We start from the raw sequence: 144,179 nt of genomic DNA, 5'->3' as shown, positions 1-144,179 counted from the left end.
TAAGATTTCTAAAACTTTGAGTCAAAAGATTTCTTTGAATTTTGACCTTTTCATCCCTTCTTCCACTGCCATGAGTTAGCAGTTGGCATTAGAGTCTGTCACACATTAAGATCACACTCACCCATACTTTCTGAACAAATAAATTAGAAAGCAATGACATTTTTAAGGGATTCTTTATTTAGTGATACATCACATCTTTACAAGCCAAAATTTAATGTGTTTAAATTATGGCCTAATTTACAAAAGTTTAGTTTAACAGACAACTTTTTGGGAGGAACTTATCAATGCATGTTAAGAAGCTTGGACTTTACCCTATAGGTCGATGGGTCTCAAAATTTAGAGTATATTAGAATTCTCTTTGTAAGTTACTAAAAAATACAGAGTCTAAGACCCTAGTCCCAGAGCTTCTGGTTCAGTAGGTCTGAGTTGGACACAGTAATCTGCATTTCTTCAAGCACCAAAGATAATTGTGATACAGAAAGTCCTGAGGCCACACTTTGAAAAACTCTGGTGTAGGAAGAGAGCTACTGAAGGCTGTTAACCAAATGTTTAGCATTGTGGCATGTTCAGATATGGCTTGTTGTTGTTGTTGTTGTTAGACATGGAGTCTCATTCTCAATATGTATTATGAATAGGTTTTGCTGCAGGTGAATTGAAGAAAGACCAGTTTGGAGGCTATTGCAGTAGCCCAAGAAAGCAAAGATGGGGATGGGGCAAAGTATTAGTAAGGACTGAATGGATAATACAGATATGAAAATATATTGTGGGTCCCAAATTAAAATGCCTATAGATGGGAGCCAGTCAGGTAACATAAATGAATGCAGAGACTCAGGAAAAGATTGTAAATCACAACAGATGTACAGTGCATGTACCATATAAGGACAGCTGCTTCTCTATTCCAGCTGATCTCGGCTGTGCCAGAGTCTGGGCCTAATGTTACCAAATACTCTAGTTTCTCAAGAGAATCCGGAAATTGAGATGTAAAATGTGAAACATCATCGTTTTTAAATAGTAGCAACAAATTTAAATTCTTCCCAACCTTAGTGTAAGCCAAATGTGATTTTAGGCCCACAGACCACCAATTTGCAACCTCTTTTTTTGATTAAGAGGAGAAAAAGAACATACATCATGGGTAACTTGCCTGACTCATGGATTCTCAGACTTAGAATTCAGGGCAAACAGCCAATGAAGTAGAAAATGAAGACATCCATCTTGAATTTGAGTTTAAGAAGCATTTGATGTCCATGACCTGGGTAGTGTGGCATCTGGTTGGTGGTACCCATCTCATATCAGCCAGGGACAAAGTAACCCCTTGTTTATCCGAGGTTGGCTTTTGATCTGTTCTCATGCCTGGTTCATGCCTTGGCCATATGGATTGCTGGAGAAAAAAATTAGAAATCTATAAGATATGCAATGGTAGATGTTTAGATAGAAGTTGCTATATATGTCTGAAGCTCAGAAGAAAGGTCTGAGAGAGGGAGAGGGAAAAAGAGGTTTGGAAGTCCTTAGCAAATATGCTAGTACAATGCAATTCACCATGCATGCATTTAACCTGTAGAAATTCAGTCAAACACGTTGGGCACAATAGAGAAAGAGAGAAAATTTAGATAGAATGGTTTCTCCACTCAACATAGGCACCAAAGTAAGTTTGAGATGGAAAATGTGTCTTCCACCATTTTGTCTCAGTTCCCACATTGCTAACAAGTAAGCACTTTGTTCTACTATGTCTAATTCTAGGTGCTTTTCTAAGGGATTTTCAAGGGTAAATTTCATTATATGCTACATTTTTGCCTTACACACTAATTTTAGAGTCTCCCATCCAATATCCAAGTCCTCTTTATTAAAACCATAAGAAAGGATGAGATCATCCTGGAAAAGAATGTAATGAAAAGAGCAGTGCAGCAGTGGATCCAAGAGAATATTGATGTCTGAGAAGGAAAACAGAAGCTAGTGGAAAAGAAAGGAAGCAAAAGGCTATGAAGAGGCCCAAGAGAATATTATGGGTACGAAGGCATTGGTCCTTCATGTGACATGCAGAAGAAAGTTCCAATAGAATAAGGACTAATATGTCCATTTAATTTTGCAATTAGAAGGTCATGCTGACCTTAACAGGAACCCTTTCAAACTGCCTTGGTTAGTTTGCTAGGGCTGCTATAATAAAGTACCACAGACTGCGTGGCTTAACACATTGACTGCCATATGAGTTGTATTTAACTGATGCTCGTTTTGAGCCCAGAGCCTTGTGAAGCAAAACCCTGCAGTTGGTTCATGAAAATCTTACTTGTTGAGGTTCTTACTGTTACAGTTAATATTGACAATTTAATTCTAAAAACATGGATTGCATTGCATATAACTCACGCACAGAAAACAATAAAAATAACACATTAGAAAGGATCTTTTTGTTTAAATAAAACACTATGGCCCCAAGGGAAAAAAAATTTCTAGTGTGGCAATGTGTTAAACAACAGAAATTTGCATTCTCACAGTTCTGGATGCTAGAGGTCAGAGGTCAAGGTGTTAGCAGGGCTGATTTCTTCTGAGGCCTTTCTCCTTGGCCTGTAGATAACTGTCCCCCCTGTGTCTTCACATGGCCTTATATGGTCTTTGCTCTGTGTGTGTATCTGTGTCCTAATCTCATTTTCTTGTAAGGCAACAGTCATACTGGATTAGGACTTCAACATATGAATTTGGGATTGGGGTCAGGGGGGACATAGTTCAGCCCACAGCACTGCCAGAAACTGGATTTTGGGGAGGTGAAGTGAGTTGGAGAGAAACGGGAAGGTGGGAAGTAGAGACAACTGTTGGGAGAAATTTGAATAAGATGGGGAAAAGCTACATTGGATTTGAGAATCAAAGGAAGATTTTAGCCTGAGAGAAACTTGAGTATGTTTACAAACTGAGGGAAAGATGAAGTAGGAGAAATAAAAGTAAGAGGGAGAAGCGAGGGTCAAACACTTAAGTGGAGAGGCTAGGCTTCAGACAGAGGGAGGGAGCCCGGAGGAAAGGGATGAGGGTGGACAAGAGTGTGACAGCGGTGGGAGGGTAACAAAGGTGAAGGACACGGGGCACAAGGCCATTCATCAGGATTTGAGAAAGCAGACCGGGGTGAGTGATAGATCTGTAGAGAAGGTTTGGAATAGTTGCTGAGGAAAGCAGGAGAGGGAGTAGACAGAGGACAAATCTCGAGACGCACTGATCTTCCTGTTTGGATTCTAACCCTGGATCTTCACTGATTTATTCTGTGCCTTTGGTTAAATTACCTAATTGTTCTTTTTTTTTTTTTTTTTTTTATGAGACAGAGTCTTGCTTTGTTGCCCAGGCTAGAGTGAGTGCTGTGGCGTCAGCCTAGCTCACAGCAACCTCAAACTCCTGGGCTCAAGCAATCCTCCTGCCTCAACTTCCCGAGTAGCTGGGACTACAGGCATGTGCCACCATGCCTGGCTAATTTTTTCTATATATATTAGTTGGCCAATTAATTTCTTTCTGTTTATAGTAGAGATGGGATCTCACTCTTGCTCAGGCTGGTTTCGAACTCCTGACCTCAAGCAATCCTCCCACCTTGGCCTCCCAGAGTTCTAGGATTACAGGCATGAGCCACCACGCCTGGCCCTAATTGTTCTTTTTCATGTTATTCTCCTATGTGAAATAGGGTTAAAAATAGCTGCTATGAACACACCACATTATCGTGAACATTAAAAAAGGAAATGGTTTAATTTTTAGGGACATTATTAATAGCATTCTGCTTCTTGCATTACCCAATGCTAGCATCCTGGGTTAGCAAACTAGTTCTAACTTTCTTCTCATTTGTCTTTATTCAGGCTTCCCCTGGGCCATTTTTCAAAGGTTCAGTGGTCTGACTCTGTAGATTTGATGATGCCATTCCATTTCCCATTCATAAGTTAAGCCAGGAGGTATTCACCTTGCTCATTTAGTCTTAACTATTTTCAGAACATTCCAAATAAAGCTTGTTTTTTTCTCAAAGAAAATAAAACATATACATACCAACACATTTTCAAAGTACAATAGGCACAGAACAGACATATTTCTGTCAGGAACAATCTCTGCTCTGCTCAAATCTGGTTTGCAGGATTGTAAATTGAGGCCAGCCTTTGCTTCTTACCCTATAGGGGCAGTGAGTCAGGATTTCCTAAAATTAAGCAATCATGTAAAATGCATTAGCAGCTTCTAGAACACCTCAAGCCTCCTTTGCCAAGAAATTAACATGTTTTCTACTTGGCATCTCTCTCGTATTTCCCAGTGACCTTAGTTAAGGTCCTTCCATTAGCTTCAGAGTCAGTATGATAATGGAGCTAAGATTCATCACTGAAAGTTTATTTTTTCTGGAAACGTACAAGTCTTGTGATGACTACTAGATATCAGCGGCAGGATTGGATTCCAAGTCTGAATTACAACTTTATAGCCAAAGCTACACTAGCTATTAGTCCTATTTCAACTCCTTGCATTGCTTAACCTAATTATAACCAGGTTTCTATCCCAAATTTACCACTGAAACTTTCATCATTGCTAATCCTTTGTTCTCACTCAATTTGAACTGTCTGTGCCAATTTCACCTCTATATTAAAATACTTTGTTTCCAAAACAGCATTTTTTTTCCTAGTTGTCTTCTACCTTTTTCATTGGTTCCTGCTCCTGGGCCTACCCAGAGATACTGCAGTTGTCCCTAGTGATGTCATTGCCCTTCTTTAATCTGTCAAGTGTCAGAAATGCACAAAGCAGCAGGGATAAGGCCAGCCAGGTCACATGAAAGTCAGATATAGTTAATAGGTAGTGGTGGGAACTCATACATACCCCACACAAAGATACCCACACAGTAAACCATCTTGGCCAAAAATCATCCCACGGGCTGAGCTGTATACCTCTTTAGTCGGTGATCCCCAACATTTTTGGCACCAGGGACCGGTTTCATGGAAGACAATTTTTCCACAGACCAGGGGGCAGGGGGAATGGTTTCAGGATGATTCAAGCACATTTATTGTGCAGTCAAACCTCTCTGCTAATGATAATCTGTATTTGCAGCTGCTCCCCAGCGCTAGTATCACCTCCCCAGCTCTCACAAGGAGCACATAAGCTAGATCCTTGCGCAGTTTACAGTAGGGTTCATGCTCCTATGAGAATCTAATGCTACTGCTGATCTGACAGGAGGTGGAGCTTACGTGGTGAAGCGCGTGATGGGGTGTGCCTGTAAACACAGATAAAGCTTCACTTACTTGCCCACCCCTCACCTCCTGCTGCACAGCCAGGTTCCTAACAGGCCACAGACCAGTATCAGTTCACAGCCCAGGGATTGGGGACCACAGTCTTTAGTGACAGAGCTGTTCTCAGGGGTCTTCCTCTCCAAGACTTTGAGGACAGGACACAGTTATAGGGTGTTTTGTGTAACAATTAAACTCTGCATAATAAAATAATAATCATTCCTGACTTTGAGTTCAGGGGCTTTGAATAAGTCACCAAACATGATTTACTTTTAATATGTAAAATAGGCTTCTCTATAGGCTCACTTATATTGTTTCTCAACAATGCAACATCTCAACATGATGCAAACAACATTGTACTAAGTGGTATCATTTTTATCTTAAAAGTTTTCGAAAGGGCCCTCTTCTGTTTCTCTAACTTAGAAGTGTCACCTCCATGCATCTTGAGGTCCTCTCTCATTCGTTACACCTACCCAGAACTCACTTGCACTGTTACACCTGACATTTCTGCAGAGCTCATAAGGGGACATCGTAGCTCATAAGAAAGGAAGAATTCACCTTCTTCATCCAGAAATCTTAGTTTTATGTTCTCCCTATACAGTGATGAAAGACTATTCTGGGTTTAGCAACTACCAATATATATTTGTTTAACATCCTTTCTCACTAAAGCTCAACTTCCTATGAGACAATTTGTTTCAGAGAAGAATCTGAATGAAAACCCAACATCTGAAGGTGTTTTCCTTGCACACTCAGAGTAGATATTTTAAAAAACAGTAGGAGAGTATTTTCTTGAAAAAGTTCTTGAAATAGTGCACAGCCTCCCACAGTAGTCTTCATGTCTGCTGAAGCTGCTATGAAGACACCAGAGGAATTTCTCTTGGGCAGACTAAAAAGATACCATTCTTCTCCATGGTGTGTTATCACCAGCTCAGCAGGGACAGTTCAGGTCAGCTCAAGAACCAACGCTGTTCATTTTGCAGGGTCCTAAACATGGGAAACAGTCCCTGCCCTAAGCTCTAAATATCTTTTCTTTTTTATATATTTTTTTATTTTACTTACTTTTTAAAAATTTTTTAAATTATTTTTTTACCTTATCATACAGGGTGTGGTCGAATCTCAGCTAAGCTCTAAATAAAAGAGGAACTAGGGTTAGGGTGAGCAGGTATCAGACAAAAACAGATACAAGAGGAAACACAAGCTGGAGTCCAGGCTTTCTACCACCCTCCCACATTCATGTTGCTCTCCATTCCTCCAATTCCCCCAACCTCAATCCCCTCTGCACACCACAGATAAATATACCATGCATTCGCACTAAGTCCTCCCCCGAAGCAGTCACATCATTTCCATCCATCGCCAGCTCATCAGCCTGCCCTTTCCCTCCAACTAGCCCCCAACAATTAATCTAAATAAACTCTGTCTCCTCATACGGGTGTTCCCTGCATGCCCCAGTGGACTGCAAGTGCCACAATGTTCCTCTCATTGAGGAATGAGTCCAGTCTCTGGCATGAAGTAAGTGCTTCATAAATGCCTGTTAAATTAAATGGAATACCCACTCACAGTGCCGGGTCTTTGTCCTGATACTTCTCTCCACCTGGAATATCTGTCCTCACTCTTCATTGCTCCGCGAAGCCTCCTCCAAATTCTCTAGGCCACATGAATCTCACTCTTCTAATGGGGACAACATTTCAAGTTTGCATTATATGATTTAGCTTATTATTGGACCCTACATTAATGATAGTCTTTCCATCTCCAGATAAAGATGCTATGACTGTTAAGTTCTTTGCTGCTGCTAGTACATTTGGTTGCTCAGTGAGCATTAAAACTCCTCATAAGTAGACATTTTAGATATAATATCTGAAACTTGCCAGCAGAAACTCCACTTAATGTTTTGAAGATCAGGATTACAGTGTTCAGCTTTCAAATAAATCAGCTTAATTCCAGGAAAGTCTGAGTAAGTGCAAGAAATTAGTCAGAAAGAATAGAACAAGCAGCGCTGATCCAAGGAACATGAGATCTTCCATATAGCAAAGTCATTTCCTAAGAAGGGTGATAAATTCCCTTGACAGGAACATTTGCGCCTGTCTTTTCTAAAGAGCCCATCCTTCCCCTCCACACGGCACACTCTTACCCTGTTTTTACGTGAACTGAATAAGAACCTTTCTACAGGGTTCTTAAATAGTTGAAGATGACAGCCTCTGGGATCATTTTGTCCTGCAGTAATTGAAGCGAGTATTTTGGTCTCTCAGTGGCCTGCTTACTCTAAAGCAAAGACCCAGGAGGATACTGGTTTCTCTTTTGTGACAAGAAGGTGATAAATGTCAGTTAAAATCCAACTTCTGTGGCAGTGACACGTGACCCCAAACAACTAGCAATGGACTTAGGAACAAAGGGGGATTTTCGCCCCTGAAGCTTTCATTTGATGACAGGATTGACCAATTTCTCTACCATTAGGCAATCTGTGACACACTAGATTAAGGCCATTTTATCAAATGAAAGCTTGTATCAGGACTCTTTCCAATGTAATTTTATGAATCTAATTCAAACTCGCCTAAACCAGGAAGGGAATTCAGTGGCAAACTTAGCTGAAAAGTCCCAAGGCTGTCTGGCTTTAGACAGGGCCTGGGCAGGAGTTGCAAGCTATAGTCCATTACCTGCTTTTGTAAGTAGAGTGTTATTGGCACAAAGCCATAATCATTCTGTAACTACTGTTTAGGGCCGTTTTCAATCTACAAGGGCAGAGTTGAATCCTTGCAAGAGAGACCTTATAGCTGACAAAACCAAAAATGTTTACTGTCTGTTTTTTTCCAGAAAAGGTTTGCCAGCTCCTGGTAGGGGCTCAGATGTGTCGTCAGTATTCTCTCCTCGTCTCAGGGCCATGATCTCTCTCTGAGATGGCTTCACTCTCGGGCTTCCTGTGCCTCCCTAGCAACTCTATGCTGATGTTCCTGCTAAGAATCACAGTTGAAAAGAGTTCTTCTTTTCTGGTAACTCTTGAACAAGCCCTTGAATTTACTCTTAACTGACAACTTGGGTGAGGTACCCATCCTGGATTGATGTGCTATGGCAAGGAGGATGGATTCATGCTGCTTGGGTGTGGTGTGGGGTTGGGTCAGCTGCACCCAAGCCACATGGATTGAGAAGAAAGCAGAGGTTCTCCAAGGGGAAGGATGCTAGGAAGGCAAAAACAACAAACATCTATTACAAATCTCCCTCTATCTCGTGATTGGTCCATTCTGGTCTTGGACATTTCTCAAGGCATGTCAATGAGAACTTTGTGTGATTTGGGAGACCCTTAAGGCAATTACTATTAATAATAACCAGATTTTTATGAGGTTCAGTGCCAGATGCTAGGCTAAGCACTTATTAAACATTATCTTATTTATCCTCCCAACAGTTCTATAAACTAGGCTATTTTTATTCCCAAGACTTTTTTGTTATTGTTGTTGTCTGGGCTGGAGTACAGTGGTGTCATCATAGCTCACTGCAATCTGCAACTCCTGGGTTCAAGCAATCCTCCTGCTTGAGCCTCCCAAGTAGCTGGTACTACAGGTGTGTGCCACCATCCCTAGCTAATTTTTTCTATTTTTTTAGTAGAGACAGGGCCTTGCTGTTACTTAGACTGGTCTCAAACTCCTGACCTCTAGTGATCTTCCCGCCTCAGCCTCTCAGAATGCTAAGATTATAGGCATGAGCCACCACACCCAGCCTCAACTAGGCATTTTTATTTCCATTTTACTAACGAGGTAACTAAGAATGAGAGGTTTAATAAAAACTTGTCCTAAATATCCTAGAGTCAGGATTGGAACCTGGATCCAACTCCAAACTTGAGCTATGCTGTCCTACCTCCCTAACTTAGTGGAGCCCGACATTTATTGGAACTTCCTACCACACACCTCAGGCCTGAATGATGCTTGAACACTGAACTGAGGACCAAGGGGTCTGAGTTCTAGTGAACAACTCTGCCACTAACTTACTGGGTGGCTTTTAACAAGTCACTTACTCAATTTTTGGAATCTCAACTTCCTCATCTATAAAATGAACAGATTAAACAGTAGTGATTTCAAATTGTGTTCTGTAGCACATAGGAAATTCCATAATAGTGCTTTAGAGTCTGTCATAGAGAGGGAGCAAGGGACATCCAGAAAAGTGTTCCCTCACACTCAGTCTATCACATCATCTCCATTGCTTTCCACTGGGCTACTTCTCCTTTTTTTGAGGGGTTGGAGAACAGAGTCTTGCTCTGTTGCTAGGGCTAGAGTGCCATGGTGTCAGCCTAGCTCACAGCAACCTCAAACTTCTGGGCTCAAGCAATCCTTCTGCCTCAGCCTCCCGGGTAGCTGGGACTACAGGTGTGCACCACCATGCCCAGCTAATTTTTCTATTTTTAGTAGAGACAGGGTCTGGTCTTAAACTCCTGACCTTAAGTGATCCTCCCGCCTCAACCTCGCAGAGTGCTAGGATTACAGGTGTGCACCACCACACCCAGCCTGGGCTTCTTCTTAAGTTTAATATTTAAAGAATAAAGGTATCAGCAAAAACAAATTTTTATAACTGTAGCACTAAACGATCTTCAAGATCTCTGTTAATATTCTTTGTTTGCTCTTGCAAAATCCCTCTTCACTTTTCTCCACCCTGCTCTGTGCCCTGAGCAGATGCCTGTATGGACTACATCAACAGGGTCCCTGTACTGTGGCTTCCTTTTGGATCTGGTCGATAAGAGAGAGTAGTGGAAAAACAAAGGATGGAAGGAGAAAGAGGTTGGGTATTAATTCCCCTGGCTCTGTGGTTCAAAGACCCCACTCCTCTCAAGTGGCCCTACCTTCAGCTCCTTCTGGATTTGGGAAACTGCTTTATTCTCTGGCCCCATCTGATTCAGGGATGGTAATGGCTCACTGTTCTTCCTAGCCCTGGGGTGCATCACCACCCTTTGATATATTGTTACAATGAAAATGTGTCGGCCGGGCGCTGTGGCTCACGCCTGTAATCCTAGCTCTTGGGAGGCCGAGGCGGGCGGATTGCTCAAGGTCAGGAGTTCAAAACCAGCCTGAGCAAGAGCGAGACCCCGTCTCTACTATAAATAGAAAGAAATTAATTGGCCAACTGATATATATAGAAAAAATTAGCCGGGCATGGTGGCGCATGCCTGTAGTCCCAGCTCTTCGGGAGGCTGAGGCAGGAGGATCGCTTGAGCCCAGGAGTTTGAGGTTGCTGTGAGCTAGGCTGACGCCACGGCACTCACTCTAGCCTGGGTAACAAGTGAGACTCTGTCTCAAAAAAAAAAAAAAAAAAATGTGTCTGGTTCTGTCTATATTTTTGTAAATAGTTTCTTCCTTAAATACTCCTCATTTACCATTTTGAGTGGGCCATCAGAACACTGACTGCTTAATCTATTAGGACTCTAGGATCTATGGTTCTATGCATAGTCAGCTGGAGTTCACCTACCTCACTTTCACATCCATTCCCACACCACTTGAATGTCTGCCAAATGCCAGGCACCGTTGACAGTGGATAGTTCCTTTAGCTCTACCATTCTTTTAGCCTATGCCCCAAAGCACTTCAGAAATTATTTTAGTGCTTCTTTTTTTTAGCAAAAGTGGGCAAAAGACAGCAAAATAAACTGACATCTGTGGATCTTTTTTCAAAATATCAAAAAAGATAAACACACTCTTCTCAATCATTATTGCTTTTATTCCTTCACCCCTCCATTTAGCAAACAATTATGGAGTACATGCAATATGCTAGGCAGCGAGCTTGGCACTGAAGATACAGGCTAAGCACAAGTGTCAAGGATTTCACAGATCCAAGGGAAATACAGGTAAATGAGGAATTTACCAACTGCACTCACTCAAGGGGGATACCCATTCCCAGAATGATTCACTTCCAGATGCTGAGTTATCCCGCAGCACTAAAAATGGCTCAGTATCAATCTGTCAATGAGCATTGTAATGGAAATGTGGTGGTTCACTTCAGCCAATATGAAAATAAGTTTTACTGTTAAAATGTAATCTATCTCCAAATATGGTAAATTCTCATTCATTTGGATTCTACTGATTCATATTTTAAGTAATTCACTAAGGTATTTATCTTTGCTATTGATTAAAATTTCTAAATATGATAATTCCTTCCTCTGAAGATTATCAGATTCTTTTTTATTAACATAAGGAATCTCACTCAAAATTTAGGATTGGCTGGGTTAAGACAAATATACAAATAATTAAAATATAATGGGAAAATAAAAAAACCTATGAGCAATGACACCTGTGAGAGGTGTTGGCACTCAGAAAAATAAGGGATTATATCTATAGGCAGCGGGGGATAGTATTTGAATTGTGAAGGCCAGGGGAGACTGGTTGGGAGATCTTGGAAGGGAGATTAAGGGTTCTAGATCAAGAGAAGAATGTGACCACAGACCTGCTGGCAGGAAAGTACAGAACGTGCTTCCAGCACTATAAATAGTTCAGTTTAACTAGAATGTTGGGTGGGAGATATCTGTTATTTTTGCCACTCAACAACCACAACCATTCATCATTCTTCTAGGAGAAATGATACCCCAAATTGAAGAATAACCCCTCCTTGCTGTTATCCCATCAAGTGTGAGAGAAGTGGACACTTCAGCTCCAAGGGTGGGCCTCAACTGGTCTCGGTTAATCTGTATATTCTAGCCCCCTGAGCAAAGTGCTGGGCTCAGCCATAGGCAGGTGACCTAATTTAGATAAATGGGAATCAAATCCAAGACTTCAGTCTGTATGTGGCAGAGATCTAGGTAGCTGTCAACTATGATTGTTCTCTTTCCCTTGGATTTAAAGGTTAGTAGATGTAGAGTCTGAAGCTACTGTAGCCAGTTTGTGACCATGGGAGAAGAGCCTGGTTAAGAATGGAGCCAGCATAGAGGAAAGGCAGCCAAAAGACAGAGAGAAATTGGCTTATAATCAAGATGCTCCTGAAGCCAAAGTATTCCTTGAGTATTCCATTAATCAATCAACCAACTTTTACATTAATCAATAAATTAATTCCCTTTATTTCCTATGCCAGCTTTGATAGGTATTTCTGTGTCTACTTAAAAGTATGTTGTTCAAAGAATTGAATCTGAAGATCTCAGAGGATCCTTACTACCAGGATATCTTTTTGATTTCATGACCTGCCTGTGTTGGGGTTGATGTAACTTGTGGACAGAATGAGGACGATGCCAGTGCAGACCTCTTCTGACCCTCCGAAGCATCTAGAGTGAGTTGCCATGGAAGGAGCATGGGCTTCAAATAAGCGACTGCCTACTCCTTATTGGCATGGTCTTGGGAAAATCACTTAATATCTCCTCATTTGTATAATGGTGATGACAATAATTGTCACCTCATTGAGTTGATATTCAAGCTAAGTAATGTGCTTTGTGCCCTGTCGCACAAAGGGCATTGAGTAAAAGTGAGCTCTTTTTATTATGGAAGGCACTAGAAGCTAGGCTTTGAAACATGCAAACCTGGGTTCAAATCCTGACTGTACTCTGACTGCTATGTGACCCTCAGCTAGATAGTAAATTATAGTTCCAGGAGGATAGGAACCAGGTCTGCCCTTGTCTCTGCTGAATCCACAGTGTCCCTAGTAGGCAATCAGTAAATGTTTGAATGAATTTAAGCAAATGATTTAAATTTTCTGAGACTGAAATTTTAAAATTGAGATAATAAAATATATAACACAAGACTATTATAAGAAATAAATAATAGAACACACGTAAAACACTTAGCTCAATGCCTGGCCCATAGTGAGTGCTCAGTAAATAATAATTCTAAACTCTCTACATATATAAACTCATCTGTTTCTCAAAACCTTTTGCTCCCATTTTACAAGTAAATAAATCAAGGCTCTGTTTTTATTATTGTTCTCATAAATACCTGATGCCACTTTAAGCCTCATGACCTGTAAATCCAACTCTTTCTGTTTGGTACTCTCAAGGTATCTATAATAATTTAGGCTCCATTAAATGAGGGCTTCTCTTCTTCTTTTTTTTTTTTTTTTACATTATTAGAAAATAAATAAAAGCTTCTTTCTTTAAAAACACAATGGAGGTGTTCCTCTCAGTCCTCCTCCTCCCCCCATTATTTCCAGGGGGTGAGCTTGGACTGCCTGCGTCCCTGCTGCTTGGCAGGAGCCCTTAATTCAAAGGCGCCAGCATCTCCCTGAGCCAGCCTGGCCTTTGCCCTCTCCTGGCTGATGCTGAAGAAGAAACAGCAACAGCAGGCCTCCCAGCCGGGGTTCTCTCTCCTTCTTTCCCTGAATTGCCTGCTGCCATCTGCTGGCCATATTTTAAAATACTCATCACATAGCTGCTTTCCAAGTTTATAAACGAGGCCGTAACTGTGCGGCAGCAATGCACCCTGAGGCGAGTTCAGGGGCCACCCCAGGGGCAGTGTTAGCAGACAGGCCACCCTGGCAAGTTACAGAGATTGGGCGCTCGGGCAAAGATAGCTCGGGCCTAATTTCTGTTTAGGAACAAGGCCCCCATTGGTCAAATCAGGGAAACTCTCAAACCATTATCCCTACATTAATCCTCCTCCCATCCTACAAATGTGCCATCTCGTCCAGAGCCTCTTGTTCCTGTCTGCCACCCCCTCCCCCTACCATGCTGACATGCTTTTATCTACACGAACAGCTGGCATAAGACTCGTATTAACATGACAGTCATCTACTTAAAATTTTTTGTTGGAAAAGCTTCACACAGAAAAGTTACATGAACAGTACAAAGAATTCCCCTATATCCTTCTCTCAGAGATGCCACTTAAATTTTTCCAATTGTCTCAGTAGCTCCTTTATAGCAAAGCACAAATCCATGATCACATATTATTCCTGTTGTCTTTTTTTTTTTTCATATTTTTCAGTTTGAAACATGCCTCAGCCTATCCTTGACTTTCATAACCTTGACATTTTTAAAAACTTAAAGGCCACACATTTGGTAGAATGTCCCTCAATTTGGGCTTATCTGATGTGTCATTTCCCAGTTTATGAATTTGGGGGCTAAAATAAAACAGATGCTGTTTCTTTTCATTTCATGGTGGCACACATGTCTATTTCTTTCTTATGGTGTTAATTTTGATCAGTTTCATTAAGATAGTACCTGTCAGATTTTTCCACTGTAAATTTACTTATTTTTATTTTTGTAACTATATTAGTTTCCTATAGCTTCTGTAACAAATTACCCCAAACTTAGCGACTTAAACCAACACACATTTTTTATCTTACAGTTCTGAAGGTCAGGGGTCTGGAATGAGTCTCATGAGGCTAAAGTCAAGGTGTCTGCAGGGCTCCCTTCCTTCTGGAGGCTTTAGAGGAGAATCTGTTGACTTGCTTTTCCCAACTTCTCTGGGTCACTTGCATTCCTTGGCTCTTGGCCCCCTCCTCCATCCTCAAAGCCAGCAACATAGCATCTTCAAACTCTCCTCTGACTCTGACCCCTGTTTTTGTTTTCATCAACACATCCTCTTCTCTGATTCTCCTGCTGCTCTCTTTCACTTACAGGCAGCCTTGTGATGACATTGGACCCACCTGAATAACCTCCCATCTCAAGCTCCTTAACTTAACCACATCTGCAAAGTTCCTTTTGTCATGTAAGGTCACATGTTCACAGGTGCTGGGAATTTAGAATGGGGACAACTTTGAGGGGCTATTATTCTGTCCCTCGGTAACTTTGAGACTACGGTAATTTCTGTTACTTATTCCACTTTCACATATGTTTTAGCATCCATTGATGTTTCTTGCCTGGTTAATTATTACTATAATTATTAATGATGCCAAATTACTTCTATATTTATTAGTTGGGTTTCTACTATAAAACATTACTTTCTCGTCTCCCCATTTATTTAATAATTCACCTAGTTATATCAATGTGGACTTATGGGTTCCTTATTAGGTTCAATAGATTATGATTTATTACTATCAGCCTTTTTTTTATGCTTGAATTGTCCCAGATTTGGCCAGCAGGAGCCCCTTCAAGCTGCCTTTCATGTCCTTTTAACATGTTCTCATCATTCTTGAATACTTCCTTACTTTTGGCCTTTAAAAGATGATCTAGGCCGGGCGCGGTGGCTCACGCCTGTAATCCTAGCTCTCTGGGAGGCCGAGGCGGGCGGATTGCTCAAGGTCAGGAGTTCAAAACCAGCCTGAGCAAGAGCGAGACCCCGTCTCTACTATAAAATAGAAAGAAATTAATTGGCCAACTGATATGTATATAAAAAAATTAGCCGGGCATGGTGGCCCATGCCTGTAGTCCCAGCTACTCGGGAGGCTGAGGCAGAAGGATTGCTCGAGCCCAGGAGTGTGAGGTTGCTGTGAGCTAGGCTGACGCCACGGCACTCACTCTAGCCTGGACAACAAAGCGAGACTCTGTCTCAAAAAAAAAAAAAAAAAAAAAAAAAAAAAAAAAGATGATCTAGAGGCAGGGCACAGTGGCTCATGCCTGTAATCCTAGCACTCTGGGAGGCTGAGGCAGGCGGATTGCTCGAGGTCAGGAGTTTGAAACCAGCCTGAGCAAGGGCGAGATCCCTTCTCTACTATAAATAGAAAGAAATTAATTGGCCAACTAATATATATAGAAGAAATTAGCTGGACATGGTGGCGCATGCCTGTAGTCCCAGCTACTTGGAAGGCTGAGGCAGGAGGATTGCTTGAGCCCAGGAGTTTGAGGTTGCTGTGAGCTAGGCTGACACCATGGCACTCACTCTAGCCTGGGCAACAAAGTGAGACTCTGTCTCAAAAAAAAAAAAAAAAATAGTCTAGAGACTCATCTTGTCATTTCCCTGCCCCAGTTCTGGAATTGGCCATTTCTTCAAGGAGCCCTGGTTCCTTTTAGCAGAGAAAGGTGTTAGGAAACCAACATCTGGGCAGTAGGTGTGCTCATTGCCACAGGGATATTACTGCTCCCAGTTCCTTTCAGTCGACAGAGCTGGGAACTATATGTATGTACCCCCACGTGCGCACACACACGCGCACACATTTACATCTCTATTTCTCTATCTGTACATATTGAAAGCCAAGAGTTCATATCAATATCTCCAATTCCAATTCAACATCCAATGATTTGTTCCAGGTGTTCTTTTTTCCATATTTATGCTCCCTCATGACAAACCTGGCTCCAATTCACCCTGATATCTTTACTAATTTGCTCAAACTTCCTATATATAGCTGATTGTGGCCCTGCTGAACTGCTGCCCTCTCCTGTGCAGGCTGCCATCCCTGCTCGGGCCTTTCTTCTCCTCTCTGGCTGCTTGCATCATTTGGGTCTACCCAATGACTTTTTGAGGAAGGAAGGGAAAGAGGGAGGGGGCAATAATTATTTTTTTAAGGGAATGGAAAGACAGGGAAGGAAAGGAAAAAAAAAAAAAGAGAGGCCGGGCGCTGTGGCTCACGCCTGTAATCCTAGCTCTTGGGAGGCCGAGGCGGGCGGATTGCTCAAGGTCAGGAGTTCAAAACCAGCCTGAGCAAGAGCGAGACCCCGTCTCTACTATAAATAGAAAGAAATTAATTGGCCAACTGATATATATATATAAAAAAAAAATTAGCCGGGTATGGTGGCGCATGCCTGTAGTCCCAGCTACCCGGGAGGCTGAGGCAGAAGGATCACTCGAGCCCAGGAGTTTGAGGTTGCTGTGAGCTAGGCTGACGCCACGGCACTCACTCTAGCCTGGGCAACAAAGCGAGACTCTGTCTCAAAAAAAAAAAAAGAGAGAGATGATTATATACATTTGCAGTGGATCTCATACCTTATTATAATGAATAATTTGTTTAATGATTATTTTCTCCACTACAATTAAAACCCCATAAGGCAACAACCATGCATGTCTGCTTTGCTCATTGTGGATTGAAACCTCATGACCTAACATAATCCCTAGAACATAGTAGATACTTATTTTTTTAAATAAGTGATTAAGTTGTATAAAATAGCAACAGCAGAATTATAATTATTAAACATTTTCTAACAAAATACACATGAGCAATTATCAGTATTTACATAGCCCAAATCATCTGTGACCTTTTTAATCAGAAAGAAAATTTTGACACCTTTTTTGTTGCTGTTCTCTAAGGCAGAATGCCCTGGGGTAAAGAGATCTTCTCTGTTATTAAGCTTTTCTTGTTATTAAATAAACATTGTTTTTAGTTTTGGAGTCTAATATGGTTTAAAACAGATTTTATTGAACTAATAATTTTTAATGCAAAGGTATAGTTCAAAGAAATTTCAAATATCACTGTCCTGTACCATTTGGTAGAATTGATTTTGGCCACTGTCTTAGTCCATTTGGGCTGCTAGACAAAATAACTTTGAGTAATTCATAAGCAATACAAATTTATTGTTCACAGTTCTATAGGCTGGGAAGTTCAAAATCAAGGCTCCAACAGATCTGGTGTCTGGTGAGGACCTTTCTCTACTCCATAGTTGGTGCCTTCTAGCTGTGTCCTCACATGGTAGAAGGGAAAAAACAAGCTGTCTCAGGCCTCTTTTATAAGGGTACTAATCTCGTTTAGTGAAGTCTCCACCCTCATGACCTAATCACCTCCCCCAGAAGTTCCACTTCTTCATGCCACCACACTGGGGTGGTTTCAACATATATATCTGGGGGGTTCACAAATATTCAGGTCATAGCAGCCAGATAGGCAAGACAATGTAGTGTTCCAGAGTTTCATTGTGAGAAATAATTGTTTATTATATCTAGGAGTGTGGCAACAAAATGAGCATATTCAGTTGCTTCCAGGCCCATCCCATCACTTTCCTATAAGCATTTTTTTAAAATATCTAATTATTTGTGCCAACTTCTACCAGCAAATGTCAAAGCCAGTCTTTACATATGTCTCCCCCTCTCCTCTCCTTTCTCCTCTTAGACACAAAGTCCCAGTGCATTTGTGCTTTCCCCAAGGAAAAGGCGTGCTTTTCAGTGGCTGATGGAAATAAACAGCTGGGCTCCTTCAGAGGACGCATCAGGAAGTGACGGAACATACTGAAACACAGCTGCTGCGAGGGCTGGAAGTGGTTGCTCAGCACAAAAGTCTACAGCTTCAGGCCTAAAGAGACACGCTTTTTCCTTCTCTCAGAAAATCTGCCTCTCAGGGGTCGCTTTGGTTCTGTAGAAAAGAAGCATAAGTGGTGCTGCCTCCCAGAAGTGATAGCATCAGCCAGGAGCAGCAAGAACTGAGGTTGTCTTTTATGTCACAACCCCTCAGCCTCCCACTGGTCTCCCTGGTGAGGCTCCAAGTGTCCCCCCCACCACCATTTTCAGCTACAGCCATGGCTATCTGACGGTGTAGACCCAGGAAAAATTTGAAAGCCCAAGGGCTATTTCCTAGTCCAGGGCCTGGGGAAAGCAAAGAACGGACTTACTCAATTTTAACTGTTGTCAACCAAAGTAACAGAGAGAGGCTCTCCAAAAGAAAAGATTTTTATTTGGGAGTAGGGCATTGCAATGGGAATATGCATGGCAGAGTACACTATGTGCATATTCAGAGAGGAAAAAGAAAAAATGATTCCATAATTATTTTGAAATAATTACCCTTGGCTGCAAAGATTAATAACAAGGATGATGTCAGTTTGAGGTTGGACAGGAAGTTGCTGGGCAGATGTCTTTGCAGAAGTATTTTTTTATGTAAGGTTGCAATAGCATTTGTGAAAGATTATGGTTTTTCTAGAGTCTTTTTTGTTATCAGGCATACGAGCATAAGAACTCTCTATTCATGGCTTTTTTGTCAGATTTCTTTTTTTTTCACATTAGTGACCCCATTTTTTTGTTTTATTTATTTATCTATTTTCTGTCATTCTCTCTTGATGGGCAAAGTGACTCCATTTAGATTCTGACAACTTTCACATTGTTCCATCTGCAACCAGACTTCCTAACCCTGTCTTTTTCAACCCAGCTGCCTTTGGAATGACCTAGAATCATTTTCTTAAAATGCCAGTACCCAGGAACTACCACCAAATATTCTGATTTAATTGGTTTAGATGGGTACCAGGCAGGCGTCTATTTAAAAGAGTCAGCCAGGGTTCAACATCTGCCACGTTGATCCTTGTCCAGGTGTGTGAGCATGAAACCAAGAGCACTTGGGAACCTAATCTTTCTCTCAAGCCACAAAGGTTCTCAACCTGTGCACACATTAGAATCACCTAGGGATCTTTCTAAAATCCCAGTTTCAGGCTGTTTCCCAGGTGAATCACATCATAATCTGTGGGGTGGGACCCAGGATCTACATATGTACTTTTAAAGCTCCTCAAGATACTAAAATGGGCAGTCAAGTTTGAGAGATGGTGAGCTAGCATGTTTCCAGAATGTCTTCTGAGATGGTGTATCAAACTACCTGTGGTGAAGAACCAGCTTTGGTTTGTTTTTTTTTTTAACTTTTATCACTTTGCTGACTGATATTTTTGTAAAATACAATAGAAATAAGTCACTAGATAAGTAAATAAAAGTCAGAGAAGCTAGGTGTGGCGGCTCATGCCTGTAATCTCAGCTACTCGGCAGGAGGCTGAGGTGAGAGTGGCTTGAAGCCAGGAGTTCAAGACCAGCCTGGGCAATATAGCAAGACCCTGTCTCAAAAAAAAAAACAAAAAAAAACAAAAAAAAACCCAAGAAAACAAAAGCATATGAAATACAAGCCTAGATATTTTTATTATTAGAGTCAAAGACACAAAATTGCTATTAAAATTTTCTATACAGTCTTAATTTCTGTACTTGTCATAAGACTGTAACAGTTTGTAAGCTGTTGCTGGTCTGTGGGCCACTCTGAGTAACATTGTTCTGAGAAATACCTTTACATGAAATATAAATAGATGTGTGGTAATGGTGGTGGGGATTACATAGATTTGATAAATACAGCAGATTTTATCCCTGTTTAGGACATCAAGGGCCCCAGTCTATTAATGGCTCTGAGAAGTTCTGAGACAACAAAAACTGATTAGCTTCATTTAATTCACTGTTTCCCAATCTTATAGGATGGGTTCACTTCCCCCAATCCAGCTCCAGCAACATTGTTAACATATATATGAAGTATCTTAGCTCATTAGGGCTGCTATAACAAAAATACCATAAACTCGGTGGCTTATAAACCATAGAAATTTACTTCTCACAGTTCTAGAGCTAGAAAATCCAAGATCAAGGCTCCAGCAGATGTGGTGTGATGGGGGCCCATTCTTCATAGATGGCATCTTCTCATTGTGCCCTCACATGGTAGAAGGAGCAAACAAGCTCCCTGGGCCTCTTTAATAAGGGCACTAATACCATTTACAAGAGTATCACTCTCATGACCTAACAATCTCCTAAAGTCCCCACCTCTTAATACTATTACATTGGGGATTTGATTTTAACGTATGAATTTGGGGGTAACACAAACATTTAGAATGTAGCATGAAGTGTAATCTATTTAACAATTTATTCTTAGTGTTATGTAGCATGATGACTCACCACGAAGAGAGACACAACTTTGTAGAATTGTGCTCAGCGTTGCCCTGCCCCCAGCTGTGCCTCATTCTTCTGTGGCTTAACTCTCAGTGACTGCCATCAGCAGCCACCAGGGGCCCAAGCTAGAGTTCTCCCTCCTTCTCACCCTGAAATCCTGCCAGTCACCTAGTCCTGTGTCTGGGTCTGCCCACTCATGTCTGCTGGTCCTACCTGGTTCAGGTACACCTGAATGTCATTATTTTTCTCTCAGGTGGTTGACACATCCCTGCCCCTTGTTGTGCTGGCCCTGCTCTTCACTCTGAAACCACAATGATCTTTCTGAAATTCAAATCTGACCATGTCGCTCCCTGCCTACAACTTTTCTTTGGCTGTGCATTGTCTTCAGTGTCTTCACCTGACAAATCACGCAAATTAGGGTCTGCCTCTGCCTACCCCAGCTCCACTGTCATCACTCCTCACTTATCCATACTGAACTACTAGCAGTTCCCTAATAATCTGGAAGCTTCCTCCAGCTGTGCCCACCTCCTTCCCTCAGCCTGCCCTCTCTGGCTAATTCAACATCACAGTTGGCGTGGAGATCCCTTCCTGGGAAGCTTTCCTTACCCACCCAGCCTGGGATGGGTGTCCCTCTTCTGGGATCCCTCAGAACCACTTATCATACTGTGTTATGATTGGCTGATTGACCCTATTAGAGAGATCCTCTAGTTGAGCTCCTTCCAGGAGGACAGGATTTGTGTCTTTTTCATTGTTTTATCCTTAGCACCTGGCACCCTGCCTAGCACAGACAAGATAATCAATAGATACTTGTTGAATTAATTAGTCAATGAATGAACCAATGAATCCCATGCCATCCTATGCCTGAACCACAGGGGTCCTAGAAGAGCTCTAAAGAGTGCATCTCAGAGAGTCCCCAGGCCCAGCCTAGTGCTTCCATTCCAAACTCCGGCACCAATCTAATCACCTGAGGGCTCTCTGTTTGGCTTTTCCCGGAATTCTGGCTCTCTACTCAACTCCTTCAGCCTGATACCTCTGGTTGGTAGCTTGGGCTTTGTTGGTTTTTTGGAGCTGCTCTTAGATCATTCTTGGAGTCACAGTTCACATCCAAGGTTCATGTGTGGTCTCCATACCCCACCCTTAAGATCAGCAGTTTGGGCTCCCACTTTTCCTGGAGGGGTCAGGGCATCCGTTCTTGAGCCACCGCACCTGCTTAATCTTCCAAGGCCTGTTGACCTGGCCAGTGCACAGGACTTTCAGAGACCTTTGGCATTACAAAGGTAATGCTGGGCTGGTCACTCTGGTTGCCCCTCGGTACTGGTTCTCCACCCTTCTCTGGCCTGCTCTGTGCTTCTATGTGCTGTCTCACTAGCTATATCTTGTCTCACTAGCTGAAGGATTTAGGTAGTGAGACACCAGCAGGAGATATGAGGTTGGAGGGGAGGGAAGTCTGGGATCTATTCGTTTGCTCCTTCCTGCTGGGCTGGGGTTTTGGAAGTGCCTGGATCCCTCTGCAACCACAGCTCCTGCAGCCTGGAGCTGAGGCTCCAGCTCTCACCAGCTTCTAGTGACACCATTCCTTGTTGTTGCTCCTTTCAGGCGGGGAGTGGGGTGGCAATGGCTCCCTGCTGATGTGAGTTGGTTCCCTTAACCCTGCCCACATCCCTGAAAAGAATCCCTTGATTAGATTTCCTTTAATTCACCCTTGGAGTGCATCGTGTGTGTCTTGCTGGGACCCTGTCTGGTGAGATCCTCATCTGGCACAGCAACTTCACTTCACAGCGCAGAAATTGAGCAAGTAGAACTGAGGCCTCCTGGACAAGCCCATGCTCTTTTCCTCCCCACAGTCATCACTTCCTTTGCTCTAGAGTCTAGACTCTAAATATTAAATGTATAACGATAATACTAATAATAAATAGCTATCATTTGACTTTTTACAAAATATGCCAAGAGTTGTGATAAGCGTTCTACATAAATAATCTCATTTAATCCTTATGGCAAGTCTGTGAGGCAACCCTGTAAAGCAGGTTTTATTTATTATCCTCATTTTTTAAATGGAAAACCTGATTCTTAGAAAGACTAAGTAATCTGGCAGAAGTCATGCAGCATGGAAATGGCAGAGCAGGGATTTGTGTCCGATTGCTTGACTCCAAAGTATGTTATTTGCTCTTAGGATGACCCCATCACACCCTTTGACTCTTTGAGCTCGCTGTCAGCTTAAACCCCACCAAATGATAGATGTGGTCTGGCTGTAGCCTGCTGGGAAATCAGGAAGAGGGGGAGCCAGCCCAGGAAACAGCACTGGGATAAGATAGTTCTGCTCAAACAAAGGAGTTGGCAAAGAGTCAGAGTTTTAAAAGGTGAAGATGGTGTCTTAGCAAAAGAAAGGACAGAACAAGCTCCAGGTAGAAAACACTACAGGCAGTTTACTTCACTGCCCTCAAGTGACCACCCTCAATGCTCACAAGGCTAAGCAATAGAGCCCCCGCGGTCCCAAAGTGAATTCAAATTTGGTTTTGGATCTTAAACAGGGGAAAGCTGACAATCACCATATCTGCTGATAGCCACTGCAGAGCATCTGGTTTGGAGTTAAAATAAACATTTGCCACTGATAGCTCCTGTGAAGGGAAAGATAATATAAGCCTTTGAACACAAAGATACCGAAGAGACTGAATAGCTTTCTCTTACAATCCTCTCTTCTCAAGTAGCCCAGAAGTGATCAAAATGAGCACTTTATTTTGTTACTTATTTGTTCCCCAGGAAGGATCAGAAACCTAAGTTCTATGTTTATTTGAGCTGCCTTAGATGTGTCTTTTAAAACATTAAGTGGTATTCTCTGCTCTTTATAAACATATGTTTTTGTGGAAATTTTTATTTTATTTATTTATTTTTTGAGACATAGTCTCACTTTGTTGCCTGGGCTAGAGTGCCGTGGCATCATCCTAGCTCACAGCAACCTCAAACTCCTGAGCTCAAGCAATCCCACTGCCTTAGCCTCCCAAGTAGCTGGGACTACAGGCATGTGCCACCATGCCTGGCTAATATTTTATATATATTTATTTTTAGTTGGCCAATTAACTGTTTTTTTATATTTTTAGTAGAGACGAGGTCTCACTCTTGCTCAGGCTGGTCTCCAACTCATGAGCTCAAACAATCCACCCGCCTCGGCCTCTTAGAGTGCCAGGATTATAGGCGTGAGCCACCATGCCCGGCTGAAATTTTTAAAAATACAGAAAGAAAAAAAATGAAAGAAAATTACCTTAATCTTATCACGTATATATAAAACCATTAATTGTGTTTTGGTGTATAATACGGTTTTCAAACTGTGCTCCAGAGAACTTGGAATATGGAATTGTCTAGCCCATAGCACCTGAGAGAACACGTGGATAACATTTCCTTGATGGAAATGGGTTAATTTCCTTGATGATTTAGGGTTCTGCATAAGATTTTTAGTGGTATTAACAGAGCTGCTTTAAAAAGGCATGAAAACTGCATCTAATCAATATGAGAGAGTTTTCAAACACTTTCCCAATCAACCGCCATGGCATTTGTTTTACCAGAATTGAATTCAAAACCCTCCAGTTCCCCAACAGTCCTTCAAGCTGTCAGTGCTGTAACACATCCTCGTCCATCAAATATTTGATTAAATTCACCTCCATAAAGAATAACCACTTGATGAAAGAAAAATAATGACATTTAACAACTATCTGCAATTTTTTCCTCCTCACAATGAGCTCAGACTGTGGATGAAGCCCTATGTTCCTTCCAAAGACAGAGAGTACACCATTCTAAGATTTTCCTAAGAAATATGAGTAGTTGGGAATTTTTTATGTTCTAAATTACAGAATTAAGTTCTTTGGTGTTGGTGATATTTCTATACTATAGGATTAGCTAAAAATGAAGAAAATGGATGCCTTGTGTTAGAACCATTTTCTGAGGCTCACTTCATTGTATGTTCCCTGATGGGTGAAGTTATTAAGTATGTCCCATCATGAGTACTTTTCAGTGGAGAACTGGGACATTGCATTTAAAAAGGAGTAATTTTGGAAAACAGGATTAAATAAATGATGAAGGAGCCATCAAACCTGTGAGAAGTGGTGAATGAGCCCAACAGAAGCTGCAGTTCCAGAAGGAAGAGAAAGGCTGAGGAGAGAAAGGAGGAGAAAGAGAATGAGGAGACCCTGGGAGCCAGCCGGGATGTGGTCCCCTTCCCTCTGCACGGGTCACAAAGCCTGTCGAGAGGCTTTCCTATCAATGCCCAGCCTTAAAAGGTTTAGAACCCTGCCTTCCAGCCCCATCCCAAGCAAGTGCCTTTTGTTTGTGGAGGGATAACTTTCAGATCTTTCCTGTTCTCTCTTGAAGTGGCAATTTCCCAATTCATTATTTCAGTTTTAGCAGTTTTGCTTCTACCCATAATTGTGTAGAGACATTTTAAAGCTTTAATTCATTTTGCAATACTAAATAGTTCCCCTTTAATCGTTCATGTCAGACACCTATTAACATTTCTTAAAAATTTATAAAACAATTCTGAGCTGTCAGAAAGAAAAGCCTCTTTAAAATTCAGATTATTAACTTGCTGCAGGTTCTCCATATTAATGTGTTTTCTATCAGTCACTGTTGTCACAAAACTATTTGTACAAGGCTTAATATTCAGAAAGTAATTTTATAGTTTTATTTGTGAGAAATGTTTTCCTACACTCCCCCAGTCTTAAATATGCTGTCTGCCAACCTCTCCTATTTGTTATGTTTTCCTTTGTCTCTGACCCTTCTTAGTGTCCTTCCCCTGAAGGGGCTAGGGACCCCTGCCTGTGGGAAATGAGGCAGCAGTAGATGCAGTGGCCTAGAGCATGGTTTGCAGTCAGACTGACCTGCGTGTCCAGCGTGGTTTCTTCCTAGCTATTTGACCTTGAGCAAGTCAAAGTCTTCTGAGCCTCAGGTTCCACAGCTGCTGAAGGGAGCAAATTATGCTCAAATTGGAGTACCTCCGAGGTACTAGCCTACCTCAGAGGTAAAGGTCAAGGTGAAGCCTTTCTATGGGCCTAGCATGGCCCATAGAAACTGATTTGTAAATCGTAGCCACACACACACACACACACACACACACACACACACACACACACACACATACACACACACACACACACACACACACATAGTGTTGACATGGTGGCAAAGCTATTGTTTGCCCTTTATTTTCAGGGTAAAATGAGTTGAGAGTCATTTTTATAACTTATAGGAACAACTGAAATAAAGCCTTAAGAGAAGATAGAGATTGAGGATGGAAGTCATCAAAGTTTAGTATCTTTATTTATGGTATAGAAATAGGCTAGGGACTGGGTGCTGTGGCTTGCACCTGTAGTCCTAGCACTCTGGAAGGTCGAGGCAGGAGAATCGCTTGAGGTCATGAGTTCGAGACCAGCCTCAGCAAGAGTGAGATACCCATCTCTACTAAAAATAGAAAGAAATTAGTTGAGCAACTAAAAATCGAATAAATTAGCTGGGTGCTGTAGCCAGCGCCTATGGTCTCAGCTACTCAGGAGGCTGAGGCAAGAGGATCGCTTGAGCCCAGGAATTTGAGATTGCTGTGAGCTAGGCTGACACCACAGGAGTCTAGCTCAAGCAACAGAGTAAGACTCCATCTTAAAAACAAAACAAAACAAAAATAGAAATAGGCTAGGTTGGTAGTAATCATGGATATTGAATAAAAACTTATCTAGATAAATAAATAATGTGAAATGAGTTACAAGATATCATTAGACATTGTTATGGACTGAATGTATCCCTCCAAAATTTATATGTTGAAAACTAATCACCAGTGTGATAGTCTTAGGAGGTAGGGCCTTTGGGAGGTAATTAGATCATGAGGGAGAAGCCCTCATGGATGAGATCAGTGCCTTTCTAAGAAGAGACAGGAGAGTTTGCCCCCACCTACCTCTGCTATGTAAGGATACAATGAGAAGGTGGCTATCTGCAAATCAGGAAGAGGGCCCTCACCAGATGCTGCTTCTTGATCTTGGATTTCCCAGCCTCCAGAACTGTGAGAAATCAATGTGTGCTGTTTAAGCCACCCAGTCTATGGTATTCTGTTATAGCAGCCTGAACTAAGATAGTCATGGTGAGGATTATTTCTTATCCTTTTCCATTTATAAATACTCTTTGTTAACTACCAATCAGATTTCAAATAGGCATGGTAAACATGACTGAATATTATTCCATATCTAACACATGCTGAAGAGAATATTAAAAATATTAGATACTGGCCAGATGTAATGGCTCACACCTATAATCCTGGCACTTTGAGAGACTGAGGTGGGAGGATTGCTTGAGCCCAGGAGTTCAAGACCTGCCTGAGCAACATAGTGAGATTCTGTCTGTACAACAAATAAAAAAATAAAAATTAGCTGGGTGTGCTGGTGCGAGCCTGTAGTCCTAGCTTCCTGGGAGGCTGAGCAAAGGATGATTGAGGTTGCAGTGAGCTATGATATGATTCTGCCACTACACTCTAGCACGCGAGATGGAGTGAGACCCTATCTCTAAAAAAAAAATTTTTTTTTTAAATGAAACAATGGCTCCTGAGATAGCAGAAAGAGGGGCCCTAAAGGCTGAGTAAGAATCCTGGCTTTATACCTATTTGCTCTGGAGTCTTGGGTGAATAACTTAAACTTTCCTTATCTTTAAAATAAGGGTGGGAGTAAATGCCTCACAGAGGTGAATGTGAAAGTCCCAGCACCAGCTGTGGGCCTGGTCCCTGGAGAAGGCTCAATAAATATCAGCCCCTCCCGTCAAAGGGCCTACAGGCTTTGTGAGGAGAAATAATTAGAAAGGGTAGTTCAGATGCCGGGATGCTACCTGTAAGCAAAGCCAGACAGGGAGAAACAGGTATCTCTAGAACAGCGAGTGAGGGACCTGGAGGAGGAGGGGTCTAACACAGTAAGGTGGTGCTGATGAGAAAGGTTTCACCGATGAACCCAGAAAACCACCCAACTTTCTACCCTTAAGTGAAGAAGGGGCCTCAGTTTGGCCACTATCACTCCCTAAATGGCACGATCTCACCCAGAGCTCTGTTGTTGCTGTTTGCTTCCAGATGAAACAATTCGGGTTGTGAATCCTAAGCAGCAAGCTGACCACAGCAATATTCCTCAGTTTCCCCTCCAAAAGGCCAACAAGCAGAATATGCTCAGGACCAAAAGGCGAGGCCATCTCGCTGCCCGCTACACTGGGAAGCTGGAGGAGCCCTGCCTGCTGCCAACACATGTTAAAACTAGCACCTCGTTCTTTCTTGTCTTCAGCAGTTATATTTCAGGTTTTAAAAAGCAAAGGAGTGAGGGCGCATCAAACAAAACAGACTTCCTCTGCTGTCTCCTTTAGTCTGATAAATCCCCCATTCACTCCTCTTCTTTCCTGCTTTGGAACCCAAAATAAGTTCAGAATCCAGCAGTGGGATCTCACTGGCAAATCACAGTGGCCCCGAGGCGTAGAACATAGCTGCCCTCCCCCCTTTCCCGGTGAACTTTGTTTTCACTGCACTGCTCTGTACTTGATTCCCTGTTTTTTTTTTACCTTCCCCCTTCTCTCTAACCTCAGCCAAGGAAAAGCTCATGGGAGGAGAAACAGTCCTGAAAGCAACTTGAGGACTAAGTTGGGTTTTTGACTCTAAGCAATGTGTGTTTACAGTCATGCCCTCTGCAAATGCCTTCTGAAGCCACAGATGGGTTTCTTTCCTTAGATGACTCTCTGTAACAGCTAGACATTTCTGTTTGTTCTAGGGCACCAACAAAAGAGAGAACTGTGGTCACGTCTTCTCTTTCCTCCAGAGAGCAAAAATCTGAGTTAGAGGGAAAAATAGCAACAGATATGCTTCCGAAAGCATAACTGCTTGCCAGCCCTGACATGTCGTAGCAGAGATATCAACAACCCTAGTCAGGGCCTCCTGGGCCACCGCAGCAAGTAACAGCTCTCCCTGCCTCCTACAGGGGCTGGGCCCAGAGCAGCTCATTTTGTTGGGGGCTCCCAGTGTTCCCAACATAAGGGCTTCCGGGGGGCTTCTGAGTAACAAGCAGTAGGTGATGGAACATGAAATCCTACCACTAGGAACAGTGGAAAGAAAGCAGGACAGAGATGCTCAAATGTGAGGAGGCTTCTTAGAGAGGAGAGAGAGTAGGCTTGCCCGAAGGGAACTTGGACCAGGGAGTGGGATCCACCACTAGGGTCTAGATTCGGATATCTGTATTCTAAAAGGCTGGATTGTCCAAAGGAAAGTGATTATTTTAGGAGCTAGAAACATCATAAGACAGGTTGTCCTGGTCACCTTTCCAAGTCTCTTCCAATCTTAAGGTTCTGTGTCCCTCTTCTCAATAACCACCACTGTGGCTCAGACAGCCCACATGATTCTAGCAGCACATTCCATGTGACCCAGCAGGGGTCCTGGGCTAAACCAACTAACTCATCTCTCTCTCTCTCTCTCTCTCTCTCTCTCTCATACACACACACACAGAGAGACAGTGATTGATTCAGTGATCGTTGTGCATGTACCTTTAGATGAATTACAAAGAATTTGCTAGGAGTACTAAAAAATATATGATTTCTCTTTTCTGCCGATATAAGTATGGAGGAAAAGAAACCTAACTGATGTTAGCAGTTATTTTGGGGGGAATCACTACAAAAGCCAACTTAGTAAAAAAGCAGAGATGGAGAAGGAAAGAAACAGGGACCTTGGTGATGTTGTTGAGTCATGAATCAACTTTTACCTTAAGCCATATCTACTTTGGGGCCTTTTAGTGTAAAAATCAACAAAATCCCTTGATTGTCCAAACCAGTTTTAGTTGGGGTTTCTATTATTTGCAAATAAAAGCATCCTAACCAATGTGAGGGCAATAATAAGAAATATAAGTCTCAGTCCCTGTCCTTGAAGAAATATCTTCCAATATAGTTTGGGAGATGAGACAATTTTATAGGATAAGTAGAACAATACAGAAGAGGAATACAGAGCTACCAGATGTGACCACATAAGATATGGCACCAAATGGGTATCACCAAAACAATGACCTACCACAGGAAAGATCAGAAATAATTCTGTAAGCTGCTCAAAGATAGGCACTGTGTCCTGTCTCCTTTCTCCGTTATTCTTCTAAGCATGGTGAGGCCTCTTTGGATCTCTGGAGCCAGACTGCATAGACTGGGACCGCAGCTTAGCCACTTACTAGCTGTGTAGTCCTGGGTTAGTAACTTTTCTGTACCTTAATTTTCTGATCTATAAAGTAGGTACAAAAACAGTAATTAGTTCTTAGTGTTATTGTGAGAATTGAATGAGTATCACCAAAACCATGACAAACCATAGGAAAGATTGAAAACAATATAATTATGCAACTTGGCACATAATCAGTGTACAATAAGTATTCACTACTACCTCGATTAAACAAACAATTTGGAATACCTATGATGTACCAAACACTGTGCTTGGGATACCATAATAGTGAATAAAACATAATCTTTGCCCTTAAGGATGTTATAACTTCCAATGAAGGATACAGACCTGTGAGCAGGCAATTGAAGCGTGTGATAAATAAGCACAGGAAGGATGTATTAGTTAAGACTTTGGTTTTAAGAAACAGAAAACAACTGAGCTCTCTTAAGTCAAAGAGGGGATTTTTTTAAAAATAAAAATATAGAGATATGTCATCAGGGGACTAAAATTAGGAACTGGAAAGATATTAGGAGCCCCAAGAGTGTTCTTTCTCTACTGGGTGGCTGCATTCTTCTCTCTTTTTCTCTCTGTAGACTGGCTTCCTGCTTCTTTGTCCCCACAGGGGAACATGACCACCCACAGTTCACTCTCGAGTTCACATGTTCCAGCCTTACCAAGAGACTGGATGTCTGTCTCTAAGTCCCTATGTCAGATTCCGGGGGAGGGAAATCTAACTGGCCCTCTTTGATGAGGGGTTTGCTCGTGGCCTACCTGGCAGGGTCCTAGTAGAAATGTGGCTTCTGGGGACCAGTGACTACAAATCGTGGGATAGTAAGCAAATGTGGCTCGGCTCTTGAAGAAAGTGTGGCTGGTGGGCTGAATAGATACTTCCAAAAGGTGTCAACTCCAGTGGGGACTATAAATAACCCAGCCTCAAGTCAGAGGGAGCTTCCTAGAGGACATCATGTCTAGGCTGAGATGTTAAAGACTAGTGAGAATTAACAGGCGGAAGGGATGGGAAAAGAGCATTCCTCCTCTGCATGAGTACAGAGAACTTCAGAGAGGCCAGGCACAAGAGATGAGCCTGGAAAAATGAGCAGAAGGTAGATCATAGTTTTGTAAGCTCTCCTGTGTTTAGACTTTGCCATGAGGGAACATATTAAAGATTTTTAAAGAGAAGTGAGAGAGATGACCAAATGTTTATGTTGGAAAAATTATTATGGCAACTATACAGAGAACGTATTGAGGTTAGCCAAAACTAAAGGCGGTTGTAATTTAGGTGAGTTGGGGGATAGTGGTCTGAACTGAGGGAGTAATAATGAGAAGGGAGAAAAAAGTTGTGTGGATCTCAACACACCCACATTAGCACAGTGCCAAATTTATTTTTGGATGTTTGCTGAATGATAGCAACACAGAAATCACACAAACTGGAATGGCTTCCTCTAGTTCAGATATTTCTTATTGCTCTGGTGATCAATGGTGCTAGAGCAGAGGAAGGGCTGCTGACCCCTGGTTGCATGTGGGTCAGCACCACTGAAAGGTGTACGCAAGGCCCTTCCTCCCACCGCCATTTGTAGTTGTTCGCACCCTTTGTCCTGCCAGGGAACTTTAGCTTTGTAACTCAGGAAGGAAAGAAAAGTTACAGTTGAGGGCCGGGTTGAGAGGAGGATGAGAAGGAAAGGGAGGAGGAGGAGGAGAAACAGGAGGAGTGATGGATAATATAGATCTCTTTCCCACCTCCTCTCTTTGTTTAAAAGAAACTGAGGGAAGGCTGGCCACAGTGGCTCACACCTTTATAATTTTAGCAATCTGGCAAGCCAAAGTGGGAGGAGCGCTTGAGGTCAGGAGTTTTAGACCAGCCTGAGCACAAGTGAGACCCCATTTCTACAAAAACTAAAAAATTAGTCAGGCATAGTGGCCCATGCCTGTAGTCCCAGCTACGTGGGAGGCTGGGACAGGAGGATTGCTTGAGCCCAGGAGTTTGAGGTTGCTGTGAGCTATGATGATGCCACTGCCCTCTAGCCTGGGCAACAGAGTAAGACTCTGTCTCAAAAAAAGAAAAAGGAAACTGAAGGAGTTATTTTCTAGTGAGTCTTTGTGAGACTCAGGAGGGGGTGAGGCAGATGTTAGCTGCTCACAGAAAATGGTGTGGGAGCCAAGCCAAAGAAAAGGTGGCTGCTGTGGGCGCCTGCAGCTGACGAGTGTTGTGCAGCCCACGTGGAATTCCCTTTTAGAAATACCTGGGGAAAGAGGAAGGAGACTTCCAGGGAATCGCTGGCTTCCTGCTTCAGTGTTTATGCTCGTGCTGTGCATGTGGCAAGGCACAGGAGGGGGGCTGGAGGTTCATGCCCTTGTCATTTGGGCAGAGCTCTGACGAACCTTCATTTTGCAGTTACAGGCTGGAGGCCTGGTCTTCGAACCAGACAATCTGGAGTTAAGGAATCAAATAGAGAACATACTGGGCAAGTATTTAAGTATTTTGCATTTTGTGCCCATGTCACTTGAGGGGAAGTAATTTTGCTCACTCTCTGGGTCCACAGGACATACTGGCATGCTGGCATGACCTCAGTGTGGATCTTCCAAATGCCTCTGAGCGGCACAGCTGAGCAAGACCATTGATAAAGTTTCTCCACGTTCACAGTGGGATTCTACCATCCAGCAACATAGAAGGTTTCCCTTTTAAAAATCTAATGGTGTGGTCCATCATCTTCCTTATTTTTTGGTATCTAGAAGTCCTCTTTTAATGTAAAACATATTTGTTAGTTATTTTTAAAGCCACACTAATATAATAATTTTTTAAGTAATTTAAGACAATAATTTGTAAAGGATTTTGTTTTATTATGAAAAGTTCTAAATAGACTTTATAAAAGATTGATAATGAAATATTTGACCAGAAATTTCCATTCATGTTGCAAAAAATATCATTTCCCATCTAATATGGTTAATACATTTACTTTTGATGGCAAATGTACTACACAAGAACCCTCAGCTGTCTGGAAATAGAGTCTTCTTTTAGAAAATCAGCTATATTGTACTGAGTACTTTGTAGTTGATTAATCTTTGGAAAATTCCTTTGATGAAAAGATTCAAATCTGGATATTTTATCATAGGGGAAAAAAGCTTCTTTTATGAGGAAGTTGACGCATTGAACTTGGGTTCTATTACCTTGAGGATGACATTATTTCCTGATAAATGGAAATGTTTTGTTTGTTTCTTCAAAAGGGCATGAATGTCCTGTCCATATTCCTTGGACTCTACCATTTCAGTAAACTTCAAGATTTCCAGTTGCCTGTATCTATCTCTTCATGCTTGAGAACTTCCTCCAGCACTGAGAAAAATTGCCATTAGCTGTCAGGAAGTGCTAGAGAATTAATACTACCCAGGAGTAGTGCTTAATAAATGACTGATAGGAACTGGTGTATAAGTACCCCAGCTCCACCCTCTTTGGGTGTGATCATTTCGACACCTGTGTTTTCTACTCTTCCTTGCAGTTTCCCTGTGGGACTGAGCTCTGTCATCACCCAGCATGGCAGCAGCTTAATGATCCACCCTTTGTTGGCAGTCTTCCATTCCTTTGTCGGCAGCCTTCCATTCCTTTGTCACTTCTTTACTTCCCTTCTAGCCCCTACTCCTCAAAAATAAGCTGCCATCCTTAAATCCTCATCTTAGGGTCAATAAAGCGAACCCAAACTAAGATAAGCTCATTTGTTCAAAATGGGATCATTCTGCTATTTCAAATTCTGTTACATGCTGGTAGAGTGTCAAAGCATAATTTTCAAACTGTTAAAAAGATAATTCTCATACAAATAGATAGCATGTGTTAAGGTTTATTTAATGCATTTATGAAGGAACTGGCAGAATAACAAGGCTGATTCAATATATATATATATAGTCGGTGAAAAAAAGACTGCTGAAATAAGACTGCTAAATGAGATGTAAAACTGCTTAATGTCCTACAGGGCGATAGCATCATAATCCTTGAGTTATAACATCCCACTTAGAGGAACAAATATCTTTGTAACTTATCAGTTTTCTAGAGAGATAAACTCTAATTTTAGAGACTTAGGAAAGGTCTGGGACCTCTGATCAATTAGTAATAGCAAGTCAAATAATGTTAGACCCTGCCCACATCAGATGGGCCCATCAGATGGGCACATGATCAGAAGGCCACCCAGTTATCTTTTTTTTACTTATTTCCAAGTTTAGAATCATTTTTCAGAGCAACAGGAGAATTCTATGGTGGTTTATAAGTAACCTATGGACTAATGTATGTAATGTTCTTGGTGGTAGTCCGTAGCTGTGAAATGTGTGTGTGTGTACATGTGTTGAGATATGCCATTTACTTGTTTGGAACCAAATATGTTTTGAAGACATTTTTAAACATTTTAATTTTTAAAAATGAAAAATGCTGCACATTTTAATATCTAATAAAAATGTAATGTAGACTGTCAAAAACAAACTTCTCCTATTATATGAGGGTTTGTTTTTTTTTTCTTTTAGTTTTTGTTAGGCATGTCTAGTATTTTGATGAAATTAGCTGGAAATTCTGGAATTTCCTGAAACTAGTTACAGATGTATTGTGTCCAGATTTTCCTTACTGTCAAAGACTCTTTGGGAAAACATTGATTATACTAGATTCATTTGGATTTTTTAGAACTTGCTGATTGTCGATTCTTCTAACTAGCCAGAAAGAAAGAAAGAAAGAAAGAAAGAAAGAAAGAAAGAAAGAAAGAAAGAAAGAAAGAAAGAAAGAAAGAGAAAGGAAGGAAGGAAGGAAGGAAGGAAGGAAGGAAGGAAGGAAGGAAGGAAGGAAGGAAGGAAGGAAGGAAGGAAGGAGGGAAGGGAGGGGATATGGATTATCATCCTCTGAAAATTGTACTTTCTTTTTGGTTTTATCTTGAATCTCAATGGACATCTTTAAGTACACAATAGCTTTTCCTTTCCCACTTCAAATTGTGATCAATGGTGTCAAAAGATGAAGAAAATCAATGTTTCCTTCCTCTTGTACTCTGTTAGAGAGCCTGAGGGGCTGTCCCATTATCAGCTAATGAGACCTACCTGCCACTGCCACACTGGTTAAATACTCAATCTGAAAACTCAGGAAAGGTAAGTGGGAAGCACCCCCTGCTCTCTGACACCAGGGCATTTGGAGTGGAATTCCTTTGCATATTATCAGGAATTAAGTGGAAGTAGCTTAAGAGACATTTTCAAAGTCTGAGTTCAAATAGGCTCTTCTTTCTCTTGATCTCTTTGAAAGGCAGCAACCCCTGAATGCTGGCAGTAGAAGGGAACATTTGCTCTTTGTAAATGGAATGACCTGATTTTTATCTCTAGTTGGATTCCAGGAGGAAGGATGATGTCATTTCAACCACTGGCCAGAAAAACTTCTTGCTTAATGAGCACTTTGAGCTTACTGGCAGCCAAGAAGGTCTTTGTTTACCGTGCTTAGAAACAAGGGTCAAAGATCCTTTCTCTGACTGTTAGGAACAAAGGAATAGGCTTGCTAACCAGACTTTTTCTGCAAGCAAATCTCAGACAATGACAGACAGATAAATACAACCTGCTCCCAAAAGGTTATAATGTCCAAGAGGTCAACAAGACAGGAGCAAGAAACAGCTGAAATGCCATCAAAGATGGTTTTCTGCCTCCTTATTTCAGTGTGTAAGTCTTCCCCGCCTAACCCCAAGTGGGGGCTGCGTGTCAGCCAGGCACCCTGTGGCAGGTGTGTGCCCTCTTGCAGCTGGCAGCTCTCCTGGACTCCTGCCCGCCCCACCCTCACCCCCAAGCTGCCTTCAGCTGTTGGAGCAGTTGCTGGTGGGCTTGGATGTCCTCCACCCATGGACAGCTGTTGAGATGTATTATGAGGGTGGACACGCATTTCTAGAACTCTGGTTACTACTGCTGAGGGCAATGCCAGGAATATAAGAAGAGAAAAGTGCAGTGGGTTGATTTCTACTTGTGATGTACAGTAAATTAAATATTAGGTTAAAAAAGGCCGAGTATTAAGAAAACCACAGTGAACCCCATTTTCCAATTGAAATAGTGTAATCCCTCTGATAAGTTTTCTTCGTGAAAAGCAGCTTTATTGAGGGGTAATCTCTGTGCAATGAATTGTGCGTGGAAAGTGTGCAATTTGAGAAGTTTTTGTATATGCTCGTGAAAAATCCATCACCATAAAGATGTGTCAATGTAGGTTCATCAATTGTAACAAATGTACCACTCCGGTGGGGGACATTGATAATAGAGGTGGCTATGCTTGTGTGTGGGGGGTATGTGGGAAACCTCTGTACCTTCCTCTCAATTTTACTGTGAACCTAACTAAAACTGCTCTAAAAATAAACTCTATTTTTAAAAAAGGTCAATAAAAATGTCTATCACCACGATCACGATTATCACCCCCAAAAGTTTCCTTCTGACTCTTGGTAATTCCTCCTCTCTGGGGCCAGCCATTCTCACACTTCCTTTTCCGCATCCCTTGGTGACTGTTGATCTGCTTTCTGTCTCTAAAGATGAGTGTAAATTTCCTAGAGTTTTGTGTAAATGGAATTATACATTCTGTACTCCTTTTTGTCTGGATTCTTTTACTCGGCTTACTGTCTGTAGGGTTGTGTTTATCAACAGTTCATTTTTTATTGCTAAGTAATATTCCATTTGTGGTTGAACCACAGTTGTTCTGTCTATTCACCTGTTAATAGACATTTGTGCTATTTTGGTTTTTGGTTATTACAAGTAAAGTTATAATGAACATTTGTGTACAAGTCTTTGTATGGATAGACTTTCAGATCTCTTGAGTAATGGCTGGGTCATAGGTGTGAAATGGCTGGGTCATAGACTATGGGTATATTTAATTTTTAAAGAAACTGCCAAACTAGTTTCCAAAGGGTTTATTCTATTTTACATTCCCGCCAGCAGTGTGTGAGGCTTCCAGTGCTACATGCTCACCAACAATTGGTGGTATGGTCGCTGTTTTTCATTTTGGGCATTCTAATAGATATGCAGTAGTATCACACTGTGGTTTTAATTTGTATTTTCTTAACAATTAATAATGATGAACATCTTTTCCTGTGCTTATTTGCCATTTGTATATTTTTTGGGTGAAGTGTCTGTTCAGATATTTTGCCCATTTTTCAATTGGGTTGTTCATTTTATTATTATTGAATTTTGAACATTCTTTATATATTCTGGATACAAGTCCTTTATTAGATACAGTATGCTATGCAAATATTTCCTCTCAGTCTGTGTCTTATTTTTTCATTCTCTTGGTTGTGTCTTTTGAAGAGCAGAAATTCTTAATTTTGATGAAGTCCAATTTATCAGTTTTTCTGATAATATTCCTAAAAGGTGAGCACATTATCTAGGCAATGAGATGGATTTGATGTAATTTTAAGTGCCTTCTCAGATCTATGATTTTAAAATGTGGCCTGGCAACTAATTTCCTGATCAAAACTGATTGCCAAAATAACCAAATCACTACAAGATATCCAGGTTCTGGTGCATGCCTACTTATGTCAAGCAAAATTTGATAAAGTAAAATTACAGTCCCAAAGAAAATCTGGACTGAAGCAGAAAGTTACGGTGGTGGTATTTTTATAACTGCAACTCCAGGGAAGGATAAAGCCACTGAGTTGGGATTCTAGAGTAGACAGGGAAAGTTATTTTGTCTTCATCTACGGGGGATGATAAAGACCAGCAAATTAGGCCCAAGTCACCTGTGAACTAGGGATTAAAAGATTCGAATTCTGCCATTGGGGAAGGAGCGAGCCATGGCTGTCCGCACAGGCATTGGGGGCCTCGGCATTTCAGCAGGAGAAATTCTCCGGATGCCTCCCTAAGAAGCCAGAGCCTTGCTGCTATGGTTTAAATTATTTATAATTTAGAGAAAGGACCATGGCTATATCCAAATAATAAAATCAGTTAACATTGCTAGAGCTCATGCTTGCTAAAGTTAAGTGTTTTAGCATAAAATCTCATGAATCTCCCAACAACTCTGGGAGTTGGGGGCTGTTTTGTTTCATTTTACAGATGAGGAAACTGAAGGACAGAAAGGTTAGGAGTGCAGTAAAATCAGTTCTGTTGACTTAGGGGTCTATGCTCTTCTCTACTGCCAATTTTCATGGCACTTACTGTAATTGAACTTTTTTTTTTTTTACCACTGTGAGTGGTCTGTTAATGGTTATCTTGCTTATTTGAGTCTATTTGCTATTTGAATCTATTCACTGAAATAGGGGACAGAAAGAGGTCAGAGAAGGATGAACGTGGTCCTGCCCTAGGAGGGGCGGCTGATGCGGCTCGACTAGGGTCTATGCTCCTCCTGTGCCCCATGTCTTTGTATGGCAGCTCCAGCAGGCGATGCACCCTGAGCTGTCCTCAGCGCTTGTGCTCCACCGTCAGGGCCGGCTTAGACACCTGCCTCCCTCACTGGACTGCAAGCTCCTAAAGTAAGGTCTACGTCTTAATAGTGCCAGTGCCTGGTCGCTTCTTGATATATGTTTGGTGATTGAAGGAATGAAGCAATCACCTATTCCAGTGCTGATGAAGTTTTTGAATCTAAATTTAGATGGCTAAGAAAGACTGATTGCTTCGTATAAAGAAAAATCACTCAGCATCCAGGTACATGAGGACATTACCGGATCGATTATTCCCATAGGGAAGTGGTCAGACTAACTCCAAAGATAGCTCAGAGATCTTTATTCTGGGAACATGCTGTTATCTTGTTACCAGAATGATTCAGAGCCTCTATGTGCAGGCTGAAAACTAGCAGCTTTAATAGATACAACCACAAGATTATAGGCAGTTCTTCTGAGAAGCCTGTACCACAGTCATAGAAGAAAAGAAATAAGGAGCTTTGAGCAGGGAAGACTCTCCAAAGAAAACCATCATCAATATAGCAGCTGTTCCTCGTTGCATGGTTGGCTGCCACCACACTGTTCTTACCTTCATTAACTCACTTAAACAAGATAAACAATGAATCACCGATAACAGGGCAAATTGGCATCATGTCACTTCTGACGTGGTTCAAAGGAAAGCACATATCATCTATGCAGTATTTGTTTCTCATTGTTGTAAAAACACACAACCAAACTTACCATCTCAACCACTCCTAAGTATACAGTATGATAGCATTAACTATATGTGCATTGTTGTACATCAGATCTCTAGAGCTTTTTTATCTTGCAAAACTAAAACTCTATATCCACAAACAATAACTTTCTCCATTTCCCTCCCTCTCACCCGCAGCAACCACCATTCTATTTTCTGTTTCTAAGAATTTGACAGCTCTAGATACCTCACAGAAGTGGAATCATGAAGTATCTCTCCTACAACTGGCCCACTTCACTCAATATAATGTCCCTGAGGTTCATTCATACTACAGCATATGATGGAATTGCCTTCCTTTTTCAGGCTGAATAATATTCCATTGTAGGTATATATCACACTTTACTTATTTTTGCTTCCAGCTCTTGGCTGTTATGACTAATGCTGCTATGCACATAGGTGTGCAAATAACTCTTTGAGATTCTGTTTTCAATTCTGTTTGATATATACACAGAAGTGGAATTGCTGGATCATGTGATAATTCTATTTTCAATTTTTTGAGGAACCTTCATTCTGTTTTCCATAGCAGCTGCACCATTTTAAATTTCCACCAGTAGTGCACAAGGGTTCCAATTTTTCCACATCCTTGCCAACACTATTTATTTTTTGTTTTTATGTTAGTGGCCATTCTAATGGGTTTGATAAAATATGGCCAGCCCTGCTCTCTTTGGGTTAGTATTTGACCAAAAGGGTATTGACTTTATATTTTCATATGCTCATGTTTCTGCCTAGTACCTTTTCATTTCAACTTAAAGAATTGTCTTTGGCAATTCTTGTAAGGTAGGTCTAGTGGTGATGAACAGCCTCAGCTTTCATTTGTCTAGGGAAATCTTTATTTACCTTCATTTTTGAAGTACAGCTTTGTGGTATATGGTATTCTTGGTTGCCACTATATTTTCTTTCAGCACTTTGAGTATATCATTCCACTCACTTCTGACTTGTAATGTTTCTGCTGATAAGTTTGCTGATAATCTTATAAGCACTCCCTGTACCTGAAAATTGTTTTTCTCTTTCTTCTTTCTAGATTCTCTCTTTGTCTCTGACTGTTGACAGTTTGATTATAATGTATCTGGTATGGACCTCTTTGTATTCATCTTAGTTGAAGTCCTTTGAGCTCTTTGAACTTGCTTGTCTATTTCCTTCCTCAAGTTTGTCAAGTTTTTGGTGAATATTGCTTTAAATAAACTCACTACCCCTTTCTTTGTCTTTTCTCTTCTGAGACTCCCATAATGCATATATTGGTCCACTTAATGGTGTTGCATACACTGTTTAGGCTTTTTTTATTTTACTCCATTCATTTTTCCTTTTGTTCCTCTGACTCAATAATTTCAAATGCTCTGTCTTTGAATTCATCAGTGATTTCTTCTGCTTGATCAAGTCTGCTCTTTATAATCTCCATTGAATTTTCAATTCAGCTACCAGATTCTTCAGCTCCAGAATTTCTGTTTGGTTCTGTTTTTATAATTTCTATCTCTTTGTTGTTTTTTTCATTTTGTTCATGCATAATTTTTTTTTAATTTTACTTAGTTGTCTATCTGTGTTCTCCTGTAGTGCATTGTGCATCTTTAAGGTGATCATTTTGAATTCTTTGTCATGTAATTCATAGATCTTTATTTCTTTAGGGTAAGTTTTTGGAAATTTATTTTATCCCTTTGTTTACACCATGTTTCCCTGTTTCTTTGTGTGCCTTGTTATTTTTCTGGTGTGTGATTTGTGCATTTGAAAACAAGCTACCTCTCCCAGCCTTGATAGACTGGCTTTGTACAGGGGAAGACCTTCACTAATCAGCCTGGCTAGCGGTTGTGGGAGCCTCTTAAACCTTTTATGGGGGTGCATCATCTCTGGGCTTGTGCATATAATTTGCCAATTAGAGTGCATATTATATGCAAATTAATTTGCATATAATTTGCTAGTTTCTTTTTCAAGAGTTCCTAATCTCTTGTTACCTTTGGTATTCATCTGCAGTATTGCAGACTGTTCGGCACTGTAACAAGCTGCTGAACTCTCCTTTGTTCTCTGAGGCCCTCAGGTATCCAAAATATGCTGTTTTGGTCAGTGCTCTGAGTTAGCCAAGATGGAAATCAGACCTTCAGGCAATCATCCAGAAAGCTAGAATGTTGGATGTATGTTCAAATCCTCTATTTCCTTTCCAAAAGAGAAGCTGTGAGCTGGGTGCTTTCTCCCAATTACAATGAGCTGTGCCAACTTGGAGGAAAGGCTGATGCAGTTGAAATGAAAGGATTTTCTTACCCATTTGAATGTGATGTTTTTGGTTTTGAGCTTGCCTGGGGTACTGCACCTTCCTAACTGGTTTCTGGAATTTTCATAAGGCTTTTGGACAGTATGTTGTTATTAAGTCAGTGTCTCCACGGAGGAATGAGGTTCGTGGCTTCCTATTCTATCTTCTTGCTCATGTCACTCCATCACCTATGCAGTCTTTTTGCCAAAAATGTTTAACCTAAATCTAATCATGGGAAAATAATCAAACAAATCCAGGGACAATTAGAAGACAGCTAGCATAAATGCTTCAAGAATATTAATTTCATAACCACTTCCCACAAAAAAGCAGGAGGGTATTCTGGATTAAAGCAGACAAAAGAGGTATAATAACCAATGCAGTACATGAAGCTTGATTAGATTCTGAATTTTTTAAAGTGCCATAAAATTCATTTTGAGGGTAATTGAGTAAACTCAGATATGTACTGCTTATTGGATGGTATTTTAAAATAATAATATTAATAAATATCTTAGAGATGATAATGGTATGGTGAATACATAGAAGAATATTCTTGCTCTTAGGAGATGTATACTAAAATATTTGGGGGGAAATATCATGATGTCATATCTACACTAATATACACATACAGACACACGCTGGGAATGAGCAAATATGTGGTAAAGTGTTAACAGTTGGTGAATCTGTACGAATATGTGGTAAAGTGTTAACAGTTGGTGAATCTGTACGAAGGTCATATTTAAACTTCTTTAAACTTTTCACAGATTTCTTTTTTCCTTTCCTTTCCTTTTCTTTTTCTTTTTCTTTTTCTTTTCTTTTCTTTTTTTTTTTTTTGAGATCGGGTCTCATTCTGTTGCCCAGGCTACAGTGCAGTGGTATCATCATAGCTCACTGTAACCTCAAACTGTTGGACTCAAGTGATCCTCCTGCCTCATCCTCCCAAGTAGCTGGGACTACAGGTGCATGCCACTAGGCCTGGCTAATTTTTACATTTTGTGTAGAGACTAGGTCTCGCTATGTTTCCCATGTTGGTCTCAAACCCCTAGCCTTAAGCAGTTCTCCCACCTCAGCCTTCCAGAGTGCTGGAATCAGAGGTGTGAACCACTATGCCCAGCCTAGATTTATTTTTCAAAATAAAAAGTTGGAGAGCAAAGCCCCAGGAGACATTATTCTTATCATTCCCATTTTACACAGAGAAAACTTAGGTTTAGCAGATTACTCCAGGTCACACAACACATCTGGAAATTTAACCTGAATGAGTTCAGCAACTTTCATATTTTATTAAAATAAAGCCATAGCTCCATAGCACTTGAGGTGTTATTGTTGTTGCCTTTTTTTGACACAGAATCTTGCTCTGTCTCCCTGGGTAGAGTGCAGTGACATCATCATAGCTCACTGCAACCTCAAACTCTTGGGTGCAAGCGATCCTCCTGCCTCAGCCTCCTGAGTAGCTGGTACTACAGATGCGCATCACCACTGCTGGCCAATTTTTTCTATTTTTGGTAGAGATGGGGTCTCACTCTTGCTCAGGCTGGTCTTGAATTCCTGACCTCAAATGATCCTCCTGCCTCTGCCTCCCAGAGTACTAGGATTACAGGCGTGAGCCACAGCATCTAGCATTGCCATTTTTTACAGAAAAAAATCTGAGGCTAAGAGAAGATGTGGAGTTTCCAGGGTCACAGAGTATAGGAAATGGAGCCAGGGCATTAGTTCAGTGTTTTTTTGGAGTTTGGTGCTCTTCATATTATGTGTTGCTGAGAGAAACAGAGAGAGAGAGAGTGAGAGAGAGCGAGAAAGAGCAAGAGTGCGAGTGAGAGAGAGAGAAATATTAGACAGGGCTAAAAGCCTTAAGTTTTTCCTCCCTGATAAATTCCCCACCCTTTACCCTAACAAGTGTTTTAGCAGAATCTGGGAATGGGGCCAGCCCTGAGATGTGGCAACTGTGGGCTCAGTTTACAGGCTGATGAGTCCTATGCATGTGCTGTTCCCTTTGCCTGCTCTCCTCTCCTCTCTGCTCCTGCCTCCACTCCCCTCAACATTCCCTCTCTCTCTCTCCTTCCCACCTCGTCTCTTTGGTTAAAAGAAACTGGGGGAAAGTAGGACACAGTGGCTCAGGTCTGTAATCCTAGCACTTTGGGAAGCCAAAGTGGGAGGATCACTTGCGGTCAGGAGTTCGAGACCAGCCTGAGCAAAAGCAAGACCCTGTCTCTACAAAAAATACAAAAATTAGGCAGGCATAGTGGCCCGAGCCTGTAGTCCCAGCTACTCGGGAGGCTGAGGCAGCAGGGTTGCTTGAGCCCAGGAGCTTGAGGTTGCACTGAGCTCTGATGACACCACTGCACTCTAGCAAGGCCCTGTCTCAAAAAAAAAAAAAAAAAGATGAAACTAATAAAAACAAAATGACTCAAACCTAAGTTCCAGAAGCCAAAATACTCATGAGTATAGATCACTCTTTATTTTCTTGAACTTTGTGATGACATTCCAAAGATTTCACCATCCTGTTCTTGAATTAGATCCATGACACAATATCCTCTTTTTTCAGCTCAGGAGCTCTCTGCCCCTGTAATAGTGGCTATTCTTTTGAATGCTGTCATCAGCCCCTTTTCTTCCTATCTTTCTTGAGAATTCATCTACTCTTGTGGTTTACAACTTCTTACTTCTTGTATAACCTGGAAATCTATAGTTGCATCTTGGTTCTTTCCTTTGAGCTCTAGTGCTATGTTCCAACTATTTAATGAAAAGGGGCACAGGATAGGGAGTCCAAGTTTATTTAGCAGTATTTTACCTATGTGATCACATTTAATTCCCACAATAGTCCTGTTTGGTGTGGGCATTAGCATTTTTCAGATGTGGACACAGGCTCAGAGAGCCCAGAGTCAGACTGTGGCAGAATAAGAGGTTGGTGATTTGCACTTGTGTCTTCCAGCTCCTATTCCTGGGCTCTTCCCATATAGCATAAGTGCCTCTGTTTTGGAACTTATGGTCAACATTTGGCATTTATTTTTTCATAGCAGAGAAGCCTGAAAAGGCAGAGGACAGTAAAAGGTGATATAGCCTCTGATCTGCTATGGAATAAACTTTTTGCTGGAGATCCCTGGGGAGAGAGTCAGGTAGAGATATTTGATTGGGGTCTTAAATGAAGAGTAGAAATTTGACTTCCCATTCTAATAATAAAAGGCTGTGCCTTTTACTGCACTTTTCATGCTTTATGTCTTGTCTTTCTCCCTACCACATGTACAGATATTGCAGGCACTCAAATTGCTGAAGGAAAGGCATACAAGCAGGACTGTGGCTGTCATGCAGCAAAGTATCCATACTTAATTCTTAGGTAAAAATCTCAATACATCAAACAGATGGTTGTTCATTATCCATACCCGAATACTTACCAGTGCAAGATATTTCCTTCCTGCTTTGTGAGGGAAGAAATTATGTATAGGTGAAATTTAGTGACTTGTGTAAGGTCACACAGCATTCAGTGTCAAAACCTCTGAGCAGGGTCTTCTCCTTGGGCTCCCAATATTATGGTGCTCATTTTGTACCTCTCAACATCTAAATGTGCTCATCTCTTTCAAGAACAGCTGGAGACAGAGCCCGAGCAGGAACAGAACAGTGTTTCATCACTGTGGGTGAGAGGAAGGGGCCGCAAAAGTGCATCCAGTATAGAGATGCTAATGGCCTATTAGGATCTCACAATTCTGGCAATTTCTTAACCACCTGGACGTTAATGACTGCAATTAGTTATCCACCTTGGACTGATCCTGGGAAAACCTGCCAGGTGCTGTCCTGCCCTATAAGAAACCACTTTGCTGCCAAAGAGAAAAAGGCTGAGATTTTTTGCCACTGAATTCATAGAGAGGGAAACAGTTCTTTCTAATAGCTCTGGAATCTGAACTTTCATAAAAGGCACCTTATCTCCGTGACTTTCTCATATGTCTTCATCTGTTCTATTGACTCTCTTTGATGGAATATACCAGCAGGCACTGCAAAGTGCTTTTTAATACTTTAGTAAACAGTTGAGAGAGAAACCTCATTACAGATAAAGTGAGAAGTGAAGTTGGACAGCCCATTTATCTTACTCAAGATGAAATAAAGGCTACTGTTCAATTAGGCTAAAATAAAATCTCTCATGTTTCCTTCCTAATGTCTTGTTTGGGGGAAGGGGTGTGGGGCTGGGGGACGTGAGTGGCAGGATGAGTAAGCTTCTGAAATATTGCCCAAGAATGTGACAACTGAATGTGACGGGCACTGGGGGAGGGAAATGGGCTCAGCAGCTGCTCCTGCAGAAGTCACTTTGCATTGATTTTTGCCAGCAGAAAGCAGGGGCATGAGATAGCCAGGGGTCCATCAGAGAGAGCCAGCACAAGTCCTTCCTCGGTCCTGGCCTGAAACTGTCATTAGCATGCCTCAGAAAGGACAAGGTCGGGGGGCAGATGGCAAAGGATTGTTGGTGGGGTTTTAGGAAGAGGAGTTTGAGAAGAGTCAGTTCAATCCCAAACCTAAAATGTATGAAGACTGTACATCTGCTCTTATTCTTCAGCCATTAATTATAGCAGTTTTTGTTGTTTTTTAAATGGAGATGGAAGAGGAGAGAAGGGATACAGGGGCTGGGGAAGGAGGATGGCAGAGGAGGAAAGAAGTGAAGCTTGTCTTGTTGCCCAAATCTTGCTCTGGCTCTTTCTCAGCCTGCTGCGCTGGTTAAGAGAACGTTTTGCTTCTCTTAAGAGAAGAATTTTTTTGCTTCAGATACACATGTTTATTCTCAAAAAATGGAGAAAATTCCATTTTTGCTTCCAGACTGTTAATCTGTTAGAAGGCTAAGCGCTTTGCTAGGCAATGTCTTTTTTCTACTTTGTTTGAATTGAATCCAATTTACCCTGAGATGTCTGATTTTTTTTTTAAGGCAGATAGAATGAAGGCCAAAGTTCTGACACATTCATTTGATGTTTTAGAGCTTCTAGATACAAATATCTCTTCCTGCCCTCAGGAGCTAATCTTGTTTTATATATGATATCTACATTTGTAAGGATCTGTATAGTCTACTATCTGCACTGTGACTCCAGTATTTTTTTAAAATTTATTTAGATAGAAAATACAAACTGTTTGCCATCTTTTTCAAAACTTTTTTGTTAGCCTGAAAGAATCATGTACCAAGGTATTCACAAAAGGTCTTTTGGTTCAGTTCCTCTGATTTATTAAAATCTGGTTTATTAAATCCTCTGGTTTATTAAAATAAGATTTTGCTTCCTCAAACCTTCCTCCCCTTTGAAGAATGACCAAGAAGAGCCCCAGACTGGAAGGACAGCAAGCTCCCGTCACCCAGCCTGCAGGGCAGTGGAGACCACGGCAACTGTCACTACCTCAGAACTGGAGACTGGAAACACCTGCCTGCCCCAGAGATCCAGAATTGTGCCCAGAGATGCCTCCCTCAAAAAAGAGAAAAAATATTTCAGAAATCACTTTGAATACTCATCATATACAATAGAGAAGAATGAAAAAAATCTGGATATGGTTTATGGAATGGTAAAGAAATAGTCTGTTGTTATCTGGCTAGATTTGTTTGGAGTTTTAACTTACCAGGAATGTGCTAGGAAGCAAAGCTAAGAGGTAACTGGGAAGTTCTTTAAGTAGTCATTAGATTTTGAAGTGAGAATCCAACTTGGATGCTTGTTGGGTGGGTAGAGCTGGGCAGGAACTGGGCAGAACTCAGGGAGTGGAGCCAAGTGGCCGACTCCCAGTACCTCTTTTAGCTACTTTTAGATTTTAGGAAATTTTACAGCCTTTTTCTAGGACCTTTGGCAAATTGAACCATTGGGAAGGTGGTTAGAATAGCAACCATCATAACTGCAATTATGTGTATATACCTTGGCCTCACCTACAGTGTGTGAGCTCTTTGAGGGCAGAAATCCTGTCTTTGTCACTTATTTAGTAAGTGCACAAATGTATTAAGTGTGGCTGAACTGAATTGAGCCACATTGAATTGAGCAATCAGTGGATTGCTTGACCCGTCCCACTGCTGTAAGCTATCGCAAACACAGCATTTTCCACTTTTCCAGCAATTTGAGGAGGAAATCTTCATAATATGGCAGGCTGAGAATCATCCTGGAACAGCAAACATATTTTGCTGCAGTATTCCTGTCTCTACAGAGGGATGTGTGGTCTGCACTGAGGCAGGAAAAGTTACTTAGGCTTTTCCACAGATGCATCAAATAACTTAAGTAATACTGTCCAACTCCAAATCCAGTTTCTGCATTCACCAACCCACCTCTAAATCACCCAGGTGGTTATCCAGATACCTTTCAACCAGGAAGGAGTTGCCCAGGCCAGGGTTTTTTTTTCCCAGAGGGAAAGAGAGAGGAGAAGCTAAAATAAGTTTTCACAGCCTCTTCTTTCAAGAAATTTAGGTTAGATAAAAGGAATAAGTTCTAGCGTTTGATAAGACAGTAACCCTACTGTAGTTAACTGTAGTTAACTGTAGTTGATTGTAGTTAACAATAGTTTCTTATATATTTCCAAAGAGCTGGAAGAGATCAGAAATGTTTCCACACAAAGAAATCATAAATGTTTGAGGTCATGGATATCCTAAATGCCCTGATTTTATCATTACACATTGTATGCATGTATCAAAATAGCACATGTACCCCATAAATATGTATGATTATGTTTGTATCATTATGTATGGATAAAAAAATAAATTAATTAATTTTAAAAAGATAACTAAACTACAATTGCATAAGCCCAGAAACTAGCATAAAAGTGGTTATTTAATTTGAAAAAAAAAAAACAACTTAGAACTCCATTAAGGAAACAAGGTGAAAATAGATCACAATTAATAGGCTACATGAAACTGGGAGGAATTGAGAGTATGACCTAGAGGGAGTCTCCTAAAACTGAGTCTGGGGTCAGAAAGCTGCAGGTTCTAATGCTTGGACACACCCAAGTCCATGTGTGGAGTTAGACTTCTGCCTCCCTGTGGGGACCTCAAGGCAATGGTTTTCGATCCAAAGGGAATGCCCACCCCTTGGAGGAGAACAAGTGACTTTCCATGAGGTCCTTATATTAATTTTAAGGAAATCAATTTTAGATTCTCGATTTCCAACTGTACGCTTTCCTAAAATTGATCTGCTGTGGTTGGCTGATTTTTTTCCCACCTCTTCTTTTAAATCCACTTCTTCACTAAGGACAGACAAACCTCTTATCCATTCAAACTCTTGCCAAGGCGCTGAGGGCTTATCCACCCAGCCATCATCTCTGAATTAGAATTTAAAAGTGAGACGGTTGTCACAGGGGTGGGCATTCGTATGCTTATCTGAACTGAAAAATGAGGTAAGACTTTTTCTGACAGAAAGTAAGTCTGATTTGGATGATTGGTTTGACAATGAGGACTGGGTTTGCCAAGTTATGTGGTGGATATTGCCTATAAATTGAACGATCTAAGTATACTGCTCCAAGATTTTGACAAAAAATATATTCAGAGCCCATATGCACCAGAGAATATGTTGGAAGTTAAATTTATAATTAACATTTTTAGATGTCAGTTTTAAATTGTATAGGGTGCACATAGATTATTTTTCAAAAAATTTTAAGGGAATATGTAAGAAAATTTGAGAACAACTGCTCTAGAGATTCAGAGAGGGCTAGGCTAGGCTGGAACAAACTAAGGAGGTTTCTTGAAGTGGTGGGACGGAGCTGGGTGCTCGAGAATGGTTGGGTTCTTCAAAGCGAAAAGGGAGAGAAAGGCTGTTTGGTCATTCATTCAATGTCAACGGCATATACAAAGACTTTGAGGTTGTACCACATGTGTTCCATGAAGAGACAGTAATGTGACCAGTTTCATCTCAGGACAACAATGGAATGGCAGGAACGGTAACTTTGGTCACCTGTCTCTGCTTGAAGAGATTTAATATCTTACTTGCTGGGGAGTAGACAGCAGATTGAACAGGTGAATGGGCAATAAGGCTGATGATTAGAGAAGGCTTTGGAAGCCCCATGAAGGAATCTGGATTTTAAGCCACATGAACAAAGCAGGATTTCATCACTGTTAATATCTCTCATCTTCTCTAAGCAGGGTGTGTTGCTGTTCTCTGAATTCTCATCAAATTATTTCTATTCTTCTGCTATAGGATGTCTCCCGTGTCATGGAAAGCATTTGTTTACATGTTAGTCTCCTCCATTAGTCTGTGAACTCTTCAAGAACATGAATCACCCACTAAAAAATTAACTCAGTGAACCTGTGATGGTTAATTTTATGTGTAAACTTGACTGGATTAAGGGATACCAAGATAACTGGCAAAGATTTATTTCTCAGTATGTCTGTGAGGGTGTTTCGGGAAGAGACTGGCATTTGAATCAGTGGACTACATGAGGAAGATCCTCTCTTGTCCAATGCAGGTGGGCATTATTTAGTCAGCCGGGGGCCCAGATAGAACAGAAAGGTGGAGGAAAGATGACTTTGTGTTCTCTCTCTCTGTCATGGAGCTGGGACACCACTCTTCTCCTGCCCTGGGACATTAGAGCTCCAGATTCTCTGGCCTTTGGACTCTGGGCCTTGCACCAGTAGCCCCCCAGATTCTCAGGCCTTCAGCCTTGAACTGAGAGTTATTCTATCAGCTTCCTTGGTTATGAGGATTTCAGACTTGGACTGAGCCATGACACCAGCTTCTTTGCTTGTCCAGGTTGCAGAAAGCTTACCCTGAGACTTCTCAGCCTCCATAGTCACATAAGCCAATTCCCTTAATAAATCCCCTCTCACCTATCTACCTGTCCATCTATCCACCCATCCATGTATCTATCCTGCTGATTCTGTCTCTCTGGAGAACCCTGACTAATACATGGATGATAACCAGCATTATAAAAAGAATAGAACAGAATAGTAGTAACTTTGTTAACTTTTACTTTCAGTTATATGCAAGAGTGTGTGTGCATGCATGTGTGTATTTGTACTTGGCATCAATATACAATGCATTTTTTATTCTGAGTCATAGTGGGAAAAGTTTGAAGGTCACTGTCCTGCACTCTCTTGCCTGGACAAGGTAATAATAATGCTAAAGAAAGTGAGGGATTGATGAGAGAGACGTTTTGAAGCAAGAGTGGACAGGACTTGACATTTGATTGGCTCTAAGAGTTCAGTTATAAAGGTTTCCAAGGGAAGCCACTTACTCAAGGCTTCTTAGACATGGCCCCGTAAAAAAAAAGTCTCTAAAGTTTGGAACCCAAGACATTGGAAGAATATGGGTATCATTCATATAAAAATTAAAGTAGGGAGTGTGGCTGTCATCAACGCTGCTACCATGACATTTCCAGCTCTTTTCCTGTGGGCACGTGGTAGGCTTATACTTCTGGACCTTTTGTGTGAGTGGAGACATGTGAAGAGGTCAGGCCAATGAGTTGTGGGTAGAACAAATGCATGTCACTTCCAGCTGGAGCACATACAGGCTGGTACGAGACCCTCCAGAACTCTCATTCCCTCTGCCACGGCACCTGGCAGTGTTTGAAATAGTGGCTACTCTGTCAGTCTGCGACCTGAAGTGAGGAGATTTGGAGTGGAGCTCCTTGGCCAACCTGTGGTGCACATGTAGCATGAGCAAGCAATAATTTTGTTGTCATAAGCAGCTGAGAATTAGAGATTGTTTATGACAGCAAAATCTGCTCTGTTCTAATTGGCAGAGGGGTGGTGCTCGTGGAGGGCACTTCCTTTCTACATTACTGACCTGGAAAGGGGAGCACACAGGTCACATTTGGTTTCTGAGGAAGCTCTAGGCTACACAGGATGAAGGGACTATGATTTGAGAGTCTAGGAAGTTCCATTATCCCAAAACTCTCCACCCAGAAGTGTCACAGATGTGGGCCTTTGACCTCTACCTCCTTCCACATTCCTGCATCCCTCTGCGGGGACAGTTCTTGGGCAGTCTGCTTTCCTTCCTGTGGTGGGCAGAATAACGACCCCCAAAGGTTTCCATCCCTAATCCACCCTGTGAATATGTTATTTGGCAATTGTAAAATCTGCAATTTTGCAGATATCATTATCTGAAAAATAATGGTATTTTGCATGGATCAAATCAGAATTATAAAAATATAATAGAACAGAATGATAGTAACTTTATTAACTTTTACACTCAATTATGTATAAGAGTGTGTAAGTGTATGTGCATGTGTGTGTTTGTACTTGATCTCAATGTACAATGCATTTTTTACTGTGAATCATAGTGAAACAAGTTTGAAAAACACTGTAGATGGAAAGATGATATTTTATTGTCCCAATCCAATCACACAATCTTTAAAAACAGAAAAGCAGAGGTGGCAACAGGAAAAGCATTCAATGCACTGTTGCTGGTTTTGAAGATGAAGATGAAGGTAGGGGGCCAGGAGCCAAGGAATGCAGGCAGACTCTTAAACCTGAAAAAGGAGAGAAAATGGATTCTCTCCCAGAATGTCAGAAAGGAATGTGGTCCTGTCAGCACCTTGGTTTTAGCCCAGTGAGATCCAAGTCAGACTTCTGACCTACAGAACTGTAAGACAAAAAATTTGTGTTCTGTAAGCCACCACATTTGTGGTAATTTGTTAAAGCAGCAATAGCAAACTAATAAACTCCTCTACTCCTATTAGAAACTTTCCTTATGCTTTCTTCCTTGTGCAGCTTGCTGCCATCATCCCCTCAGTCTGAAATGCTTTCCAATCCTGCTGATATCCTCTGTGCTTCAAAGCTCAGCTCAAACCCCATCTCCTCAATGAGGTCATCCAAGTCCCACCAGCTGAGAGTTAACCCTCTCTCCTCTGACCAGCTATTGTGCTTTGTCCATAGCTTTGTACTTGCAATCTGGTATATAATAATCCACTACTTATCACTGATTTCCACTGTGTTGTTAGGTCCAGGAAGTCTGACATACATAACTTACATATAAATGATATGCAATAGTTAAAAAGCAACACTTCAAGAAAACAACCACGGTTTTTCTTTTTCTTCTTTTAACCACTGGGCCATTGCAGCTGGCAGAGAATGCTTGAAAGAGCAATCTAGAAATAATAATAGAGATTTCTTTTTCTTTTATTTAGTACTGAGGGTGGTGAACATTAAAGTTGTTATTTTCACCTAAAAGTCTGTGCTAGCTATGAAATCCGTCATAATGGATACTGCTGATTGCATAGCCAGCACCCATTCCTTGGTTCTTAGTTAAGAGACTCCGATTTTCTTTTCAGGTATCTACTCTTCCCTCAAGATCTAGGGTACTGCATCTCAGCTCATAGGAGAGATCCTATAGGTCCATGCTAATTATGGTAATGCCATTCCCCTTTTTAGTTATTGGTTTAGAAATGAACAGAGAAAGTTGAAACAGAATTGTCCATATAAAGTGAGACTGTAGAAGGAACCAAATTTCCTTTGGCTAAAATAATACAATTTTAAAGGAAGGGAAGAGATTCTCTTTAGGGCAATGACCATGCATTAGGTAAAAGCAGAGGTTTTCTTTTCTTTTCTTTTTTTTTTTTTTTGGTTAAATCAGTGAGGTCAGTGGAGATCTTAATTTACTTCTCATGCTTTGCTTAGACAAGATAATGCACTTAGTACTGCTTGGTTGGTCTCAAATGCTTGGCCGCTGCTCAAAGAGCTTTTGATTTGGGGAAGGGATAGGACAGGGCGTACCCAGCTGGCCTTATCAGTAGCAGACAGTACTCAGGCTGCAGCCTCAATTGTGTGAGTGCCCTTTTGTGAAGGCTGGATCTGCTTACAGAGAGAGCCATTAGCTGGGAGGTCCCAACAGTCACCTTGCAGGAATGGCTGAGCACTCCTGAGCACCTGCCAGTCATTCATAGCAGCCTTTCACTCTTAACTGTTTCCAGCCTGAGACATATTTAATAGATGCAGAGAGACTGATAACATCAGTGTGGATGGGATGATCAGAGTGGGCTACTTGGAGGAAATAGAACTTTTCTTCCATTAATTTGCTCATGGACTCAGCGGAAATTGATTTGAATGAGTCTTTTCTCAATCCTTCCAAGACTGCTACATAGCTAGTGCCATTTTTGATGCATAAGAGAAAATTTAATTCATACAGTGAATGACTGGGACATTAGGGCTTACTTCTTCCACAAGACTCTATCTCACTTATTCAATATTTATTGAATGCTTATTATGTGCCAGGCACTCTTATAGGTACTGGTTATATAGTAGTGAACAAATGGATTCCCTGCCTTCATGGGATTTATGTTTTAGTGGAGAACTAAGATTCAGGATAAACATAAGCAATATATATGCCATATACCTGGGTCTTGAAGAAAAGATGGGATCTGCATAGTATGATAGAGGGAAGGGAGGCTACTGAACATCATCTGAGAAGGCCAGGCCATATGGAAATGGATCTGGGACCCGGAAGCTTTCTGCTCCTTCCTGTAAAGAGAAGAGCTAAAAGGACAGGCTCTTGCTGACTTTGACTGCTGGATCTCATAATCATGCCTTTTGTCCACAGGGTCATGGTCAGGATGTACTTTTAGGGACAGGTAGTCCTAGAGTCAGGTGTCAGCTAGGATAGGACTAGGAATTTGGTGACAAAGCTGGTGATCTTGACCCACTGGGTGTACACCACGCTACATGGTGTAATTTAGGGCCCACAAATTCTTTTCCCTAGAGCTTTTTACGGTGCTCCAAATGCCACCTTACCTACTCCTTTGGTTTAAGGCAGAAGTTCCCAAACTTTCTCAGTTTACAGCACATTAAGTGTCTCAATACTTTTTTCATGAAAAAAAAAAAAAACTCAAGAAATCTCTAACTGTTCTGTTTATTAAGTAGGTAAATCCAAATAACTTAATAGTAGTAGTTTGTGCAGGGTCTGACAGATGTTTCTGCGTTTCCCTTGAAAATTTAAAAAATATCCCGCAGTTCCCTGTGAGTTCACTATGGCAGGCTTAGCATATGTTTGTCATTATGGGCTTCAGGCATGGAAAGTCCCTTCCCTGTTAATATATAAATGGTCCTTAACAGGGATAACCCACCATCCACCCCGAGGGCCAGAGGCATTCATCTGGTTTGTTGGAGAGTGGCCTGAATCTAAAGAGATGGGACACAGGGCGGTTAAGTTTTGATGGAGGGAAAGGGAGGTAGAGGACAGGTGACAAGTGCTGTGGGAGTCAGATAGACCTGGGAGGGGACAAGGCTGCCTGCCAGGAGGAGAGAGAGAGGCACCGAGAGCCCTGTGTCCAGCCCTGAGAGCCACAGGAAGTGAGGGGAAGGAGGTGTGATGAAGTGGATACAACTTACCCACCCCCCAGAGGATGTGACACCCAGTGTGCACCCACTCAAGTGAGAGCCTTTACCCCGGTGAGGAAGGCAATGCTGAAGGGCTGGCTCACTCTCCTTAGCTGGACTCATACTTCAATGTTCCTGTAGTTCCAAGATGCCCTTCTCTTTGCCCTACATGCCCCACCTCCTATGTGTGCTTCTAAACAGATAGGACAGACCACCTTGGCATCCCACTCACTGTGCAAACAAACATTTGCCGGACTCCACCCTGAGCCAGGTGTTCAGGTGCTAAGGATGAGCAAGGCACTGTCTCTGCTTTGATGAGCTTGGAGTGGAGTCCCAACATCTACCTGGAAGACCTTCGGACCCTCCCTGTCTCCTTCCCTCTTGGTTGGGAGACATTTGGCTTCATCAGGCTTTAGGGGAATATGGGTCTCTTGACTACTAGCTCTGTTCCACATATTGTCTTTGTGCCTTGACAATTCATTTCCTTTTCCTGACTCAAGACATAGAAAGAAACTGAGTGAGAACTACCAAATTTCAAAGACTATAAAATGACAATGCCTGCAAGATGTGCACAAGATTTATGTATCTCCAAGAAATAAAAAATGCTGCTAATTATAGTGGTAAGATATCATTGTTTTGAAGATAAATCTTGTCTTTCAAAGTGTTAAAATGTGGCAGACAAGGTATGTCTTAGAATAGACAAAATATGGTAACATTGCAGAAGCATCTATTCTAGTTAGGCATTTGGCTAGGCATTATTTATGCTATATCAGGTAACCCCTACCTTCTGCACCTACCCCTAATGATCAATGTACACATTTTAAGACATATTCAAATTTTTGCTACATCACCAATAGATTGATCTCTTAGTTTAGGTTTCTCCAAAAGCAGAGCCCAAGTCAAGGACTTACAGAGGACTACAGCTATCTGCGAGGTAATCCCAGCAAGCAGTTGGGAGGGAGAAGCAGGAGTGCACAGGGAGTAGGAAAAAGTCAATCAAGTGCACATTGTCAAGGTCTCTGCTCTAAAGGGGCAAAAGGGGCTCGACTCTGGAGGGACCATTGAGGCCTACAGATTGGCTCCTGGAAGTGTCCCCTCCACAGGAGGGGCGGCAGGGCTTTGGTTTAATGGCTCCCATTCTCCTTTGGTGGAGAGTGGTCCCTGGAGGCTTTGACTACTTCCTCTTCCTGGCTAACCTGTGTGTGGGCTGAGTGGGTTCCTGTGGTTTGGGAGTCTTGAGGCGAAAGAACAAAGGTGTGGTGACTTAAGTGAGACTACCGTCACAGCTGCAGCTGCAGCTGAGGGGGATACCATGCAGGGCGACAAGGCGTCCACCACACCCGTGAGGAAACACAGGTGGGTTTGAGACTTCTCTTTGTGCGTAGGCTAGTCACTGGGATACATTTGCATCACTTGCAACCTTGAGTTCTGCCTAATACAATAGTTTGATGAGTCAGGGGACTTGGACTCCCAAGTTTTAGTCTTGGCTCTATGTGGTCTTGGGCAGGACCCTTAACTTCTCTGGGCCTCAGCCTTTTCGTCTGCTGAATGAGGGAGGTGGACTTCACAGTTCTGGAGCCACTTGGTCAACAGTCTATCACCTGAGCCTAACTTTCTGTTGAGCATTGTCATATTGATTATGAGTTTCAACATTGGCTACCTTGCTACCTATCCCCTTCCCTTCTCAAACAGCCCCTTGAAAGTCACACAGATGGTAAGGGGTGAGACTAGGATTTATGTGCATGTTTGTATGACTATACCAGACAACTCTGGCTCCACTTTAAAACGCAGAACTCAAATTGGATTTTCCTTTTTCTTTAATTAATTAATTCATTCATTTGATGGAATGTTTACCACCTTTTGGCTGCCATGCTAGACTCCGGTATTTAGCTGCAAACAAACAAACAAAGTACCTGTTTCTTTGCATTTACATTCTAGTGGAGAGGATTATATATCAATAATAAACAGACTATTAATATTAAGTACTAAGGGGAGATAAATGCTATGAAGAAGAATAAAGCAGGGTAAGGAGACAGAAAGTGGTGGAGTGCTATTTTCTATAGATGCAGGCTAGTGGCCAGCAAGGTCTTTATCCGTGACCTTCATTGGTGTGGTATTGTCTGAATGCCATCAATAGACAATGCCTTATGAAGGCTGAAGACCCTTTCCTATTCCTTCCCACCCTCCCCTCCATTTCTAGCCAGAGACTTGCATGGCAAGTTGCATTTTCCAAAGATGGTTCTAACAATATCTCCCACTTCCCATCCTCTTACTTATAATATGGTTTTGATATTTCTCCCAGTAAGAGGTGGGGTCTATGCCCTCTGTCTTTGAATCTGAGTGGGCTTGTGACATTGACGGAAATGATATTATGTGACTTCTGAGGCTAGGTTATGAAAGGTGATGCAGCAAGCAAGGAATCAGAGATATTTACACATCCCTTTTTATAGCAGCATCATTCCCAACACCCAAGAGGTGGAAGCACCACAAATGTTCATCAGTAGATGATGGATAAAGCAAAAGTGGTATATACATACAATGGGATATTATTCGGCCCTAAGAAGGAAGGAGGTCTGGTCACATATTGTAGCATGGATGAACCTTGGGGACATTGTTCTAGGTGAAGTGGGCCAGTCACAGACAGATGCTCCATGATTTCACTTCTATGAGGTATCTAAATTAATCAAATTCATAGAAACAGAAAGCAGAATGGTGGTTTCCAGAGGCTTGGGAGAGGTAAGAATGGGGAATTGTTGTTTAATGGATATGAGTTTCTTTTGTAAGATGAAAGAGTTCAGGAGATTGGTTGCACAATGTACTTAATGCTACTGAACTATACACTCAGAAGTGATTAAGATGGAAAATTTTATGTGTGTGTTTTTTATGACAATTAAACCCCAGATAATGCATCTTCTGCTTTGCTTGCTGTAAAACTTGCACTGGAGTCCTGAGTCACCATGGAAGTGGTCCAATTACCCCCAGGCCGCCATGCTATGAGGAAGCCCAAACCTGCCTGTGCAGAGAGACCACATGAAGTGGCCCTGAGACCACGTGAATAAAGAGAGATGTCTGGCCAGCCCCAAGCTGCCACCTGACCAAAACCTCATGAGAGACTCTGAGCCAAAAGTGTCCAGCCAATCTCTTTCCAAATTCCTGATCCACAGAAACCTTGAGAGATAATGAAATAATTGCTCTTTTAAGCCGCTAAGTTTTGGCATAACTTGTTCCACAGCCATCGCTAACCGGATGCCTTACCTCAGTCTCTCAGGTCAATCCTGACACAGGCAGAAAGGAGTTAGTAGCTCCAGCCCCTCACTGTGCAGGGGTGATGGTCTGATCCTGTAGATTTAAAGCTCGTTGAGAGAAGGGCTCTGTGCCCTCACTGTAGTGGTTAGAGCCCCTTCCCCAAGGAGAGAGCATGGTATATTTCATTCTACACATAAGGTACTAAGTGCCCACTATAGGCCAAGGGACTATGCTAGAATTAAGTGAAGTCTGAAGTTTGCTCCTTGTTCTCAAAGTATGTAATCTAATGGAAGAGACAAAGATTAAACATGTGAACAAATTGTGGTTCCATGAAGGAAAAGAACCAGGTGCATTTAGAAACAATTAACACAGCGGCGTAATTTAGACTGGAGGAGAGTCAGGGAAGGGGTCTCTGAGAAAGTGACGTTAAGTTGAGACTAGAAGGATGAGAAGGCATTAGCGTTGGGAAGAATACAGGGAATGGTCTTCTAAGCCAGGGAAATAGCTGTGAAGGCCTTGAAGCCACAAAGAACTTACCGTATGAATATGCTCAACAAACGTGTGTCCGCCTGGGCTTGCTCCGAGCTGTAGGTCTGGCCCAGGTCTGCTGCACCATCTCTCGTCCTGTTTGAACTAGTGCTGCCAGGGTGGGCTTTTCTCGTGGTGCTGGCAGAGCCCAAGGGGACAAGCCCAACTTGTCCAACACCCCAAGCCTTGCGTATCATGCCTGCTAACATCCCGCTGGACAAAGCAAGTCACATGGCCAACCAGTGTCACCAGGGCTGAGGAGGACATTCCTCCCACGGAGATGAAGGAAAGGGATATATATACCCACCTTTTAGGGGACAATCCTTTACAGCAGTTTAATTCCCTGTATCCTCAGCCATTATTTTATCTGTGGTACTGGTTTTGTATTAATAGGTTGTACTGACACCAACCAGACTGTTCTCCCCGACACTTGCAGCTGGGTCATGCCCCTTTGCTTGCCCTCTCCAACCACCCGCACTGGCCCATACCAGTGCTTGTCTGGCTCTCCGTCCTCATCAGTCTGCCCCGTTCCTCAGTTCTTAACTGCCTGCGCCAGCTGTATCCGGCTCTGACAAGCAAATCTGATGAAAATGTGGGACGCTGGCAAAAATCATTTCATGGAGATAAATTTAAGAATATCATCTAGGCTGATTAAAAAGCTGAAGAAGAATTGAATTGGAGCAGGATAATAAAACTCACTTATCTTATAGGGATGCCATGAAAATTAGCTAGTCAGTATTCATGGTTAGAACACAAAAGAAAAATTGTTATTGATTTACATATAATGTCTCTGTTGTGTCTTCCAAAAGAGCCTCCTTAGCTAATATATAATAGGGGATGGAGAAACCAAATGTTAAGTTTAGGACCCATCCATCTTGGCTTCAGGTCTTTTTTTTTTTTTCTTTAGCCAATCAAAAACAGCACCGGTGGTGGCAAAGATAGCAACACTTTTCTCGGCAGCAGGATGGGAACAAGCAGAGGGAGCTGGCTCTGGACCTAGACATTTTAAAGAATTGCTGTGCAGATCGTAAAACACCATTGCATTCATAAAGTACGGTTCATTAGATTTTTGATGAGAAACTTCGAGGGGCATCTGTTTTCCCTCCTCTGTTCTGCACCGCCCCCCTCACCCCCCCCTGTGTCTCCCCACCCCCTGTGCTGCCCCCCCCCCCCCCAGTAGAGACCATTTAAGAATAAATTATGGCTGGTTCTCGAGCCTGCTTATTCAGGGCCTGCTTGGCTTGGCTGCCTTTTTCCTCCTGCCAACCGGGACATTCCTCCATTTCACAGCTTCTTAGCCCTAACCTCTGAGACTGCAGCAGCGGAAATGCAGAGGAGGGACTCAAGCCAGGTCATTATGCCTCGTGTCCGTGGTGCTGGTGAAAGGTTTGCTGGGAAGGAGACTGGAATTACGGCCCTCGTTAGCAGAGGCAGGGAGCGCGGGGCTGCCGCAGCTGTTCAGCACCGCATCAGTTTAGGGGCAAAACCTCCTTCCCTCAGTCTTGCCATAGCAACGTCAGTCGCAAGGGCTTTCCAGTGGGCTTTGGCTTATTTCAGAGTCAAATGACATTGCGGAATGATGATAATGGTCAAAAACACCACAGGACATGCTCCCTGAGTGGGTTCCAGGCACCGTGAAAGCACTTCAGGCAAATTATCTCACTTAGTCCCTCCAAGGACTCTAGGTGTGGAACTGTTATGGCCCTTATTTTACAGAGAAGCAACTTGCCCAAGGTCCTGGTTCAGAGCAGCGGTAGGAACTCTGTGGAGAACAGAGTAGCCGGTTCTTCAGTAGAGCAGCTCCACAATCTCTCTGGGCTGCCCCAGGGACCTTCCTTTCCACTGACCCTTTCCTGTTCTGGAGGCACGGGTGCTCCTGTGGATGTCTCTGCCACTCTCCTCCCCACCAGAGCTCCCATCCAGCCCACTACCCCCTGCCTGCGTGTGGGATTTCCCTGTGTGCATCAGGATTGCTGCCTATATGACAGAGCCCCCACCCAGCCTCAGGTCCTCTCCCCAACCCTCAGATAACACCTAAGGACCCACTGAGTCAGCAGCTAAAGACCCACTGGGATAGCAGATAAAGACCCTCGGTGGTTACTCACTCTGGCTTTGGACCCAGGCTGTTTGGGCTCCGTTGCTGCTTCTACTACTTCTTACCTCTGACACCTTTGGACGCCATTTTACTGCTGCATACCTCAGTTTCTTGAGACTAATAACTGCCTACTGCTTAGAGTGGCTAAGAAGGTCAAACGAGATGATGCGTGTAGAGCACTGTCAAACACTGGGTAAGTGCTTAATAAATATTAGCTATTATTATGTCCTACTACATGCTTGTCACTGCCCTGGGACTAAAGGGACATGAAAAAGCCTGGGCTCAGAGAAATGTAGGGGTCTTCAGTAACTCCACACTCTTCTGGGTGCAGCTGCACTATCAATTTTCAGGCTCATTATAGATTAAGTAGATTTTGGTGCACTGACTTGGGAGCCTCATCACCATTTATGTACTAGTATATAAATCTCTTCTGTGTTTCAAGCAACTGACTTGGCAAAGGCCCTCTGGACAAGTTACTGAGATGAGCTGAGCACAGTGGAAACAGAATAGGAGAGGTACTCACTTCCTATACGGAGGATGAGGCTAGGAAATGTCCTTGCTTACACTGAGAGTGGGGGCTTTTCAGCCCCTTGGAGGTACCATGACAGTGGGCGCCACAAGAGTTTAAACAATGAGAGGGAAGGGAAACTCTTCCCTTAATAGCACCCACTGGGAAGGAAACATCAAACTGTGATTGAGTTGTTTGTTCAGCTGCATTTCAGAGGCTGCACTCCACTTTGGTCGTAGAAAGGATAACTAACTCTCCACTACTATCCTTTCCAAACATCACTTAGGCTAAATGGTATAATAGTTCACTGGGGAGTCCTCTGTAGAAATTGCGAGCAAGGCTTTTGGAGCCCTGGGTCAAAGCCCAGGCTCTGTCACTCTACCAGGCTATGTGATTTAAGAGCCTTCATTTCACCTTTTGTAAAACAGGTAAGAGTAGTACTTACCTCACAGGTTGTTAAAATGAGATAATGAGTGTAAATCACTTTTAGCACAGTGCCTAGTATGCAGTAAACACTTAAATTAGGGGTGGGGAAGCTTTTCATGTTGGAAGGCTGCATTAATTTAGCAATAATCAAATAAGGCCGCATTCAAGAAACCTCAATTAGATATACTTAGAAATGTACATTATTTTATAAAATTTTAACTACTATGTACTTAATTTCAAAAAATGAAAACTATTTGTTAACTTTAAAGTTAACTAACCTTTTAATGACTTTGTTGTGTCTGCTTTTTGTTGAAAAGCATTTGAATATTTGGTTGCAGCATGGAGGTCCACATTTCAGTTGATCTAGATGGTATCAGTCATTTGTGACTCGAACGGAGACTTGATTTGGGGTAGGTAGGAGAATGTAGATTCACATCAATAAGTGGTTGAAAAGCACGAAAGTATTTTTCAGGGATGTTCCTGAGGGCGTTTGTGTTCTACTGCGTGTTTCCATATTTCCTTTGCATCTTTCTTAGCATCAAACAATGACTTTAAAATGTCATCTACTGAGAGGTCAATCAATTCCATCTGTAGTTCTTTAGGTGCCTTGGTGATATCAACTAGTTCTTTAGGTGCCTTGGTGATATCAACTGGTGAGGCTGAAATATTAATTTGAGTGTGATGTCACAATTCTCAAAGTCAGTGAATGTTTCATTGTATTCTCCAATTAATAGGTCTATAACAGCTGCGTATTTGTCAAAGGATTTGTATATATCATCCTGCTCATCAGTGACCTTTGCTAACTGGGGAAAATGTTCATCTGAAATTTCCTTTTGAAGAATTGTTTTGAAAAAAGATAGCTTTTTTCAAAATGCTTGGATTTTTTGCCATATATCATACGTAGACTTAGTTTTACCTTGTAAAGACATATTCAAATCGGTTATTTTTGTTGTTGTTTTCTGTTGTTTTTTTTTTTTTTTTGAGACAGAGTCTGGCTCTGTTGCCCAGGCTAGAGTGCCGCGGAGTTAGCCTAGCTCACAGCAACCTCAAACTCCTGGGCTCAAGCAATCCTTCTGCCTCAGCCTCCTGAGTAACTGGGACTATAGACATGTGCCACTATGCCTGGCTAATTTTTTATATATATTTTTTCAGTAGTCCAGATAATTTCTTTCTATTTTTAGTAGAGACGAGGTCTTGCTTTTGCTCAGGCTGGTCTCAAACTCCTGACCTTGAGCGATCCTCTGGCCTCGGCCTCCCAGAGTACTAGGATTTCAGGCGTGAGCCACCATGCCCCACCCAAATTGTTTTGATTTGACATGATATCACACAGAATTGCTGCATTTCCATAGAAATCTTCTTTCAATAATTCACATTGCTGATTCTGTTCTTCATAAAATTTGACTATCTGTTCTCACAGAGATAAAATTTTGGCTAACACCTGTCCCTGTGATAGCCACCACAATTTAGAATGATACAGCAAATCCACACTGAATACCTCATCATTCAACTTTAACCTGTTATGAAACTGATGATGCTGTGTTGCATTTGCATGAATATAGTTAGCAATATTTATAACTTGCTGCAAAGTGTCATTTAAAATAGTAGCTTTAGCACAGAGATTTTGCTGATGCAAGATACAATGAAAAGAAATAAGAGCATCTGGATCTGTTAACACTTTTTTATCTGTACAATAAACTCTTCATGTTTTCCTGTCATGGAAGGTGCACTGTCTGTACATACACTCACTAAATTTACCAAATTCAGTCCAACTTCACTACATTTATCTTAAAAGTTGTTGAAGATATCAGTCCCTTGTGTTCTGTTCACAAGAGTGCCCAAAGTGAGTAACTCTTTATAGCAAAAGAAATCTTCTGTTATGACTCAAATGAAGTATAAAACCTGTGCCAAGTCAATAATACCAGTTGATTCATACAAAGTGATTGAATAAATACTTATTTTCCTTTTGAAGTATTCCATGAAGTTGTTCAGTTAAGTTAAAGGCTAATTCATGCTGCCGATCAGTTATGATTCTCCTTGAAAGAGGCAGTAGTTTGTACTTTGAAATCTTATCAGGGTCTAAGCATCCTACAACTTTGACAATGCATTCTTTCACAATTTCTACATCACTGAATGTCTTCCACTTTTCACCCAGTGTATAAGCTACTTTATAAGTTGCTTCAGTGGCATTATTTCCAGGTCTTATTCCTGCTTGAAGGAATTGTCTCTGCTTTTGCTTTTCATCTTTTAATTTCTACAATCTAACTTTTCACACCTCTCCTTCGAATTTAAAATATTTGTGGTCCTTATGAGTGTTACAATGCTGAGGAGCATTGAATTTCTTTAACATTGATATTGCAGTATCACAAAGCAAGCAAATCATCTTATCTTTAGCAGAAACAAGATAATATCGCAGCTCCTAATCCTCATTAAAAATTCTGTTTTCTTCCTTCAGCGTTCTCTTCGTCTTCTTTGACATGATGGGCTGTTACGCAGACAGAATTTAAAAATACTGTCGAGCTGTGCAACTATGTACAAATTCTACTTCAAACAGAAACACAGTGCACTGTTGTCAAAAACTGATGACAGACTGGTATACTTGATTCCCATAAACTCTTACCAACCAGCCTCATGTGGTAGTGATGCCAGCCAACTGGGAGAAGTTAGAACTAAATTATGAGCACAGCAGCTGTCAATTTAGCCCTTACGGCTAACTAATGTTCTAATTGTGCTGGTCAATCTGGGTTATTTCTTTGAAATTTATTTTATTCTTTGGTATTTTAAATATATTCATTTTAAAAATAAAATACAAATAGAAAAGATGAATAAGAATGTATTAATAAAAAATAAAAGGATCTGTTCTATAAAATTTGGATTCAGTCAAAAGGCTGCACTTAAGGAATACACAAGGCCACATGTGGCCTTAAGGCTGCAAGTTCCCACACCTGACTTAAATCATTGTAGCTATTATTATTATTTTAAAGTTGCAAGGTTTCTGTAGATAGAACTTTTGGAAGAGAAGAACTTAGGAAAGGGATAGGGAACACAGGCCAGCCCCCCTGCCCATTACTGTGAGTCCTGTGATTAGGGATGTGAAGCTACCACAAATAAAGGAAGTGACCACAAATGGAAAGTGAGATCTCAACCACAGCCAGGTTGTTTTTAGTATATGTACATGGCTGCTAAGAGCTTACCAGGTTTCTGGGTCTGTACTAATATCAAACTAAGAGAATTTTATTTTGCATTTTTGTATTGGAATGTATGCACCAGTCATGGATATGTGTTCTGTAATATAGGGAAATACAGATATGACCAGTGGTCCCTCAGACTCTGAAGTAGTAAGCAGACAGCCATGCTCTGTGTTCAGCAAACCCGCAGTGTAGCATTGTCTTAGCAGTAAAGAAAAGTCACTGTTTCAGCAAAACACTCCAAACCCACAAAGTTAATCCAACCCATTTAACACTATGCACAATAGTTGTTGTGCTGTATGGCAATGAAACAGAAATGGCAAGCTATTTACCAAAATGACCATACTTTCCTTAATTCCTCTGTTGACCAGTCATATTTTCAGTTGTTCTCTTTCCTAGTTATTCAGTGTCTCTATGTTTGGTATCACTGTTGACACACTTCTCACACCCTGTTAAGTCACACCTCCTGCTCCCACTACTACTCTTTCTTTCTTCTCCCAGGGGACATTCTTTTATTCCCCAGTCCCCATATGTCCTGGAGTCTTAGCAGTCCTCGTAGGTCAGCTGTCTGGGTGTCAGAGGGCTCAAGTTTGCAGAAATTTGGCTTCAAATTAGCTATAGTGGACATCATTTGGGGAGTTAAAGGGAAAGTGTGAAGGGAGTGAAAGAAGGCTTAGAGTGCTGGCTTCCTGTGTCTGACAGGCTTGGAGTAAAGAAATGATGCATTAGCCTCAAGAGAACAGAGAGGAAAGGGAGCTGCAGCTCAGGAAATCTATTATATCTAGAGCCTTGAAATGAGCATAGCAGATTCACACTTAATGTCTCTACGCTTCGTTTTTCTCGTCGGCAGAATGAGGACAACCATCTCTACTGCATAGTGTTGCAAGAATGAAATCAGAGGATGTGTGTAATGCATTCCACACAGTGACTGGCACAGGGTAAATGGCAATGAGTGGCATCTACTTTTTAATGATGTGCTCTTGTCTGGCCAAATAGGGTACATAAGCCCCCCAGTGGAAAAAAAGACTCTGGCTAGAAAGAAATAATAAAATTATACATAGATTTCTTACCTTGATAAGAGACAAATATATAGGGCATATTCTCTTACAGCTGAATTTGGGAATAAACTCTTCCAATCCATGGGCTCTTTTCCCTGCTCCTGGCAAAATTACATTCTGAACATTTTCACTTGGTTACCAAATTACTCCTTAGTGAATGGTCTATTTGATGGATAGAATCGTAAAATGGTATTATGTTTTAGTTTAATTTAGTAGCTTCGAGTAATATTTTGGGACCTGTCATTATTTTCTTTTATTGTTCCTGCAGGTCAGTCAGCTTAAAGTGAGAGACAGAAAGGTATTATAGTTTTTCTACTTTATTTAAACAACTGGTTCTCAAACATGTGCATTAGAACCACCTGGAGAGCTTGTTGAAACTCAAGATGGCAGGGTCCCACCCCCAGAGACTCTGGGCCTGCACTTTGATAACCTCTCACTTAAGTCAATACTGACTTCTCTGCACTTTAGGCTGTGGCAGTAATGGGGCTGGCAACTCCCCACTTGGCTTGATGACCTTTGTAGGGTTTTTTTTAAGTTGGTTAAGCAGCGTATAGCTACCTTATTTAAGAACAAGACTTTTTCTGCCCCAAGCAAAGTTACTAACCCAGAAGGAGTGACATAGTCAATGACATACCATTGACTATATTTGGGGGGCATATATCAAAAATGGGTGTCTGTGTTAACACACTGATTAAGAGCTTGGATTTTCGAGTTGGGAAGACAAGTGATGAGACCTAGCTTTGCAACTTTCTGGCTGTGTGGCTTTCTAAATTTTGTTTTCTCAGCTGTAGAATGGGGACATGTATACTTTCTTGCCAGGTTTAAAGAAAGTAATGCACATAAATTGCTCAGTAAATGTTAGCAGTTTTTTCCAAGGGAGGTGAAAGCCCAATAATGCCTAAGACTGTTGAGTGTCACTGTTCATATATGCTCGTTAGAACTCACTAGAGAGTCTGAGCACAAAATGAGCCCTTTTCCTCTGAGGTTTAGGTCAGTCCAGGTAGAGAGGGATTTCCAAAGGAATTTCTCACAAGGAGTCATTCAGCCTTTCCTAGAAAATTCATACTGAGGAGCTTTGTACTCTAAAATAAAACATAAAGAAAGCAACTTTATCAACTATCTGCCAGTAGAATTGTGCATGCTGTTCAAGTGAGTAATTTGGGGTTAGCATTAGTTATTATTAAAACATGAACACTTTGGCTTGTTTAGAACATGTTATATTGCAAGAGCTAGAAGGACCTTAGAGATCATCTGGCTTTTAAACCTTTTATTTTACAGATGAAAAATCTGTGGGCCTGAGAAGTTAAGTGAATAATTTGCTGAAAGGTACATAACCACAAATTTAATTTCTACTGGACTTGCTATCTAAATGCTCTCAGAAAGAATGACTTGTGAACTATTCTAAAACCACAATGACTTTAGTCTCCTGCAACATGTAATTGGTTTATATCTAAACACCCTAGGTAGAAGGAAAATTCATTTAGTTTCATAGGGTTACATTAGAAAACAAATTTATCTTGAGGTGTTCTTTAGGAAGTTACATGAAATAAAGTTAGCCATTTTATGAGTGCATGATAGAAAGTGTTTTATAACCACATCATGCAATTGGTAACATGTGCTTTGAAAAATTTCAGGTCAAAATGATCATGGTTGTATCCTGTGCTATAAAATATTGAGACATCAATTGTCCCATTTTTCCATGGGTAGAAGCAGGCCCTGGACTGTTTTGACAAAAATCTTGACCCTTTTCCCAACTACTCTTTTTTTACAGAGGTGGAGTGACTTTCTATACAGATTTCAGTTGATTATTGGTAAAAAATATTTTAACTCATTTTCTACATGATTGATTAAAGTGTAGGGATTTGTACTTCATATCTCATCAGAGACCTCTTTTTTTTTAGTTTTTGTGATAACCTTTTATTTATATAGAATTATAAATTACAAACTATTATTTTACTCAATTCTTTTAACCACCATGTGAGGCAGACATGCTAGAGGGTATTAGCTCCATTTCATAGGCAAGAATGGAAACACCATTCCAATATTTAGTATAAGACAGCTGAGATCTAAGCCCTGGGCTTCCATACTCACAACTGCTTTTTTCCCATGGACTTTGCTATACATCATTTTAAAGTAATCTGATTCCACAATGCTTTAAAATATAAGAGTAACATCTATAACATCTATTGTTGACAGGTTAACTCTGGAGCCAACCAACCTAATTAATTACCTCATAACCTGGCACATTTTAAGGCACTATTATGCCTCTCAATTTCACGGCTATGTTTGAGGGCCCCATGAGCCAAAATTGCAGCAAACCTGACCTGAAAGGACCAGGAACACACTGGTCATGCCTATTTCCAAATTTAACGTAGGACTAGCACATCTTCACCAATTGCTCAGGTGTCAAGCTGAGGCAACTAAGTGACGGCCTGCTTAGAAGTGGACACTGATGAAAAAACACAAGCAATATCAGACTGACTTCTTTAAGGCTAACATCCTCAGAAATCCTATTGCTGGTCTACGACAGTACCAGCAGGACAAAGGGCAATACTTCTGGAGTCCAGAATATGCGAGAAAAAGGTCAATTAAGCTGCCTGCCAGATGCCTAAAAAGCCAAATAGCGCTAAGTTCATCCATGCCAGACCAAGAAAATGGTTCGTTCCTTCCTGAGCTTGGTTTTAAGGAGGAAGACAATCTTCAGAGAAACCAGAAAATCCCATCCTGAACCCCCAGGAGTGGAGGGGCGGGGAAGGGGGAGAAATGGTGGGCATTTCCCAGACTGACAGTGCAAGGAGCAACACAATCTGCCACTGTGAAGGGGGAAAGCTATATTGGTTAGCTTTGCTCTTCCACAAGACAATGGAACCAGAGACTAGAAAGATCAGGGCTTGGGTGACCAATCCTGGGAAAAGCAGGACTTCCTCATATGAAGTGCAAAGGTCCACGGAGAGAAGAGTCTATGCACAAATTGTAAGCAAAATATTGAGTATATGCGTGTACCCATCAAAGGGGTCATTTGTTCTCAAATCCTGAACTAGAGAAAGGGACTAAACCAGTTGCAGGCTAGGATAAAAAAGCCACCAGATGCACTTAGAGCCAGCCATGTCTGAGAGCTCTCAAAGCCATCACTGAAAACTTGGAACATGGATTCAAAGAGACAGCTGAGCACTTGTTTTTGCATTCTCCTCCCCAATTGTATTTCAAGTCTTTTCTAAACAAAGCCCTGGGAATACCCAGATTCAAGTATGCAACTGGACTTGGACCACTGTTGCAGGAGTCTTAGGGATCCTCATACACATGCTTGAGTCATTCATTCACCAATGTTTAACACCTCAGAATAGAAGATCTGACAAAGCATGACTCCTTTCTCCATGGCATGTGATTTCAGAGGTGGCAGCAGCCAAAGTGGAAAACACTGGAATTTTTCCTTGGAACTGGACTGTGATGAGAGGTTCCTGCCACGAGCATAACCGACTGTCTTTTCCCTGACCCTTCCCTTTGTTTTTGAAGATAGAGTGAAAATAATCTTCTCTGAAGATACTTCATAATTCCAAAACTCAAAAACACATGCTCTCAATGCACTGTGCTTTCAGATATTCTGGGTCTAGTTCAGCTGGCGGATGAGCTGATTGATGTGTTCACCTCAATAGCCAGGTGAGCCCATCTCCTTGAGAAAGCCCACTTTATTCTTGGTAGCATGACTGGCCACTGAGAGTTGGAAAGGACACAAGAAGCATGAGATCTCCTGGAAATGCTTCCCTGGTAAGGCAATTTCATGAATGAGGTCTTCCAAGCAAATGACATCAAACTTCCCCAGGTGCTCTTCAATCACTGTGTTATCTGTCAGAGGGATGGTCTTATTTTTGACCTTGGCTTGTCCACATTTCAAGATGAGTTCCCGGACAGACTTCAGATTTGGAAATCCCAGGTCACATAAGGTTCCACCATACGCAGCAATTTCAGGCTCTGTGGGGTGACTCTAACAAAGACACCACTGAAAATTTTCTTTAGGCGAAGTCTCGAGATGGTTTTTTGCACCAGTGAGCTCACCCCATTAATCCTTTGTATGCGTACAACAAAGGCCAAGGAATGTTTATCCTGCAACTTCAAGGCATGAGATTTTACTTCTAGTCGTCTGAGACGCACCCTGTCCCGTTGCTGCTGCCAGGAATCATGTAGAAACAATTCTAGTTGCTTAAACCTGGGGCCTTTGCCTTTCCTCTGCTGCTTCTTTGCCAAAAGTGCCTGCTTTGCCTGGGTGGCTTTGAGGGCTTGGTAAGCCTTCCTCCTTTTCAGGAGATTTTCTGGAACCAAAGGGATGCTTTTCCTTTCCTCTTGCTCCGCCATCGTTCCAGTGTTGCCGCTACTGATCATGCGCACTCGCAGCACTCGGGGACTAGAGGAAGCGTTCTGTTTACTTGACCATAGAAGCCTCCGTTCTAGCTCACGTTGGAGGACCCAGACAACCAGAGCCTACTTGGCAGCAGTGAACCGCTTGGGGTCTTGCTAACCCTGATTTCTGTCACAAGTTGCACAATGCTTCCTTCGCACCCCTTCCAGACTCTTCAGCGCCTGTGTAATTTTGAAAACCCAGCCCTTTTCATTTAAGATATATTCTCATGACGCTGGTAACTTGGCTGTGAACAATGGAATGCCTCCCACAATGCCCCTATGTCATCAGAGACCTTAACCTCAAACTTTCAGCTGCCAAATACTTAAGAAAAGCTTTGTTATGACAAACCTATATGGAATTTTGCCTGAAAAGTGTGTAGTCCATTCGTTACTTTAGATATTCTAATAGCAATAATAATAGCAGCTAGAAATTGTTAAGTATTTACTATATGCCAGTTACTGAGCCAAGCGCTTACTGGCAATTCTTTCTTTTAATTCTCACAACCAGCGGTTCACCAACTTTGGCATGCATCAGGTCACCCTAGGGCTCGTTAAAACACAAATTGTTGCGCCCCATTCCAAGGGTTTCTGATTCATTAGGGGCCTGAGAATTAACATTTCCAATAAATTCCTAGGTGATGCTGAGCTGCTGGTCTGGAAACCATGTTTTGAGACCTACTGTTTGCTACAAACCTAGGAGGTTGGCATTTCAATCTGTATTTTATAGATGAAGAAGATTGAGCTTATGTAACTTGCTCAATACACAGCTAAATAAGTGGCAGAGTTGGGATTTGAAAATTTACTTCTTTGATTCCTAAGTCTGTAGTCTGAATTTCTGTTGTCTAGGTAATTTTGCAATAAGACATTCTGGGCAGAATAGTAATAGAAACTTTTTATAGCCTCATGATAGGATAGGGCTCTATTTCTCCCAATACTGAGGTCCAAATATATTAAAGCATGTGCATGTTGTGAGATGGCCAGAGTGCTGGGCAGAGTAATATGGCCCCTACGAGGGGCTTTATCATGAAGACATAAATAGACTAGACTAGACTGGTGGGCAGCTCCGCCACACCAAGGGCTGTGGGACAAAGGGGAGCCTTGGTTCCAGGTCTGCAAAGTGTCCAATATTGGAATTTATCTTCACCAGCCATTCTGGTGGGGAATTTCTCCTGGGAGAATTGACTTTGCATGTGTAAATTTAAAGAGCTCTTGTGTTATAGAGTTGTGTTTTCTAGGATGCCCTCAACTGGGGATAACAGGGAAGGAAGAAAAGGATGTCATCATGTCATAGTGCTCTGACCTTCATCTCTATCTGAGGCAGCCATGAGCCAAGCTCTGAGAGCTGTGGGCAGTACTGAAGAAGGGTGTGGTCAGGTCAGCAAGAAGCAGTGTCTGAGTAAGGTCCCATCACCATGAGATGGCCAGGGCGTGGGCCCCCGTTAGTTATATCAACGAGGACAAGAACTCTATCAGGTAACTGAGGTACGATTTTGAGTCTTTGTGGGCAATCTCATTGCCTCCAGTTAAACTACACTAATTAAAACAGCATTCCATGCCCACTTCTATAGAATGCTGCATCAGAGGCCAGTGGTGACCTTCCAATTTCACCAACTTTCAGCCCATTGAACCCCAACTTCACTAGAGGTGACCACAGAAAGTTTTCGAGGCAAGTGGGGTAGGAGTGTGAAATGGGGAAGAGGCCCCTCTTCACTGGCAAGTAGAAGGGAGAAGACTGATTTGTAGACACAAATCAGTGTCCCTGGAGATTCTCAGAAACATTTAGGGCAGGGGAATCTCCACTGCCCAATGATCTGACAGGTGAAGGCTCAGAGTCTTTGTATTTCAGAGTGTTAATGTGAATCATTTTGTGCTCCTTTATACTCCCAGTTTGATGAAAACGTCAATGCAGCAGTCATGTAAAGTTTAATACCTGAATCAGGGCAAGAACTCTGGCCTGTTGTGAATTGTGCTTTGGAGCTTGGTGATGTCCTCATTGTCCTCTTTGTGAGGGCTTCTCCTTCATGAGTGGCCATCTCTTGAGAACTAACATGTTTCTATACATGAACGGTCAACTTGAAGTTTGATCATGCTTCCTTCTTCATTTGGCTCCTAGAAATGAGTCAGATTTGTCATTTACAAATAGCAATTGAGCAAGATCTTCTATTATACATTCTTTGACTATTTTATCCTTGTTCCTTTGTACATTTACTTTTCTCCTGTTATGTGTTATACATTTTCCCTTCTAAGGTTTTTGAAAGAAGGGAAAGGGAGTATGTACAGAAATGAAAAAAAGGAAGGGTGGAAAAAGAGGTAGAAGAGAAGAGAAAGGAAGGAAATTTAACCCATTTTACATAGTACCTCTATATAGAAAAGCATAACAATGGAAATATTACAATTCTACCTTGAAGTGACTGATCCTAAATTTGAAGTATTGATGTAGTCAACAAAAGTACATTTGTAACAAACTACTGTTTATAAAGTACAAATCAATGATGAGCACTGTAAAATTAACCAGAGTCAATGGGAAGTAATAATGAGAACAGATAGATTTTGGGGTTTATTCTCCAAGAAATGTAGATAGGCATTTTTTATGATATGGATGTCAAAAAGTGCAGTGTTTTCTAGAGCAAATACATGTAATAGTACCAATCTTAGTCATTGGTAGATCTCTCATAGAAATTAGAATGCTGTAAGCAGGTATGGGGCTTGCTGAAACCCAGCTTTAGGTGTACTAGGTGTTAGGGGACACAAAATCCTGTCCTTGAACTCAGCTAAATTAGCAAGTAATTGCAATCCAAGGCAATAATTGCCATAGTTGTACATACACAATTCTGCCTGAGGGAGTCTGGAATATCTTCATAGAGAAAGGAGTGTTTGAGCTTACTCTCGACAACTGAGTAGAAGATCTTCAGGTGGAGCTGAACCGAAGAAACTATATAGAAAAGGCAAGCAGGCATCAAAGTACATGGTTGTTGGGAACTCTATGTACTATATAGCTCAAGTTTCAGATAACTTTATGGGACTACCTGGATACACGTGCCCTAAACCCTGAGGCATCAGATTCTCAGAAAAGTTGCTTATAGCAGTAACCCATCTCCTTTCACCTCTAATTAGTTCTTTTTCTTGTTCTCATAAACCTGAGAAGCCTCCTGTATAGCCTCCTTACTTAGAAACCCCGTAAATTTTCTTACTATTCACTCTTTGTTGGTTGAGTAGTTTGAGTTGTGGATCCATCATTTTTGTGTTCTCCAACCCTTGGAGATGCTATTGGGACTTTGCTAATTGCCTTTACTGAGCTAAGTCTTCTGTGTCAGGCTCTCACAGGTAGAGGTCCAGTCCTCCAAAGAACAAAGATCAGCAGTGAGCCAAGGGTGGGGCAGTTTCAGTGAGAAGGGAGTTTGGCATGACTGATGTGTCCTCCTCACTGTTTAAAAATAATATGGGCCAGGTGTGGTGACTCACGCCTGTAATCCCAGCACTTTGGGAGGCTGAGGTGGGAGAATTGCTTGGCCCCAGGAATTTGAGACCAGCCTGAGCAACATAGCAAGAACCTTGTTTTTTCCCTTCACCCCCCCAAATTAGCCAGGTGTGGTGGTACACACACTTGTAGTTCTAGCGCCTCTTGAGGCTGGGGCAAGAGGATTGCTTGAGCTCAGTTCAAGGTTACAGTGAGCTATGGCAGCACCAGTGCACTCCAGTCTGGGTGACAGGGTAAGACCCTGTTTCTCTAAAAAAAAAAAGAAAGAAAAAAAAGAAGAAATGAAAGAAAACTTCCACTAGCTAGTTATCTTGTCTGAGAGTTTTATCAGGTTAGATTACTTGAATACCTGACTGTAAAAATAAGCCAGATTCAACAAGAACTAGATTAAGTACATATAGTAGGATATACAAAGCAATGTCATTTTTGTGACAGCTTTCAAGGAAGATTTTATTTGGCAATGGCAATGAAATTTACTCCCCAGAGGTTGACAATAGCAACTGATCTAACAGTCATCTGGAAATCCAGTAATTTATCATCTGCCACGTGTCAGCCACTTTGTTCATAATATGGTTTAATCCTTTTAACACAAGGTAGTGTCAGCTTTTATTTTGAAATGTCGTTCTTAGTGTGCTCATGGCCAAAGAATAACCAGACATACCAAAGTAAGGCAAGCACGAAAATGAGGTTTACTGAAAGTTAGGATTATAGGGCAAGAGCAAGATAAAGGTTTACAGAGCATGATATATACGCCACAGATGATGACCAGACCTGTTGTCGCAGCAAAAGGAGAGCAAAAGGAAGGGTGCAAAAAGGGACTTGGTTATGGTCTGCATCTTGTTTTATAGTGCCCATATTGGGACCTCCCTAGTGGCTTAGATGTCACCATGGAACCACTTTGGACAGTTGGAAGTTGCATTACTATGGATACAGGTTGTTCTAGGGCAATTTCCCAACTCTATGGTACCTATGCAGCTTGGCCTGTGGGCTAGAGAGTCTTCTGCATTCTGTTGCAGCTGGCATGCTAAGTCATGATTGGCAGATTCATTAGGTATTGCCTCCTTCCCCAGGTATGGCAGTCTCTCGGGAGAGGATTAGGGTGGGGCAGGACCAAGATGGGGGCCTGGGGCCTACCCTCATCCTTGTTCCCAGGTTGGGTGTTGCACCAAGGCAACAGCACCCACTTTCATCTCTAGGAGACCTGGAATCCCTATCTACCTAATAGTAAGTTTATGTTATTCTCATTCTAGAGATGAGCAAGTAAGCTCAAAGAAGTTTAATAACTGACCCAAGGCCTAGCAACCAAGTGGGAATGCCACTGTTCTGCCTACTTTCTAAAGTCCTACTTTTCCCATTATGGCCATGCTCCCTAAAACCATCAACAGTGAGTTTGCATTAAAGCTACCCCAAAATTCCTAGAATGTACTTAAGATTGTTCTTCTACCATTTCAGCACAAGTCAGAAAGGTGATAATGCTTTCAGGAAACTGAATAAAAGAGACAGCTAGTACTACAAACATTCCCAAAGTATCATAAAATACATGATGTAAGGGAGAACAATAAATGATGTCATGTCAGAAAAATTTACGACTGATTTTTGCTTTAATTTCGCAGGGTCTTTTTTTTTTTTTTTTATCTTCCTCTTATTTCTTATCTTAAAAACAAAGAATCCAGAACATTCTGTTGGAAGTCCTCCAAAAAGAAAGAGTATTCTTTCATATACTGCTGATAAAATGTAAATTGCTTAAAGTTTTCAAGAGGACAACATGGCAGTAACAAAAGTTTTAAAAAACTGGCATACCCTATCCACTAGCAATTCCACTTTGATTTTGGGAAATAATTAAGAACACATAAAAGATTTAGCAACACAATGTTCTTTAAAGCACTTTATTAATGAAAAGTTGGAAACCTAAAACTTCAACAGTTTAATAAAATGTGGCACATATGATGGAATATCATGCAGCCATTAAAAAGATGTAGAAATATATTTGACACAGCAAGATAGTCATGGCATTGTCGAGTGAAAAAAAGTTACAAAACAGTATGTATAATTTGATCCCCTTAAAAAAATCTATAAATGCACAGAAAAGAGTCTGGAAGGCCATATACCTAAATAACAGTGGTTCTACCTGGATGGTTGAATTACAGGTGATTTTTATCGTCTTAACCATATATTTTTCTTTTTGCTTACATGGCTATGACTTCTATTATAAAAAAGCATTAACAATTCTTAAAAAGTCTCTTTTGAAGTAGGAATTAGAGAACTTAGCAACCTAAGAGGCACAGGGATGTACACATTAGTCTGATACTACTTTAACAGTTTGTCAGCATGTTTAATGTTAATTGGTTGTCACCAATTAAAAGGCACTGTGCTGAGTGAAAATGTGGATGGTGGTAGTGCTTATGCTTCTTCAGACTAAAGGATCTATTTCTAGAAACCCTCCACAGCTACCAAGTACTGACATTCTATGCCATATTTCCTACTAAGCATATCTTTTTACCTCCATACTCACTTGTATTAATAATATAGACCAGAAGGTTCCCCTACACCAGACACAGCAGTGTTGTTGGTAAGGGTAAAAGAAGGCAGAGAATTTTTCAAGTGATGTCAGATAGTAGGCCTAAAGGTGAAATGCAAGTTCTTAGTTCTACTGCAGTGTTTCTCAAGTTTTAGAGTGCAAGAGAATAACTCAAATGGCTGTTACAACAGATTAATGGGCCCCACCCCCAGAGTTTGATTCAGTAGGTCTTAGGGAAGGCTTATGAATTTGCATTTTTTCTTTTATTCAACAAATACTTATTGAGTACAATACTATGTTCTAAGTCTTGTGCTAAGAGTTGGGAATTTAACTGTGATCCAAAAAATCATAGTCTGTGTCTGAGGGAGCCTAAATTCTAGATTGACAGATACAGACTAAACAAGAATATAAAAATAACTATAACTACAATTATGATTAGTGCTAGAACACAGTAAAGACTAGAAGACTCGTTTTTGTCTAAAAATATTTAAACAGCTGTCACATGCAAAACTAATTCAATAAGCCCTTGAAAACAAAAGATAAGTGCAAATGAAGGTAGAAAGCACTTGGAAATAGTCATTAGCATTTTAAACAAGTTTCTAGGAGATGCTGATATTGCCAGTCTGGGGGTCTCACATTTTGAGAACCACTGCTCTACTAAGCAGATTTTCTAATTAGGATAATATGGAAGAAAAGGCAGTTATGATTGTGGAAATTCCTTACCAACATTTGAGACTCATCATGAGGTAAGGACCATTTCATCTTATCTGGAGAAGGGGTTGAGGCAAAGTTGGCTGTAGGCCAAACTATAAAGCCATCTCTCCATTATGGCTCCTCCCCCAGGCTGGAAGTGCTATATACTATGGTAACATATTTCAAAATTTCAGGTGTTTGGGAGACAGGGAAGGAATTTTCAGGAATCCAGTCAACAAAGCATGGAGGTAAGCTGGGCCTCTATGGGTGAACAAGTCTACGGTTTCTTGTCCTGCCCTCCATCATCTTCCACTCCCGTTTATCTCGGAAATGTCTCCTCAACACTAGCTTCCACAGTCTCATTTTGTGCGTTGGTTCTAGGGGAGGATGGCAGGAAACTATGAGGATGGGCTCTAAGCCACATTGGTAATCCTCTGGTTTCAGGTTTCTTATTTCCCACGTTACACAGAGTGAGGCACATTCCCATTTTTGGGGCCTCCTCACTTGCAATATGGATTTTTCTGATTAGCACCCTAAAAAAGTTTTAACACCATGACATTTTAAAGTTAGATTACTATGAAGACAAAGGTAGACACAATTCAATCACTTTTTTCTGTTTGTAGAAGGCCCTACAATTATTTCCTAGTTTATTATTTTATTCATATGTGCATCTTTCACATGTTACTACACTTTTAGATTAAGCTCGAGGGCACAGAGCTTATTTAAATAATTATGAATTGCACCATGAATTAATACGCTTCCTAAGCTTTTTCTTTCATGGCTAAGAACCTTCATGGGCCTTTACCTGAGTAAAAACTAAGCAAATGACTTTAAAATAAACAAATACCAAAATAAAACAAAAAATCAACCAACCAAACAAAACCTCATTAAAATAAAAAGTATAAACATAAAAGCAAGCCTACATATTATGGTGGATTTATGGTAGACAAAAGTACAAGAAGCCTTTGAAACTTGTTACTGAAGGCTTCTGTCTGTTATCTGGTTACTATAATCAACATTCACCTGATGGAAAACAGAAAGGTCTGATAAGGAATTTATACTGACTGTGGTGAGGTTAAACCCAGATTGGGGCTGATTTAAAGAGGGTGGAGGATAGGACAGATAGGGAGTAAACAGAGCCCAGACATAAGGAGGTACTTCTGGTACACAGTCATAAACAAGGCCCACAGTCTTAGTAGGTGAGGAAGCTACTGGGACTCACATGAGAAAACTGGTATTTACAGAATGTTTACTATGTGCCAATCTACGTACTACCCACCCCCCCATAAGCACCTGAAATACAAGATAACATTTGCTATATAATACAACCACCCTAAGGTAACATAATTATTATCCTCATTTTACTGGTAAAGAAATGGCAGTTATACATCTGAGTTAAAGCTCGAAGAGCACAGTATGTGAGGAAGACAGGATTTGAATCCAGGACCATTTCATTCCATTACTAATACTCTTTCCTCTTTATCACTCTATTTCCCCTAAACCTAATTTTATGGGAAATAAGTTGCTGTTTAAGATGACCTGAAGTTTTGGTACAATCTTTCAAAGCCTACATCTGGACTTGTGTAACAGAACAGATAATACACTAGGCTGTAGAACTTCTTTTCTGAGGGAAGGCTAAAAAGTTTCATTTACTTGGTTCTATAAAAAAAACCAGCTTGAGCAGCTTTTGAAGTTCTTTAAGAATACAGCAATTGACAGTGTTAAAACATCTTATAAACTATTAAAATTGTAGAAGAATTTGTCTCAGCACAGAAATAAAAAGGTAACAACTAAAGTTTGGACTGTGAATTAAATTATCAACATATTAGGAACTCTTAACACACAAAAGGATATTTTAAAATGGTGTTTAAGTATTCACTTTTTTAAAGTACCAAAAAGATCATTTTGATAGATTAACATTCCCTGAATAAATGAACTTCACTTTTGTACTTCATGTTAAGCCAGAGTAAATTATTAATACTTTTAGTTGCCAGAATATGCTATGTTCTCTCTTGGCTCAAGGCCTGGCACATCTTTTTCCCTCTACCTGGAACACTTTTTCTTAAACCATCTCTCACTCTCCAATTTGGAGTTAGGTGACTCCCAAACACAGTATCCTGTATTTTTTTCTATCATAGTACTGATCTTGTTATGGAACAACTGCTGGTTTATTTTTTTGTATCCTCTACTGGTCATAAGCTCTGCAGTGGCAAAGACTATGTGTATCTTGTTCAGAGTAGTATCCACAGTTGATCAGTATAGTACCTGGTCCTCAACAAATGTTTGTTGAATGAATGAATGAGAATGAGAACAGAAGTCTCAACAAGCAAATGATCTGCCAATTTGCTGATTCATAGCATGGCCCAAATAGCAATTTTCTGGCTTTAAATGTATCACTAATAATTTCATGAGTGTGTGCTTCACAAGCAAAGATCCTGATCAAGATAACATATGTTCATTAATAAATTTAATACTTTAAGAGTAGGCTCAGAGAAACCAAAAATTTGTGTGTAATTTACTTTATAATGAATGCAGTTGCATTAATCCATATTTTTATATAGATTTGTTGTTCCATAAGAACAAATCCTCTTTACTGCAGTATGTTCTTAATGGATCCAGTTCTGATTTTGCATTAAGTTGTGCCAACTGAGTAATCTTAAAAACACATTCAGTGAACTGAATTTATACCAGATATTTTAGAACCTTAACTACAAATTTATCAGAGAAATATGGTAATGCCTTTCAATAACTAGTTGTTCTTAAATTTAAAAGAAACCAGTAGTGTTTAAAAACAAACCAAACCAAACCCAAAATAACACATCAAAACATAGTACTGAAATCATCTGATTTCTGTTGGAAAACAAGGTAAACAGGGATAACTGCCATTTCTGTTTGTGGAAGCATTTAGAAACAGTCTATTCTTCAAAACAGAGTAGTTTTTTTTTTTTTTTTTTTATATCCTGGAGAGCTCTTTTTTAAACCAAAAGTTTTAAAACAAACTTTAATTTTACTCTTTGGCTATTAATTATACCTAAAAAATGAGTCACTGATATCAATTCACAATAGATTTATTTTACATAAAACAAAAGCTTGCTGTTAGTGAAAAATTCAGTAGAAAACAGTTCTTCTGCTTTAAGTTGAGGCTCAAAAGTAGAAGCTGCTTATTAGTGAAACTTCAGTAAAAAGAATTTTGTAAGAAAACATTCTTGGCATGAAAGTTGTAACATAAATTCTGTAATCAAATATTTATCATGCAACTTTATTGGCAGAAAGGCCAGTTTCTGATAGCTGGTATTTTCAGTCTCATAAGACATTAACATGGAAGATACTCAAACCTGCTATATTTAGAGTTAATTGTACATAAATACAATGTCATGATGGGCAATCTTTCCACAGTCCACCTATTTAATTGAGCAGTTCTAAGTAGGTAATTGGCACCTTGCCCTTCTGATTTCCTCTTTCCCCCATTAGCCAGTCTGAATCCATTCCAACAACACTGAACACAGTGATCACCTACAAAATAAAATATTTCCATTTGTTAACTACATTAAAAATAATCAGATTTGTATTTGTTTAATTTTTCACAGGGCTTTAAATATTATTAATTTTGCTAAAAGATAAAAAGATTTTATAAGAGGCAGTTTCAAGTTCTTTAGCAGTTAAAGTTTTAAATATTTCTGTGATATTCTATTATATTCTATAGGAACTAAAATTTTATAAAATGCTGGCCGGGCGAGGTGGCTCACGCCTGTAATCCTAGCCCTCTGGGAGGCCGAGGTGGGCGGATTGCTCGAGGTCAGGAGTTCGAAACCAGCCTGAGCAAGAGCGAGACCCCGTCTCTACTAAAAATAGAAAGAAATTAATTGGCCAACTAATATATATAGAAAAAATTAGCCGGGCATGGTGGCGTATGCCTGTAGTCCCAGCTACTCAGGAGGCTGAGGCAGTAGGATTGCTTGAGCCCAGGAATGTGAGGTTGCTGTTGAGTTAGGCTGATGCCACGGCACTCACTCTAGCCTGGGCAACAAAGTGAGACTTTGTCTCAAAAAAAAAAAAAAAAAAAAAAAAAGTTAATATACCCATCTGAAATCTACAAAACATTCATGATAAACTATTTCCAAATAAGTAATGAAGAATTTTCACTTGTTATACTTTTCTTCTCATACACACAATACTCACCTCATCTGCTAGAAGTGATAACTCAGTACTGTTTGCAGCATCATAATCATAGAGAACCCTGGCCTTCCTGCTGCCATTATACTCCTTAATATCATTGAGGTTGGCAGGAGGAGGGGTGATTACTAGGCCACTAGTTGAAGCCATGGCAGAACAAACAATCACATTTGGTAAAATAGATGGTGTAGGTGTCGCAGAAGTTTGATTGTTGTTACAAAGATAACTGGATGGAAAACTGTTGAAAAGAAAACAGCCAATTAATTATTTCCAAGCGATTAAAGTTCCTTAATATCACCACTTGGTGGCACTGTTTACTTTCTACCAACCTCCACACTGGAAAAAGATTTACAGGTATTAATAATATTTTAATGACAAAGTGTGCCATGTTCTTTTCCCCTCTTGGGCCAATTATATGAGAGACAATTCAAATGGCATTCAAATATAAATCCTTCAAAGTTTGTTTCAAATCTGTTCTTCTATAATACCAACTTAAAATTTTTAAGCAGACATAATGGCTATTTTTCCCACCAGGAAAAAAAAGATGGATTGTTTTAAAGCACTACCAAAACACTTCTGTTAGTATTATTATTTTCCTCTCTTTATGAATTGTTAAATAAAAATATCAATGAAAACTTATATACTACCACAAGAATGATGCTTTCTCAAGTTAATTCCCTGAGAAATATTTGAATACCTAAACTTTAATAAAACCAGTCCAATCATATTTTCTATTCAAATGACAAATATTTATTGAATATCTACATGTTCAGCATTACTACTACAAGCAGAAGACAAAAATGAAATGATGGCCAAGCATGGTAGCTCACACTTGTAATCCTAGCACTCTTGGAGGCCAAAGTGGGAAGATCACTTGAGGTCAAGAGTTCAAGACCAGCCTGAGCAAGAGTGAGATCCCGTCTTTACCAAAAATACAAAAAAAATTAGCTGGGCATGGTGGCGCACACCTATAGTCCCAGCTACTTGGGAGGCTGAGGCAGGAGGATTGCTTCAGCCCAGGAAGTTTGAGGTTGCAGTGAGTTATGATGATGCCACTGCACTCAAGTGGGGTAATAGAGGGAGACTCTGTTTTTAAAAAAAGATACCATTCCCTTAAGGACATACAGACAAGTGAGGAGACAGACATTCAAATAATGAAATAGAAGACTCAGTGGAAGAATAGGTCAAATTTCACGTTCATTTTATTCTATTTTTAGGAAAAAAATTAAAATTTTATTAGAAATCAGTGAAATCTTGTGATTAATGTGCTTATAAACAATTTGAAAATTATCAGAATTTTCAATTTATTTGAATGCTATTGTTTCCCCAATACTACTAAATGGAAAACAGTATAAAACAGTTGGCCTATAATCATTCTAATTCAACCATTTCTAAGGTTAGAAATTATCTATGATTTTAATAAATCCATTAGTTAAAATATAAAAGGCCTCTCACACAGTAAGCTGGATGAAATCCATCATACTAGAAAATAAAATTCCCCTTTTCTCTTTATGACCATTGTGCCTCTGGAAATCAGCCATCAGTGCACAATTTCCTGTATCTTTAAACCTTCCCTTCACCCCCTTATGCTAGTGTTTATCTCCTATACTCTTCTTTTCTAACTGAACCCAGAGGTAAATGAAGTAGGAGTCCATGCTCTTCATTCCCATGTTTAGACTCTTTCTAATTCTAATTCTACCCAATCTTTCAATTTCATGTTGTTTATATACTACCCACTATCTCTTGCTGTAATCATCTACAGATGCCTCATTTCCTCCCTTTCATTTCTAGCTCACTGACACTATATCTTACTTAATTCTTAGTGTCTTTAATATCTATATGGACAATTCTTCTAACACTTTAGCCTTTTTAATCCATTGACTCTTCTCTTCTAGTAATTCTGCACCTTACCTTATCCTACTTCAGCCACCCATTCCCTTGGTCACGTCTAGATCTTATCAATTCCAGTAACTAAAACCCTTCCAATAATCATAATTTCACCATCCCATTCTCTGACCATCACCCTTTTTATTTCTAGTACTTTCACTTCAATAAGCCTATTAAGACCTATGATCCTACCAACACTCTTTTCATGTCCATATAGTTAATTATTATAATCACCCCCTTGCATATTGCCCTCATCTTTGATGCCCCTCAATTCATTGTACTTTCAGTAAACCGCCCCCTATTTACCTACTCAGTATCCATGCATCTACTGTGACAAGAGAAAAATAGAAAAGCTTGCTGTTTGGCTTTACATTCAATTTATAATTAGGTACATCATACTGCCTGGCAATTATACATTTCTCTAGTTCATTCATTCACTTTCACTTTCCATTCTCCTTATGACTATTTCATACTATCTCACCCATCTTCAAAATTACAGCAATTTTCCCCTAACCATTACACTCAGCTGATGAGCTTGTTACCTTTTAAATGAGAGGAAAAAGAACAACCAGGAAATGACCATGCTTTTTGTCATTTCTTTTCTTACTACAGATTAGTTGTCTATGTGCTGAGGCTGATTCTTCCACATGAGCACAAAATCTCATCCCCTTTTGCCTCTCAAGGACATCATTCCAGCAATTCTTCCTTTTCTCTCCCATGTTATAATTAACACATCTATTCTATCATTCCCATCAGCTTATAAACATGCTCTTATTTTTCCTATTTTAAAAAACAAACAAACAAAAAATAACTAGACTCCACTCTCTCCTCTGGCTATTGCTCCATTTCTCTGTTTCTCTTCACACCAACACTCCTTGAAAGATTTACCTAAACTTACTGTCACAATTCCTCTTCTCTCAGTCTCTTATGTTACAAACACACTTTGCCCCTACCCAACTGTTTCACCAAAACTACTCTTGTCAAGGTCAGCAATGACTTCAGTGTTCCTAAATCCAATGGTCAATTTGGTCCTCAATTCATTTGACTTTTCCAGTGACCACACCTTTCCATTTTCACACATTCTTCACTTGACTTCCAGGCCACACTTCTCGTTTACATAGTACCTCACTGCTCACTCCTGACCATTCTTGCCTGGTTCCTCAGCTCTCCATATTGGAGTACCACAGGGCTCAGTCCTTGGTCATCTTCTTTTCTCTATACTTACTCCTTTGGTGATTCATCTAATCATACAGATTTAAAGATCTTTGATATACTGATAACTCTCTAATTTATATCTCTAATTTACTCCCCCACTCCCACATTCCAGACTTGCATATCCTAAATTTTGATAGCTCCCTTTAAATATTTAATAGACATCTCAAACTTAACATGTCTAAAACTGGGCTTCTGATATACCTAATCTGCTCTCCCTTGGCCAATCCCTGAAACCTGCTTCTCCTGTGGCATTCCCCATTTTAATAACTACCACTCCATTCTTTCAGTTGCCCAGGCCAAAAACTTGTAGTTATTCTTGACTTAAGTCCTATACACACATAGCCTGTCAGCAAACCCTGCTGGCTCTAATTTTAAGACACACCCAGAAACTGACCACTTCCATCACATCTACCATAATCACCCTGATCCAAACCACTATCATCTTCTAACTGGATCACTGACTAAATCATTGCAATAATTTCAAAACAGGTCTGTCAGCTTTCACCCATGCCCACTAACATCTATCTTCAATACAGCAGCCAGAATGAACCTGTTAATGAACCTAAAATCAAATTATATCATTTCTCAGCTCAAAACTCTCCAGTGGCTCCTCATCTCTGAGTAAAGTTTAGACTGTAGTCTAAACACAGTGGCTTTCAAAGCTCTACATGTTTCCTCTATTCATTTCTAGCCAAGCCCTCCTTACTGTTCCTAGAACATGCTATGTTTCTGCTTCAGGGTTTGTGTACTTGCTGCACCCTCTCCTGGAGCATCTTCTCTCAGATCGCTGCATCCTTTGCTTTCTCACATCTTTCTCTGCCCCCACCATATTTCCCTGCTGTCTTTTTCTCTATAGCATTCATCACCCTCTAATATACAATATAATGTACATACATACTGATTTTCTGTTCCCTTCTACCTCTGAATAGAATGTAGGTTCCATGAAGATAGGGATTTTGATTGTTTTGTTTAACTGTATCCTCCATGCCTAAAACAGTGCATCTTAATAATTAAAAGTAGCTGTTTCTCTGATGGATAAAGTGTTCTAATGATAAAAAGAAATAATTTCTAATTCAGGTTTTACTCTCTAAAGTTAAGACCACATTTCCTAGCATCCCTTCCTCAGTGAGCATGGTTCCTCAGCAATGATTAAATACATACATTTCTGAAAATAAAAAATAAGCTCTTTTTCCATTTATATGTATACACACACATGGTTTTTTTCTACCATGAATTTTACTTTTAAATTTCCTAGTATAAGTAGTCTTTGCTTAGCCACTGAAGTCTACCTAAGTCAGTTTTGTACAGATTAAAAATAACCCCAAAACTGCAAGGCCATTTTTACCTTCTAAGAACTTTTATAGAAACATCTAAAAAAATCATAGAAATTACACTGTAATAATGTCAATCAATTAAGCCACTACTAGGTTGACATGTAAAAGCCTTCTAATTTATTTATATTTACTAATCTTTTGACAAGTGCTTCTGTTTCCTTGTCCTTGACAACTGAATAATAATAGTACCCACCTCATTTGGTGGTGAGAATTATAAAGTTAATAACACATATGAGGGCACGGTGTGGTGGCTCACGCCTGTAATCCTAGCACTCTGAGAGGCTGAGGCTGGAGGATCACTCAAGGTCAGGAGTTCGAAACCAGCCTGAGCAAGAATGAGACTCCGTCTCTACTAAAAATAGAAAGAAATTAATTGGCCAACTAAAAATATATAGAAAAAATTAGCTGGGCATGGTGGCGCATGCCTGTAGTCCCAGCTACTTGGGAGGCTGAGGCAAAAAGATTGCTTGAGCCCAGGAGTTGGAGGTTGCTGTGAGCTAGGCTGACGCCACGGCACTTTAGCCAGGGCAACAGAGTGAGACTCTGTCTCAAAAAAACAAAACAAAACAAACACATATGAGGTTTCTGGAAGAGTGCCTGGGCACAACGTAAGCCCTATAGAAATGATTGCTGTTATTTAGTAACTACTAATGCTACTACTACTACTGCCTGTTGGTACTGCTATTACAACACAACCTGGTTCTACTCTTCATAAATAGCTTTGAAATTTGGTGTGGATTTGGATGATTTGTGAAGTTCTACATTTGAATATTTCTATGTACTGTCTTAAAAGGCATAACTTGAAATAAATTAAAGGGCTGAAATTTCTTCTACTGTCATTGGTCCTTAGCAGTAATATAATTTTTTGAGGGCAGAGAGACAAGCTAGACTTTCTTTTCCAGAATTAAAGCACTGGTTTTACTTTATCATGTTGGAGCTTATCCTGAAGTGCAGTAATAACTAGATATTTTTTGTATGGCTGAGTTTCAAGCATTGTGTGGCTTTAAGCAGAATGCAAATATGAATGGTAACAAGAGCAACCCCTCTGCTGTACTCCTAGAGTTTCAGGACAAATTAGGAGGAAGTACTAAGGCTTCTTGGACTTAAAATAGTTGTAATGATGTGGATATAAAGTGGTGCTCTGCCTTCAGATATTAATATAACTAACATAACCTCTAATATACACGAATGTAAATCTTTCTGTAAATTCCATTAGAATAACTAATGACATTAGGCTACAACTCATTTTTAAGGTCCAAAAATTGGTTTTGTGGATGTGCCTAATTTTGTTCTAGGCCTAATTTTGAAGGATTAATGGGCAGAAAGGAACAGCAAAGTAACTATTTTTTTACCCTGTTTCTTGAAAAAATTTTTCTTGATATTCCTCCTTCAAATGACACATATTACTCCCCTGCTTTAATGGTTTCTTGCTATATAAATCTCAAACTCCTTACCAACTTACTTTAAAGGCCATTAGTGGTATGACTCTGCTTAGCTCTTCTCAAACTCAACTATCACTCTACTCTTAACTTGAACATGATGATCCAACAAGAATGAAACTATCAGTTTCCTGAACTTACCATACTACTCTCTTTCCTTGGGCCTTTTTTACATGTTCTTCTTTGCTTGGAAAATGTTTAGCTGCGCCTCTTTCATCATCTAGCTGATTCCTACTAAGATAATTTCATCTGGGAAACTTTGTTAGAGTACTTAAGTCACAGTTAGATACCCTCAAAATATTCTGTACTTCTACTTTTATGCTTATCCCATGGCCTATCCAACAATGGCCTATATTGCTACCTAGACTAAGTGTTGTGAGAATGGAGATTATCCTTGCCCCATGTACATAATTTTATTTCTGGCATCACCTTATAATGTAAGCTACATAAAGGCAAGCATTTTTGCCTGTTTTGTTTACTAATATAACCCTGGAATACAAAATAATGCTTGGCACATGGTAGGCAGTCAACAAATATTTGATGAATGAATGATTGGGCTATGTGTGCTTTATATACTATCACAACAGTGGACATGAAGTCTTACAGAATATTCGAAAACTTTTTTTTTTTCAATATAGTAAGTAATGAAAAAGTATCAATTAGTTTATCTTTATGGTAACTAAGTGTCAATGCAACTATCTCTTCCTCAACCTATAGCAAAAAGTATTTAGTAGCCAGAAAAAAAGTGAACTCAAACACTTTCAAGCTTTCTTTATAGAGCACTAAAAAGGTATTCACTTAAATTATCTCATCTCTGTTAATATTCTTCTGTGCCAGACAGCTCAAAATGTATTGTTACCTCAGATGTCTGATAATTATTTCCCTAAAAAAAAAAATAATCCAATTCTAAAAAGCCTTTAAATTCTAATTTTCATTCCTCCTATTAGTTCACATGCAAAAATTGGAACTACTTCTCTTATCAGGAGTTTTATATGTGAAAAGTAAATTATCACCTTCCCAGTTGTTTCTGGAGGTCTAACATGTACTGGTAACATTGTGCATAGTAAGTCATCTGGGCTTCTACAAAGTCATTCAGACAACGAAGGTGATGGGCCTGTAAAAGAAAGGTATAGTTAGTTCTTAGCTCTATAGTCTGCATAAAGTAGCAGATGCAAAGGAGAGACAGAGCACAACATTGTACTAAAGTTGCATCACCAATATCTAGCATCTTACTACAAGGCTTAATAAGACTATCTTGTATAGTAACAAACTCTGCTTAGCCAGTAAATCCCAACAAATGGATATGATTAGGGTGGGAGAACTAGGTGATGAGGTGTAAACAAAAATTTAAAATATTTCTTCACATATCTTGGAAAATGTCACAATTTAAATTTTCTTGATAAATGACTGAAAAGGAAGTTCAGTTTTCCTGTCCAAATTGCCTCAGGACTTTGGTTCCAAATGAATTTCCAATAAATGAACACTTACATGTGTACTGCTGATTCCCTCTAGCAGAAGCCTGGTAATCTCTGCTTGGCGATCAAATTCACTTTGAGTTATTCTTAATTCCTGTTCAGACTTAAATTAGAACATAGTTTTAGAATCTCATTAGAACACTTAGTCCATCTTACATACATTTGTTTAAGACAGTTAAAAAAATCCCCTAAACAAAGTTCAAGTGATACTCTGGCAATTCCCTGATTCTGCTTGTATCTAAATTAGTTCCTGGTTTCTAAACCTTAGCTTTTCTATATTACTCAACTTCAGTGGAACTGATTCCTTACCAGTACTTGACTCAAAAGAATCTATTAATACCAAAGCTTAATGATATACTCAAAAGAGCCTAGAAAAACTATGGGACCTTCAAGATATTTTCATGTATTTTTAGTATCAATTTTGCTAAATTTTAATATTTTATAAACATTTAAGATTACTATAGTTTAGTAAGTATAAAATATTACTGCAAAAAAATTCTTAAATATTACTATAGTTTTTTACTTCGAAGTTAAAGATAGTCTTCAACTTCAAATGCAAAAGACTTCAGAGTGAAGCCACAGGATTTTTACCTTTTGTGTTTGGTTACCAAACACTTATTGCTAGGGACATAGTTCTTAGGTTCCTTCAAAGGATTCTCTGTCTTACATTCTAAATATCTTTCTTTTAAATTTCCTTTTCTATACTATGCACAAAATATACCATAAACAGAATTATGTTAAACTACTAGGGTTTTAAAAAGTTTTTCTACAATTTATGGCTGACCTTCAAAAAGTGTTGTGTTGGTAAACTTTCTCTAAACGTTCTCTGCCAGACTTTCATGGTATAAATACTTCCACCATGGCTGATTTTAAGCTACTAAGTTGAAGGCATGGACTTTGGAGTTAGGAAGAGATGATATATATATAATAGCATACCACTTTGGAATTCAACCATCTGATATAGGCTTAGTTAGTGTTGGGACAAAACTAAGTTTTGTGTTGGGACAAACTAGTGTTGGGACAAAATAATTCACTGACAAATCAACAAGATCTAAAAACAGGAAATACTGGCAAAAAACATCTCAAACATTTAGCCAGAGTTGGTTGGTAATAAGTGGGGAGGACAAAATAAAACCTTACAGCCCACTCAAAATGATCAGCTTATCCCCCATTGGGAATCATCATTGGTGACAATGTCATCATAATGATATTTTTACTACTTCTCCAGCATAAATAGCTTTCCCCCTCAAGTAAATAATTTACAACATTTCCAATATGTAGTAAGCATAAAAACAAGATCTGAAGTTTTTCCTTTCAGGCCCAAGCTTCTCTTTCATCCTTTGGTGGCAACAGTTAACCTAGTGAGCTAGTCAACAAGGAAGTAGCAGCAATGCAGATAATCAGTTTCTATAGTATCCCACAGTCAACAAACATGGCAGAAAGGACTAAGACCTCTAGATTGGATTTATGGAAATAAGCTTGAATTAGTCAAGAACTGAAATTAAATTTACTTGACTAAAACCACAGTAGATGGTGTTTTGATAGCAGGGCTAAAGTAAACTTCATCTGTAAGCTAGTACGAAGCATTAAAAAGTCCTAGGAGAAGAAAAGAATCAACGTTTTTCCTCAGGAAAGCATTAAGGAAAACCAATCCCTCAATGTTACATTTGCACTATTTACTATTCTGCTTGGTTGAATACAAAAAGGCTTTGATTAATAGGAGTAACTACAGCAAATCAAAAATAAATCAACTTTATAAATAAACCAGGCTAGTTCCATGTAGGTCTTTGATTGTGAAAGTACAATTTAATGACTTTTAGTAGAAATGGCAGAAAAGCTTACGAAATGGTAGTATTTCTGTACAAGGTGTAAACGAGTAAGCCAGGTAGCACATTAAGGTGACTAGGAAGCTTGAGACTGAAGTGGAAATGTTTTAATGCTAAGTATACTAAATAAAAAATATTAAATGATCTCATTAAGGATGAGGGATCGGTCTTCTAGGTTTGAGCAAAATTTAATATGTAATTGTGAAGAAAGGCACGATGTTACAAAGTTTAAGAAGTCATTTTTCTGTACAGTCTAGGTTTTATATGTAAAAAAGGTCATGATAAGAAAGGAACGAATCTCATTTCTTAAATAAGTTTCAGTGTATGTCTGGGGTGGCTTCAAATAGTCAAATGTCCCAAGCCATCTATACCTCTGACACACATAATTGATCCTAATAATCTCAGAGGCTAAGGAAATTTAAATTAGGTTCAGCATAATCAGTTTACTTGGGAAGAAAATAATCTATATTAGAAAGATAGATAAGACAGGTTTAAAGAAAGACAATAAATTTAAAGGGCTGACTGAGATTCTGTCCTCAAAGATCTCATTCCCTTACTTAATTTTACAATTAAGATGATAAATTTTAGAGTGAAGGCCTTCTGCTCTTAAATATACTGTTACTAGACTCATTGATCTAGACTATGTGATAGCATAACATGGATTAGGTAAGCAAGAAGAGTTATTTTAAGATGGAAAATGGGCAGGAATTTGTTGGTCCATGTCATCAGAACAGGGTATGTATAAAAGAGAAATTTTGGTCATGCTTCTGAGGCATTTGCTGACACAATCTTTTTTTTTTTTTTTTATAATGTTTTACATTTTTTTTTTTTTTTTTTGAGACAGAGAGTCTCACTTTGTTGCCCAGGCTAGAGTGAGTGCCGTGGCGTCAGCCTAGCTCACAGCAACCTCAATCTCCGGGGCTCAGCGATCCTATTGCCGCAGCCTCCCGAGTAGCTGGGACTACAGGCATGCACCACCATGCCCGGCTAATTTTTTGTATATATATTTTTAGTTGGTCAATTAATTTATTTCTATTTTTGGTAGAGACGGGGTCTCGCTCAGGCTGGTTTCGAACTCCTGACCTTGAGCAATCCGCCCGCCTCAGCCTCCCAAAGTGCTAGGATTACAGGCGTGAGCCACCACGCCCAGCGACAATCTTAGTCGATGTAACCTACTTTTCCTATGGGCTTAACATCTTAAAATATTCTGAGAATATGAAGTTTTAAAATTTATAAATTTTTTAATTATAAAAATGACATAAGTGAGAAGTAAAGAAGAATCCCCCAAATCCATTTTGATATTATTTCTTAAGGTTTAACATGTACAATATAAACATTTATTTCATGAGTTTCTTTCCATTTATTATATTGATTATTTCCTAAACTTGCAGAGACTGCAAAAATCAAGTCAAATTTTTTGGTGTACCTGTATGACAACCAGAGGGGAAGACACTCTGGTTTTCTTTTTTTTTTTTTTTTTGAGACAGAGTCTCACTTTGTTGTCCAGGCTAGAGTGAGTGCCGTGGCATCAGCCTAGCTCACAGCAACCTCAAACTCCTGGGCTCAAGCGATCCTCCTGCCTCAGCCTCCCGAGTAGCTGGGACTACAGGCATGCGCCACCATGCCCGGCTAATTTTTATATATATATATCAGTTGGCCAATTAATTTGTTTCTATTTATAGTAGAGACGGGGTCTCGCTCTTGCTCAGGCTGGTTTTGAACTCCTGACCTCGAGCAATCCGCCCACCTCGGCCTCCCAAGAGCTAGGATTACAGGCGTGAGCCACAGCGCCCGGCCTCTGGTTTTCTTATTTAACCTATAATCTCTTCTATTAGAGAGGTTCACGGAGAAATCAGAAGGCAGGGTTGAACTATAACAAAGGTGATGAACAGATTCCACAAAGGGAGATGAGAGCATAAGTCGCCTATGCATAGAACAGATTGCATAACCAGCAATCCTACAAAGCCAGAAAATAAAAATTAAAGTTTATAAAGCTATTAATAGTCAGAGGCCACAGTTATCACCTATCCTCAATCCCCAGCATAATCCTCATGAAGGTCAAATTTTGGTAGGCCCGAACATGAGGACCAAAATGAAAAATGCTGAAAACCTAAAATAGCATTTGAAACAAGTCTGCACTAAAGTCATAATTTTATTCCTTAAATTCTTGCTTAATTACTTGATTCCCCATCCCAGAGAACATTAGAAATGGTAACACAGGCAGAGGGACTGCTAGAAGCAGTCATATGGACAGCTTCTAGAAGTAACAGTCTGACATCGAGAGAAGAGACAACATACTTGAAAAACAAACAACAGATCCAACTGTTACACAGTACAATAATGAATATTCATATTAATGCCCTTAACTGTAAGCAAAATTAAATACTTGTTATCCTGAATTTAATGCAGCAAATAGTAAAGTACATTTTTCACAAACATTTTCAACTAACAAGACTGAGAAAAATTACCTTTGGTGCTAGAGTGAATAAGTCTCAGTTACCTAAAATATTTGTGTGACACCTATGTCTAAATGGCTGAAGATACAGGTCATGGTATTAACTATTCTTTAACATTTTAAAAACTGTCATTTAAAAAAATAGTTATCAATGAATAAATTAAGTATTTCAACTGTCTTCTAGCAAGTCATTTTAAGATTAACACTTAATGTAACAGGTATCTAAGATTTATCAGGGTATATGCAAACTATATCTCTATGTTATTGTTATTCTGCTCTGTGAAGCTATTGGCTAAAGAGACTTGAACATTTCATAATTTTCAGATTTTATACAATATAGTAACAGACTATGATTGGACCCACAGTTGTTGCCCAATAAATATTTACTGAATGACAATAAAATTCTTGTTTCATAATTCTGTAGTTTAATAATTTACTTACTTTTGTCACTTCCTCTGCCCAAATCTAGCCAGCATTAAAAATTAGAGAAAAATATAGAGCATGAAAGAAAGTTGGAATTTAACATTTTCTACAACTTAGTATAGAAAAATGTAAATATTTTAATTCAAATGATACACTCTCCTTTTCTAGTATCATATTAATAGATTAAACATGGTAGTAACTAAGTCAGTACAGTTTAACATACCGTAAAAGTATGCCTTTTATATGTATCAGTACTATCAATTTTTCAATCTTATGCTAATTATATAAATTAACAAGAATAATATTTTTCCCAAATTGGGAAACTCTCATCTCTTAGTTCCAGTTTTCTCATTTGTAAAATGAGAGATTTAGACTAAATGATTTCTAATTTCTCATTTAGGTATATATTCTAGAGTTTTAGGAAATGAAAGCAAAGCAGGAATTAACATAAGCTGAATGCTGAATATAGCCTTTTTGGGGGAAACAAACTGGACATCAAATAAATTTAAAATTACTAAAGTTATATATCTTACTATTAATATAAGTGGATTACATCAGTATTAACAAATGAAACAAAGTCCTGCTGATTGTTTAGGATGATACTTGTACCTAAGACAAAAAAATTTATGATTTATATACTAAATTAGCAATGACTAAAATATAAGTCTCACCCTTTTCATTTACCTATATAGATAGGACAATGGAAATAAAAGAATGCATTCTCTTGCTATTTAAAGAAAGCCATAATTTAGCCAGTGTTTCAATAATTATAGTTAACCCCCCCAAACAAAAACACATTTTATGTATTCTATACAATAATCTTTCCCATTAGTAGACAGATTATTTTCCTGCTTTTAGTCAATGCATGGAATAAAAGCAGTCAGTTAATTGCCAATTTATTATTATTAATCGTACGTCAGATTCTTGCCCTTCTAATGGAATTACTATATCTAGAAGTATAATACAAACACTGTATCTATAAATTTTATTGGCTACATTCAGATTTTACAATTTTATTTTACAAAAATTAAAAAGTTCTAATATCACAAAATTTTTCTCAAATTGAGCTAAATAGATACATTGGATACTATAAAACAATTCTTATTTTCTATTCTTGCCCAAGGCTATCACCATTCTGAAACTTTCTTGAGTTAGCATTGGATGGAGAATGAGTTTGACCACTATAGGAATAGCTAACCTATTGTGGTTGTCTTGGCCTGGAATGGCAGAAAAAATCAATTCTATGTTGAGTTTGGGTGAATATAAGGTAAGCTACAGAGGAACAAAGTTAATTTGGATGCCTTAAGCTTTTCTATAAATAAAGTAAATTTTGTTAATTTTCTTTGCCAAAATATGAAGTGCCAGCTTAAATTAGCATTTTACAGTGGGTGCAAAAAGGCACTATGTATTAGGTATAAATTCAGATTCTAAAATATGTATTGGTATAATCAATATATTTGGCAATTAGAAAACACAATTTCTTTTCTTCAAGTTCCAGTATCATTTCAGCTAGTATTTTTCCCTTGCATTTTTGTTAGACATAACGAATGCATGGCTTCAACTATTTTAGAATTTTACATGCAGCTAATAGCAAGAGAAGGCACTTTATTCAAGATGTAGAAAACACAGTAGGCCAACAAACCTTCAGCCATTTTACATGCAGGAAGTTGAGCATGTAAGAGAAATTTACCATAATGTTATCTCCTTCAAGGCGAGCTGAGTTTAGTTGCTTAAGTGCATAGGTAAGAGACAAAGAACACATTATACCAATGAACACAGTAAAACAAGTTACTTCTGCACAATAAAGAACACACTAAACAAGTATTAAAGGAGCCAATAAAAATTTTCTACTTCAAAAAACCCCAACCATATTATTCTATGAAGTTTCACATAGTGGTGTGAAACTATTTAATTTTTAAAACAAAAAATATGGTTGATGCCTGATTTTTAATTAGAATCATTTAGGGAAGACATATCACCTTAAAAACTGCCAGTTACCTAAAAATCTTATTAAATTTTCACTTATGAAAGTCCTTCTGCCTACCCACAATTTTCCTATTCAAAGATCATTTCTATTTTATGAATTTATGATGCCTTCAATCACGTTTTCTTTCAATCAGCCTCAGCCAGGTCTTGGCATGTCCTGAAGAAACATGAAAGGCATGTCAATCCTCGTATTTCTGATAAACTTTATATATACACGTTTGAATTTAAAGTTAAGGTTATGTTATGGTGCTATAAATTTATTGAGTTTACACATTAAAGATTTAGACCACTACGGAAGTACTAAAGTAGGTAGAGGAACATATCTGCTATGTGATGTAACTCGAAATATTTTCCATCAAATTTGGATGCCCCGAAATAATAGAGGTCTAAACCTCTAAAGACCGCAGAGCTTTGAAACCAACTGATTTTTTTCTTCCCATTAACAAAACTCTAAAATAATTTAAGAAGAAGTTTATGTCAGACTAAGGTTAGTATATATAGGTGCCTTATAATTTAAATACATTACAGGTTGAATATCCCTTATCCAAAATGCTTGGACCAGAAGTGTTTCACAGTTTTTTTTTGATTTTGGAATATTTATATTATACTTACTGGTTGAGCAACCGTAATCCAAAAAGTTCCAGTGATCATTTCCTTTGAGCATTATGTAGGCACTCAAAAGACTCAGATTTTGAAGCTTTTCAGATTTCTAGTTTAGGGATAACTCAACCTATAGCTGTATTTTGTCCTTGCTTTCCTGACATAAGTTTTGTCAAATATATAAACTATTTCCAAACTGTATTTTTGTTCATTGTGAAACATTAAGGTAGGTTCTTTTTTCTGCTTAACTGGTATATTTTTGAGAAATGCCTTTGATGTTGCTTTACCATTCTTCTACATGCTCATAAAATAGAAGTTAGTGAAGTAGAAATACTGGATTACAGGCAGAAATTTTTTACTGATACAGCTACATATCATTAAAAAGTTTAATCTACTATATTAGATTATAGGCGTAGGGCAGGCAGTAGAGATTTTACATTATCTATGAACTCTTCCTCAAGAGAGTACCTTGCAAAAAATTAGCAATCAACAAATACAGAATAAAAAAAAAAAAAGAAATTAGCAAGTAAGTTTTTTAAAAACTGCTGATATACAAAGGTCCCAAACCTTATTAGCAGAGGAGTAACTAGTCACAAAACAATCCACAGAAATTTATACAGAAGTAAATTCAAAGAAAGTCTGGGGTTAGATTAACCTCTTAGGTTGCCAACTAGGAACCAGGAAATGTGTCATATGAAGGGGGAAAAAAGCAAACCCAAACTCCTAGTGGTTTCTATTCTTTTGTATTCTTCAAGTAAACGGAAGAGAAATACAGGGGGGAAAAGGGATCACTAAATAAAAACTTTATGAAATAATAAACTAAGAGGACCTTTCCTTCCCAAAGATTTCAGATTTACTGCTGTAAAGTTTGAAGAAAAATGAATTGGTTATCTACAGGAAAGAATATAACTAAAATCAAGAAATATGAATTTTTGTCCAGACTAATATTTTTAATATTTGGCTATAGTTAAATTTTGTTTTATGTAATATATAAATTCTAGAAGAGCCATGCATAAATGAATTGCTGGATAAAGTCATCTGTATTATTTTTCACTTTAATTTTAAACAAATTCCCATTAAAAAATGGTCTTCAAAAACAAATAGCACAAAAAAATTGCCAAGATCTTTTCTAGATATATTAAAAGGAAACATCTCTCAAAATTGTTCTGCTATTATATTTAGTTCTTACCCATTTAAATAGCAGTGGTAAAATAATTTAGAATAATCAAAGCACTTTGTATACTGTTAAATTTATGTGTGTTCTGGCATTTTTCCAGGTAGAAAAGCAGACTATCACTACTTTAACAGTGCTTGTTAAAGTTTTTGTACTGCAACTTGACAAGAGTATTCTTATTACATAATCATCACTGGGCATATGTAGGCATTATAAATAAAAAGATTCTGTTCCAGTTCAAATATTTATCTCTAAAGGATCCTTATTTAACTTTTTCTTATGAAATCAGTACCTTAAAAATCAATTTATGCTTTACTATACAAATTCATTATTACTAACTAAGAAACTAAAACTAATTTAGGGTCTATTGCCATCTATTGTACTCATTTTCAAAGTTTTGATTCTGCAGATGGTCTTTTTAGGGAAGTTTATGTTGTTCACATGATGATGTCATCATAAACTCTGAAGTGAAAACACCAGTGAATTTGGAATTAACATTTCATCAAAGATAGCTCTTCTCTAGCAGTAGCTAATACAGAATCTTTCAGAAAAGGAATCCTATAAAAAAACACAACTTATTCTGCTCATAAAAGGTATTATGTCTCATAAGACATAACTATTCAACACCAAGTTACCACAGTTTTAAACTTCGCTCTAGACCAATTCTCAACCTTTCTTCCCTTCCCCCAAGCAAAAGAACTACCAGACTTCTATCAACATTGTGGCAATATGCTCATTAAGGCAATTTGATTCTTAACGGTGGTAGTGGCAGTGAGTTAGTAACAGAAGGCAGTGGAAATATCACGCCTTTGCTTAAATTAGGAATTAACTTCCTATAACAAATTCATACTTGTTTATATTCTACTATCTTGAAAGTATTCCAGTTCAAATCTGATACATTTTTTCAAACAGTGGAATGAAAATATAGACAGTTTAACTATTAGATTAATTAAAAAGTTTATAAATAAAATCTTTTAAGAAAAATTGAATTACTGTATTTAATATACACCTACTCAATTTTAAAAGACTATTCTGAGGTTGATTTTCTGACACATATATCAAAACTTATTCAAATGGGTTTCCTCCCCTTCAAAATAGCCACCTGAAAGTTCAAGCTACCACAGTTTGAATAGTTTTAGAACTACTGTTGGTAACCATTCCTTTAATCAGTGTGTCATATGTGGAAAGGGAATGCGTCTATAATTTTTAAGCCATACACGAGTATCCTCAAATTTGATTTATTTTCATTTTAATTACTATCTTTGCTGTTTCCAAATATAATAAATATGTTTCCAAAACATATATTTGCCATCACCACTGAAGATATTTAGAGAACATGACACAGCTTTAGGAGCTACTGTAATTTTTGTTTGTTAGTAACAACTGTATAGCTGAATATCGTCTCTTGATATATGGCTACTTTGCATAGATTTGGATGTAATAAGGTCTCATAAATTTGCTTAAAAACACAAAACAAGACCCCAGAGTCATAGTCTACTCTTAGGCACAATCTGTATCTTGCATGGTATACTGGTAAAATATTTACAAATCTTAAAGTTATTAACCTAAAATGTTTTTCTATTTAAAAAAAAAACACTACTTACTGAATTTCTAGCTTCTGCAGCTTTTGCCTTTTTTAGTCTTGTTTTTGCAGCATCCAAATCCAGTCTCTTATTTTGTAATAACTTTCTTTCTTTCTACAAATATACAAAAGAAAAAAATACAGGCTAAAGATGCTAAAATCCAGTATGAACATACACATTTAAAGCATTATTCTTTAGTAAATACATATATCCTCTAATAAAGATCTATGATTATAAAGTTCACTATAAAGTGACCATTCAGGTATCTGGGACTCCCCCCCCCCCGCCCCATCCCCTTTTTAACAGTTTTCAATTTTAAAATGATTAAGACAATCTAGATGTCTGGGAAATATGGCAGGTAGTGATCAAAACAAAGGAATATTAGTTTAAATATTTTGTGATTTTTGTCCGTCAGGGAACATTTGGGAATATCTTTTTGGTTGTCACAACTGGGAGAAGGATGTTATTGGTATCTACTAGGCAGACGCCAGGGATGCTACTGAATATCCTACAATGCAGTATTGCACCCACAACAAAGAATTATTTGGCCCAAAGCATCAATAGTGTTCAGGTTGAGGAATCTTTTTAAAACTGTTGCATATTATCCAGAAAGTGCCTATGATGAAGGAAGTATGAGTCTAGGGCAAGGTTCCTTGATATCCTGTGTGCTCTACATCAAGAACTGGGCTGCTCTTAATGTGTAACCAAATGTCAGTGAACTACTCCAAAATGAAGTTTCACCAAATTTATAGAATAACGAATAAATGTTAATATAGTATCTTAGAATTCCTAATGGGAACATCAAGCTTCTATAGAATAGGTAAGTTTACATAATTCAGTTTGCTTTATTACTTCTTGGGTTTCACACCTCCAATTTCATCCTACTGACAAGCTATTATCTTTTAAATTATATTTTAAGTTGGTGATTTCCTTCTGTCTCAGGCCAAATATTTGTTTACACAGAGACAAATCCACTGTAAGCATATGGAAAATCCCACAATATTTTGTAATAAGAAATCTGCAAATTAAGGTTTGAAGCTGTATTCATAAAAAGCAAGCAGCCTTGCAAAAATCTTAGAAAAAAATTTTCATTCTCCATCACTAATAAAATAAGTTAAATAAAAAAAATACAGACTAATAGATCGGGTTTGAGAAAGAAAGAGATTTATTTCTTACACTTCAGTAATAAAATAGAACTATGTGAAAAGAAGATAATACACTTCTAGGGAAGTATAATAACCAGCATACCTTTTAATAAGTAGGTTTCTAGTTCCCAATGAATAGGTACATGGATATACTACGGTAATATTTTATAACATGTTTTCATAATTATTCCAGGAGCCTCTCTATGAATTTTAGTGTTGATAATGAATGAAATTGGATGTAAAGGCATCTCTAACATTAGGACATAAAAATGGAGTCAATGTTATAAATAGTCCTTTATCTTGGTTTCATTTTGTGTTCTGGTGAATATGCACCTGCCTAGATTATTGAGGTTTTCTAATCTGCTACACCTACACAGTCATTAAGAGGGATAAGTATATATCTAAATTATTTTACAAAAAAGGGAGCATTTTCCAACTCACAGCAATTGTTTTGTAATCTCCTTCTATAAAGTTCCTTAAAGGAGTGAGAAAATTTAAGGCTGATGTTTGAATCAGTTCTCTGTCTGCAGTTCCAATTCGTTTTTGAGTTTCTCCACATTTAATAAGAGCATTACCTGCAAAGGAAAAGAGTTTTTGTCATTATCTGGTAATATCAGAAAAGAAAATCACATACAGATAAATCAGCAATTTAATCTGCTTAAAAGTTAGTTGTCACTTATTCACTTAAGTAAAATCAAACAGAATTAACTGTAATTAAGGTAGTTTCATTTTAAAAGTAAATTTAAGATTATAAATATCTAAACGAAAAGACAAAGATGAAATTTCTATCATAGCATAGTTAATTGTGCCAATTCTATCAATGGGACTAAAGAATATAGACACACCAAAAAATATTTATGATCACAGCTGAAATAGTATACAGTCAGCCCTCTGCATCTGTGGGTTCTCCATCTGTGGATTCAACCAACCGCAGATTGAAAATATATGGGGGGAAAAACGATGGCTGCAATGCTGGGCATAGGTGGTATATGTCTGGCTGTAGTCCCAGTTGCTAGGGTGTAGAAGGGTTGGGGTGGGGGTGTGAGGTGGAACGATTGCTTGAGCCCAGGAGTTTTGAGGCCAGTCTGGGCAACAGTCACCAGAGTAAGACTGTCTCTTAAAAAAAAAAAAAAAAAAAAAAAAGGGATGGTTGCAAGTGTACTGAATATGTTCAGACTTTTTTCCTTGTCATTATTTCCTAAATAATACAGTATAACAACTATTTACATAGTATTCACATTATGTATTTGCTTTTTGCCCAGACAGGGTCTCGCTCTGTAGCCTAGTCTAGAGTAAAATGGTATCATCATAGCTTACTGCAACCCCAAACTCCTGGGCTCAAAAGATCTTCCTGCTTTAGCCACCCAAGTAGCTGGGACTACAGGCATGCACCACCACACCTGGCTAATTTTTTAAAAAAAATTTTGGTCAGTTAAGGTCTCACTGTGTTGCTCAGATTGGTCTCGAACTCCTGGCCTCAAGCGATCCTCCTGCCTTGGCCTCCCAAAGTGCTAGGTTTATGGGCTTGAGCCATTGTGCCTGGCCTGTATTAGGTATTATTAATATAAGTAATCTAGAGATGATTTAAAGTATAAAAGAGGAAAGGTATAGGTTATATGTAAAGTTATACCATAGTATATAAAGGACTTTAGCACTCAGGGATTTTGGTATCCTGGGGGTGGGGAGGTACTAGAACCAATCCCCCATGGATAGTAAGAAATAACTGTAGTAATGTTTATAAAAGTATAATGCTTACAATAGATCAAGTCACAATCTGTCCTTTGTTTCTACATCCCTGCACATTATCTCAAGTTTCCATAAATAATAGCTCATATTTATATCTTAGGTTTTAAAAAATCTATGTTTTTGCAACACATACACTCTGATATTTAAACAGGACGAATACAGCAGGAAAGCAGACATAGAAGTGGACAGAAAGGGAACCCCAAAATCAGGGTTCTACTCCTGGTTTTATCTCTAATAAACTTGAGCTCTGTGGATCTTAATCCCTTCATGTAACAATGAGATTAGATATGATTGGTAAGAAAGATAATATGGAAAGCAGTTAAGTGTTCTGTCTCTGGATATGAACAGATTTGCATTTGAATTACCAGTGCGACTATAGATGAATTACTTAATCTCTCTAAGCCTCAAATTCTTTTTCTTTAAAATGGAAATAATAGAATTTATAAGCAAGATACAAGTGAGGATTTACTGAAACAATACATAAAAATATATACTGTATTGTGCTCAGCCCAATGTCTGGAATACTCAATTTTCAGCTATTATCAATTACTAATAGGTTCACACAGCCTAATTCCAATAATCAGGGTATAGTCCCTGGAATTACAGGAGGTACAAACAGATTAATCATATTAGAAAAGGAAAAAAATCTAGAATTCTTTCTAATGTTCATGCTCACTGAGTCTCTCAGCTTGGTGAAGGGAGAAGCTGGGTCTCCTTCCTATACCTTTATGATCCCAGCATCTAACCAACCCTGGCGCAAGTAGATAATAAAATGTTTAATGTCTAAAAATTTTTAAAAATTAACAGTTAAAATTTAGAAATAATTTTAAATTTATTTTAAATTTTAAGCATTATCAGACTCTGGAAGTATTAGAATTTTAAATAGCACAATGTAAAAGTTTCAAAGTTGAACATCTAAAATTCCATCAATAGATTGAGGCATTATACAGTATTTAGGTTGTTTCCTTCTACTAAAACTGTAAACTCATTTAATCCTATTAGATAGATAGTGAGGGATTCCAGGTCTCCTAGGGATGAAAGTGGGTGCTGTTGCCTCCCTCTTGGTCCTGCCCAATGCTAATTCTCCATGCATGGGGGAGGAGGGTGTGAATATCCTATGAATCTGTCAATCAGAACTTGGTGCATCAGCTGCAGAAGAATGCAGAGGACTCTCTAGCCCAAGGGCCAACCAACGTAGGTACCATAAAGTCTGGAAAGTGATCTAGAAGCTACATGAGAGGTAAGACTCAGGTCATGCAGCTCCTCAAGTGTCCAATCAAAGTGGTACCATGGTGACCTCTGAACCACAAGGGAGGTCCCTATCCAGGCAGTATAAAAAAAAGATGGAGATCATAACCATGATCTCTCTGTCCTTCCTTTTGCTCACCCTGCCGCGACAATGGGTCTGCTCATCATCCATGGCATATGTATCATGCTCTGTAAACCTGTATCTTGCTCTTGGCCCTATAATCCTATTTTTCTCCTCTCAATAAACCTCATTTTCGTGCTTGCCTAACTTTGGTGTGTCTGGTCATTCTTCAGTCTCAAGCACGCCAAGAATGGACATTTCAGACTAAAACTTGACAATCCCAGAATTTATAAGCTATTATATTTTGTATATCAGAACTATCTGTGGAAGCTCATTTAATCTACCTACCTGTTCATATTCAAATATAGACTAAGCTTCAAATATAGACTATAGCTTCAGAGTTGTACATTTAAAAAGTCAGTACAGCAACTAATAAAGTTGGCACAACTTGGGGAGACAAGATGGCTGACTAGAAACATTGCTTGTCAAGACCATCCCAGAGGGAAGATAGAAATCCTGACAAAGGAGAGAAAAGAGATGCGGGCAGGTGTGGATCACAGAGAGAGGTGCTGGAGTTTGCCATGGATCTCATGGAGGAAAACTGAGAAGCAGAGAAGGTAGAAGATAACAGAAAAAGGATACTGGAGAGGATCAAAGCCAGAGAAGCTCTGAGCCCACTGAAAGGGTATGAGGGATCCGTCTCACCCTTCCGTAGGAATTCGGTGGCCAGTGCTACTGAGTTTCTTGGAGGCTTTTCTACCCCCACGAGTGCAGACACAGTGGCAAACACAGTATAGCAGTGAGAACTTGCGGGATCCCAGGGCTCAGACACTCCGTTCCAGGGAGGGTGTCACGAGAGGCTAGAGAGCCGGCTTATTTACATTCAGATTCTTCCTTCCTTGTCCCTTCCCCACCCACAGCAACAGAGAAAGCAGTTTGGGCCAAGAATTTGGCAAGTGGCCACCTCCCCAGCAGGAGTATGTTACAGTCTGACTTCCACAGAAAGTGGGACCCACAGCCTTCCCTATGGAGGCCTGCAATGGATCCAGGGTGCACGACTCAGGAACTCCCTGCCTGAAGGTATTTTGTGGAGTCACATGCCAGCAGGTCAGACAAGCAGGCCAGACAGACCCTGTGTCTTTCTGACTCCAGTGGATGGCTGAAGAGATAGCAGGGAGGTTTGTGAGTTGGACTCAGATGGCGAGGAAGCCCATGTGAGCAGATCTGACAAAATACTGTGGGGTTTCCAGATGTGGCCAGCTGGGAGAGTGCCCACCCTCCCACCACCCCACAGGAAAACCACCGTTTGATTATGGCAGATTTTAGAGTGAAGAAGTGCCCATCCCTGGGTGCCACAGCAACCAGATACAGTTTATTCATGCCCTGGGGCTGACCTGGAGTGGTGGCCCCTTCCCCGCCCATTCCAGCCAGAAAAGCAGTTTCTGCTAAGAAGTAGAGGAACAGTTCCCTCTCTCTGGTGGGTGCATATTCCAGGCTGAGGCATGCACAGAGTAGGGCCCATGCCTCTTTCTCTGTGGACTTGTAGTGGACCTGGGGGGCCCAATTTCGGAGTTCCTCGCTGGCTGGCATTTTGGGGAGACATGCTAGCAGGACAAACACACAGGCCAGGGCGAGATGTAAGAACTGGACAGTCAGATTGTGAATCTTAACTAGCTTGGTCTCCACAAGCAGACTTTCTGGCTGGGTGGGGCCACTTTAGACCTTCCCAGGTGGCTTTCCTCAGAAGCTGGGAACAGACCTTTGAACCCTGTTGAAGCAGCAACCTTACCAGCTTTTGTGCAGCCTGAGGGCAAGCCCACCCAACCCAGCCTCACTCCCCTACCTGCCTCTGCTAAAGCAGAGAATAAGGACACATGTGGAAGTTCCAGGGCCCCAACCACCACCTGGGGCATTAGAATGCTTCTCCTGAGGGACCAGAGTCAGGAATAAAATCAACATGGCAGTCTGTTCCTTCTGGCAAACACCACCTACTGACAGGGAGGTCAATTTGCACAGTCCTTTTCAACATTTTCTGACTCAATCATACAAACTGAGGTTGTTTCTCATTTACAAGAGCCACCTACCATCTTAATGATTAAACTGGGTGTGCCATTACAATTGACACTGCTAAGAAGATCATCGAACTGGGGACAGAGAAAGGATTTCAAAGGCCTCCATCCTCTCTCATCAAAGGGCAACAAGGAATCTGCCCACACACATAGCTCATCATTGCTATAGCATACACAAAACTAGCAACTCAGAAAAGCATCACACTAAGGATATCCATTACTAAGGCATCTATCAGGAACCTAAATCACCAAAGCACCCACAAACCAAGCCAAAGGTTCTTATACAACATATGCTACAAACACTCCTGTATGAGCGACTGTGTGTGGGGGAAAGCCCCATCTAAACAAAAGAAAATCCAAAATTAGGAAGTAACAACTGCTCCAGATGGGAAGGAATCAGGATAAGAACTCTGGAGGTATGAAAAATCAGAATGAAAGGTCTCCCCAAAAAGGGAACACCAGGCCTCAAGTAATGGATACTAACCAAAATGAAAATATTGAAATGACAGATAAAGAATTCCAAATATGGATTATAAAGAAGCTCAACAAAAACCAAGAGAAAATGGAAAACCAACTCAAAGAAACCAAAAAAAAAACCAATTCAGGAAATGAATGAAAAATTCCCTGAAGAGATTGACATATTAAAGAAAAATCAGACAGAACTTCTGGAAATGAAAATTTCATTTAAGGAAAGACAAAACACACTGGAAAGTTTTAAGAATAGACTAGACCAGGCAGAAAAAAGACTCTCAGAGCTTGAAGACAACTTTTTCGAATTAAAACAGTCAAAAATAATGAACAGAGAATTAACAGGAATGAACAAAGTCTATGAGAAATATGGGATTATATGAAACGCCCAAATATACGAATCATAGGCATCCCAGAGGGTGAAGAAGAAAATGCACAAGGGCTGGAAAACCTATTTGAGGGAATAATTGAGGAAAATTTCTGGTCTTGCTAGAGATTTAGACATCCAAGTACAACAAGAAGTTCAATAAATACCTGGGAGATTTATCCCAAAGAGGCAATCACCAAGATAATGTAGTCATCAGACTGGCCAAAGTCAACATGAAGGAGGAACTCCTGCGAGCCATAAGGCAAAAACGTCAAGTAACTTAAAAAAGAAAACCTATCAGGCTAACTGCAGACTTCTCAACTGAGACCTTACAAGCCAGAAGGGATTGGGGTCCCCACATCTTCAGTCTTCTTAAACACAACTGCCATCCTACAATTTTGTATCCCGTAAAACTAAGATTCATAAATGAAGGAGAAATAAATACTTTTTCAGACAAGCAAACACTGAGGGAATTTGTCAAGACCAAACCTGATCTGCCAGAAATACTCAGAACTGCATCATGTAAGGAACAACACAATGGTCATCCTAAAGTGTAAAATCACCCAAAAACTAAAGCTCAGAGCTCAAATAAAGCAATAATACAAGAGTAAAACAAAGCAATAAGGTAAAGTTGGCAAACTTTAAACCATGACTATAGAAAATTTGACATAAGAGGAAAATACAAATGAAATGTAATCCAAACCTCCAGATTACCATTGTTAATGTGTTTTGGATACTGACATTATTGTGAAATTAAAACAAAAGCACTGGTGATTTGTTCAAACACTATATGCCAAATATTTTTAATATTAAATAAGCCTTATGAAAGCTCTAAAGAAAAAAAAAATCAAGTAGGAAATGTATGTAAACAATAATTGCAATAGATCACAAGAAGTACTACAACACAGGTATTATAAGATCAATGGGAGTACAAATGAAGAATTCATTTAACTAAAAAAAGATATAAATAAAAAAAATTATATTTTTGAAAGATGATAATTTTAGTAAATTTTCTAAATATATTAAATATTAAGTTGAACTATACATATTAGTCACCTCTATATTCTTAATTCATTCAAAATTTTAACATAAAATATTTGAAGTTAAAATTAATTCTACTAATATGTTAATGACATCTCTAAATAGTAAAAATCTAAACATAAAGATATTATCTTATCAGGACTTTTTGCCTTTTACTTACCATAAGCTGTCCCTGGGCCAAACTCAGTCCCTGCATCAATCATATATTGTCCCAAAAGTTCTGGGTTGTTTAAACGACTTGGGGCTTTTCTATCCAGTTTCTCATAAACAAATTCTTCTATCCTGGCATCTAGGAAAAAGGTAAAAATTACCAATGATTTCAAAAAAGCAAAGCTATTTAAAAAATTGTTTTGTTCTCCTACCATTTATTGTCTCTTAAATATTAAATTAACATTCATTCAGGTACATCTTAATATAATTTTTTGTTTACATATTAGAGTATTATGTAACTCTAAAATACTCATAATTTTAGAAAGTTGATAAAATATCTTGGCACAAAAACATTTTATAATAAAGCTGAAAGTATTATTTGAGTATTCTATGGGATTTAAGTTCCAGAAGAGGGTCAACAGTAATTCACTTACTATTTAGTCAAGTTGCCTTTGCTCTATTTTTAGCATTTCTAACTCTGAATATATGTTTATAACTTCAAAATCGGGGATTTCCAGCTAGGAAATTATGGATATAAAGTACCTAGAAGAACCAAAAAGTCACATCTGACAGCTTTAGTGTGAGCATGTGTTCTCTCTTTTTCTTGCCTGGAGTCTAAATATAGACACAAGTGCTTAAGGAATAGAACAATCCAGGCTTGGAATAGTCTACAGACAGATCAGTAATATGATCCCTTGGCTTTAGTTTATTTAATTATGTTTTTAAAGTACATAGACATTACCTCTAAGCATGCATATTCTCTCAATAGATTTATCCATTAAAAATAGGTTTAAAATACAAGACAAAAGGTTAAATGTATTAATAAAATATTTGTATTAATAGAAAGGAAAAACTAGTTAAAACTGAATAAATACTTGGTTAGCATAATATTTAAGACCAAAAGAAATTCACATTCACATTGCTGCCTAACAGTGAGGTATTTCAATGATAAATGAGAAAATGGCTGAAGTTTCCAGAAACAATGATTAACTATAAATTAAAATTACAATCTAAAAAGAAGCTAAGACAAATAGATTCCCTCTAAGTACCTCCCATAGATTCCTACCATAATTGAAAGTTTACAGTGCTGAAAATTTTTTGAAAAATGAGCTGAACCAGTAGGAGAAACACCTCAGGAGTTGGCAAAAGGGTTAATTATAATATATAAAATAGGGTTGTGGAATAATACTCACTTTTGTGGCAGATTCTAGTATAAAATCAGAAGATTTATTTTTAATCAGAAATTTAAAAATCTTTAAATCAGTTAAAACCAAAACAAGTCTTTTCAAAACATAACCATTTAGAAGACGCTACTTAAATTTCAGAGTTTTCATTTTCTGACTGTGAGTGATTCCTTTGACTACCTTTCTACCTATTTGTCCAAAAGTTTAAAGTTGAATCCTGTGTTGACTTCATTCAGTTAATTAAATATTTGGTATATTAATAAATGTTTAATTTGAATAGGTCATAATAAAATCTTAAAATATGCAGATAATTCTGCTATAATGCAATCTGTATTTCTATATAACATTCTCGAAAAACTCTACTTTCCAAAGCAGTATACACCAAAAATAACACAAGACTTACAGGAAAAACAGAGTTGGGACTGATCACTCAAAAATCTATGTAACTTTGTACCCAGAGCTTTTTGGTTTTTCCACAAACAAAAAACCAAACCAATTCTGTTACTACTTCATGACACAAAGCCTGGGAGTGAAGGGAATTGTGTATTTCCTTGTTTACAAGTCATGAGCTTATTTTCCATTCAGAAAAACATGTTTAAAACAGCTTATATATTTGGGAATCACTGAACAGAGCAAGGAACAAGAGGAAAAATATGTATTACTTTTTAAAAGTGACATGGCATATAATTTAAAATGACCTTAAATAATAACTACTACATGGTGTCTAAAGATAATAAGCCTCACTCAAAGTATAAAGGCTATTTTAAAAGGTTACTACAATTTCACAAAAAAGACACAGAATTACTAATAATTGCACAGTGCTTGAAAAGTTTAAGTTAGAATCTAAAAGTAAGTTTATAGCATTTCACAACATGGTCACAGTAACATTGGGGAAAAGAGAAGAAAAACATGTATTTTTGCCTCTCTCCTTCAGTTTTTTTTTTTTTTTTTTTTGAGACAGAGTCTCGCTTTGTTGCACAGGCTAGAGTGAGTGCCGTGGCGTCAGCCTAGCTCACAGCAACCTCAAACTCCTGGGCTCAAGCAATCCTGCTGCCTCAGCCTCCCAAGTAGCTGGGACTACAGGCATGCGCCACCACGCCCGGCTAATTTTATATATATATATTAGTTGGCCAATTAATTTCTTTCTATTTATAGTAGAGACGGGGTCTTGCTCTTGCTCAGGCTGGTTTCGAACTCCTGACCTCGAGCAATCCGCCCGCCTCGGCCTCCCAGAGTGCTAGGATTACAGGCTTGAGCCACCGCGCCCGGCCTCTCCTTCAGTTTTGATAGGCAAAATTCATAGTTAAAGGACTGGATGTCAATACATCTACTTCTAGTCCAAGTTCCACTTTTAGTTGGGTAGGCTACATTGCACAAGATGCTAATTTTAAGTTTCATTCAATAAATTATTATGCTCTTTATCTGCAAGGTTGTTATCTGAAAAACCTCAATTGTCTGAAAATCAAATGAAATACTTTATGTGAAAATATAAAACTTAACATGAACATAAAAAAACTGGTAACTATGTAAGCATCTAAATAATTTTCTCTTAATTATTTAGGGACAATTCTTCCCTGTATAAAAAAGGAACATGTCTTTATCTTCATAGTCCCTCATGGCTCTTAAAATTCAAAGTCTGAACTTCTAATTTCTGACTGAAATTGAGGTTTCAAGAGGATTCTACAAAAGTCTGAAAAATGTCATTTGTAAATTTGTTACAGAGCACAGAGAAGAAATGTCTATCATCTCTTCTTCATGAAAGTGCACACACAAAACAAATCCTGAAGCCACAGTCAAAAAATTTGGTTTTTAAATAGTCAGTCATTAAAACTTTTTTTTTAACATTAAAAAACCCACTAGTAGTATTAATATTTAAGGTAGATAAGTGATAAAAAGTTTCTTACTTGGATTTGGCTGCAATAACACTTCAGTTTGTTTCATTATTTTTTCTGTCCATATTTTGGTACATTCAGCTTTGCTAAGGAGGTTCTCTAAGTGAGCATCCAATTCTGTCTTCTCAGCCTGGCCAAGCTTTTCTTCTGTGAACTGTCATTATTAAAAAGAAAATAAATGTACCTCAAATGTTAGGAAACTATATAAATAAGTAAAAGATAAATTCAAATCCAAACAATCCTAAATGTACAAATATCTGTGCTCTAGGTTTGTTTGTAAGCCTTGCTTGTGAATGCTTTTTTTGCCCCTATGGTTAATTTATCCATACCTCTTCAATGGCACCTATGATGACCTTACCTTATAGTTATCACATATCCTTAGTTCTGCTAAAATGTATGGTGTGAATTATGTAGAAAACAGTATATTGCTTGGTATATAAAATATATAAATATTTCTTACATATAAAGGTAAGATATCCTAGTGGTAAGGAGTAAGAGCTTTGAGTCAGTTGGATCTGAATTCAAATCCTGACTGCACTAACTGTATGATCTAAGTGAGCTTTTGAATATTTTTTTCTTTAGTAGCGTCTATCGCAAAAGAGACAATACATATTTTACAGTGTTTTGAGTATTAACTAAGATTATGTATGTCAATCACTTTGTTCAGTGCCTGATAATTATTTAAATTTAAGAACAGATGTTTTATGTTTATTGTGGTTTATGCATTATTGGCACTTTAATCACACCTATTTAGATAGGCTTTTATGGGATGTTCTGGGAAACTGTCATTTGTTTCTTTAAGATATGTTCCACCAATTTACAGACTAACTTTTGGAACATCCTATTCATACTGTGGAGGCATCTTTTAAAAATCATAAAATGTAGTTAATATAAGAAACCTTGATTTGTTGAGTACGTTTGAATGTATTGGTGCTTGAGGAAAGGCAGCATTGCCTTTCAATGATAAAGAGGTAAAAAGATTCCATGTAGATCTAGAGGCATCTGGATACTTTTAATTAAACACGAGAGATGATGACTCAAACGGTTTCATCATGTATTATTTTCCTCTAGAACCGATGCCTTTCTCCCATCTTAACACAGTTATATCACTAGCACTAATTCTACGCTCAGTCATAACTCACTTCTAACTAACAAAACAATGTTTGTCTTGCTTTTTCCCCTTTTATTTCCTAAAATCTCTTTTGCTGCTCTATCTTCTGAATTTTGTTCTGTTTCTTTCAGCATCCTTCTTCTTGGTCTAATACTTTGAGTTTACTATCAGCACCTTTAGCTAAAGGGTCCTCTAGAATTTTATCCTTAGACTTCTGGTTACAACCCCCACTGAAGGACCTGATCAGAGGCTAGAAATAACAGGTTAAATAATTTTTGCAAGCTTTGGGTCTTTTTGAGACTGGCCTATAGCCAAGCCCTGACCAATGGGTGGAACTGAAAATAGCAGTTCCAAAGCTATTACCTAAAACTATAAACTTGCAGTATACAGTTATAGAGGCTTGGACACTGGGCAAAAGAAAACTCTGATCCCAGGGTCAAGTGGGATAAACTATGCAACCTCATTCTTAAGAGAAAACCTGGTATTCTTTATATATCCCTGAAGATTCTAAGTGAGAGCTCTCCTCTTAGAATTGTTATATATGTTCAAACTCTACTATCAATGGTTAGACAGAACATCTCCCAGATAAAGCAACCAATAGGAAGGGAAGAACAGGAATACACCCAGGTAAACAACATCTATAAAGAACGATAGAAGAAAAAATTTTCATTTGGCACCTTAAAAATTGGAAACGCATATATAAAGTTCCCCTTAATAAGCAAGTATGTTCATTTGTTTGTTCATTTCATTCTGTCCTTCAACAAATATTTATTAAGCACCTATACATAAACATGTATATATGCTAGGCACTATTCTAAGCACATGAGTATCAGCAGCTAACAAAAACAATATTTCTGTTCTTAGGAAGCTTGCACTTTAATGGGGAAGATAGATAATAAATAATTTGATATTAAGGATACAAAAGTATAAAGATGGTAAAGGACCAATAGAGGTGGTTCTATCGTTTCCAAGTGACACAATGAATGCAGGTACAGAAAGGAATTCATTCTTCAGGGAGTGGGGAACAGGAGAATCAGGGAAGGCTTCAGTGGGGAAGGGATGGACAACTTGGACCCGGATGGGGGAGCAGGAGTTTGAGGAACATGAGATAGGGGGGGTTAGAGAAATAGCATCCCTGAGCAGGTAACAAATGACCTGCAATTGAATGATGTGAAGTATGTAAAGATCTAAGGAAGGAGTTATATAGTACTCTGATGACTTATCTTCTAGTTGTACTATTTCTGTGGAATCATTAGCACCACCTTTACGTATATTATTAATTCTTTGTAGAAATTCTCAATTTATATTTAATAACTAACAGTGAATAAAAGAAAAAAATCAACAGATCAATAATTTAAGAATCAGTATTTATTAGGTTTTGTGTAAGGCATTCTTCTAAGAACAAGAAGACATAGTCTCTTGTTATATAGAAGAACTAAATGAAAAATATTAAGCAGTATGAACCCGCAGACCTATTTTTTTCAGTATATAAAATGTTAAACTTTAACATATTTTATAAATATACTGGAATTAAAGGTACAGACTAGAAATCACTAAAAATATTTATAAATATTGATTAAAGAAATAGTCACTGAGTTTATCTGACATAAGTTAGGATTCAGGGCAAGTTTTCTCTTGATAGTATTTCAGAGAACCAACAATTAATTACTTATTTGGAAAATATTTTAATCTTCAGGTCAAAAGGCCTGTTTGCTTAATTATTTAATATTTTCTTATGACTCCCATGATACTGTCTCCCAGGTATCTCTCATTACATACACATAAGATTCTACAAATAAAATAAGTTACTATTCTAGTTCAGAAGGACAAACACAAACACACACAAACAATATAACGAACCCTTATATATGAGTGAGATAGTCTGTCTGTATAATAGAAAACCTTTTTAGAAAAATAGCAGTTCTGTAGGAAGGTCCACATAAGCAATGTATTTAAGAACTCACTAACAAATTCTACCTGATGTTTACCTACATTTTCTAAGAGTGAAAACAGTTATCACATCTGTTTGAATTATAGTCTTATTATGCTATAAGCCCCTTCTAGTAAATACTTGCTGATTTCAACAATATTTTTCTATTTTTTGTTTTTTTTAAAGAGACAGGGTCTCAACTCTATTGCCTGGCTAGAGTGCAGCACCATGATCACAGCTCACTGCAGCCTTGAACTCCAGGGCTCAAGTAATTCTCCTGCCTCAGTCTCCTGACTAGCTGGAATTATAGGCATGTGGTACCACGCCCAGCTAATTTTTTTTTTGTAGAGATGGAGTCTTTCTGTGTTGCTCAGGCTGGTCTCCAACTCCTGGACTCAAGAGATCCTTCTGCCTCAGCCTCCCAAAGTGCTAGGATTACAGGTGTGAGCCACTGTGCCCTGACCTATTTTTCTATTAATATTTATATTATCATTATCCAAACATATTCTGTGCCTCCTTGCCTCTGTGTCTTTTTTTTTTTTTTTTTTAGACAGAGCTGGCTCTGTTGCCTGGGTTAGAGTGTCGTAGCATCAGCCTAGTCACAGCAGCCTCAAACTCCTGGGCTCAAGCAATCCTTCTGCCTCAGCCTCCCAAGTAGCTAGGACTACAGGCATGCGCCATCATGCCCAGCTAATTTTTTCTATATATATATATTTTAGTTGTCCAGATAATTTCTATTTTTAGTAGAGATAGGGTCTTGCTCTTGCTCAGGCTGGTCTCAAACTCCTGACCTTGAGTGATCCTCCCACCTTGGCCTCCCAGAATGCTAGGATTACAGGTGTGAGCCACTGTGCTCAGCCACCTCTGTGTCTTTGTTCATAGCAGTCTGGACAGCTGTCTCCTCTAGTCCACCTGTGCTTCCTATAAGATATTCAATAATTACTCACCAAATTATGGGTTACTTAGGCTGGGCAGGTTGGCTAACACCTGTAATCCCAGCACTCTGGGAGGTTGAGGCAGAAGGACCACTTGAGGCCTGGAGTTCTAGACCAGCCTGGGTAACATAGTGAGGCCATCTTAAAAAAAAAAAAAAAAAAAAAAAAAAAATATATATATATATATATATATATATATAATAATAATAATAGCCGGGCATGGTGGTGTGTGCCTATGGGCCTAGCTACTTGAGAATCTGAGACAGAAGGATCACAGCAGCCTCAAACTCCTGGGCTCAAGCAATCGGGCAGAAGGCTGAGGCAGAAAGATTGCTTGAGCCCAGGAGTTTGAGGCTGCTGTGATCCTTCTGTCTCAGATTCTCAAGTAGCTAGGCCCATAGGCACACACCACCATGCCCGGCTATTATTAGCGGGAGGGTATAACCTAAATCCTATAATGAATGAAAAACGCGCGGGGGGGGGGGGGGGGCGGCAACACACAGTAAGAACATTGCTAATGTTATTTTTTACAGTGAAATTATAAATTTAAATATTATTACTTCTAAAGGATTCTTTCCATTGTTAATTAGAAGTTACATTGTATTAAGATAACAAAATATAATATGTAACATACATTTCTCAAAAACCTTTTAAATAATGCATCTACTAAGAAAATTATGAGTTATCTCAACTAAATCAAGATTTAAATTACTAATCAAAAAATATTTATGGAGTATATAATTTCTGCTACTGCAAGACGATCAGTGTCCTTGCCCTCAAGGATTTTATGATCTAGCTAGGATAATATAAACATAAAATTATAATAATGGCACATTTTTTGGAATGACAAAAGACCTATTAATTCTTTTTTAAAAAGATCCCTTTCCTAATTACCACAAAGTTTTACATTAACCCATAAAAATTTTAGTTTTCAACAATTTAAGTCCCAAATCATTACTGACTTTGTAATTTCTTCACGTTTTAATGAATGGATAGCAGAACAGTTTAATAATTAACAACTTAGGCCAGGTACAGTGGCTCATGCCTGTAATCCTAGCACTCTGAGAGGCCAAGGCGGGACGATCACTGAAGGTCAGGAGTTTGAAACCAGCCTGAGCAAGAGCAAGACCCCTTCTCTACTAAAAATAGAAAGAAATTAATTGGCCAACTAAAAATATATAGAAAAACTAGCCAGTCATGGTGGCGTGTGCCTACAGTCCCAGCTACTTGGGAGGCTGAGGCGGGGGATCGCTTGAGCCCAGGAGTTTGAGGTTGCTGTGAGCTAGGCTGACACCACGGCACTCTAGCCCAGGTAACAGAGTGAGACTCTGTCAAAAAAAAAAAAAAAAAAATTAACAACTTAAACAATAAAAGTCAGAATGTAATTAAGTCATGGAAATCCAAACACAATGTTCTCTAAAATGTAATTTGATATACAATTTTTCATAATATTTCATTTGTAATATAGTAAAATAGCATGAGAACATAAGAAAATTTAATCCCCTTTCCTATATGTATTTTCTCTAAACACTGTTTTAAGGAAAAGATTGTCTTTGATTTGGCCACATTATGCCAGGCACTATAATCCTTTCTTTTACTACAGGAGAGGCGCATAGCCTACAGTATGAATGAAACAAGAAGCCTGGACTAAATACTCTACTGTTTAGAAAGAAAAAAAGACTACAAGTAAAAAGGCTGTGTGATCAAAGAGATCTATTTAATATAAACACTAATCATCAATTCTTTGCCTGGGTTAGAGTAATAGTCCAAAAGTAATCTAAACTTTAGATTACAATATAACACAGATTCTGAATATAATGTATTAGCAAACTGTAAAGTGGATACTTCTCCACTGGTTCTCAATTTTGGCTGCTCTTTAGAATTATTTGGGGGAGCTTTCAAAAACACTGATGCCACCCTAAAACCCCTAAAATCCCAATTTAAATTAGATTGAGTCACAACCTATATGGCATTTTTAAAAGATTCCCCAGGTATTTAAAGTGCAGCCAAGACTGAGAACCACTGTTCTAAACTCATACATAATTACTTAAATACGTATCACTTAGTTTAGTGTACTCTGTATTTCTTTCCTCTTTGGCCCATTTAGGAATTTCTGTTGCTATTCCTGTCATTTCACTGGGCTGAAGTTTTGCTTCAAATATATCAATTGTGTTTAAGTTCTATCATTAAATTTGTTTTCAAAGAACATTTAAGTAATTGACCTATCATCTTAAATATAAGAGCATAGTAATTAGAAGTACATAAATTGCGTATGGGTTAGTAAGAAAGAGTTTAGGACCATTTGTAGGTCCTAACATAATGTAGGAATACATTTAAGAAATAGGATGAATTGAAAACAGTCTTGCAGATTTTCTAATTATCTCATTTATGGAGTACATAAATGTAAATTTTAACATCAGGTTAATAAACTATCTTCTATCTAGTTTACTAAATTAATGTCAATAGCATCAAAGGTTGTGAAAACAGTTTTAACACTAAACATGCAGAGTTATTACATAATGAGAAAATATATGGACTTTGAATGTGACATGTTTTACTTATTAAAATTTGAGGGACATGGTGAAGTTATCAGTTTAAATTCTATAAAAGAAATAGATTTCAGAAGGGCTTCAGCAAAAGTTGTTTGGCTGATTTGGAACTCCAGACAGAGTCTGACAAGAGCTAGCTGATGGTAGCATCATATTCATCTTTACACATCTCTAGCTTAGACACACATTACTCTTGCTGAAATAGATGGGAAATCAAGGCCAACCTTGAAACTATATTTTAAAGACTTTTTTCCTTAGAAAGTAGCTGGCATTCATGAAATTCACAGTAAAACTTTAATGATCAATTCAGAGAAAGTGTTAAAAAATTAAAATGAACCCCTTCCCCTAAGTAATTTGGTTTGAAACAATTTTAAAAGTAAATGCTCTTATTTTAAAGATGGTGAGTAAAGTTGTTTCGATATCAATTTTGAATTAAAAATGCATCTCTTGTTTCTTTGTCCACTTGAAAGATTTACCAAATGAAGAATAGTCATTCACAAAATGGATATTTACTACAGAGAATAACATGTTTAACTATGATAAATTTAGGACTAAACTATGAATTCCTTGAGGGCAGGAACCGGGTCTCTTTGTATCTTTCAATGCCAAGTACCTAGGAGGTACTCAGTAAATGTAGGTTGAACAGTTTAATATTTTAGACTGGCATTAGTTAACTTCAAGGTCAGGCAAATATGTTAAGAAAATACTAATAAAGATAACAATTATTTAACATGCTAAATGATTCTTGTTGCCCTTCAAAGGCTATCTTTGCATATGGATACTACTTGCTTGGCTAAAAAGATAAAAATTAATATGAACCACGTTGGATGCTGTGAGAGGGGAATAAGAAACTGTTGATACAATAAGTTAATACAAACTTATTAAAGCTATGAAAGACATAAGTGTTACAGAATTTTAGAACTCTAAGGGATCTTATATAATAAATAGTTCATTAGAAGAAAAATGTCACATGACCATACAGAATTGAAAAATGCCATAGGATTTCACATCAAACTCTTGTGGTCTGAGAAACCTTCATAGTTGAGATAGACTTAAAGTTTTACCTTGAGGGAAGGAAAGAAAAGCCAGAGAGGGAATGGAGGACACTCAGCAGAGGTTAACTGTGTGAACAAAAGCCTGGAGTCAGAAAAGTATAAGATATTTTGAAATTTAAAAAATAACTTGATTGAATACAGTGTTTATATGAGGGAAAAGACCAGATTGTAAGGGAGTATTTGATGCTCACCTATGGAGTTTGAACTGAAAAGAATGATTCTAAGAACTTATAAATAGCTTTTAAAACACCAGTAATATATCAATTTAAGGGTAAATTACCTGATACTTTTATATTCTATTGTCTTGAAGTAGCTAAAAATAAGCACCCAAATGGACTAGTTAATAAATATTTCTACTCATTTATATATTCAACCTTACATTCTTTTTTTAAGATACCAAAGTTTATAAACAAAATTTTTTTTTCTTTTTTTGAGACAGAGTCTCACTCTGTTGCCCAGGCTAGAGAGCTGTGCCTTCAGCCTAGCTCACAGCAACCTCAAACTCCTGGGCTCAGCAATCCTTCTGCTTCAGCCTCCCAAGTAGCTGGGACTACAGGCATGCACCACCATGCCTGTCTAAATTTTTCTATATATATTTTTAGTTGGTCAATTAATTTCTTTCTATTTTTAGTAGAGATGGGGCCTTGCTCTTGCTCAGGCTGGTTTTGAACTCCTGACCTTGAGTGATCCTCTGGCCTCAGCCTCCCAGAGTGCTAGAATTACAGGTGTGAGCCACCCTGCCCCGCCTATAAACAAATTTTAAAAGGGGAGAATGGAGCGGTGATGAGACCCTTTTATTTGCTTTAATGGTTTGATCTAACCTTTTAAAAATAAGAAACATGTTCAATTTTTAACTTAAAATTTTTTTTAAGAAAGTGAAAAACATATGGCAGCTGGCCAACTAAAGAATGGCCTATTCCTTAAGGTACAATTTGATTTGAATGAAAATTATTATTTATATGAAACATAAAAGCTTAATTTCCTCCCTACTGTTCTTATTGCTTGTAAAGAGATCCCAGCATAGCTCTTAAGCTATTCTTAGCATGAAACTTAGTACTTTGGCATTATACTGATGTCAAGCTAATTTAGTGTAGAAACTTAGATACTAAAATGATAAAAGTGTTTTGTTGAAAATTACCACACAGCATTCCAGATTTCACACATTATATTTTAGAAACATCTTTCTTATAAATTTTATTTTTTAAGAAGTATTGTGGAAAATATCAAATATATACAAAAATATAACAGTATAATGAAAAATATATAATAAAACCTCATGGACCCATAACTTAGCTTCAACAACTATCAGCATTCTGCTAATCTTATTTCAACTACTTCCCGTTTTTTCTTCTGAAATATTTTAAAGCAAATCTCAGACATAGTGTAAATTTATTCATTAATAGACACATTAAACAGCCTGTTTCTCCTGAAATTTTTCCTTTCTTAATAAATGGCTCAAGCTAAAACCTTGGAGTTAATCTTGAATCATCTTTCTCTCACACCTCAGAGCCAATCTGACAGTCAATCCCATATAGATTTTGAACCTCCCCTGCTACCACAGTCATCTAAATCACAATCGCCTTTTGCTGAGCCATGGCCATATCTTGCTAACTGGTCTCCCTAGCAGCCCTGTAACCTTTTGGTACTTGTTCCCTCTGCCTACAATGCTTTTCTTCAAAAAGAATAAACACACACAAACAAACTGGGGTTCTGTCACTTCCTTAAGGTCTTTTTGAATTTCATCCTATGAAGACTTGCCCTAACCATCTTATCTAAACAACATGGCAACAACCACCATCCCTGCCATTACTCTATTCCTCTGGTCAGTTTTTCCATAACTACCTGATGTATTTACAACCCTGTTTTTTGCGAGAATATAAGGTCTAAGAGGGCAGATACTTTATTGATTTTATTCACTGTAGTATCACTAGTGTCCAGAATATTGATAGGCAGACCTAGAGTGCACACTTAAATATTTAAGGCTGAAAAGAAAATTATTTGATAGCTAATGGATTAGGATAGAATTTAAAAACTTTTTCCTGAAGAACCTGAAACAGTAAGTGATTAAAATTCATTTGGGAAGTACACCTTTTGAGGGCTTTGCTAGATTTAGTTTTTTAAATGAAGTCTATCAACAATTTAAATCAGGTTAAATTCTAGTAAACAAGTCCTATTTAAGCAGTGTGGGTAATGTACCTGAAAAATATCTAACTGTAGTTAAAACAGTGGGTTTATATAATGTCAAGTCTGCAATAAGCATCTAGAATTATATATAATCATTACTAAAACAAAAATACCAGAGGCTCTAATCCTCTATTATAGTCAATGTTAAGTCTAAACGAAGTGTCTCACAAATCAAAATTCATTTCAGACCCTCAATTACTGATTCTTCTTGCACCTTGTGTTTGGACTATTAGAAGTAGGCTAATTTGAATCAAAAAATTATTTTAGCTGTAAAGGTTCAATGTCTTTGCAATATACCTTATATTTTAGGTGAGGAGGGGGAGAAAAGGGTTAAGGCAGCTAGCTTATTACTCACCATTCAGATTTTAGACCTTGGAAATCAAAAGCTAGAAGGAATTTCCCATTTCTCAAGTGTTATTTGCGGCTGATATTGAAATGCTCATATTGTACCAGATAATCTTTAAGATCTCTCTGGGTTACAACATTCTATTATTCTATATATCTTAAACCTGCAATGCTTATCCAGGAAGAAAAAGCAGCTTGCAGTAGGTCAGACAGCACCTGGTTATTTACTAGCCGCGCAAGTTAATCAAGTTACTAAACTCTGAGGCTGCTTCCTCATATTAAAGGGGGGTTAATATCTATCTGTCAAAGTTATGGAAAGGACTAAAGAGAACATGTTAAATGCGTAACAAAGTGCTTGACATACAGTTTTTTCACAATGTAGGCAGCTATTACCTTGCTCTAACTCTATCATTCTTTTGCCAAGGATAGTGATCAACTGTGCCAATAAAATTGGGGCAAAGGAGACAAGGAAAGTTGGTACACTTCAGTACAAATTTGGTATGCATATTAGGAAATAATTTTTGTTTTCTCTTTACAAGAAAATGTTGCTACTGTGACTGTCATTAACTTAAACACCAGACTGTTTACAACCCATGTTGTGAAATTTACATCTGTTCATAGATTTAACTGAGTTGGCATAATGTGGGTGATGACTGTAGGAAACTGTCCAAGTTCCCTACTACTGACACTTCCTTGATTGCAGAATACGAAGAGGTAGTCAACTTTTCCCCTTCAAGTGTGTTTGAAATATACCACTGTGACTACAGCCATAACAACATGATTTTTCTCCCATCTCTCCTTGCTCTACAGCTGGTGCTTCTCATTTTGAAAATGAGAACACCCAACTCCAGGGTTCCAGTGGCCTTGGTAAAATATGAACGCCAACCGACGATCCCCATTTCCCCCAGGGGCTGCCAAGCCCAGGGGCAGCCCTTTCAGGGAGAGAGGGGGCTGGAGGGAACTGTATCTGCAGCTCACTGGGTTGAGGGGCAGGAAAAGGAAACTTCCTTCTTGGAGTGACTCGGAGGGGAGGGTGAGAGACACGAAAGGAAAGGGTGGGGGTGGTGCAAGAATGGCTTGTGTTTCGGTTACCCAGCCGGACTCCTAAGGCCTCCGCCAGCCCCGCGATGGAGGTCACACCGGCCCTGGCGTCGTGGAACCAGAAAAGCCGACAGTACAGCACGTCGGGCCGAGGGCGTACTCAAGGTGTCCTCCAGCGGAAGAAAGCTCCTGGCCCCGTCCCCACCCCGCCCCGCTTCCCGGGGAGCGGCGGTTGGCCAGGAGCAGGACAGAAAACCGCCGCCGGCCCGGAGGGGCACCGGGCCGCGCCCATCGCCCAGGCCTCCGGCTGCAGCAGGCCCGCCGGGCGCTCTGCGAGGCCGGGGTGCGGGGGGCGCCGCCTCCTCGGGCTGGGCAGCCCCTCGCTGGCTCTCGCTGGGCGCCGCCACCCCTTTCCCCCACCGCGGTACCTGCACGGCACGGCTGAGGAAGGTGCCTGCGTCGGCCGCCAGCTTCTTCACATTGAAGTCCATGATGTTCATCCTGGGCGGCAGCCGGGCGGAGCCGCCGGCTGATCTAGCCGGGAGGAGGAGGCACCACGGCAGCACTGGGGCGCCGGGGGCAGACGTGGTAGGTGGAGGGAGGCGCCGCCAGCCCCGCCGCCTCAGCTGTCGTTTCCCTGAGGGGGGAGGATGAGGTGGGGCGAGGGAAGAGGAGGAAGGCCCCACAGCAGGCCGCGCCCAGGCGGCGGCGGCGGCCCAGAAGCTGAATCCGGCGGGCCTGGAGTGCGGCGGCTAGTGTCGACGCCGGCCGCGGCGGGCGAGTCGGAGACCGACCCGGCCCGACGACCCAGCGATGTGGAGCCGGGCCCCCCACGGCGGAAGCGAGCGCCGGCCGCGGGGCGGAGCCTTTATGGAGGTTATCGCGGGAACAGCGCCCCCCTGAGGACTGCGGCGGCCCAGCCCCGGGGCGCGTCGGGAGCCCCGCCCGGCTCCAGTCGAGAGTGCGGCGAGGGGCGCGCCGCGCCGCCGCAGGGTCGCAAGGTCGCAGCGTCGTGGCACGTTTGCGGTTAACCTCTGAGAATCCAGAGCGGAGACAACACAAATTCCCTTTTTTGTTTTAAGAGGAAATATGGAAGTTAACAGCATAGAATTACAATGTCTATGAAATTAGAACCAACAGGCCCTCGTCATCTTGTGGCGTGCCACGCTGGTCTCTAAGGCATGCGGGTCAATCAGGGAACGTTTGCAGAACAATGTTGAATTTATTGTTCCCACCGAGCCTATTCATTCATTCCACATAGTTGAGTACCTACTGTGTGCCAGGCGCTGATTCAGGTGCTGGAGATAGCATGCTGAATAAGACATTGTCCTGCCCTCAAGGTCAGTCAGGTTACTTGACAACCTTTGGGGACTTCACTCCCACCAGAAGCTCTGTGACTATTTGCTGCTGCAAGGACTTTGTGACTACTTTAAGGCAGCAGTCGCGGGCTGGATTACAGATCAATAGTAGGTGCCTACAGAGCGCAGTGCTGAGCACACAAAGTGCCAGGTGGAGGACACAAAGAAGTATAAGATGGTGAGTGAGATAGGAAAGCCCTTAACAATTCAGCTTGACTAATTTTAATACTATTAGAATATGATGTGAAATCTATTAAAAAACCTGTCATTCAAGTAACTTCAGGTTAAGAAGCCTTCAGGGTACAGCCTATGCTTGAATGAAGTTATGACAGGTACAAGCATAGAAAGAGACACGTTGATATTTCAAGAATAAGAATATTTTTGTGTGTGGCTTTGCCCTTACAATAGGGCTGGGAAAATGAAGGGCCAGCAGGCAATGAAATGAGCTCACATTCAGGTTTCAGTATTTGACTATAACAGCAGTCACAGATGCAATAGCTGTTGTTAAAGCTTGAAAGATGAGTGCAGTGAAAGCGTTATAAGGACAAACAGATAACATAAATATTTGTGTTTTTATTCTTTGTTGTGGTGATAGAAACAGTCACCTCTTTCTATGGTAATTCCAATATAATGAAATCTCTCAGCTTTGAAATACTCCATATTGCTTTCATTTCAACTTATTTTTCCAGAAATATGGAAAAGGAAGCATGTGATCTTCCTATCCCATTTAATGTCTATGTTAGTACTTTATGTGGAAAAGCACTTGCCCTCTCTCCAGATCTCTGTCTTTAAGATAGATGTATTTGCTATAACTTAGGCCCATCTCTAAAAAGGATATAACCTTGTCCACCATTAGGGGAAAGAACCCTGGATCCTTTTCCTCAAGTGTTTCTTGTCAGACTTAGAAAACATTTCTTCCTTATGAGTTCTCTACAGCTGTAATCCTGCTTGCCACTCCTTAAGATGCCTACCTTATTCTCATATACCTTTATTCTCAGGCATTGATAATTTTTCTTTACAGAGGAAATATAAATCATCACGCTATTTGGCAGGAACATCTTCAACAAAATTCCCTTATTTCCATCTCCTATACTCTCCACACTCCTTCCCCCATTATTACCAAATGTTCAAAGGCAGAGGTGTTCAGGTGTTCTGAGTAGAGCCACTTCTCTCTTCATCTTGGCTGAACATTGGCATTATCTGGAGAATTTAAGCAACCGCTGATGCCTGCATCACCCTCCAGAGTGTGTACTGGGCATTGGGATGTTTAGAAGTTCCCTTAGGTGATTCTAATGTGTGACCAAGGTTGAAAATGAACCTATCATCCTCTAGAATTTGTTCTACCCTTTGTCTACAGATGGATTCCATTTTTCTTACCAGATGTGAACCCCAAGGGCCGCAACCACTTCCTACATATTTTTATATTATCATGGTGTACATGCCTGGCAACATAGTAGATTCTCAAATAATTTGTTAAATGAATAAAGTAATCAAATCAAGATGCATACAGTTTTAGGCTCTTTTGTGATATCACCCACCCCAACCTAAATTTCCAACTATCTGTGAGTCTATTGTAGTTTGCTTTTCCTGAAGTTGTTCCTCTTCTTGGGTTTCCTCCATTGGTAAATTGAATCATATGCTCCAAATCACCTAAGCCAGAAATCTGAGTTCACTTTGTTCCTCTTATTTCCAACCTCCAATTGATCTAGTCTTGGTATTTTTTTTCCTCTGAAATGTTTCTCATCTTTATCCTCTTCTTTAAAAAATTTTTAACTTGAAACAACTTCAAACTAAAAAAAAAAAAAAAGTTGCAAGGACAGCACAAAAACTTCTGTATACCCTTTGCCTAGAAACCTCACTCAGGCTTTGCCAGTTACTCCAATATTGTCTTTATAGCAAAAGCATCCAAGTCAAGATCACATGTTGCACCCACTTGGCATGTTGCTCGATCCTCCTTCAATCTGAAATAGTTCTTCAGGCTTTTCTTGACACTGTCCCTTGTCCTTTCTTCTTTAGAGTTAACAACTCTTCTTAAGTTGGTATGATTAATTTCTATTACATTTTTGTAATATCATTGAATTTATATATGTCTTTAAGTGATACTACTCTATGACATTTTTAAACTGGGTAATGGTATCATATAGATGTATCCTTTTGCAATTAAAGGTCTAATTCTTTTGTTTGTTGTATCTTCTGACACATTCTTTGTGGATTGTTTCCTTTTGTGTCTTATACCTCATAGCCTTTTTTAAAAAAATGGACTCATTTTTAGTGATCTTAAAAAAATATTTCTTTTGTCAGAGATCCAAGGTAATCATTGGCCAGTGAGCAATTTTTACATGAATTTCTTTCTTGCAAAACCAAATCAGTGGAAGTACAAGCCGTGATATAAGTTCTCAAGGGAAAAATTCTTTCTCCTCTTTTAGAGATTATGCGATGACAGAAAAGCTTCTTTGTCATCTCATTGTTCCACGGGGTGGGTTTTATCTAGTCTATCTACACTTTCATTGAGGTACAGAACTTCATGGGTTTCTAATTTATGAGTGTGTATGAGGGCATGAAATGAGAAAAGGCACTCATAATTACTGATTTCTGCTTGCACCAAGGGCCCAAGGTTTTATCTGTTTACCATGTGTTTTTAAAAAGAATAATTATTTTAAATTGATAAAAAAATTGTATATACTGTATTGTGTACAACATGATGTTTTGGAAGATATATACATTGTAGAAGGGCTAAATTGAGCTAATTAACATATGGGTTACCTCACATACTTATCATTTTTGTGGTGAGAATACTTAAAATGTACTCTCTTAGCAATTTTCAAGAATACAATATGTTGTTATCGGTTATACAATAGATCTCTTGAACTTATTCTTCCTGTTTAACCAAAATTTTGTAACCTTTGACCAACATCACCCATCCCTCCACTCCCACTTATCCCCACCCCTGTTAACTACCATTCTACTCTTTGCTTCTGTGTGTTCAATCTTTTAAATTCCACATAAAAGTGGGACTATCTGGCATTTTTCTTTCTGTGTCTGGCTTAGTTTACTTAACATAATGTACTCCAGGTTCATTCATGTTGTCACAAATAACAGGATTTCCTCCTCCTTCTTTTTTCTTTTCACTATGTTGTCTAGGCTGGATTTGAACTCCTGGGCTCAAGGGATCTAGCTGCCTCAGACTCCCGAGTAGCTAGGCCTACAGGTGCTCACCACACCTGGCCTTTCTTTTTTGAGACTGAATAGTATTCTATTGTGTATTTAACACATTAACTACTGTGAGAGTTGTATTTATTTAACTCACTCTAGTTTTGACCCTGGGGCCATGTGAAGCATATATAAAATCTTACTTGTTGATGTTCTTATTGTTGCAATTAATATTGACAATTTCATTCTAAAAACATGGATATAAATGAATAGAAATCAATACATTTAATTTTTCTATTTATATTTACCTTTAAATTACACTCCAAGTTTTTATCCTATTTTCGTAATAAAACACTGTGGCCCCAAAGAAAAGTTTCTGATATTTTTGTGTAGCAATGTGATATACCACATTTTCTTTATCTATTCATTACCATATGGGTTTAAACATTTAAGCACCTTCCTCATCCAATCCTGTCCCCACTCAACATAGGATCATATTGTGTACTCAAGGCTGTGGTGTCCAATTTCTTCTTTACTTCTGCCACCTGGGTATTTCTCTTTCTTTTGTAAGCTCATGTATGCATTGATTTTTTTTTTTTTTTGCTACATTTTACCCAGCATTTCTAAGTGTTTTGTAATGGAGGAATTTTCATGATATCTAGTCTGCCTATATTAGGTAAGGATTAATTGTGTTCAGTTCAATTAACAGCAACCTGGCTATAGTGACTTACCCAAATAGGAATTTGTTTTCTCACCTACTAAGACGCTCAGAGGTAGCCAATTTTCTATGTTTTATTTTTGCTATTCTTATCATGTAGCTTTCATCCTAATGTCTCAAGATAGCTCCTATACTTCTAGGCATCACATATGTTGTCAAGGCAAAAAAAAGATAAAAGATGAAGGCAAAGGTGCATACCAACTGATTCTACTTTGCCTTTTTAAATCAAGAAAATAGTTTTTCATAAGCTCCACCTAGTAAACTTTAATTACATCTCATTAGTTAGAACTGGGTCATCTAGTTCCCAACAAATGCAATAGAGTCTGGTAAATGCAATATGCCCTGTTAAAAAACAGTCTTATTTTCTTAACAATATATTGTCATTCTGAACAAAATGGGGTTTCTGTTAGCAAGGAAGACAAAATAGTTATAGGGTAAGCAACTGTCAATATCTGCCATGCTGCTATAGGGCAAGAACTGAAAGTTTCCCATGTTCTCTGAAACTTACTTTCAGTTCTTAGGCTGAAAAACAGGGCCAGCTGCATAATTTCCAGGAACCACTGCAAAATGAAAGTATGGAGCTTCTTGTTCAACAGGTAAAGAAAAGTGCTATTAAAAGGTGCAAAAATAAAAAAAAAATTTCCTTTCTTTTGTGATCTCTTGATTTGCCATAGTATTTTTTATTTGCTATTTAATGTCATTCTAAGCAAATAATTATAATTTAAATTCTTAGCCAAATTTTATTATATATCTTCATATTGCACAATGTTAGTTTTAAAATTTATAGAGATTCAGTTTGGGATGATGGAAAATTCTGAAGATAAATGGTGGTGATGGTTGCACAGCAATGTAAATGTACTTAATGCCATTGAATTGTACACTCAAAAGGGTTAAAATGATAAACTTTATGAGATGTATATTTTACCACAATAAAAAGAGAAATTAAGCAATTTCAAAAAAAGTTTAAATAGAGAATTTAACATGTATACATAATCATTGAAATTACACAATTTGTATTTCATAGTACATCAATGCATATGTATTTTGTTCTTATCAAAACAGTAGAAATGCACAAAACTAAATTTTTAAAAATTTCATTTCTTGATATGTGTACATTCTGCCAATACTCTCTACCTTTGGCTTACTAATGGGCAAAGAAGGACTGAAAGAAGGAGAAACTATGGGTTGTCCTTTCGTTTTGTCAGTGTAAGTGGTTGGCAGCTTCCATAAAACACTTACCGTGTACTCTCATTGGTCCACTGGAATTCTTTACTCAGGGGCATATTGCAAACACTGTATGTGAATGGGGCCCCAAGGACTGGCAGTGGACATGTATCTGTAAGTGCTGGTGTAGAAAGATCTCCAAGAAGATCACTTGAGGCCAGGAGTTCGAGATCAGCCTGGGCAATAGTGATAATCTGTCTCTACCAAAAAAAAAAAAAAAAAAAATTAGCTGGATGTGGTAGCATGTGCCTCTAGTCCCTAGCTACTCTGGAGGCTAAAGGAGGAGGATTGCTTGAGCCTGAGGTTGTAGTGAGCTATGATGATGCTATGGCACTCTAGTCTGGGCAACAGAGCCAGAGCATGTCTCCACAAAGAAAAAAAGAATGATCTCCAAGATACCATATTCATGAAATGCAAGGTACATAACAGTGTGTGGTGGGTCATAAAAAAGCAATGTGTGCGAGTACATAAATGAGTACATTGTATATGCATAACTTTTAAAATGAAAATAATTTTAAGAAACTATATACAGAGTGGTTGCCTCTGGGGAGCAGTTATGGGAGGTGAGGAGTGGGAAGGGTGGGAAGCTTTCACTGTTCTTTTTTTTTTTTTTGAGACAGAGTCTCGCTCTCTTGCCTGGGCTAGAGTGCCGTGGTGTCAGCCTAGCTCACAGCAACCTCAAACTCCTGGGCTCAAGCGATCCTTCTGCCTCAGCCTCCTAAGTAGCTGGGACTACAGGCATGCACCACCATGCTTGGCTAATTTTTTTTAGTTGTCCAGCTAATTTCTTTCTATTTTTTTTTTTTTTAGTAGAGACAGGGTCTTGCTCTTGCTCAGGCTGGTCTCGAACTCCTGAGCACAAACGATCCGCCTGCCTCGGCCTCCTAGAGTGCTAGAATTACAGGTGTGAGCCACCATGCCTAGCCCACTTGATTTTTCATGTTTCTATACTGCTTGGATTTTCAACCTCTATGTGTGTATGTACATATGTATGTATATATGTGTGTATATATGCACATGTATATATAGCACATTTATATGTGCTATAAATATTTTTGTAACATTTTTGGATTTTAGAGTAACAACTTTATTGATTTAATAAACATAATACACACTCATTGAAAATATTCAAATGGCTATAGAAATGGATAAAGAAAAAGCAACCAACAATCCAAGTACCACTACCCAGAAATAGCCAGTGAGATCTCTTTATAAATACAGATGAAGATTGAGTGAGAGAGACACACATTCACACAAACATACACACACATACACAGAAAAAAGAGAAAGAAAAACAAAGTTATAAAAGGTACTAAATTAAATTTATTTGCATTTAACAGAAACAAAAAACTGAGTGAAAAGTAAATAGCTAAATCTCTTATTTCTTTCCCATAAGAGGTATTACATCCTAAAAGACCCCTCTTTGAGTCATTTTAAATGAGGCTGTTTTTTGTTTTTTGTTTCTTCTTTTCCTTTTTCTAAATTACATGTTTCAATCTTACACATCAAATATTAACTTACTATGTTAAAGATGAGGTAATGGAAACTCATAATTTTTTTACCTTTCCTTTGTCTCCCAACCAACTTATATTGCTTTAACTATTTTTACTTTTGGCAGAGAGTTAAACAGGGAGTCAGCAGTAATTTCCAGTATTGGAGGATGTAGGAAAACAAGCATTCTCAAACATCATTTGAGGATGTACACATTGATAAAGAAACAAATGTTAATCAGTAAGAAAGTGGTTTTATGACTTATAGTGCATTCACATTGTGAAATACTATGCAATTGTTAAAAGAATTATGTAGACAAACACATACTAAAATGGAAAAATCTCTAAATGTATTATTAAGAGAATTTTGTTTCCAACTTTTGGTATTAAAAAAAATTCTTCAAAAATAGGTTGTAAAGTTATCTTTGTACAAACTTGTCTTTGGATAGATTCCTACAAGTAGAATTGATGGATCAAAGAGCTAATATATTTAAAATTTTGATAAGTATGTCAAATTACCCATCTGATGTCTTTATCCATGTGTACATCCTCAAATGATGTTTGAGAATGCTTGTAATTTCCCAAAATTCATGAAAGACCATCTCAAGTCAAGAATCAGGAGTCTCAAGCAGAAGAAATGAAAAGAAGTATACTCCAGACACATTGTAGTGAAATTGTGGTACTACAATAACAAAGATAAACTCTAGAAAGGAATCAGATATAAATGATAGATTATTTACAAAGAAATAAGTATTAGATCAACAATGGAGCAGCAACAGATTTCTCAAGAACAATAGTAGAAGTTGGAAGAAATTAATAAAATAGTATCTTCATGGAGCCAAGGAAAACTCAAAAAACTTAGAAACCTAGAATTTGATACCCAACTAAACTATTACTTCAGAGTGCCAAATCATGGCACTTTTCAGACAAAGACTGAGAAAATTTCAGACAAAGACACTTTCAGTGTCACAGACTGATACTGAAAGACTAAAATATTCAAATCAATACCATATATTGCTTAAAGATGTATTCATATATATTATACATGTATTCATATATATTATATACTCATGATACATATGCAGCACATGAAATAATAAAAGTATAAAAACAAGCATGGGAGTGATAAATGTCTAATTCAAAATAGTGATTATCTGTGAAAGAAAGGAAGAGAATGGAATTGAAGCTTCATTTTTATCTGTGGACATTTATTATTTTGTACTTTTTTTGTTGGCTTGAAATATATTTAAAAAGAGAGAAGAGAGTTTTTAAAAATATAATGATGTACAATATCAAATATTGCACAAGAAAATAAGAACAGGAAATTCCACAGATTTGAACACTCAAAGGCCACTGAATATGTTCCAGAGAACTTTTTCCAGAGAAGGGAGAATGGAAATACATCCTTTCCAACCTGCCTACCTTTGCCCATATCATTTCTCCTTCTCTCATATTACAATAAAAAAGATGTCCTTCTGCCCTACAAAGAACAGTCCTTTCCCTGTGTGTTATGGATCCTACCTCTCCCACCTTCTTAGAATCCATATGTTTATCCCTTTTCTCCCTCATATGTTCATTTTCTCCCTTTCAACAAGATCCTTACCAGCATTTAAACATGCATGAGTCTCTCCTATCTTTAAACTCCTGCCCCAAATTGCCACAGACACAAATACTGCCTCTATTTACTACCACAACCCCATTCCAACCTCTGCCTTACTTATCTCCTTCCGTATCAGTCAAACACCTTGAAAAAATTACCTCCAATTACTGTCTCAATGTGTCTACCTCCCATTTACCCTTGAAACACTGCAATATGGCTCCTTTCCCACCACTTCACAGAAATTACTCTCCTTAAGATCACCAATGAGGTCTATGTCTTGACCACTTACCATTACTTGATATTCTGCACCACTTCTCTAGCATCATCCTGACAAATGCAGTATTTTTTGAGCGTTTGTTATGTAACAGGCACTGTGTTAATATGTTAACTTTATATACATTATTTCCTTTGATTTTCCTGCTGCCTCGCAAATATATACCCTAGTTTCTTTGCTCACTCCATACCGTGTTTCCCCAAAATAAGACCTACCCATAAAATAAGCCCTAGCAGGATTTCTAAGCATTTGCACAATATAAGCCTTACCCCGAAATTAAGACCTAGTGATGGGCGTGGCTACACAGCATATCTGCACAACCCATGCATTGCGTGGCAGAGCGGTAAAGAAGACGAGCAGCCCTTCTCATCAGCCCTATGGAGACAGCGACTATCCTAGAGGTGACCTGAAAGGTGCGAGCAACCCCACCAACAAGGTCAGCTCCCTCTGTCAGGTCCCGGCCATCCTGTGCGTGATGCAAGCTGAGGCTCTGAGGGGAAAATAACACATCCCCTGAAAATAAGCCTTAAGGTGTCTTCTTGAGGAAAAATAAATATAAGACCCTGTCTTATTTTGGGGGAAACACGGTATTTGTGGCCTTTAATTGATGAAGTTCCTCAAAGTATAATCCTTATTCCTCTACTCTTCTCACTCTAAAACAAAGATAATTGCCTCCATTTATATACATCTATCTGTTCTATACAAATATGACTCCCAGCATGTAAATCTTTAAAAAAGATAAAGACTCTTTTTTTTTTTTTGGTTAAACATAACCACAATACTATTATAACACCTAAAATAAAATTAGCGATAGTTCCTTAATATTAGGAAATACCAAGTGAGCAACTTTTAATTGTCTCATAAATATCACAAAATTTTTCTAAATTTTTAAAATTAAGATTCTCATGAAGTTACTTTGTTGATTTCAATCCTTTAGTGATTTCTCATTAGTCCTTGGATAAAGAATAAAATCTGGAAATGAACCTATAGGCCCTGCGTGATTTGTCCTGGCTTATCTAGTCACTCAGATCAATGGAATGGAATCTAGAGGTCTTAAATATTATTTCACATCCATTATCTTAAGTTGATCTACAATTGATAATATTAAGTCAAAAAGGAACTGAACCTCTCATGGCAAAATTTTCATCTTTTGGAGTTTGTTTAGACCAAAAGGAGGGAGTTGAGGATTACTGATAAGGGAAATGATGCAGGCCTGGCTGCACCTAAGGTAGAGATGCCAATGGATAAACATCGCTCTAGGACAGTCTGCTCCAGTTTGTTCCTCAGCAAACTCTCAGGGTTTGAGAAGAATCCAATACAACTGAAATTGTTTTCTTTGATATGCCTGGACAACCTTCACGAGGACAGACTGCCTAGACTAACCTCTTTGCTGCCAGCTAATCAGTTTACCTTGACAAATGTGCCAACAGGACTCAGTCTTCCCAGACTGCAGGGTTTTCTTTTTTTTCCTCTTATAAGTGTACCTTTTGCCCTTGTTCCTTCACAGCTTTCTAATGAATGTCTCCCAATATGTAAAAAAAAATTCGTTTGCAGATAAATAACTAAATGTCTATGAGGTATTCTTTGATAATAAAAGATTGGTCTTAACCTCAAATTTATTCTTTCTCCACTAGTTCTCATCTCAATCCTTCTATCCGCTCAGTTGTACAAGATAGAAATCTGGGGATATTTTCAATGCTTTCTTGTCCTTTACCCCTAGCTCTTTCCAATATCCAGTTTGTCACTAAGATCCGAATCTACTTTTCAACATACATCTTGATAGCAACCATTATAGTCTGACCACAAATCATCATCCATATTGTGTGGATTACTGAAATATTCTCCTAATCAGTCCCAATTTTTCTTCCTACATTCCCATTCATCCTTTTCCATTTCAGTACCTCATAGGAGCTGGGTATTTTTTAAAACCATATATCTCATCGTATATCTTTCCCTGTTGAACTACAGTCAGCCTTCTGTACCCAAAGGTTGTGCATCAGCAAATTCAACTAACTAGGATGGAAAATATTCTAAAAAATACAAAAATAAAAATATAGTATAACAACTATTTGTATACTATTCACATTGTATTAGGTATTATAAGCAATCTAGAGATAAAGTATATGGGAGGATGTGCATAGGTTATATGCACATAGTATGCAATTTTATATAAGAGGCTTGAGTATCTGTGGGGTGTGTGGGAGGTCGGGAGGTGATGGTGGTGTTCTACAACCAATCCCCACGGATACTAAAGGATGACTACTTCAATTGACTTCCATTATACCTGTGATAAAGTGATAAAATCATGCATCCCTAATGTGGCCAATTCTTTCATCTGGCCCCCTCTACCTCCTTCAACTCATCTGGTACTATTGTCTCTCTTACTCACAATTATAGCCACATTCCCTGCTTTTACTTCCTTTAGGCAACAAACCCTTTTCCCACCTTAGGACCTTCACACATGCTTTTCCCTCTGCCTTAAATCCCCCTTGATGCTCATTCTCTAGAATTTGTCTCATCGTTTTCTCTGAGAATCCTTTTTTAAACTCCCTAGTAAGTTAGAGATTCTTTTGTAAGTCCTTCATAGCTCTAAACATAATTTATACTCATTTACATAATAATTTGTGTAATAACTTAATCTCTACTAATCTATAAACTCCAAAAGGTCAGGGATCATATCTGCTTTTTAAAAATTTTGTATAATATGATCCTAACACATAGCAGGCACTAAATACTTCTTTTGAACAAATGAATGAGTGAGATAAGCTATGAGGAAGTGTCTAGTACATGTGGTGCCTGACACATAGACAGTACTCGAGTTGATTTTCCTTTTTTATTTTAAACATTTACATTAGATATTGGTCTTTTACTTCATGGAATGTTATTAGGTTTTTTAAAAAAAGTGTTTTTTAAAAAATCTTTTGAATTACTATGATCACTCCACTAGATGTCAGACTTACCTAAAAAATTGTTATAAAATTAAAGTACTGTGCATGATTCCAGTGTTTAGTTGAGCTGTTAGATGATTCCCATATTGTTAATTTAGTGAAAAGAGACAATGTTTTTAGACATACCTTTTTCAAATTGAGATTGTGCACTCTATATACAATCCTGTGCTCCAGGATTGTATATAGAGTGCTAAGGATATAATTCTCTTGTGCTGTAGAAGGTTATGGAGATTTTGGGTTTCTCATCAAAGACTTGAACTCTATCAATAATAAAATACTTATGAAATATAATAAAAGGATAACAATTGATAACATTTATTGAGCATCAATTACATGTCAGACACTTTGGTAAATGCTTTACATGTTTTATCTTATTTAATCTCAATAAGTTATGACAGTAATTAAGAGTTTTCAATTTGTAAAACAATCTTGTGAGATAAATAGTATTATTAAGCTCTTTTTGAAAACTGGTGTTTAAAAAAGTTAAATAGCAGTTCTTAAAAACTGTCAAAGAGATAGTATAACCCATCGTAATTATTGATAAAAATATTTATTTTTTTATAAAAACAAGTTTCCATTTCTAAAAAATAAAGATGTTTTTGTAATGAAAGACTTGTCAACATTCATGGCACTTGGAACTCAGGATTTTATGAGATAGTTAAATAAATGATGTTGTTTAGTGGAAGAGATTAGGATGGTGGTGCAAAGAGCATAGTTTTAGAATTAGACAGACCTTGGTTTGCATCTCAGCATCACAATTTACTAGCTTTAATCTGAACTTGGGCAAGTTATTTCACATCTCTGAATCCTCAGTTAAGGGGGGATATAGCATCTACTTTGCAGTGCTGAAGTAAAGGTTAAATAGGAAAATATATGGAAAGTGCCCATCACAGTGACTGCCATGTAATAAGTTATAGCTCAACAAATCTTGCTTTTATTATTTTTGTTATAAATGTCTCAATCTGAGACCAAAAGATATTAATTTTATATATACTATGGGTTAAAAATCCCTCATATTTTGGTCATGGTAGATGAATATTCAAAATAGCAATGTCAAGTTCATACCTGTTTAACTTAAAATGTACCTATGGACAGTTTACATAAAAACACTAATTAATTTTCAAAATTAATGAGAATATTTCCATTGAGGAGCTAAGAATTAAGATCACATATCTCGTGCTTAGGCAACATTTTTAAAGTACCTTTGGTGTTTGGATGTAATAGTAAAGGAGGTAAAGAGAGAAATGAGATACACTGTTTCCTTTCCATGTTTATTACTCCATTTTTAAATATTAATACACAATTTCTTGTCTAGACTCTTTTAATAGTCTCCAAAATGATCTCTACATTTCAGTCTCCTTTACATAAGTTTTCAAGATGAATACTCCCTAAAAGGACAGCTCAGATCATGTTACAACTTGCTCAAGCATCTGCAGTTTCCATTGCCTATAAAGATAAGTCTATACTAATCTTGGTTAGAGTCAAGTCATAGACTATTTCCCCCATTTTTACTATATAGTATGCCCTTGTATGTATGAAGATCTGGATTAAGATATATGGGCACAACAGTTTTTGTCCTTAATTCAAGTTTATATTTTGAAAAATATTTGTAAATTTATTTAATGGGTCTGGAGTGAAACAGATTTTTCTTTTAAACTTTGAGAAATTTTTAAAATCTAGGAAAATACAAAGAATAGTAAACAAACATTCTTATTCTCATATAGAAATAACAATTGTTAATTTTTTAAATCACATATTAGTTTTCTTTTTTAAAGGGCTAAAACATTACTGGTTAAGACCTAGGTAACTAAATCAATACTCTCAAGTCTCATTCACCATTCTGCTCCCCTACCCCAAACTTCCTTGATGAAGAGTGTAATGTGTCTACTGCCCAAACAGTTTTAAAAATAATTTTATTTATTATTTATATTTATAAATATAGTATATTTTGTGTTTTAGTTTATGTACATGATATTATATTGTACCTATCATTCTGCAGTCTTTTAAACTCAATATTATATATTTGAAATAGGCTTAACATAGATTAGAGATAGATATAATTCATTTCTTTTAGATGTTGTATGAGTCCCTCATATGAATATACCACATTTTATTTGTCTAGTCCCCTATTGCTGGATGCTAGATTTTTCAAGTTTTCACTCTTAAAAACCATGCTATAGTGAATGTCTTAATTCATGTATACTGGAACACTAACATATAAGGGCTGTATGTATAAAATGTGTGCATATTTTTAATTTTACTAAATATTACCAAATTGCTTCCAGGAAAAAGTCCTATTTCCTCCCATTTTACCAAAACTTGATAGATACTATTACTGGGTGGAAATAGTCCCTACTTGGCTTTTTAAAAATAATCTGTATTTCTTTTTTTTTCTATGATTTATCCCTCCCTAGTTTTTATTCATATTTTCTTTTTAATTATTATGACTACAAAATAGTTGTATCTCTTTATAGGGTACATGGGATGTTTTGATACAGACATACAATATGAATTAATCAAATCAGGATAATTGGGGTATCTGTCACCTCAGGCATTTATTATTTCTTTGTGTTAGAAACATTCCAATTCCACTCTTTTAGTTATTTTAAAGTATACCCTATCTTATTGTGGATTATAGTCACTTTATTGTGCTATCGAATATTATTCATTCTATCTAACTATATTTTTGTACCTATCAACCATCCCCACTCTATCTTCCCCGCCCATCCCCACCCCACTACCCTTCCCATCGTCTAGAAACCATCAATCTGCTTTCTGTCTCCATGTCTTTGGCTTTATTTTATGCAATTTGAATATGATATGCCTTGGGTATTATTTGTGCTTGGTGTTCTTTGAGTTTGTTGGACCTATGGTTTGATATTTCTCATTAATTTAGGAAAATTCTGAGTTATTACTACTTCAAACATTTATTTTGTTCTTTTTCTCTTTCTTCTTTTATTATTCCTATTGCATTCATGTTACACCTTTTGTAATCATCCCTCAGTTTTTGAACATTCTATTTTATCTTTTTATTTTTTTCTCTGTCTCCCCTCCCTCCCCATTTCCCCGCAGTTCTAGAAGTCCCTGTTGACCTATCTTCAAGCTTACTTTTTTACTTATTTATTTTTTTTTGAGACAGTCTCGCTGTCACCCAAGTTAGAGTGCTGCAGTGTCAGCCTACCTCACAGCAATCTCAAACTCCTGGACTTAAATGATCTTTCTGCGTTAGCCTCCCAAGTAGCTAGGACTACAGGTAAGCAACACCATGCCTGGCTAATTTTTTCTATTTTTAGTAGAGACCAGATCTGGCTCTTGCCCAGCCTGGTCTCAAACTGCTAACCTGAAACATTCCTCCTGCCTCAGCCTCTCAGAGTGCTAGGATTACAGGCGTGAGACACTGCTCCTGACCAAGCTTAGTGATTCTTTTCTTGGCTGTGACCAGTCTACTGATGAGTCCCTCAAAAGTATTCTTCATTTCTGTTATAGTATTCTATTTCTAGCATTTCATTTTGATTCTTTCTGTGGATTTCCATGTTTCTGCTTATATTACCCATATCTCTGTTCTTGTATGTTGTTCCCTTTTCTTAAAGTTCTTACCATATTAATCATACTTATGATTTAAACACTTGGTCTGATAATTCCAAAATTTCTGCCATATCTGAGTCTCATCCTGATGCCTTTTTTGTCTCCTTAGACTGTTTTTTTTTCCCTGTCTTTAGCATGTCTTGTAATTTTTTGTTGAAAGCCAGACATGATGTATTGGGTAAAAGAAATTGTGGTAAATAGGCTGCTAGTGTGAGGTTTTATGTTACTTGGCTAGGAGTTAGATTGTGTTTACTGTTTGCTGTAGCTTTAAGTGTCAGAGGCAGAAATTTCCTCTAATGTTTTTGGTTTTCATTTCCTGGCTGTCTTTGGGTTTCTCTAGAGACTCTGTCTCAAATTGGGTTTGAAGCTTCCAGTTCTTTCTTCCATAATCTCCTGTTCATACACAGTAGTCTATTAATGTGCTGGTAAAGTGTAGGGGGAGGAGAGGCTTTGCATAATCCTATGGATTAGGTCTCAGTCTTTTAATGTGCTTGTCTTCCTATGCTGTGGCCTTTACAAGTGCTTTCCAGCTTCTTTCCCCTTTGATGCCATAGGTATGTTAGAAGACTCTGGAGTTGGGTATTTTCCTCTACCACGTGAAAGGCTAGGGGAAACTGGAGTTGGGTATTTCCCTACCCCCAAGTTGGTTAGCCTTATGTAAAACCTGAGTCAGTCATGCACTGGTCAAATAGTTTCTCCTGAGGACAGGCTTCCCAGAGTTTTTAATTCTCAAACTCATCCATTCTGAGACTCTGGCAAGTCCTCATTGACAGCTTAGTGTTCTTACTGGTGTTGGAGTCACTGGCAGGTTTCCACTGCTGGTAAACTGTGATTCTCTGTATTTACAGGGCTCTCCAAATTTTTAGTAGCTGATTGCAGTGTGACTTCAATTCTCCAATGAATTTAAGAATTGTTGATTTTCAGTTAAGCTTTTTTTCTTGTTGTGAGGATGGGAGTAACAACTTCTAAGCTCATAACGTGCCAGACTGGTGCTATTAATTTTTATAAATTGATCTTGTGTTTGGTAACTTTTCAGAACTTTCTTGTTATTTTAATTGTTTGTTAATTCTATTGGATTTTCTGGATGTGAGGGTGATCTGGCTGTGAAATCTGTCACCACACTGCTCGCCAGTATTGATTTGGCTTATCTGGCTGGCTAGGTAGGTGTCCCCTTCCTCCCTCACTGCTCCATGTGCATCTCTCTCAAAGCTGCCTGCTGGGTCAAAGAGGACGACCTTCCTAAACAGAAGAGGACTGTTCTGCAGTCAAGAGTACATGAGTAGCTGCTAGAACCTCCAAACAAGCTCTATTTGATTTTCTGTGTCACCTGCAAATAATTACAGTTTTGCACCTTTCTTTCCAATCATTATATCTTCTATTTCTTTTTTATTTTGTACCTATTGCATAGGTATTTTCCTCATTGACTGCTAAAGCTATATAAATAATTTGCATAGTGACTGTGTATATGAAACTAAATTAACTATCTCTTGACTCTTTGAGGCTTTCACAATCAATATTTTTTATGGTTTATAGATTCTTAAGTGATTTTTTTTCCTAGGAATTTGGAATTCTCATCCTCTAATGTCTAATTTCTCATTTCTACTTGACGATTTAATCCCCTTCCTTCCTTCCTTCCTTCTTTTTTTCCTTCCTTCCTTCTTTCGTCAGGCTCTTGCTCTGTGGTACCGGCTAAAGTGCAGTGGCATCATCATAGCTCACTGCAACCTCAAACTCCTGGGCTCAAGTGATTGTCCTGCCTTAGCTAACTGAATTGCTGGGACCATAGGTGCGTGCCACCATGCCTGGCTAATGTTTCTATATTTGGTAGAGATGGGCTCTTGCTCAGGCTGGTCTTGAACTCCAGGCTTCAAGCAATCCTCCTGCCTTAGCCTCCCAAAGTGCTAGCATTACAGGCATGAGCCACTGCACTCAGCCCCTTTTTCTTTATTTTTAAATGATCAGGGTTTGGACTTTCAGGTTAAAATATCAGGTTAATGGTTTCAAGGTTTCATTTTGAATGAAGAATAGTGGTTGAATTATAATATGTTTTCTGCGTGTACTGAGGCAATCATATAATTTTTCGTTTTAATTGGTTAATGTGAATTACATTAATTTTCTTTTTCTTTTTTTATTTTTCTAGTATTAAATCTTATTTGGATTCTTGGTATAGACTCAACTTGGTCATGATATATTATTATTTTTGTGTATTTTTCTGGATTTGGTTAGGTAATGTTTTATGATTTTTTTTCTTGATTCTTTCAGATACATCATACAGTTTTCTCCTTTCAGACATTCAAAGAATTTCAAAACTCTTCTTGCCTGTTAACAAAGTTTTTTCCTTAAATATAAGTCTATCTTTCTTTCCATTTCTTTTTCTCTCTCTCAGAAAAATCACATCACATTGTTATATAAATAGCCTGATTTACATTTTATTAGATATTTTATAAACTCTGTTGAGATAATACAGTTAATTTTCTGAAATTTTATGTGTTGGTTCATATCAATGTTATTAAGTGGGTTACTTTTCATTATATCAAGTCCTGAAAATACCATGTACACATGATATTTTGTGGATTTTTTTGATGTAATGGGGTAAAATTTGGATTTCTTTTGAGGGGAGGAAAGTATTCATTAACTTATCTGACAAATATTTATTGAATATGTACCATGTTTTAAGTACTATTCTAGTTGCTGAGGATATAGCAGAGAAAAAGATATCCCTGACCTAATGAAGCATATTGGTAATACCGTTCGGGCCTAATGATGGTCTCAGAATAGAAACAGAACTTTATTGTGATGTTCCATAATTCATACCAAAAAAAGCATTCTTGCTAGTCATTTCATGTCTAGGGCTAAAACTATGATATACCACTTTTAATCAATGATAAAAACAAATTTGAACTCCTTACTACTTTAGACTATTTTTCATTGAAAAATTATGGTCCTTTTTGAATACAACTTATGCAAAGATAAAGTATTAATTCATAATCATGAATAGAATGCAAGTAATTGTACTATAAAGACATTTGCTGCTATCTGTATATGAATATTTTTTAAATAGCTTGGATACATTTCAATTTGTTAATATACAGAATGAGTTTGTAGTACACTCTGAAAATGTTTCTTAAAAAGTTCACAAGTACAAATATACATCTTCTTTTTATATTAAAAATTAATGGATTGTTCAAAGAGAGGAAATAGTATACTCATTTCGATTTACATTTAGAAATTCAATTAGTATTAATTAACTCTAGTAATTAGGAAAGTTATAACTTTCATACATTCACTTTTATTTTACAGAGTTTTATAATAGACAATAAATGTTTACCAAATATGTATAACATTGAATTTTAGTTCTAATACAATTTCTAGTTTAAAATATAGATAAAATAACAGCTAATCCAAAAACTGCCAAACTGATTGCAGAACTATTGGTACCTAGAGCAGGGACACTGGGTTCCTGTGGAGGAATAAGCTTAGTTGCTAGTGCAATGTTAGAAATCTCTGAGGTGAGATTGGCTTCACCGATGGCTTGAATTGCAATATAGAATTTGGTGCCATTTTCTATTTTAGAATGTTCTGGTTTAAATTCAAAATTTTCTCTTGAGCCAGCTGCCTTAGGTATCAGACCAGAAGTATTTATTAAAGTAGCATTGTCAAAATCTTCTTGGTGGTTCAGAAAATGCTTACTTGTTCTTATAATGTATCTGTCAGCTGGAAAGCAAATAGATACTTCATGAATATTAAAATCACTAGGATGCCTTGCTGCCACCACACTGCCTTACATTTGGGAGCCTATCAGAAATGCACACTGGGTTTTAGATATAGAAATCCCATTATTCCATCTTCTTTGTTTTAAGGACAAATATGTAAATAGTTATTGTTTTTAATGTACAGTTAGTATATAAAATCCCAGAAAAATTTAATTCAAAATTATGTAGTGCTAAAAACCAAGAATCTAGATTTGTTTTTAGAAAGAGTAATGTAAGGAGCTGAATCCACTTTTTCATTTAGAACAAGGAACACAATAATGTTTCAGTATAGTGAAGACATTCAGTACCCCACATCTGTATTATTTCTCATTAAGCCGAAAGAAGGAATAATGGAAGATAAATAGAGTGTGAGAAAGGGATGAGAATAAAGAGTAAAAGGAAGCAGAGAGACTGGGATGTGTACTAGTAAAACACGTGCTCAGAAGCTAAGCAGACCTAGATTAGCACTCTAATTCTACTACTTTCTAGCTATGTAACAAAACAAAATTTATTTAACCTTTCTTATCTCTAGTTTTAATCTGTAAAATAGAGATTCAGTTATTCAATTCATTTAGCAAATATTTTTGCTCACCTACTATTCTAGTGGTGAGAATTATATATAATAATGCATGAAACATGTTTAACATACTTTAATGGGTGTTTACTAAATGTTTGAAATATTAACTATTATAACTGCTATTACTTTATTACTAGAAAGGAAAGGATGATGATGACATAAATGTTTCATTCTACACTGCTTTTAGAACTCTACCAGAGTCATCAATATAAAAATATATTCTCACATTCTGAAATGTGATAAACTGAGAAAACATCAAATGTCCTTTCTTGAAGTGAAAACTTTAATTTTTTCATGAAATGTTGAAGATATTTTGAGTGTGTGGGCTTTTTTTCAAACAAATTCAGGCCCTTTGCTTAATATTTAGTTTCTCCGTAAATAGGTCTTATCAATCCATTCTATTACTCTTCACAGAACTCTATGTTCCATTTAGTTGGGTCTATCTATCTATCTGTCTTTCTATCAGTCCCTGATTTTAATACAAATATTCCATTGTGAAATTTTGCTATCTTGACCTTGATCATATTATTTGGTTTCTTCTCTCCCTGCAATGCACCTCTCTTTCCCTGTATATGCAAATTTTACTCATTCTTCAAGGCCCACCAAGGCCCAATTTCATGAAGTCTTATTCAAGTATTTCATTCACCCTGATGACTCTTTTCCATGAACTCCAATTGCATGGAATGGAGTTTTCCAGATTGTTTTGTAGAAGTTCAATTTTTCATTCTGATTATATCCTATTATTCTTAAGGGTGAAGACTATGTGTTATACTCCTTTTGTATCACCCAGGGTACCTGGTACTGTGTTGGGCATGTATTTGATCTCCTTAATTACTTATTGGTCAACAATATAGTTAAGTTGATACCAAAAATGATGGAATTAGAGAATCATAAAATATTAGAATTATATCTACTTATTTTAATAATTCTAGGTCACCTAGTCTAATTTGCATATTTGACAAGTATAGAAATTGTATCCCAGAGAATTTAAGTGCTCCATTTGAGATATATAGAAGTTCATTCATTCTTTAAGATAATTGCTGCTGCATTACTTTTGTAATGCCTGTAGATAACATTTGATGGTTACTATTACCCCTTCCTATTTGTCACAGGAAAGAGGAAGATTAGATCCCATCTATTTTAGGCATTTTTGGTTATACATAGTGATTTTTTTTTCTCTCAGTGCCCATATATCATACATTATTCCTACTTTTAGTTCCTTTAATCAGCATGAGAGACTTTTATTATGAACCCAGTCTTGAACTGAAAGCTTGGTCTCTACTGAACTGATTTTAGAACCAAATATTTCATTAAGTAATTTCATCTGTGGCTTTTCAGTGGCAGTATTGGTATTTTTCACTTTTTAAAAATTCTATCATATGTTTAGGGGTCATAGTATGCAAAAATACTTTTCAACAGTGAAATAAAAAAGATATGTTTATGGTTATTTTGTGTTTCCTCTGCCTTTTGAATGATTTTCTGCTTGTATAATAATGATAAGAAGAAATACAGCTTTGAAAATGGTATAAAGTGAGTGAAAGATTAATAGGCATTTTATTTTGAGAGCATACAATGAGGGGTTTATTATAACCCAGGAGAATGAGTACTGAATACTTGCTGTTTTAGCACTGACAATTTCTGTGATATTATGTATATCTATATTCCATATTGCTTTCATTTTTCCACTTTATAGGGAAAATAGCAAGACTGGCTTTATCCTATAGTAATCTACTAGTCTACACAATATTGGAATATGATAGGCATTCAATAAATATTGATTGAATCTAGTGAAATTTAAAACAAAGATAGAAGTAATTTAAGATTTCTGGAATTAGGGCAGTTTATTATTTATTATTAGGAACTTTGAATAAAGGAGATATTTGGGGCTTGAACCTTATTCAAACACCATGAACAAACCTCTCAAACAAATTAGTTTCTCTGCACATTTTCCTGTGGGTCACCTTCACCTAACTTGGCTAATTACTATCATTCTTCACCACTCAGGTCAGGGATAGTCTCCCCGGGGAAGCCTTTTAAGATATACCCTGTGCCCTCAATACTCAAGTAAAGAGGTTTGTGGCCTACCCATGGGCTGCTATATGATTCTGTTTACAACAACATATTTTATTACACTGTTTGAATTTATGTTTACCTGTGTATCTTCTGTACTCAATTGACTGTTGAGAGTAAGAATTATTTCTTAGGAACATAATAGTGTGAACACTCAACAGAAGGTTAATAAATGAATGAAATTGTGCAAGTATAGAAATGCTTCAAAACTTTTTCCTTGGGAGGGAGAAAAGAACGCACAGAAAGCATCGGGGGAGTGAGTGAAACTTCTTTTGTATTTACAGCCGCTCCCCTCCCCATCACACACATCACCGCCTGAGTGAGCCCCACCCGCCCAGAAAAATTGTCTTTCATGACACTGGTCCCTGGTGTCAAAAAGGTTAGGGACCAATGTTTTAGTATATTTTAAAACATAATCTCAAACTTACCTTTTCCTTTATCGAGGACCTTGCCAGGGGCGGTCCATGAAAGTTGAATATGATCGCTTCTAAACTTAGCCTCAAGGTCTGTAATTTTGCCAGGTGGGAACACAGCAGTATGATCACCATTGGGAGGCGCTCCTGATACAGTAAATGACCCTCCGGAGCTTACTCTACTGAAGTTTTTTACTTCAGCTTCTGCCATGTCATCTTTGACTTCAGGTCTGGGTGGGTTCAGTGTAATTTTACCTACCAAAAAAAACTGTTATCACTTTTCATATTGTCATGTCTATTCTTTAGCTTGTAAGCTGATCTTGAAGCTGTATAGGGTTAATATTGATGCAAACATTGAAAAAGTAACAGCTTTTAGTGAAAAAAAATCTTGTTTTATTTATGTCATTTTAAAATTCATGA

The 144,179-nt window shown here is 38.6% G+C and overlaps 2 protein-coding genes, 1 non-coding gene and 1 pseudogene across 8 annotated transcripts in view; 1 reads left to right on the top strand and 3 right to left on the bottom strand.

Annotated features, from left to right (window-relative positions):
• Positions 1-1,239: 1,239 nt before the first annotated feature.
• LOC142869870 (small nucleolar RNA SNORA48) lies at positions 1,240-1,374 on the top strand. The gene has a single exon (XR_012918420.1). It is a non-coding gene; the product is annotated as a small nucleolar RNA SNORA48 (small nucleolar RNA).
• Positions 1,375-60,277: 58,903 nt separating this feature from the next.
• On the bottom strand, positions 60,278-79,412 carry LOC105861809 (ribosomal protein uL30-like pseudogene; annotated as a pseudogene).
• A 149-nt stretch (positions 79,413-79,561) lies between these two features.
• Positions 79,562-121,486, bottom strand: SH3GLB1 (SH3 domain containing GRB2 like, endophilin B1). Of its 6 annotated transcripts, none has more exons than XM_012747547.3 (12): positions 121,029-121,486; positions 109,463-109,604; positions 106,385-106,513; positions 99,666-99,799; positions 98,101-98,193; positions 94,379-94,465; positions 92,755-92,778; positions 88,046-88,135; positions 87,571-87,671; positions 86,699-86,788; positions 80,689-80,920; positions 79,562-80,022 (listed from the first exon to the last, which is right to left on the bottom strand). In XM_012747547.3, exons 1-12 carry the CDS (start codon positions 121,098-121,100, stop codon positions 79,915-79,917), a joined length of 1,302 nt encoding a protein of 433 aa, XP_012603001.1. In that variant the 5' UTR covers positions 121,101-121,486; the 3' UTR covers positions 79,562-79,914. The 6 variants fall into 6 exon arrangements, with proteins under 6 accessions (XP_012603001.1, XP_075855838.1, XP_012603005.1 ...); XM_075999723.1 differs by having other exon boundaries at positions 94,427-94,465; positions 121,029-121,485; XM_012747551.3 differs by lacking the exon at positions 86,699-86,788 and having other exon boundaries at positions 121,029-121,478.
• Positions 121,487-140,320: 18,834 nt separating this feature from the next.
• The window catches only part of LOC105861760 (calcium-activated chloride channel regulator 1-like), a 19,917-nt gene continuing 16,058 nt past the window's right edge, over positions 140,321-144,179 (bottom strand). The window contains exons 13-14 of the mRNA XM_076010889.1: positions 143,775-144,014; positions 140,321-140,661 (exon numbers count right to left, since the gene is read on the bottom strand). Of these exons, the coding sequence (XP_075867004.1) occupies positions 140,321-140,661; positions 143,775-144,014 (581 nt within the window). The remainder of the gene's footprint in view (positions 140,662-143,774; positions 144,015-144,179) is intronic.

The sequence above is a fragment of the Microcebus murinus genome, chromosome 2, assembly GCF_040939455.1.
Source record: "Microcebus murinus isolate Inina chromosome 2, M.murinus_Inina_mat1.0, whole genome shotgun sequence".
NCBI lineage: Eukaryota > Metazoa > Chordata > Mammalia > Primates > Cheirogaleidae > Microcebus > Microcebus murinus.
Note: the sequence above shows the minus strand (reverse complement) of the source record. Positions and strands in the feature narration are given on the sequence as shown.

What these genes read in the sequence shown, in the direction of transcription:
- SH3GLB1 (XM_012747547.3), bottom strand. Translation starts at nt 121,100, where the DNA reads ATGAACATCATGGACTTCAATGTGAAGAAGCTGGCGGCCGACGCAGGC. An exon ending in TGGCCCAGGGACAGCTTATG is followed by an intron (nt 99,800 to 106,384) that starts GTAAGTAAAAGG and finishes TTTCCTTTGCAG; the next exon opens with GTAATGCTCTTATTAAATGT. An exon ending in GGGCAGAGGAAGTGACAAAA is followed by an intron (nt 88,136 to 92,754) that starts GTAAGTAAATTA and finishes TTCTAATTTAAG; the next exon opens with TCTGAACAGGAATTAAGAAT.